This window comes from Bemisia tabaci, chromosome 2, assembly GCF_918797505.1.
Source record: "Bemisia tabaci chromosome 2, PGI_BMITA_v3".
Taxonomy (NCBI): domain Eukaryota; kingdom Metazoa; phylum Arthropoda; class Insecta; order Hemiptera; family Aleyrodidae; genus Bemisia; species Bemisia tabaci.
The window spans coordinates 20,813,593-20,914,577 of NC_092794.1; the positions used below are offsets into that span (position 1 = coordinate 20,813,593).

The 100,985-nt window shown below is 39.6% G+C and overlaps 2 protein-coding genes and 1 long non-coding RNA gene across 6 annotated transcripts; all 3 read left to right on the top strand.

Annotated features, from left to right (window-relative positions):
* Positions 1-2,601: 2,601 nt before the first annotated feature.
* LOC109040410 (uncharacterized) lies at positions 2,602-8,767 on the top strand. The gene is made up of 3 exons (XR_011899259.1): positions 2,602-2,898; positions 5,061-5,277; positions 6,674-8,767. It is a non-coding gene; the product is annotated as an uncharacterized lncRNA (long non-coding RNA).
* Positions 8,768-16,812: 8,045 nt separating this feature from the next.
* On the top strand, positions 16,813-91,344 carry Cht6 (Chitinase 6). Of its 4 annotated transcripts, none has more exons than XM_019060995.2 (19): positions 16,816-17,065; positions 25,951-26,000; positions 51,492-51,552; positions 53,959-54,165; positions 55,429-55,688; positions 56,939-57,063; positions 59,828-59,957; positions 62,290-62,475; positions 64,773-64,901; positions 68,455-68,591; positions 69,767-69,948; positions 70,612-70,734; positions 71,598-71,882; positions 72,434-72,551; positions 72,875-72,988; positions 74,721-75,032; positions 79,044-81,369; positions 82,950-83,169; positions 88,382-91,344. In XM_019060995.2, exons 3-19 carry the CDS (start codon positions 51,492-51,494, stop codon positions 89,119-89,121), a joined length of 5,655 nt encoding a protein of 1,884 aa, XP_018916540.2. In that variant the 5' UTR covers positions 16,816-17,065; positions 25,951-26,000; the 3' UTR covers positions 89,122-91,344. The 4 variants fall into 4 exon arrangements, with proteins under 4 accessions (XP_018916543.2, XP_018916540.2, XP_018916542.2 ...); XM_019060997.2 differs by having other exon boundaries at positions 82,950-83,151; XM_072296895.1 differs by having other exon boundaries at positions 16,826-17,065; positions 79,044-79,194.
* A 3,616-nt stretch (positions 91,345-94,960) lies between these two features.
* On the top strand, positions 94,961-100,329 carry Etfb (Electron transfer flavoprotein beta subunit). Its single transcript, XM_019060753.2, has 5 exons — positions 94,961-95,356; positions 96,345-96,503; positions 97,355-97,735; positions 98,390-98,572; positions 99,959-100,329. The coding sequence occupies exons 1-4, from the start codon at positions 95,306-95,308 to the stop codon at positions 98,558-98,560; spliced, it is 762 nt and encodes a 253-aa protein (XP_018916298.1). The 5' UTR covers positions 94,961-95,305; the 3' UTR covers positions 98,561-98,572; positions 99,959-100,329.
* Positions 100,330-100,985: the final 656 nt, after the last annotated feature.

Here is a 100,985-nt window from a genome sequence, read left to right on the forward strand (position 1 = left end):
CGAAGCAACAGTCATCACTCTTTTTTCGGACTGTTGACCTATCTACTTAGTGCATGATTAGGTCGGGTGACGTCATACAACACATACACATTGCCCATTTGTTAAAAACCGGTACTAGTTGACTAAAAAATGAAATGGAGTAAATAACTTCATCGTATAAAATGTGAGTGAAAGAACAATTGGCTTTAAAAATTCATCGCCTTATGAATGATGAAGGGAGGAGGGAAAATACACTGTTGAAAAGGTCGGTGATCGAACTACTTACAGTGGTGAGGCTGCCTACTAAGGAAAACACTTGGAAAACCCCTTGCACCCGGAAAAGCGGAGATAAACTAATGGCGATTTAAAACAGGTTGGCAACACTGTTAATACTCTATTTAAAGCCATTGAATATATCGGTTCTAGCCGAGACAGGCTGCCTCACATAGAATCGATTGTTTATAATACATTTAAAGGGAGTATAAACAGTGTTGCAAACTTTCAAGAATCCCCACTGAGACAGACAGACGACGTGCATGTAGTTTCCGCCTAGAGCAGGTCAAATCAGCCCCAAGCGTTTCGTGCGGAAACCACATATCTCGTATGAGCCTTCAGCATTAAACGAAAGCGGCAGAGAGTTGAGGTTTTGATAGTTATTTCGTTTGACGTGCGTATTAATCGCAATATCGCAAAATTGCAAGCGTCAACTCTCCGACAACTGTCTAATTTGACCTACAAAGTCAAAAATAAACTGCAGGAATACTTCACGCATTGCGCCAACACAGTGCGGTCGCTGGTCGCGCGAGATGCATATCAGCGCCTACAAGACTGTAGGATACTTCTCGCATTGCGCCAATTACACTGCGGCCGCTAGTCGGCGCGAGAAGCTTAGCGCCTACAAGACTGCATGAATACTGCACGCATTGCGCCAAACACAGTGCGGTCGCTCATCGGCATGAAACGCATATCGATGGTGAAACTAGCATACCACGTATCTCGGTTTGCGACGTTGCAAACTTCCTATAATACTTAAATTTTTTAATGGAGTGCTACTAAATGTACATTCATGAAAATTTCCGTGATTTTTCTTCTCTGTGCGAGGCAAATTCTGAGAAAATTTCAATCAGTGATGTTGATTTTTTCTCCTTTAAAAAAATAAAACAGGAGCAGATATTTTTTAACACCGCAAACAAGATACACGGCTTGCAAGTTTTACCTTGTCTTAAAATCAATTCTGTGAAATATTTACGACTTAAATCCGATTCGTAAGCGTCGAAAAGTATGAGTCTGAACTTTCTTTCTGCTCCTTAGAACCTTAGTTCCATGTAATTTTGAAATTTTAAACACATATTTCTTGAAATAGCTAAATTTGCACTTATGCGCCATGTCGTCCAAGGCCCTTAATTAGATTAGATTAAAATAGCCCGGGGGACAAAGCCCAAAACACGGAAACTCTGACGAGTTTAAGGCCTTCATCAAACCAGAGATGAAGCAGCCCCCATAGTGCCGTGCTAAGTAGGAACGCTGTATGAGCCTTCAGACGTTGCCATATTTTCTTCAATAAAAACATCATTTACTGGGAAAAGTGTGAATATTTTTCCTCAATATTTTCAGAAAATTTTATATGCAATTTTATCTTAAACTTCTAAAAATTTCAAAGAAAAGTATGCATAATTTTCTTCAAAAATACATGTTTTATCTGGGGCCAGTGTTCGAAACTCACGGGCGCCAACCCGCCAAATGCGCCTAAGAAATCGGTCATGACGCCAAAAATAAGAAGGCTTTGCGCCAACGTGGCCCCTAAAAATTGACCCCTCCCCCGCCAAAAAAAAAAAAAATCCTAATTTTTCTGTTTGGTGATTTTTCGAAATTTCCCCCAAGTTACAGTTATACTAGTCCTGGTACTAAAACATCTAGCGTCTAACTTTTCACTGAATGCGCCGTGATATTTCGGCAAAAAGTCAATCTGGCCCCTAAAAAATCTTCAATGGCCCCAAAAAAATCGAGTTGATGCGCCACATGGCTTCTGAAACTTAAAGGTGAGGTTCGAACACTGTCCGGGGCGATTTAGCAACTCTCGAATGTTCATACGGCGTTCTTCCTTAGCACGGCAATGTAGAGAATAGACCGTATTCGATAACGGTTCGATGTATCGTTTGGTTCAAAACAATAGAACATAACCTCAAACCAAACTTTAAGGATTTTAATTGGAAAAGCTGAAAATGAGAAATTTCCTGACAATTTCACTTTGCATTGGCATTTGGTACTCAAAAGAATAAAAAATCTGTTAAAAAAGATCCGTTCTCTCAGATCTCTGAATTTACTTTTGAGGCTATGTTTATGTTTTGAACCAATCGATATCGATACAATCTTACCCGTTTGATGTATCGAATACGATCTACAGGACGTACAGAATTATCAAGACATGGCAACGAAAAACCACATGACGCTTATTACCTATATCAGCTGATGAGAGCTGAATGGAGTTTAGTGTGAGTTCCCTCATTCATTGATGTCATGTGTTGGCGCTGAGCACAACGGAAAACCACCTGTGTGTATTCAGGGTCGAGCGGGAAAGCGCAAGCGCATTTATGATAAATCGATACGAGACGTGACCAGAGAACTTCGGGTCACACTCTCTCATCTCGCTTCTACTCTCAGTTCCTATCACCTATTCCTTTTTTCTCCGCACCAAAGGCGATGGCCTTGTATTTCGTTTGTATTTCCTCTGATTGTGGGTTCGATTTTGGTCCAAATTAGGAGGTGATGTGGCGTCGTCATGTATCTGGTCACAACTTAGCATTTCGCAACACTACCGAAGTCATTATTTTCCGGTAAACCTCCGCTGAAAAGTACCTACATTCAAACGTATCTTTTTAACCCAGAGAAAGCATTCAGAGTGAATTTTCAAAGATACAGGTAATTGATAAGCGCGGAATTCTGACGTCTTTATGTTTCAGCTGTTTATTTCAATGCTTAATTTTTAATGCATATCACCTCTCCCTGCACTGTTAGCGATCTAACCATTGTAATTTTGGATTTTGGATTTTACCTTTGTTTTTCCCCCGATCACTTGGTTAATGTTAACTTGGTTAGTCTTAATAGTGTTTACCATGTCACCTAAGGATGATCTGGTGATCGAAATAGCTATTGCCAACTAAAATCCACAACCAAGTGATCGGGGGAAAAACAAAGGTAAAATCAAAAATCAAAAATGCATCCCGATAAAATAAGCTTAAACTTCTTTGTAATTTTGTCTAACATGATAAAATATTATTTTAGTTAATGATTCAATGAGATCGAGTTATTTGGTTGAATATTTAAACTTTTACATCCATGATTTTTCTCATTCTTTAACACAAACCTGTGATTACTGCTACGTATGCACATTTTTATTAAAGTATTTTGAAACTGTATTGATGACGTTAAAATGAGTCTTTCTTCTTTCGGTGGAAATTAGTTTATTATGCTTAGTTGCCTAGTCACCTTTAGTTTACACCATTAAATTTTCGGACCATGGACGATTAAAGTATTTCAAATAGAGTAAATATTTCAATTTTAGCGAAACGGTACGAAATAAGCATTAAAGTTTAGCGATCCGAATTCAGCACCTTCCCAAGGTGTGGAATTAAAATGGGAATTCAGCTACTTTTGACATCAAATCTTAGATGGAAATGTGAATGAAATTTAATGTATCAATAAAAGCAAGCTAGTATTGTCAAATCGTGCTTCAAAATGTGTTATTGAATTATTATGATACAAAAACTGTGCGCGGAAATATGAACTGAATTGCGGTGTATCCAGAATGTGACACACAAATTGTTCATTCATACATTATTGTGCAGTTAGTACAGACTGTGAAATCACAAGTAGTTTCAAACGTAAAATGCCTTTAGAAAATCACGTGCAATACATTATTATGAGTAAAAATCGATAGATTTTTAGTATTGATATGACCCTTGGTCCTTAGAGTTCGAATGATTTTTTGAAGAGGAAAAAATACGTTTTACAAGGAAACCTGCATTAGGGTGGACATTAATCGTGCAATTGAGATTTAGGAGAGTGAGAAAGAACGTGAGATTTTTTCAATGTAAAATAATTAGGATAAATAAAATAAACTTTTTGGTTACGTCATCATTTTTAATTTTGGTCGTAATGGTAAAGCCGTGAAGGAAGGCAAATATTTCCAGTTTTCCTTTTCATTTTCCTGTAGCTTCCATCAAAAACATGTACTTTCTTCAGAGTTACACATTTTTTACACTAAATGGACTTCATTTTGCCATTCGGAACTGCAATTTCTAACTCACCTGTGAAAGCGCTTTTCTACATATGGAAACTAATGGCACATACGTTGTTTCTGAGGTGAGCTGAATGTTGCAGTTCCTAAGTGCAACATGTGGTCCATGTGACCGATTAATGAGTTCACGCATCAACAGTATGTAATCTCTACAAAGTGTTCTCCTGCTCCCTTCTCATTAGGATATTGCAGGGTAAACAGAATCTCTGTCCTTGTTTTCGAATATTTACCTGATTTTATTGACCTCTTTATTTTCAAATCCATTCAAGACACTTTTGTGGCGATGAATGGTATCTTTAAATATGCAAAGTATGATACATGAAGAGGTCAGAGGCAAATGGGCATTCGGACATCGCATTGTTCCACTTAACAATTCATTTTTACTGCAGATCAATCCCATTTACTCCGACATCACTTAAAAATTTCTCTATAATTTTAGGAAAATTTCTCGAAATTTTAAAATGGACTCGCCAAGAGGTAAAGTACCTAGGCCGGAGAAACTTCGAATTTTTGCATGATGATTTAACTTTTCTTCTTGTGTCCTTTTGACATAATATGCATGCAATTAATTTCGAGAGCGTTTTTCTTTTCTAAGCAGAATGCACCAAATAAATAAGGTAAATGCTTTGTGAAAAGTTGACAAGATCTCACGATTCTTCTTGAAAGTTGGAAATAATCTAAAATCGATGAATAAGAAGTCAGAAGTGCTCATGCAGCTCCTTCGAAGCAGTGAAAAAAGGTGAAATGATGAAATAAGTAAATGATGAATCTTGTCTGGTTACAGGTTCTCTCCAAAAGTGGCAATACGGCTTCCGGGATCCAGAAACATATTCTTAATTAATTTAACTAGAGTGGAGGCGCTCAAGGTGAGCTCAGAACGAATCTTCAAGTCACAACACTAGCCTTGAGATTATGCAACCCGGCGGCATTGCCGACGCGTACAAAAAGCTTGCCTCAGCTATTGAAGGAGCAACATAGCGCAGTGGGAATGAAAACTGACTGTAAGTATTCTAAGCATGGCGCTAAATATGCACCTTTAGTCGTTGTATCTGAATTAACTCGACTCATAGTTGCACAAAAATCACAGAAATCGAAGCCTGAATCAACCCGTATCACATCAGAGAATGTTTGAGCGGCTTCAAGACTGTATAATTCGGTTTTCTGGATTTCTGGTAGTCGATGTCCGGGGAAATCATTTTTATCTTAAGCCTCTATGCCAGTTTAGCGATGCTGAATTTTTGGGAAGGAGCCCCCCCCCCCCCCCTCTAGGAGTCAACATTTCAAATAGGATTGGGCCGACTTTGGATCACTTGGAATTTTTGGTGAAATCTTTCGTGATTTCTGAATTTGATTGTATAATTTCAAAATTTCGAAAGAAACCCCAGCTTTTAAAGTCAAGACCCCTCCCCCCTTTTATCTTACGAAGGGGCCTGGGGGCTTTAGGGCTATGCCATTAGGATTTCTTGGGGTCAATTCCATTTTCGTCCCTGAGGTCTCCGACCCCATATGACCCAAAATAACCCGAGAAAAAAACCTGGGCCCGAATTTTGTCTGTGTCTTTTGAACTGGAGTTTTGTGCCTTCACAAATTTGAAAAATGAGCAGTTTAGTCACAATGAATTAACATTTTTTTCTATACAAATTGAATTTTTTTCAAAAACCGATTACATTTGACAACAAATGAACATATTACAATGAATTAAGATGGGGAGAAAAACCTGAAGAATAAATGAAAACTTGGAAATACTCGTACTTAGAATCAATTTGAGAATACAACGATAAAGTTCCATTAACACTTAATATCCGCAGCGAAGGGCAAGTCTCAAGACTTCCTTTCCTGATAATTTAATTCTAAGCTATAATGTTTACTAATAGTCCAAGTAATGGTTACTATAGTAATATCGAGTATGTAAGCTATGGGATTCTTCTCATCAACAATCACTATGTCCAATCTGTTATCCATGATGGTATTGCCAATTAAAATTGGACTGCATTTTGCAATTTGGAACTATAAATTCTGGCTCATCCGAAAAAACACTTATGTGCATAGGGAAACTAATGGCGCATACGCTGTTTTTAAACCGGGCCAGAATTTATAGTTCCAAATTGCAAAATGCAGTCCAATTATTCCAATACAGTCGGAAACGCTGACTCCTTTCAAGGACTGCAGCAGAGACAGCATTTGTTGTGAATTTTCTACATAGCTCTCGAAACCTCTGATCAGCACAACGTAGACAAGTTATTTGTTATTTCTATGTATTATTATTATTACTTTTTACGTACATTTGACAGTGTGCAAATATTGTGAGCATCATTTAGGCATGGACTCATCAAATGATGAATTGAACCATATACCTACATTTCAACTCAGAAAGACTTCTTTCTTTTATCGTTTCAGATCGATGTTGTCTGAGAGGATCACCAATTTTGTGGAGCTAATTGCATTATACCAAGGTGGGAACTAAGATTGCATTCACTAATGGATGACTATTTGAACTAGAGTGCCTAGGAAGAACTACCGAGGCAATATTTTTGCAAGGCCTCGATCTGTCAAAGATGCCGCAAATCAACATAATATCCCACCAATCATTTTTATTCCAAATCATAGTAGTTACATTCATTGCGAACTTCTGCATCATTTACACAGTCTGGAAGTTGTCGATAGAGGAAGAAGACGAAGATGAGAAATTCAAATCGGCAAATTTTCTAGATAAAATATGTAAGTTTTGTTTGAGACCTGAAAATCTTACGAAAAGTGTACGAGAGGAACTCAAGATTCTCAGCGCGAATTGCGATTTAAACTTTAAGCCTCTATTGATCTCTAGAATGGAAACAAATGCTGAAGAGCCCCCTTTAGACGAGGAGCTCTTACTTCAATCATCAGATTTAGTTGAAGGTGAAGATCCCGTGAAGCTGTCTATGGACACCATTGAGCAAGACGAAACATCGGAAGACTTGAGAACGACAATTTTTCTGTTTATCTATAGGCTGTTCTCACATTGAAATCACGAATTACTTTTAGAGAAAAATCAGCAAATTTAAAAATACGTGTAGATTAGCCGATCCAGAACTGCTATCCCTCCATTAAAAAATTAGAGCTAACTGATGAGTTTCTAAGTATCCGCTGTGCCAATAGACAAGACATGAACTGTTTTAAAAGTCAAGTCATGCACCTTGTTTCTAAATGTTTCCTACGTTAAGATTATTTCTACTCCTCCTCATCCCTCTCAAACAGAAGCGGTCCCAGCAATTTGGCAACACCATATTTTCTCCATTTAAACCTATGCTAAATAATCGATTCTTGTAGGGGCACTCGGCTCCTCCAAGAATCGATACATTTCTTCAGGTTTAAATGGAGAAAAGACAGTGTTGCCAATTTGCTGGATCCGTCGATGCTCTCAAAAGAAAAGTGTTCAAAGACCGTTATTTCTGTTTTTCGTGTCCGCTTTTCACCTAAAAAGATTGTCTGAGGTCTCCGATCTACTGGTAAAAATGAGGGAGAATGCATGGACGGACCCAGGAAATGTTTGTCGAAGGCCAGAAGTACACCTCATCCGAGGAGGGTTTGGCGGGCACTAAAAGACACCCCGCCAAAGAGAGCATGTGAGACTCCTTCAGTTCTGAAAGAAAGTTTGGGGGATTTTCCTAGCTTTTAGAGGGGTTCGGGGAAAATATTTGAAAAATGTATTCGTCTTATGGGACCAATTTTGAGCTGTTTGTGCCGGAAAATTGATGAAATTACAATTTTGAAGATAAAAGATGTGCCACTCACTCATTCGGCAAGTCCCCTCACGTTTCTTAGGAAGACACAAACAGATTTTTTTTTCGGGGGGGGGGGGGAAGCTCACGAGTTCCACCCATATTTGTATTAAGAGTCTTGCCGAGTTCCCGGGCACTTTTTAGGTATTGTAACGGACAGTATTAGTTCCTACAAATTTTAAGCGCCGAAGTTGGGAAAAAAATTATATCAGATTTTTTGAATATTCAATAATACTGTTAGTCAATAAACCTGTTAGAGAAACAGAGTCTTATGCATGAAGCCCTTTTAATATTAAATTTAATTCCCTAATTTTGTCGTTTAAATCCGTATCTGTACTGAAGTAACCAATAATTAAAAGTCAGAAGAAGGGGAGGGGGGAGGGGGCAGGATGCAGAATGACACTGTACTCAGATGCTCCAGGAACGTCGTAAAACGGTGTGATACACTCTTTATAGCCATCTACCGCTCTTTCATGTATCAGAAACTTTTCTTTTCCTTTCTACGCAAATTAAGGGTATTTGAGAGAAATAACCTGCGGTGAGAACCTTTTTGTGGGTTTTTTTTACCTATTTTCTCCCAATTATTACGCCAAAAAGAGCTTTATTTTCTAGGGAAGTAAAAATTACCTAATTTTAGAAAAATGTTTGCCTTTCATAAGCTATTTTGTCATCGAGTTTATTTTGATATTTATAATTCCAAAAAGTAATTTATGTAATAAATTATTTTTAATTATATACGTTTTTTTACTCATAAGGTTTTATTATATGAATGTTATAGTATTTTATTTTATACATGTAAAGCAGAGAAATAACAAATAAAACAAAAAAAGAGACACGCATGACCCTCTCTAGTTTTCATACTTTTATCCGTAAAAACTTCCTGAAACTTTCCAAACTCCTCGATTTAAGCAGGCCATGAAACTATAGAAACCAAAATATTGTGTAAAGATGCCAATATTTTAATTTTGTAAAGGCTACTGGCGTGATGAAATGTTTCAATAAGTTTATGGTTCACTTCAGTGTTATAAACATTAAGGAATCACCCGAGCCACCTCAGACAATAAACCGTAACCAAAAAGTTGCAGCGCGGCGGTGAATTCATGAGGAAATATGTCGACGGAATGTTTCATCTTTAAATTCCTCTGTGATTTAGGAGAGCAGACCGGTGAGTCGTGGTCACACGTATCGATATAATTCGTAAATATCAACAGGGAATGACGTAACAGCAGTTGGTTAATATTTTACGGCCCGCTAAATCAGAGACAATATATTACAGTGACCCCGCCTCCCCGATCTGAGCAATGTATTCGGGCGAGGCAACAGTTATACGTTCGGAGACCAACGCTAGGTACCAACGCTAGGTATTTTCTGCACAATGATGATTGATGAGCAGCTTGTTGTACTCATGATTCGCCTAATGATGACTGATGCTTGTCGAGTCGAGTATTTTGATAAGCGAGCTCTTGCAACGTAGATTCATCTTCTTGCCTTTTTTCCTTTTTTCCTTTTTTTTCCCCTACCCCTTACCCTCTCTTAAAAATTTACTTCTGAATACTCATCCTGTAAAACTTTTTGAATTTATGCGCTCCACTAATCTCAAAATTTAACCTTTCCCCTCAACCCTTTTGTATTTTTACTGATATTTCCATGTAAATGTATTACTGTTACTGCCTTCTTTAGAGGTGTAAATGGCCTTAGATGCTAAAGCACCGCTTTAAATTAAAATTATTTTACTACTACTACTACTACTACCTTTTTTCCTTTTTTCCTTTTTCCTTTTTTTCCTTTTTTCCTTTTTTCCTTTTTTCCTTTTTTCCTTTTTTCCTTTTTTCCTTTTTTCTTTTTTCCTTTTTTCCTTTTTTCCTTTTTTCCTTTTTTCCTTTTTTCCTTTTTTCCTTTTTTCCTTTTTTTCCTTTTTTCCTTTTTTTCTTTTTTCTTCTTTTCTCTTCTTATCTTCTTGTCTTCTTCTTTTTTTCTCCTTTTTTCTTCTTTTTTTCTTCTTTTTTTCTTCTTTTTTTCTTCTTTTTTTCTGGCGATAGGAGCTGCGTTTCAAAATACCATAGAAGTTCTTATAGCCGACTAAAGAAGGCTACAGAAAATCATACAGCTGCCTGTAGAAAGCGGAGCAAATCATAAAGCAGGGCTATACGAAGCTATAAAAAAGTATACAGTCGGGCTATAGTTCCTATATCGCCGAGCTTTACACTTTATCGCCATTGGCTATAAAAGGTTATAAGAAATTGTGTAGAAATTCGTGTGCTTTGGAAATCATTAAGCTTTTTACGGAACTACCTTAATGTTTACAAAACACACATTATATTTTCCTTTAAAACACATTTTTTTCATCAATTAAAATGAGAGTAATCCATACAGAGTGTGCAAACATTTCATGAGTTGAAAAACGCTGACTCCGCGAGATTAAATATTAGAGCCTAACATAAAGCGGAGCGGCGACGCAATCGCGCCTACAAACCTAACAGGGATACTTCACGCATTGCGCAATGCGTGAAGTATTACTGTTAGGTTTGTAGGCACCAATGCGCGTTTCGCGCTCTCTGCTCCGCACCGCAGCGTGCCACGGCGTCTGAAGCAAATATTTCACACCAGAGGTATTGCACAGTATCATAAGATACTGAAGGCGCTCCAACATATTAAGAATGACAGGCATCCTTCAAAAGTACGGAGCTTTCCTCGCAAAATATATTAAGATACTACGGCATAAAAAGAGAGCGGTAGTCCAAAAACTCACTAAGTCCTAGTATCCATATTTAGTAACGTTTAGCATAAACTTTATCGTCTGGCTGTCGCTGAATCGCCATCGGCTATAAAAGGCTATGAGAAATTGTACAGCCAGCTACAGAAGCTATTGGAAATCTTACAGCCGGCTTTAGGTCTATGGTATTTTGGAACACAGATTTTACTGCCAAATTTTACCAGGGATGTCAACGAAACTCTTTAATACTTCGTTAATTCGAATTCAATGTCAACGAAACTCTTTAATACTTCATGATACTTTGTGAAATTGCGTTGAAACACTTAAAAACGCTGTAAAATTGTATTGAAACTCTTAAAAACTATCTAAAACTTTATATCCATTGCTACGAAACTCCTGCACACCGCCAGGCCAGTGTACGAAGTTCATCTTTTGATGCCAATGCACCAGTTACTTAAACCGTCGAACACAGTGCATGCCACTCTCGCGATATCGCAGTCAAGCAAAAAATGCTGCCAGTTTTCCGGCTAGAATGGGTAATCCTACCCAAACTTTCAGAGAGCTTCTTTAAAATAATCGTACTTGCTCCGAATACGGTCACTTCATTCGGTTTAATGGGCTAAAAAAAATATGTGCCGAAACATCTCCTTTTTATTGTGCCGAAATGGGAATCATCCCGAGTTAACTTTGACTCTGTTTTGAGTCAAATATAATTAAATTATAAGTGATTTGGATCTAAATGACTCCAAGTGGCTCCAAAATTAATTTAATGGACTATAATTAACTCTAGATTACTTTATTGCCACTGAATTAGGGTCTCATTTGACTCGATTTACTAACTCCAATTACCTCTAAATTACTTCCATTGCATGCAATTTAGCTTTATCGTATGCTGTTTCTATTTGTCACCATCAAAAACTGATGAACCGCTCATCTTTGCTTACTTGCTACTTCGGTCCCAACGCGAAATTTCAGAAAATACTCATCGAGCATTCTGAAAACTGGGTCGTTTGAAATACGCATGCACCTCTCCATTCAATTGATTTCTATTCAACTCTGTCTCAAATAGTAATCCGTCTGGGATGCACCTAAAAAAATAAAAATTGTAAAATATTATAAATCTAAAACACATTTAAACCTGGTTGCCTACATTTTTATTACATCAATAACAACAGCTATTTACACATGCCGATTCGTATTTCGGGTGACGCTATCCTAAAGATAATATTAGGAAATACGAGTATATCTAATCACCCAGAGGGGAGTCTTAATTATCTAAATCCAGGAAAAATTTTCAATCGATTCAATCATTATTCTTGTTTTTAGGTGTTCTTAAATCACGATATTCAACGTCAATTCTTAAAAATATCCGTGATTTTCCCTCTCTGTGAGAAGCAAATTCTAGGGAAAAAAAACTTAGTCATTATGTTGAATAGGTAGTTCTCCTGTAAAAGAATATTATAAAACCTGAGATTTCTAAACACCACAAACGAGATACGCAATATCAGAGTCTCACCGTCGATGTTATGTTCAAATTTCAATGGATCTGTCAAAGGCAATTGACAATCGCCAGCAATTTGCGAGCCACAAGTGAATATGGAAAAACATGCAATTCAGAAAAAAGATGACAAGTGAAGAGTACTAATTATTTTGCCGTTATTGTGATACACAATTTTTTTCCGTAAAACATGGTCGTATCAACAGGCACACTCTGAAGAGCGTGTAATAAAATTCAAGACCTTGGTTTGGTTTGGAAAGGGTGGGCAACTACACTAACTATGTGAAAATGCGAAGAGTATCATAATGAATTGAAGGCGTTCCAACCGCGATCGTTCGTTGGATCACCCATCAATGTTGCAATATCTCGAAACAACATGTAAACCGCTTGCAAATTGCCGACAAGAACTAATTGCCTGCGACAAATCAATCATATTGTATAGTTGAATGATGATTTTCAGATATCGATATAGGTCTGTTGTTGCACATGCGAGATTTAGCGGTAAAATCGCACGAAAATCACATTAAGCACATGATGAATGTTTCGGGTGATTTGTCACGGTTTCTGGCGCGGTCGAACTGGCGTGTGATATATCGCATCGATTATGTCAAAATTCTCCGCAGATTTTAAAATTGTTAGCCAAGAAAAGGACAATAATAAAAGGCAATGATACAACAGTAGATCAACACTTACTTTAATCTTTTTAACGATGATCTTGAATTTTCTACCCAAACTGAAAAACTCTGACTTAGCACAACTTCAACCATGATAGGTATAAATCTATGATTAACCCCACACATTTCTGAACATTGACCAAAATAAATTCCTTAACGATTGATTGTGTTTAATTGATTCAGCCGACAACAGAATCAACTTATTGCCTTATGCCAATGATTCTTCAGGCTTATGCACAGGGCTATCGTCCTTTTATCGTTAAAAGATTCAAAATCTGCCGAGGTTTTTTTTACATAATCGATGCAATAAATCGCATGTCAGTTTGGCCATACGTCGAAAACCTTGGCGAATCACTTAAAAATAACCCCTTGACACACAATTTTCGTAGTCCATGCCGCACGGTTTTTCAAATTGACCGTATCCGCGAGTACTTTTTCCTATTCTCTGCATTCGAGCCTCCTTTAGTTTGTTTGAGCATTGCTGTTCAGTTCAGCCAGCGGCAATTCTTGAAAGTTGGCAACACTGTCTTTCCACCATTTAAATGTATGTAAAACAATCGATTCTTGGTGAGGCACCTCACCAAATCAATATTTTGATGGACTTAAATGGACAAAAACTGGTGCCAGCTTGCAAAATTGACACAGTGTTCAAGAGAAACACACTAGTCTTTTTTCTTAACCACGCGTTAAAGTCTCCGTGACTTTATGCCATTCCCGGTATCGGCATAACGTTGGTCGTCTGGTAGGTTCACCGTCGATATGATATACGTAACAGAGATGCAACCTAAAGGCATATTGCATACTCATAATTTCTTAAAAAAATAAATCGTGCTCCTAATAAAAGCTAATAAATATAAAAGTAACGTTCAATTCATTTGAGGGTCTCACTTACAGTGCTTTTAACTGTTCCTTCCATAAACTCGCGCGCACCAGTTGGCATCCTCCACCTCAATATTATGCATCGTGAATGAGGCGCTCTAAGACAACATCAATTCTACCGTGCTAAGGAAGAACGCCGTATGAGCCGTCAGATGTTGCCAAGTTTCCTTCGATAAAAACTGAATTTATTGAGAAAATTGAGAATATTTTCCTCCCAAAATTTCAGACAATTTTGCACGCAATTTAATCTAAAACATATGATAATTTCGAGGGAAAAATATGCACGAATGTCGTCAAAAATACATGTTTTATCAAGGGAAATTTGGCAACTCTCTAATGTTCATGCAGCGTTTCTTCTTTAGCACGGCAGTATTGTAAACTTTTCTATGTTACTCACTTGCAGCTTTTTGGAACGGATAACCACTCCGTAATGGAGCAACGGACATGAATTTCCAAAGGAAGTCAGGAAGAATCTATGAAAAGGATCGCGTCCGTGAATCAATTTGTAGTGCGTCAGACCACAGAGGTCAAAAATGGCATCGTATTCGACGTCTAGACCGGACAGCTATTCTAGTGCCTATGCCCATGTTAACAGGATGACGGAAGAGAGGCTGGAAAGAAGATACTTGATTGGATTCCTCTTGAGTTTAGACGCAGACGGCGGCGCTCGGTAAAAGGGTGGAGACAGCGGGCTTTATGAGACATGAAGGAGTGCCAACTATCCGAGGGGCCTTGGAAGCATATCGCCACCTTCCGGCCGGAGTACCACAAAGCGCCATGCGACGTTTAAAAATTTCCGCCGCCGTTTTATTTTTTTAAAGAGAAATTGCTCAACGAAGCAGTCCGAAAATTTCACTGAATTTTCTTTGTGCTGCCGATAAAATTCATTGAAATTTTCGAACAGATTCAACCAACAATTTCTCTGTGAAAAAAATTAAATGGCGGCGGAAATTTTTAAACGTTGCGTCGCATGGCGTTTGTGATACTTTGGCCGGATGGTGACGATAATAGTCATAATACACAATAGTCGCCTTAACACGCTCTGTGGCGCTCTGCGACGCCTAACCTACACAGTACCTGGTCCTCCCACAACCCTTCAGGGAGTTGGCACTCCCTCATTTCATTTAAAACCCCCTGTCGCCACCCTTTCACTGGACTTCGCCTTCGTCTCCTCCCAGGAGGAACCAAATCATGCATTCCTCTTCTATTGAAGTACCTCTGTCATACGGACGGAACTGCAGTTCATATGGCACACCAGAGTTTTTGGTCCAGGCAACTGGAGCTATCGGTTGTCGAGACTGAATTTCGGCTCAGATATCCAAAGTCTTCGGTAAAGAATTCGAGTCTCAACATGGCTAACAAAAACTTAGGATACCTCAGGCGACGTTGAGTAGCATGACTTAACACTTCGGTCGCCCGGACCGAGAACTTTAACGATCCATTTGAACAGAGGGGTTTTTTCTCCCGGAAAGGACTGTGTCGATTAGACGTCACACGCGGAGAAAAAAACTTCGCGCATAGGAGCCATGGGACCTGAAGTTCAGCTCATATGGATCACTGAAGTTCAGGATCATTCATCCGAAAACTTGAGGTCCCCCTGCCAAAGTTCGGGTCACACATCTGACATACCTCGGTACTTCGGTTTACTCCAACGTAGTTTCAACTGAAGTACCGAAGTACTATATGTGTGCGACCCAAACTTCGGCATGCAGCTGGACCTCAAGTTTCTGGATGCACGATCCAAAAGACTTCAGAGAGTCACATGACCTGAACTTCGGGTGCAACGCACGAAGTTTTTCTCTCTTTGCGCAGAGCGCCAGAGAGCGCTGTGAAAGCGGCTTTTGTGTACGCATGTTAAGTAATCGCCCCTCTCGTGAAAAAGCACGGAAGGAAAAGCTGTATGCGTCAACATGAATGCAAGCGCTCTATTTGTCACCCGGGTTGCTCAACTTGTCACCAATCAAGAGACGAGGAGTTTGAACCGGAGCTTTCACACTATAGCTGATCGAGCAAGACCCGAAGACACTCCGGGGACAAGCCGGGAGTAAGTTCCTTTCAAGTCGGGTCAAAATTCGGCATGGAGATGGTCCTTGAGAACCGTGTCGGTCGAGCGCGGCGCAGGCGGGCGCGGCGTCAGCGGTGGCTCAGCTTTGAACGGAGCAATTAGTGTGACGCAACTGGAGCCGACTGGCAAGCTGAGGTGAAGAAAGTAAGTTGAATGCGAGGCGAGCTCCTTCTGCCTCGGTCCGGTCGCAAGTCCTGTCCTGCAAGCCCGTAACTCCTTTCTGCGAGACACCCCGCGAGACCCGCGAGCAGGATCGCTGGAACCAGCGCCGCGCCTTCTTCGCCGCTGCAGTCCCGATCGCTGTCTCTGGCGCTGGCTGTGTCGCGTCCCCCTGCCGCCTCCCGCCGCACAGTGGATCGAGTCAATGAGAGAGGTCGGACATGAAATTGTCAGGAGCTATAACTGTTCTCATCTTCCTCGCTTCCTCTTCCTTTCTTTTTTTCTTCTGAGTCCTCCTGTATACAACCTGGCCCTTCGACGATGACGTCATTTCAGCCCATGGCAGCATTATTTTTTGCGACCTCTGCGGGCCCCAATTATGGGACCTTTTAAATTGAAAGCAACTACTTCATGCGGCATGGCCTAGCGTCAAGATGTATTCTTCGGTTCAAGGCCCTGACTGCGATGAAGAAAGTTCTTATTGGTTTAAATACGTCCACTTGACGACGCACAGTGGATCGAGTCAATCAGAGAGGTCGGACATGGAATTGTTGACTAAAACTGCAAATTTTGATGTTTATTTCATCACATTTTAAATTTTAAGGGGTGATTATTATAGAAAATCTTACGAGGAAACCAATGGAACCACTTTCTAGAACCTCAAAATTTCGTATAAACGGAGTTATAAGCGTTTAAAGTTTTCAAATTTTGTCCGACTTCTCCTATTGACTCGATCCACTGTGCGCCGCCCGCCCTGCCTCCCGCCGAGCACCGTCGCGCCGCGCTCCGCCTGAGCAGCCACCGACCGGTTAGTGAGTAAAACCCGAGGCACCTCGGATACTTCCAACACGGCGCTCCCCCGTCAGTTTGTTTTCACTCCGAGTGGCTCGGATTTCGCCCCGCGCTCACGTGTCTTATCACCGCACTTGTCGCTCCGCTTGTTCTTGTTCCCGTCGACTTTTCGGCAGTGTCGTGTGTTTATGCTTTCGCCAAAAAACGGATACTAAGGATACTTTCCTCTCGAGGTCAATCCCTTAAACTCGGTGAGTACTTGCCGCTTACATATCCCTTCCCGATAATACAAGGTTATTCTGGCTTTCACGTAAATACCCACCCTATGAAGAGATGTTGCCCGCCAACATTGTTCCACACCCCCCCCCCCCATTCCTAACACCACGGATGGAGGATGTTGTAGCATTGTTGCGGCAGCATCACGTTTGAGGCAGAAATCTATATTTCCAGGGGATATTGTATCAATATTGCAAGTCCGCTTAAATATCCCTTCTCTGACAATACGAGGTTATTTGGCTTTCACGTAAATACCCACCCTATGAAGAGATGTTGCCCGCCAATATTGATTCACCCCCCCCCCCCACCCGACAGATGGAGGGTGTTGTAGCATTGTTGCATCAGCATCACGTATGAGGCAGAAATATTTATTTCCAGGGGATATTGTATCGACATTTCAAGTCAATTTTAGCAAAAACCGGTACTGAGGATTTTTGTTCAGCCTGGTGTATTTCCGCTACTTGTTTTTATCAATAACATTCCTTCTTTCTTTTCAACATTTACAAGCGATAGTGTCTTTGATATTGCCAGGCGATATTATATCAACATTCTGTGACAGTACCACTTCAATGTATTGATAGTAGTGTTTTCAATGGATACTGAATTAATATCTCCGATGGCTCAATATCACTTTCTGTCTCAATGTTGAGGGTTCAATATTGCCTGGCAATTTCTTTCCAATGTTGGCCTCTAGCCTTTGCAGGGTGGGTAGGGAAGCATTTAATCCCAAGAAATTTCAATGTTAACGCGGACCCAGAATAGATTTTTGTTGTATTGTGCGAGCGAGAAATTGATCGAGGTATTCTCATACCGAAAAGAAATTTCAGGACTCATACCATAATACGAATTCTTGCGTTCGTGTCTTAAAACAGGTTTCAGTGTTTGCATGCAAGACGAGTTTCTTGTATTTATGTAACTGAAAATTCACTGATTAGGTAAATGCCCGTAAGAGACTTGACTGTTCGAGAGAAGTGACTTTAAGTCTTGTAGAAGAGGCTGTAATTGTAATTCCTGTCAAGTCTGCGAAGAACTTCGATCGCAGCAGTGCATCAACGTGAGAGAGCGAAAATAAACTTTTACGAGGTTTCTTACCATTAAATTTCGAGATTCGTAACAAGCTTCGTATTTCTTGCAAGCTTGCAACTTTCTTTTACGCACCTACTTTTTGTTGGCATCGTCTGATAGGGATAGCGCGTATTTCGCAACGCCCTCTCTGCGTCGCTTCTAGTCGGTCAGTATTCTCGCGATCACAGATCTCACCACCTAAAAATCATTCGTATAGTGATATCAAAACATTGCGTTTACTATGTGGTCGCTCTTTCTACCTGGTGAAGCAAAAATTTACAAACTGGGTACCGAAAAATTGCCAATGTGCAGTGGAAATATTACCTGAGGCGTTACCTTTGTTGTGGAGAAATTTTCCTCCGTTTCTGTTAAAAATGACTGAAATTCTTTGGCAGATGGGTTGTAGGGTGAAGTTTAGTTTATTATCGTAAACTTTTTTTTTTTTTTTTTTTGAGCGCGTGTCTGCCTTAAAGCTATCAGTAAAATACCATTTAATCACGATATATTTTAAGTCTCAGAGCAAGACAGTAAATAACCCAACACAACTTTCAATTCTTCTTCCTCAGACGATCGGTGGCATAACCAGGGGAGGGTCCAGGAGTTCTGCCACCCCTCCCCCTCTCCATGACTGGAGAAACTTCCCTCCCCCTCCCCATAAAAAACCCCCGTCATTTTTTATCATTTTCATAAATTTTTTCAGGTATGGGCGCCGCCCTCCATAAAAAATTTCTGGCTACGCTACTTTAAGCTTAGTATAAGAGGGGAGGGGGGGGGGCTGAACTGGAGACAGCTTGAATTTTGAGAGAAATCGGTATTGAGTAGGTACGGCCAATCGACCATATGGCGGGAGAGGCGGGCCTGAGATATTGCGGTGTACGGCCTGCTCTCGATTATATACGGGATGGCAAAGATGGTCATTGGTCAAAGGGGCTCGACAGCAAGTCCCGCACTACGACGCCGACGGTTACCCAACGGACCACGCCGATTCCGTCCCTCACGGACGCCGATTCGACGAGGGACACATGAACATCACGCATCACGCGCCGTGCTAGGTGTGTGGCAACGGGCCTGTTGCAAGGTGCGGAGATTTGCGAATCGATAACTGATTCCAATGGTAAATCCCACGAAAAGAACCAGGGCGTTTTTAAAAAATATCGAAATCACCTTCCAATCTAAAAAAAAACTGTTATAGGAACCGATTCATTCAAAACGTCTCTTACGCAGGAACGGATCCGGTACACTCGTGACGTCACAGTACATGACAGACCTGGTCTCTTCGTCAATCGGCTGCCTATTCCTTATGGAGAAATTCATTGTAAACGATGGAGAGACTAGGTTTGTCATGTACTGTGACGTCACGAGAGTTCCGGATCCGTTCCCGCGTAAAAGTGACCGTTGTGAAAATTCGAATTTTGGGGCATGGAAAAGACTGGACATGGAGGTGGTATCTTCCATGACGTATCGGATCCCCTTCACTGCAGCCTCAACTTTGAGTGCTTTTATTGAGCACGAGAGTTCATGTCAAAGAAAACCATCGCGGTGTTTATCGTAAACTTTTACGTAAAGAAACAAGTACTTAAAGTTTGCGAATGCCCGTGGCATTCAAGAGCCCTACACCCCCCCCCCCCTTCGCGTAGGTGCCTAGTATTGCACAGCCAAACGCTCCGGGTATAAAGGCTCTTGCCAAGTAGATTTTAAGGAAGATACCAAACGAGTTAAATGAGTCGAAAGTCGATCCTCAACATTCATTGAACGCATTTATGACTAGAATCAGCCTAACCGCATTTTATGTTTCCAAATTTTTTCTCGTGTTTTATTTTATCGACTGAGAAATGAACTGTTTTTAACGCCTTTGAACTCTCTGGGACTATACCCCATGAATATACTCAAAAAATTTCAAGTTTCAGAGTCTCTTACTCCTCTTTCAAAAATAAAATATTAGAAAAATTAGGCAACACCTAACGTAGTCAGGCTAATTTCAGACAAATCTGTCCAATTATGCTAAAATGTATGACTCCAAAATTGGCGATTATTTTAATTTTACTACTAATAACGTAAAATTCTGACAATTATAAGCTTTATTAGCATATCTCATAGACGTGTCATCCCTTTTAAAGTTCAAAGGTGAAGGTTAGAGATGGAACTGGGTTTGCGATTAAGACTCAATGAGTCGGAGTGAGCTATCTCGAGATTTTTCAGAGAAGTAGCAACAACCGCCGGGACCGATTGGTCGAGTCAAGGTCATTTCTTTGAACTCTACTTCTTAAAAATTCAACTTTATGAGCTCTCATGCCACATTTTCTACCCGCTTTGGTCTTAGAGGTGATTTATGAAAGTTGGCAACACTATTTTTCCTCCATTTAAGTCCATCGTAAACAATCGATTCCAGATGAGGCGGCCTAATCTGGCGCCTCCAGGCTTAAATATGTTAGCCCATACTGTTGCCGAATTTCAAAAATTACCACTGTGTGTTGGTATATCAACTAGGAATCCCAACTAGAACTTATGGCTCATAAAATCCAGCAGAGCTTACTCAAACTACCATCGCGGCTTAAGGACCCCCTTTAAGTGGTATACTAATGAACCTTAACGTATTCGATGATTGAAATTGGGTAACGTACGAAAACTACCTCAAAAATATATAACTCATCATGTAGCCAATGAAGCAGAGGCAAGGAATTTTTGCCGGGTTATAGTGTGATTCTTCTAATGTAAAATTTGGTGAAAAAACCAAAAAATTCATTCAAATTTTCAAACAAGCATTTCAAAGGGAAGAAAAAGCTAATCGCGATTCGATCGATCGATAGCCGCCGATCGTCAATTTGACGCACCTAGCAAAGCGATGCTGGAGCTGCGAGTTCAGCAAATCAGCAAACGCAGTTTTTCCCGCCTAGCTACGCAGAGCCCACCGAAAATATCATTTCAAACGGGTCCCATTTTTAGCATTTTCAAAACTAATTTCTTTGGCATCTAGAGTTAATAAATCTGAAAAATTTCTAGAAGCTTTGCGCACTCCGTGCTTCTCAAAAGTGAATTTTAAAAAATGGGTGTCATTGGTCCATTTTATACCAACAATTTGAATTATCAGCACAAGTACTTACAAGAGATCAACATGACGCGTAAATGGGCTATTTGGATATCAATCGTTTTGCCGCGCTTTTTAAGGGTGGCCCATATTGGATCACATTTCTCAAAAAGGAACCAGCGCGGTAACAGTGTTTTCAATAGTGTGCAACCTCTTCTCCTCTTTAAAAAATACTAAATGTATGTATAGTATTAAAATTTTCACAATTATTGTCCTTTAAAATTAAACATTTTTTGGTGGGAAGTAAAAACGACTTGCAATTCTGGGAGAGTTTTTTTTAGATAATTATGAATATCAAACATTTTTACAACTCTGTAACCGCGCTGGTTCCTTTTTGCTAAATGTGATCCAATTTATAGGTGTGTCGAGCGACGTAACTGCAAAATCAATCGCTGTTCATTGCACACCAGTCGCCCCTGTTTTATATATCGGAGATTTGAAGAAATAGTGCTCGCTTACCTATCATCCCGAGGAGAGCGAATCTCAAATGTAATACATTACACAATATGGAACCACCATTTCTGGCTCATTCATAAAGGTACCTTCCTGCATAGAGAAACCAATAGCACGAATGGTTGGCGTTATGCAAAAAGGAGGATGTTGAGAGAATGTCCGATTTCGGCTTCGGAGTGACCGTGTTTTGGGAGACTGCGCGTAAGTGCTCGTAAGAATTGGCTGGCAGATACGCGCGCCGATCGTGTGGTTCCTCTTCGCTAAACGCGCTTTTGGAGTTTTACGTTTTGCAATAACGAGCCAAGACGGTTCCTGAGACGGAACGAGTTGGTTCCCACTGGATCACCGCACGCCTGCCAATGAATTTTTATACGCACCCATGCGCCGTTTCCAAAATTATGGTTGGTTCAACAGACCTATCAAGAGCTCAGGGAACACAGATGATACGGAGGGATAATACATTAGAGATTTATATAATGATACAAACCAATGTAGCATACTAAATATCTGCTATTTTAATAGCGATAGAAACAAGGCAAGTATGAGAACCAAAGGATCGAAAAAACATTTCCCGACCAACTCTGTTTCTATTTTACGAGACGGCATCCAAATGTTTGCTCTAAAATGAGCAAGAAATGGTTATCCTTGTTTTGAATATTGTTTGAATTGTACATCGACGATGAAATTACCAGACCACGTACCTCGGTTTCCGATGCTGTAGACTTCTTGTCATACGTTATTTTTCAAATGGAAAACTACTCGACATCAATTCGTGACAACTTCCGTGTTTTATCCTCTCTATGGGAAGAAAATTTCAAGTAGAAATATTGATTTGTTCTCCTTCAAAAAAATAAAATGGGATCAGGGCCGGATTCACCTACTTGCCGCCCCCGATAAAAACCAACAAGTGAACGTGCCAACGGGAGAGGGGTGCGTAGCACGCATTTACTCGTGTTGAACACATTTTTAGGGAAAGCCCTGTCAACACTAGCAAAAGTTCACGGAACTTTGCGCGAAAGTTAAGTTTCGTAAACCTATCTCTGTGTGGACAAGGCCTTCCATGTTTGGCGCAAAGCGTGAAGTATTCAGACAGTCTTGTAGGCGCTATGCGTTTCACGCTGACCGCACTGTGTTCGGCGCAATGCGTGAAGTATTCATGCATTCTTGTAGGCGCTATCCGTTTCACGCTGACCGCAATGACCGCACTGTGTTTGATGCAATGCGAGAAGTATTCGAGCAGTCTTGTAGGCGCTAATATGTGTTACATGCCGATCGCCACGCCGAGGGCTTCTCCTTTTCATCTCAAGTCTCGTTATCTTTCTCTCAAAGTCGCGCCGTTCCAGGCCAAATTGCGTGTTTGGTTTCTCTCTTAACTCGACTAATTGAAGGTGCTGTCTCTTGTATCACTAAGAGACGACAAAATTAGAAATTACTATACTCTCAGTAAAAGAGAGATTTTGTCGCCTTTTCTCGTTTGTAATTTTTTTTTGTCTAAATCCGATTTTTTTTTTATACCTACACTTAAAAAAATTGCAAATTTTTGCCGCCCCTTCGATTTGCCGCCATGGGCCGCGGCCCATGTGGCCACCCCTTAATCCGGCCCTGAATGGGATCGGAGATTTTTAATCACCGCAAACGAGATACGTGGTCTGGTAGTTTCACCGCCGATATGGAGCAGGAGTGAAATGAAAATGAAATCACTCAGTTTAAAAATTCAGACTTTTTGACGTGTCTCTGAAATCATTCAACGACACTTTCAAATTTGTGACTCGGGGATGTTCTAGCACTAGACTAAAATCATTTTAGAAGCGTTCAATGTGTTAAAAATTGTTGAAGGAAAGTCTTAGAATTATGAATATGTGTCAGTGACACATTTTTACGAACATAAGATCACGCTGATTTGCGGCATAGAGATATTGATCCTACCCCACAGCAAGAAATGAATGTCCGGGATATTCTTCACAGATTATGGCGTCACAGAACAGAATTTTGTTAGGACCGACAGTTTTTTTGCTGTTAATTTTTCCAACACGATTACGGGAGAAATCAGTTGCACAAACGGCGTTTGGCACGGAAATGAAGAACGCGTATTTGTTGTTGATCTCTCTCGCACATATCATTCGTGAGGAAGATAGTGGATCTACCCGGTGGCGCTGAAGATTCACCTTGGGTCGAGCATCCTCATTCCTCAAATTTCTCTAATATCTCTCTTTTTATTGATGTTTATCCTAAATAAGCAATTTATAAGGTACACGAAAGAAATAGAATTGCTCCTCTAACAATCCTCATTGTGGATTACAGGCTCCAACTACTTTTCTAGTCTTACCTGCAATATTTCTTTTCTCGTAACAATACTTCTTGTGCGGTAAGAATCTGTATTGTTATCGGAACCGAAATAAGTGTTACTACAAAAGCAACATATTGTACCTAACTACGACCATAGAAAATTATGTACGTACCAGAATTCACTATGATCATTGTAAGAGCAACGATTTTTTTTCTGTGACTTATTGAATATTTGTTTTTATCTGATACCCATATCGAGGGGCTTGGAGGACAAGGCACATGAGTGCAGTTTTTAAAAAAATGGAGGTATAATGATTTCAAGTAAAACTAGTCTTACTGCATATTCTGTGAAAAATTCGCTCAAAAATTCCAATTTTTTAGCATCAAAAAGTCAGTTTGAATTTTCTTTCCGCCATAAGGATCCGAGTAATTTTGAAACTTCAAATACGTATCTCTGATAATAGCAAAAACTGCACTTACGTGCCTTGTCCTTCAAACCCCTCTATTATGGTCACGCAAGGTATGAGAAATGCTTTTACGTAGTAGCCCGTGACAAAGACAATGCCAAAAATTTATAAAAACAAAACCGCGAGGAACAAGGCTAAATACGCAAATTAAAAGATCCGTAACATTTTGACTGGAAATACAGCCATCTTCAGTTGGATGAACATTAAAGTGGCCTTGAAATCGAAGAAAAAAAGATAGAAAAAAATAGCACCTGGTACGTTGCACCTTCCAAACAAGAGAAATGTCCATATTGTTCTCACGGTCAACAAAATCCAAACAACTCATCGATGGTCCATGGTTACGATGACATGGTTACGCACTTATTAAGTATCCCTGGTTATTATGGTTACTGATGCAAATATTGGTCCGACACGAATCTGATTTTTGGATCTTTGAATCTGAATTAACGATACGAGTGATCACTTTGGCATAGTTTCAAATCTCTTGATTCGTCTGTATTAATTAACTGAACATTGAAAATTAAAAATTTGTGAAATTTACATGTTGGAAGGTAAAAAAACGGTTCACAAGCGATGATTTGGTCTAGCTCAGTATCAATGTTTTGGTCCTGTACGTGTAGTATTTTTTTTTTTTTTTTTTTTTTTTTTTTTTTTAAAAATAATGATTAAATGCATATAATCCTGACTAAAAACCTCAATATTTAAAGAAGAAAAGGGGGCTTGATTGGCCTGTGGCAAATCCTTCGTTAAAATCGGACCCTTATAAATAATATTATTGGCAACAAGCTTGAGGCTTTTTAACGTATTCACTGCTATCACTGCCTTAAGTTAAAATGTATTGTGAGAAATGAAAACAATGCAGCCGACTTCTACGTGAGACAGAAGTCTCGCAATTTGGTTCTCAACGTATAGACTGCCACTTAAGCAATGTGCTGTTTAGTCTCGTTTTCGTTTCCCATGCACATGTAAGTGGAAGCCACTCTGTGAATAGCTTCGTTGCAAGATCCTTTTGAAAAATTGACCCAAGTTTGCGCACTCGATCATGACTTTCTTGGGACCTTATTTCACCTTATTTATACACCATTCTTCAAAAATAGTTTGGTACTCTATAATACCGGTCAATATAAGGTATACATGCCTCCAACATTGGAGCTGATTTTAAGAATTTAATTTGCGCTGATTTAAAAATTATGTGATTCTGACATCATCAAATAAAAAAAAATCCTCGGAGAAGAATACAAATTTAGAGCGCGTTCCTAATAAAGTTCTGTTTTACCCAAGAATTAGAAAAATGTTGTTAGACTCGTCAATCAATTCATACTTAAACTTAAAGTATCTTACACTACTTTTTTCATGCAGATCAATATATTAACTGAAATTTACGAATAAAAAATGTAAGTTTCCAACATTTAAATCTATATATTTTTTATAAACCATTCCATTAATGTAATATGCTCCAACAAATGAAGTATCAATTGTTTTTCGTATTTTTTTGTTGTTACAGATTCATGAGTACCTTCCTAACGACTCAGACCCATCATCCTATTCGAAAAGGTAGGAAATCACCAACATGCATCCCAATATCATCACCATATATCCGCTCATAAATGTTTCATCATCCATACAAGTCACAAATATTTTCCTTTTTTCTCAATTTGAAAACTAGATTGCAATCGCACACTCATCGCGGGTTTAGTTACTTGCCCATATTTGAATGATCCGGGTCAGTGACGTGGCGTGAATTGCGATAAATCGATTGTTATGCCATTTAAACCTATGGCAAAGAATCGATTATTAAGGTATTCGCTGCGAACACCTTGTTTATCGATCCTTTTCCATGGGTTTAAATGGCATAACAATCGATATATCGCAAAGCACGCCACGCCACTGATCCGGGTATCCACCACCGGAGAAGCATAATTTCCGAGGGAAAAGTATGGACGCAGTGTTAGGAATTGTCTAGCATAGTACTGCTTGATGAATTTTGACAGAAATCAATAAACAAAAACAGTTCGCCCAAGGGCTATGTTCCCATTACCCACAAATAGTATGTTAAAAAACTTGTTCCTTCCGATCACTGTGCGATACGGCCGCGGCGTGCGTACAAAATGTTTTTGGGCCGTTCGAGTGTTACGTAAGGCACTTTGGGGGGGGGGGGGGGTTAAGCTTGGCCTGTGGAGTCTAGAGAGGGGGCCAGGCCGAGGATTACACAAGTCTCGCTTTTTTAATAAAAAAGTGACCTTCCGATAATTTCCAAAAAAAAGAATTTTTACAGGGGCTTTCAGCGTTTTTTTCTGTTTTGTTTTTGAAAAATTGCGGGTAGAATAGGGTCAAACCAGGCTTACTTATTTCCAAATTGAGGTGAGAGGTTGGATTCCTAGTGGCTTGCATGAGGTGGAATGGAGGGGAGGGGGGTCGGCCAAAACGGCTCACGAATTTTTAAATGTTTTATTCTCATAGTTTTATTCTTTGGTACATATATTTTGGCTTGAGATTACTGTCCGCAATAGGTTTGTACTTTTTTGCAAGTAGAGCCAGTATTATTTGTATAGACTGTAAAGAGGTTCAAATATTCTCGGTCAAGTATCACTAGCAACATTCATATATTTGGATCGCGTTTAACAGGAAGGAACCAAGCCACATCAGCTATTGCCAAATTTAACAGGGCATTTTAATTTTTTACGTGAGAACTTTGGCACGAATTCCTTTGAAAATGTAAAGAAATTTGCTTCGTTCTATGCAGAAAATTAACTGAAATTCGTACAAAAATCCGCGCAACCGTCTACACGTAAAAAATTAAATTGCCCAATTCTTAGCAATAGCTGATGGTTCCTTTCTGTTTAACGCGGTTCATCGCGTAGTCATGCTCATGGCAGCTTCCAGCGCATCCCGTGGCGCGGCGTGAATAATCGATACTTCCTCATTTGAAGCTATGGTAAATAATCGATCATTAAGGTGTTCGTTGCGAACACGCTGTTTATCGATCCTTTTCCATGGATTTAAATGGCAGATCAATCGATATATCGCAAAGCACACCACGCCACTGAGCGCATCAAGCACTCGCGATCGATGTAAACAGGCCTGTAACGTCACAAAATGAGGAAACATCTGTTTAATTCTGTTTTACGGTGCAATCCCAGTCTGAAATTTTACACCTTGGCTTTTATTCCCGGCCGATTCTCTCCAATTGCTCGTCAATTGGAGCCCTCAAAAGTTTTATGCCCTCCTCGTTCTCTCAAATTGCTCGTCGATTGGAGCCCACAAAAGTTTCTCCATCCAGGTTCACGACTTTGTTAGCTCCGGATTAATGATTTGTAATCATGCAAGAACTTCTAGAGCTCACTCCATTCTTTTCTCTTCACTACGTTTTCCTTGCGTTTTTCACGATTCGTCATTTATCAGAAGAAGGAAAGTCACTCCATTCCAAGGTTGAAAAATTGACTCGAGCAGCGTAATTTTTATTAGAATTAGCGGGTACGTCCCCCTGATCGCCTCGCGGTCCAATCTCCCACAGCGCTTCGCGCCTCAGACGTTATGCGTAGCGCGTTAATCTTAAGACTTTATGTAACTGAAGTAGGATATGACTGTGTAATTTTGGAATAAAAGTTTGATGACCATGTAATCAGAAGAAAAATCTGTGAACTATCAATAAAATTACCTAACAGTTTCCCAGTAAAGAAGAGATTGGTCAGCGGGAATTTCGCATTGTGAAATGTACAGTTACACTTTTTCAACCTAGAAACGAAATATTGTGAGGAGATATTTGTAGACTCACGATCTACGAGAATAACTTTGCCAATATTTCCAAGAAATCGACCCTCCCGAGAAATGGGAGAGCAATTTTAGCTGAATTTTGTAAGGAAGCAAAATAAATTAAGGAAAAAACTTCAGATAAATCCTGAATTCTCAAAATAACACGAAACGTATCTTCTAATTGCCCATGGAAGAGGGAGTAATAACTGAAGATGCCGCTCCGGTAACCCCTCCGTAAACGAGTTAAGGTCTTTGTCAAGAGGATTAAGCCTCGGAGACTTGAACGCGGGGATGAGAAAGTAGCCTGGAACAAACGAAATATCCTCGGGTCTATGAAGCACTGATCATTGCTTTTAAAAAGCAGTGAGTCAGTTTCATGATATGCCACTGAAGAATATTTTCATGAGAAAAGAAAAATAAGGTGGAATGCGATGAAAGAACACATCAATTGTAAAACTGCCAAATTACGAAACTTGATTTGAGTTGAGCCAAGCTGCATAAATGAGTTGTAGGGAATGTCTTTTACCTGCCATCGAAATATTTTAGTCAAACACAATCGAGAGTTATTCAGACAAGAACTCCTTTTTCCGCGTATCTCGGCGCTAATTCGCAAAAACCGTACCTCGCAGCGGCTACTGTGTAAAATGGGCTGAATGAAAAATTAGTCACAGAATGATCAATGGTAAAGCTGCATGCGCTATTCGAGACACTCCTTGAGCATCTCATTGGAATTAGAGCCCAACATAGCAATGACACGTTTTAGGATTAATAGAGGCTTCCACTGAGATTTAAACGTGCTGTTCTACACAGCCATACTCTTTGTTCGGTCTAAATTCAAGGTACGTAAAAACCCGACCCAGGGCCCCAATTGTGAATCCATGTATCTCGGAATCAAGCGCTGGATCCTAATTCGCAGAACAAGTATCTCAGTTTTTCTCGCATAATTTCAAACGGTTAAAATTACTTTAAAAACTGCTTATACGCAGAGGGTTAGAGAGCACCTTTGCGTTGATTACCCATGATGATTACCTCTCTACTGTCAAAGATTAAGACTACGTAAATAATTCTTCTCCAGAAAAATCCGTTCTCAAGATGATTTTATGAAATATCTCACGAAAATGGCTTAAAATTCAGTCTGAGAGGGTAGTAATTTTCAAGATTTTCCGAGAAAGGGTCTCGGATTCCCCTTTCTCTGGGGGGAGGGCCCTCAAAACCTTCCTGGAAGACCCCCCCCCCCCGCCTGAATTTCTCGACCCAGTCCGCCCCTGGCAAAAGTAACTTTTTGCAACGTTACTGCAGTTGATATTTCCAGCTAAATTCCCGCAAATCCGCTTTCTTGGCATTCTAATTTTAGAATTTGACTGCATTTTGCAATTTGGAACTATAAATTTTGGCTCATCTGAAAAAACACTTATGTGCATGGGGAAACGAAAGGCAAATATGTTGTTTTTAAACCGGGTCAGAATTTATGGCTCCAAAATGCAAAATGCAGCCCAATCGTTACGTCGACGTCACTTTCAACGTGCAAGCTCCTTGCAATTAGACGAGACTCGTTGCAAGGTGGTTGGAAAGAGATAGATAAGGACGGAGTAACAATGAAACAATAGAAATCAAAACAGAATGAAATTCCGAAGGGCGTTTGAGCGAAAGAATCGGTGATTGAGGGGTCAGTCACCCCGAAATCCGGGGAGTCGAACATGGTAGATGACCGGGTACGTGTTTCCTTCTTAAAAGAAGCATTTCCGGTCAAGGCGGACAGCTTACGGTTCCGATCACGACGGCAAAGTTGCCAAGCATTCCCAAGTACCATTGTTGTTTATTCATTTCGTTGATTTATTTTGATATTTAAAAAAAATTTAAAAAGTACCAGACTAGGTCACGTTTAAAATGAAAAATAAAATGAAATCATGACTAAGGGCTACGTAGAATGCCCCTCAAGAGAGGCTGTGTAAACTAAAAACTTTTCGTAGTTTTGGAATAACTGGACTATCCTTTACAAATCTGGAACTACAATTTCTGAGCCATCGGTAAAAATACTTTACGTGCACAGGGGAACTAAGGGTATATACGTTGTTCCTAAACTGAGACAGAAGTTGTAGTTCCTAATTACAAAATGTATGTATATTCTAATTCATGATACATTAACAATATCATTTATTCTAATTCATGATATCGTCACCTTCCAGGCAAAGTATCACAAGCGCCATGCGACGTTTAAAAATTTCCGCCGCCATTTTATTTTTTTACTGAGAAATTGTTGGTTGAATCTGTTTGGAAATTTCACTAAATTTTATCGGCAGCACAAAGAAAATTCAGTGAAATTTTCGGACAGCTTCGTTGAACAATTTCTCTGTAAAAAAATAAAATGGCGGCGGTAATTTTTAAACGTCGCATGGCGCTTGTGATACTTTGCCTGGAAGGTGACGATATATTAACAATATCATTTTTGGGTTTCGTCTAAATGAAGTGCGTCACCTATTCATCGACACCATATCAGATGGAATTAAAAAGGAGGATTGATAGTTTCTAAACGTCAATTTTTCATGCTTTGAGGAACGGGGAACCTTTATCCACCATATCTATCAGCCATGTGGCCCAAAATCTGACATTTAGTCTCAGCCTCGTATAGTACTGGATGTCACCACATCGTATTCGCAGCTCAAATCAATTTAAATAAATTTTTTAAGTGAAAGCGATTGATTCGACACACCAGCAGTTAATTACACCCTGATCTGCATCTAAATGCCACCGACACTCGACGTGAGACAGACGGTGACATCAAGTTTTGGAGTGTCTGAGCACGTTTCTGGCACTTTGGTGCGCCTAAATGTACATTGCAAGGGCATTCGTGATCATGAGGCCCAATTTTTTTCATATCACTTGTCGTGCGCACACTGGACTTGACCCACAATTTCATTATCCATTGAACACTTGTTAAATGTTAACATCAAGCGTGGCATTAGTAAATTTTTGCTAGACACAGCTCAGAGACATCTTCAGGAAATGTATAATATCATTATCGACTGGGGTTCCAAAATAAGTCTCATTGTCAGTTCGATTAACTTTTGCGAAAAAAGTCAGTTCTCACATGACCTAGGTGAAGCTGCAGTCCTAGGACGCACATTTTCTTTACAAGGGAACCAAACGTTTTATCGGTTACGACGGGGTCTGCCGTCAACCCACACACGCAAGGCCGACGTCCTACACTGTGATAAATCTCTCTGCATGCACAGAGCAATCTCTCTCTATACACTCTGCTCCGATACACACATCCATCACAGAAAAAAATTGATCGTTGCTATAGCATATATAATGAAGTTAAAAAATATGCGACAGGTGTAAATGCTGATTCTACAATGATTAAAATGTTATGTTAACTACGTCCTACAAATTGAGTGTTGAGTTAGCATTATTTTAAGTGTAAAATCAGCATTTGACACTTGTCGCACATCTTTTTAACAGTATAAATGTTGAAGCAACATTTACATTTTTTCCATGTACTTCATAAGGCTAGATAAGGCTAGAGGCATAAGGCTTTAGCGTACACGCCTACCATTTATACAAAGCGTTATGTGTGCAAAATTATCAGTGGCGAGACGTGAATGATCGATCGACATTTCCCCACTTGAAGCTATAGTAAAAAATAGATTATTAAGTTATTCGTTGCAAACACCCTGTTAGCGATCCTTTTCCATAGCTTTAAATGGCAGATTAATTGATATATTGTAACGCACGCCACGCCACCGAAACTTGTATGACGTCCGGGGACTGGAACGCATCGCACATACGGGGAACGGTGTCAAGTCACGGAGACTTCAACGCGTGGTTAAGAAAAAAGACCAGGGTTGAATTTCTCCTCAACATTGCTCTGGCAAAAATAGAAGGGTGAGCTGGGGTGGCGAGCCCTCTCTTAATGAAGACGCTGGTGCGGTGGTATAGTGCCGTCTACTATAGTTTCATCGGTATAGACTCGATTGTGAGCTTAGTTAAATTAATTTGGCAAAATTTGAAGCTGCAAAGAGGGAGAAGCTTGAAACGCAGAGGTACTACCTATTTGTAGAAATAGGCAACTTCAGCGGTCAGCATAGTACTGGCAGCAAATTTCTTTGACTACTACACCAGCGAGACTGGCTAATTCTACGAATAAATAGTACCTATGCGTTTTAAGCTTCTCTCTCTTTGCAGCTTCAAATTTTGCCTCCGAGCGCATATTTCCAATAGGACGCAACTGAATTCACCATCGAGTCTATACCGATGGCACTATTATAGCACTACCATCACCAGCGCCTTCAATGTGAAAAGGGGTTGCCACCCCACCCCAGCCTCGCATTGTTTGCTTGAGCAATACTGCCGAGCAGAAATCTAACCCTGGTGTTTTTAACCACGCGTTAAAGTCTTTGTGACTTTCATTCTGGGTCTTGCTTATCGATGGATGGAAATAAATTCCAGGTCCTCGTTCTCTGAAAAAAATTTCAACGTTCAATTACGCAAGTCATGTATGTGCTGAGGCCTTCCATTGAGGTCTTAAAAATAAACGACCTCTAGGTGCACACTACTAAACTAATTCCTCGATCTTCGGTGATTTCGTGTATCCTAGCCACTTTTAAGGCCTAGATACACACGGCGATTAATCGCCGCGATTGGGTTGGTTCGGATCGCATCGCTCAACGCAATACAATCAACAGAGGCCATCAGTGCGATCACGTATACACCTAGCGATTAATCGCCGCGATCAGCGCTAATTGTTAATGTTATTATAACCTTAAAATGATCAGTATCTTATCTAGTTGATCATATTGATAACAGGATAGTCGTAAGTACTGTGCCCAAAAGACTAGTGCCTTTTTTTAATGGAATGAAGATGAAGATTTTCAACTGAATAATGTTTCCTATTTCTGAAGTTCTGGTGCCTCTCCTGAATAATAAGTGGCTAATGAACGGACACACTTCTGCTGCAATTTTAACAATTTTCGCATCAAATGTAAAAATAAACATACTATAAAACTAATTGACGAGCACCTCGAAGACAGAAGAACGTAAACAAAAACACATGTAGACCACATGTACTGGTGGATTTCGCATCCATCAAGAATAAACAGGACTCAACAAATGCATCTACTCGCCCAAAAAGTAGGATTGAATCCTACTTTGGATTCAATCGCGGCGATTGGAGAAATTCCGAGAATTTCACTCGCCCGTCGCGGCGATTGACCGAATACACCTGCGTTTAAACGCCGCGATTGCAATCGCGGCGATTAATCGCCGTGTGTATCTAGGCCTTTAACGATATCTACTACGCCGATGTTGCTTACCTTCGATGGCTGGTAATATCGATAGAGTCTATGCTAGCACCAGAGTGGCATGAAACGAGAGAAAATAATGAAAAATTCAAACTTTAGTGAAATATTTTTTGACAATTGACGAGGTTGAGAAATGTTTGGAAAATATGAAACATTCTTTTTAGAGCCAGGCAACTCGTACCGATAACACAAACAAAACAAAAAATTCCTAATTTTTTCTTCAAATCTGAGTAATATATATTGTTTTCTCGCATGGAAAACTGTAAATGGACGTATTTATGCTAAAAGGAACTATGTTGCAGGCAATCCCTATGCCCATAGTTCCTTTTAGCATAAATACGTCCAAATGATAAAAACAAATAAAACGGTATAACGTCGCGGAAAAATGTTGGCAGCGTGCTAATAGTTATTTAGCGTAGGCTAATCATCTACGATTTAAGAAACATGCATCTTTCAATATCTTCCACATATTTAAGAACTTTCACGAAATATTTGACATGAATTTTCAAGATTTTATTTAAAAAGAAAAATTGTGCTACCCTGCCTAGTATACTTTACATACATAAATGGCTATGCTAATTTTTATCAGAGCAATGACTATCCTCCAAGGGATCTTTCACTAGCAACCTGCTGACGAAAGATTTTCATGAACGATAAAGGAAAAAAATCCTTGAAGTCAATGTTGTCCATGGGAACCATCAATTATTATTCTCACATTATGATGTTCGAAGAATTCCGCCCCGATCACTTTGTCTTACATCTTGTACGTAAAAAAAAAACGAATAGATATATTCCTCATGAGTTAATATCGCACAAAGCCGATGTGAGAGTTCCGAGAGCAGCTGCCAAACGGGTAATAGCTCGTGCGGGCTATCGGAATATATTGCCTCTACGTACAACGTGGCAACGATGTGCTAAAAAAAAAATGCTTTTAAGCTCACGACACGAACAAATCCTTGTGACGCGGTGCCTCCTACGTCCTAGAATAGCCGGGCCGCGTGCCTTGTGTGCAGCTAAGCACGGCCCAACGCTAGCGGTGGCCCACAGTGGGGAAAGTTCGATCATTTGGCGGTCAAAAATCGTGTAATTTCACAGAATTATACGAACTTTAGCCTTAAAGTTTGCTGGTATTCTTCTCGGGGTTTTAGAAAAATCTCTGAGGAAAGTCAAGACTTTTGGCATGCATTTACGGTCTCTTCCTCCAATTTAACATACTCATAATCCTTAAACGCCTATTGTGTCTCCTTCCTTTTTTTCTACCTTTTGACTAGGGCCGTGACCCTGTTTATCTAGCCTCTAAATTAGTAAATAAATATGACAAATAACATATGATGGCGATGAGAGAGGGTTAATACTCCGGGGATGAAAGGCAGCTCTGTGCCCATCTCTTGGGCGGTCGTCCGGTTTGCCTTTGGCTATGAGGTCGTCCTATACCATACAAATGTGGCGCCTATTGTGTCTTCCTAAAAAAAAGCTTGCTCGAGTCAAACATTTTTCAAAAAAATGTTCATGTGTTGGCCTTGCTTCAAGCTAATGAATCATGGCTTTAATGTCGGTCCACACTTTTTATCGGCCAGACGACAAGTACTGACGGTTTAATATACAGTGCTCAATTTGTTATGGGGTCAAGCTTTCAGAGACACTTCCGGGAATTAGTTGGGAGGACAGAACCAGGGTGTAGCAGATGCAGATTAGAAGCTGATAGCTTCTTAATGTGCCGAACCCTCTGCGTGTCGGCAGGAGTGAGGTTAGAAAATGAAAATATTCAAGCGTTTAAGAGCTCCGATGGCACTTGACGGGGCTTGAAATGCCAAATCCCGAGTCCTGAAAAAGATCCGAACGGCTCGTCATTCCTCCCTGGTTTTGACGTCCGCAAAGTTCAACCCCCGCGTTCTTTTTCACTTTCAGGGGGTAACCATTTCACCGCGCCGCGCCGGTGCATCGTTGACTTTGTTCCGGCCTAAAATTTAACCTTCAGTTCCGTTGCTAGCATGTCGTGAAACCTGACCTATTTTTTGCTATCGGAGGGGTACGAAACTCACCATTGGTGGAGCATAGAATCGGCCAATTAACGATGTAAACTTTTTAGATCGGCGGTGGTCCATGAGATTGCGTGCCCAACATGGTCAGGTCGTTCAATGGAGGGCAGGGGGTTGAGCCATTCTCATCCAAACCGGAAAATAGCCTTGGCTTGGCTTGTTTGGGAGTTTTTTCAATTAAGGATTTAACAATAAAGTTTGCATCGTAAACAGCGAAATACACTTGAATAACGTCTGAGTTTTATGTCTAGACGCAGGGTTTTCAAATATTTTTTTCTGCATTCGACGGAATTCCGAGATCAGTATAGGCAGTCTCTTAAGATACTGATAGAGTTTATGTAAAGCGAGGGTATGCACAGGTGTGAAACTCCGAAAATCTATCAAACCTTCACCGATGCCTCTGCGAATAAAGTTAGGGCCCAAAAGGACAGCCAATTCTGAATTCAAATTATCCAAAACAATTTATTAATAAAATTCTTACGACCCGACGTTTGTAAAGAACGTATTTGACTTATTTTTTTTCATAAATTTACTCATTTTTGCAAAAAAAACCCGCTCATTTATGAACATTCTCGGTTATCTTGGTTTTATATTGGAATCTGAAGATTGTGACAGTGACATTTTGTGTGTTAGAGGGCTGGCTGCCCTTTTAGGCCCTAAGCCCTCCATAAAACGATCCGTCCACACTCTCGCTATAGAGGTGCTCTATAGATACTGAGGAAACCATTGACTTACCGACAAAATTCGAACCTAATATTGGCCCCAGCGAGCTGATGATTGAAATTGATAGTCAAAGCAATTGACAAAGAAGACAAAAAGTATATGGAGGGATCCTATTGGTGGAAGCGGGTAGTTACAATGGACAAAGGACGTAGTTAATAGACTAATCAACGGCAACCCGAGAGACCCGATAGTTAGTCCATCATTTACCCCTTAGTCTAAAAGAACCACCCATTTCAACCAATGAGATCGCTCTATACTCCTTCTGTCTTCTTTGTCTATCGCATTGTCTATAAATTTCAATAATCGACCCGCTGAAGGAGCACGAAACTAACCGATGGCGGAGAAAAGAATCAGCCAAGTTATAGTTTCTATATCGTTACAGCCAATCTATAGTTTCTGTATCGTTACAGCCAATCTATAGTTTCTATATCATTACAGCCAATTTACAGTTTCTGTATCGTTACAGCCAATCTATACACTGGAAAAAACACATTGGATCTAGAGTCCAGACTCTTAAAAACATTGACAAGAAAAAATACTCTTGATTCAATCGGATCTTTGCTTGAATCAAAACGAAATCCGCTTAAATTAAGAGGCTTGGTTCTTGATTTAAGCTAGATTCTGATTGAATAAAGAGTACTTTTTCTTGTCGATGTTTTTAAGAGTCTGGACTCTAGATCCAATGTGTTTTTTTTCCAGTGTAGTTTCTTTGTCGTTGCAGCTAATCTATAGTTTTTTAACGTTGGAGCGAAGAAGACGCGAACGCGCGATGACCGATCCGTGGCATTGAGTCGGTCCACCGTGCGGCGGCCGCGCTTGTATAATGTTGATAATGATCGCGACGCTTCGCAATTGATGCCCAGTTACTGCTTTTTCATCCTCAAATATGACTCTTTTCCAGATCTTTGAGGCAGTGTTGAGAAATAGACGCCCCGGCCTTCATTGTTTGGTTCATTGTTCTCATCCGCGGCTCCCAGCTCCATTAGGCCTAGCGAGTGTGGTGGTGGCGGCGCGGCAGCCGGCCGCCGCACAGTGGAACGAGTCTGTGGAAGAGATCGGACACGAAATTTTCGACAAAAATTGTGAAATGTTACGTTTACCTCGTCGGAATTTTAATTTTAATGGATGCTTTTCATAGGAAATTTTACGAGAAAACCAATGGATCCACTTTTAAAACACCAACATTTCATATTGATGAAGATATACACTTTTAAAGTTTTTAAGTATGTCCGACCTCTCCTATTGACTCGATCCACTGTGCGCCGCGGTGACGAAAATGTTGAACGGATAGGCGTCCGCGTCGCTAGAGCTCTGCCGCCGACCACGCTTCGAATTAACATTTAACTTTTAACGATCCAAAAAATCAACTCGTACTCGCTCATTTGCTCCTAGGTCGGCTCTATGAAGAGGTTGATTTTTATTACAGTGCAATTAAATTGGAAGAGCATGGACGCATTTGTAATCGCAGAAATCCATCAGGTTTTTCCAAACCGATGCCTCCGCGAGTGAAATTAAGGCTCAAAATTAAGGCAGCCAAGCAATGCTTTCAAATTACCTATTGTAGTTAATAGCCTGTAAATCCGTTTTTCTATATCAATGAAGGATCGCTTAAATGCAAGTTTATATGACGTTGATTTTACCTATTAATAAAAATTGCAAATGAAACTGATAGGTTGTTTCCTTGTTAAAAAGAAATGAAGCAAGAGCAGGATTTGCAACGTTGCAAATGAGGATACCTATAATTTTTTTTTTTTTTTTACTTTAGTCGTTGATGGATATTGATTTGTCCCAAAAAATGTCATATTAATAATTATGAATTTAACTGGATTTTAATGACTAATCACTACATTATTTTTTTACCAGATTATTATGTAGACTTTTTTTATTTACATGTGACAGTAGTCACCGCAGTTTTATTTACCAGCACATGGATATTTTACCAAACGAACTACCTATGAAAATGAACAATTCGAACACAAAAATAAATATCATGATAATTTATTGATGGCGGAAGTGTCCGTTGCGACGTTGCAGACTTTCTATCATACTTTTTTTATACGTTTTCTGGAAAACCAGTCAATGTAATTTCTTGAAAACTACCTTGATTTTTCTGAACTGTTGGCAGAATATTCTGTTTTTTCAAGCCATAGGTAACATTAGCTTGTTTCTCTTGGAAAAAGTGCTAAAAATTGGAACGAACATTCTGAAACACCGCAATGAAGATACGTGGTTTCTAACTTTATCCATCTTTATATTATTTTAGTGACTTTTTTATATTTTGATTCACATAGTGCCATCATTTGAACATTAATCCATGATATTTAAATTCCGCGAATTAATAAATAATCCAGTAAATTGAATCTCTCCAGTAAATTGAAAGTATCCCTAATGAGGCACTTCATTATTTGACATTGACAAAAGAATTTAATGACAATACGTCCATAACAATACCTGTTTCTCACCTTGATAGCTAATTAGGGAAATTCCTCCTCTGCTCGATTTTTCGTACAGTTCCTACATTTCCTTAATTTTGAGAAAATCCGCATTCAATGTATCCTCTCCATATAAATCTCTCGCAATTTACGCAACCTTGTTTTTTCTCAGTTCCATCGAAGTTTATTTTTAAAAAAGCTGAATCTGCACTAATTACTGAGACTTTAAGTGGGTGTGAAACTACAAGTCCACCTCTCCGCAGAGTGGAATGTGACATTTCGATTTTAATGCTCTCTCCCCTTGAAATTTACCACCGGAACACGATGTACGGACACGTTTATGTCTTTTGCTACAGCCAGGATTGCATGATTTATTAAAGTTAAGCTTCCAATTCCAATCGTTTGTTCTAATTCACCGAGACGGCGATCGTGCATGCCGTCTCGATTTTATGCAATTGACAGGGTCCACGACAAAACATTCTAAACCACTTTAAGTAGATTTCTTATCTTTACGAATTCAATGAATAGCTCTCGTTTTCTTGGAATTAGCACTTGTGCTCAGTAAGCGTAAAGCAAGTGCAGTCAAAGTAACACAGGTTGCATGAAATTGCACCAATACGTGCTAAAATTACTGATACTGCACCGAGGCGATGTGCATGTTGCCTATTTATCCAAGGTAGGGGCTCCTCTTAATTCAGTTTATCGCAACAAAATTGAAATAAAGCTCAATATGTTCTTGCATTGCAAATTATCTAAGTGGTCACCTATTAGTTGAAACTCATTTTACTGATCGTTCATAATCGGCATTTATGGACCAAATAATGTAAAAATATCACAATTGCATGGTAAGAAAAGCAGTTTCCCCTATCATGTACTGTACATGATAGGAGAAACTGAAGTTCTTTTGGCTGCTGAAATAGAAAATAGTACCGTTTCCCCATCATGCACAAATAGCATGCATATTTCGCGGAGACTTTAACGCGTAGTTAAGAAAAAAGACCAGTGTTAAATTGGATTATATTTTGCAATAAGGAACCAATATTTCTGGCTCATTTTAGAAACAGCATACATGCCATTGATTTCCCGATGCAGAAAGGTGCTTTTACGGAAGAGCCAGAGATAGTGGTTCCTTTTTGCAAAATGCAATCCAATTGCTGTTAATTGTAAAAATTGATCGGTGAAATTGTATGTCGACCCAGGTGTATGATTTTTCCAAAACGTCTCTTCTGTTAAAGTTATAACGGTATCAAATTTAAAACTTAGCACGTAGTTATTAGGTGGCATATTGTATAATCTAATTTACTTTAGTGACAATTAATCTGGGTGACTTTCTAAACAGTAGACATGACCATGAAAACAAAAGTTGAGCTAATGGCCGATTTTTCAAAAATAAACAATGATTGCGACTCAGGCCATGCTTTAATAAAATGAAAAAATGCACAAATACATGTGTACGTAAATATACCTAAAATCCGGTTGTCGCAATCATTGTATATATTTGAGAAATTAGCTAATAGCTCAACTTTTGTTTTCATCATTGAGAAGCCAAAAACCGAAAAATCTTGTAGACATGAAGACATGATCTAGAGCTAATGTCGAATAGAATATTAGGTAATGTCACGTCACCCTGGTTTCACATAATTAATAAATTACCGCATTCTATGTGTGTAACTTGGTGAACTAAAATCATGAGCAGATTATATGAAAATTGGCCGCTCATAAATTTTAAACATTTGGGTATTTTCGGTGAGGGAAGGGAGTATGTTTAAAATACCTCTGTTCACCTCTCAGTCTCATGCATGTCGCGAATATTCTTTCATTGCTCTTACCCAATATACGAAGACAGGAATTGAACTTATGGTACTCTGGAATCTGAACGCCGACGTTAAACCCATTGAGCTATTAACGTCTTGCGCGCCAAGTGTCGGAATAGCTAACCTTGTGTGCTCACGTGACATTTTCATAGTATTTGACCCAAAATGACCTGTAACCAACAGATTAATCTGAGACATTTTAACTGAGAGTAGCTTTATCCGTAAAATTCAAGTTTATCGTTAATCTTTCCCTATTTTGTGATTCAAAGCCCTTTTCCACGCATATTTACAATCATAAAAGGGTTTTTTTTTTTTTTTTTAAAGTTCCTTTCTGTGATGAACTGGAACAGATACGATGTTCAAATGCACGTTATAAAAACTTTGAATGCGTAAAGAAAGCTACTCCCCAATTCGTGAACACTAATTGTTTTTACAGCTTAGTTCAACTCCTCTTAAAATTGACCCTCTTTCCCCTCCCTGCTTTTAAAATTTACGGTTTTAAAATTTCCTTTCAATATTTTGCATGCTAACAAGGCCGATTTAAAATGATCACTTTCCGTTGGATTAAGTTGAAATTGAAAGCTGTAGATGAGATGGAAACTTTCATTACTCTACGACAAATAACACCATGCGACATATTTAGCCAGATGCGATCTCAAGTCTCACCGCGGGCAAACTGTCGGCACGCATCGCGACGCGCGCAGCACGCTGCAGCGGTTCGATTGTAGAATAATTATCAATTAACCTGAATCGATAAATTGCATGGCTAAGATAGGGATTTATCGTTATGTCATTCGATAACGATTCATTGACCCGCAGTCGCTGGTCAGTCGCGGCGCGGCGCTGCGAGACAGCAGTGTGGAGAAAATTCAACGATAACGACGCTTGGGGCGGTTCTATCACCTCCGGCCAATCCGCACGACATGTAACCAGTTGTGGTCGTACGTTTATCCCCTTGAAAAATAGCATCCATTCCACTACCGCGCCGTGTCAGTCACGTTTAACCTTCGCTTAAAGTCTTGATGTTTTGGGAAAAACATATGGGGAGCAGCTAAGTGCGGAAGATGCGTATTTCTATCCACGGAAAAGAAAGTGTCAGGTGTTATCCCCTTAAATTGTGGCGCTACCCATTTGTTGGATGATACACACTTCCAGTTAATTTGGTGTATCGTATATTTCAGCTCTCAAAAAAGTATTTAATGAGAAAAAAAGAAAATTTGTATAAGTATTTATTTTCTTAATAAATCAGTATAACTCCAAAAATAGAGCGTAGTTTTATAAAGCAGTTTTAATGTTGGAGACATTATAACACGTTTCATAACAGAGTTGTCATAGTTTAAAAATGTTCAATGTAGGAATAAGTAAAAATGTATTAATTTAATACAGTTTTGAAAGTGTGTAACTTCTGACTGTACAAAACTAAAATTTACTGAAATTTTTATCAATTAAGCTAACACTCTCTTCGCTTAATGTAACCCTGGAAACGGCTAAATTTCATTAAAATAAAATGTTAATAAAGTAGGAAACACAGATAGCTCGAATAAAACTAAAAAATAATTCAATTAACGGATTACACTAAAAATAAAATTCAAGTATGGGAGTATTTTCATGCGTTCTATCAATTTTTTGCCACGTACAAAATAAAAAACTGAAAAGAAAAATGAGTTTTTGGAGGAATCAGATTTTTTTGCCCCCCCCCCCTCTCCGTCCCCTGAAGTAAAAACATATCATACAAGAAAAGTGCCTACCATGCCCCACAGAGTAAGCTATTCAGTATCAGTATTTCGATGAGGAACTCACTATCTTCATTACAATACGCAACCAACATTTTAGTGTAGAGGTGCCGGCAAAGTCGGCCCCAGGAGTCCGGGTAGCAGGAGATGGCAACACGCAACTTTCGTGTTTAACCCATTGAATGTTACAAACGCTTTAAGTATATGTATAGTGATGGAACCGGGGCTAAGAATCCATTATGAGGAAGAGAAAAGAGTTGACGAATGATAATTATTAATGATCCGATATGGTGACCGCCGCGAGTGGTAAGCCCCCCCCCCCCGTGCGCCCCCCGTGCGCCCCCCTTTCCCCCGTACCCTGACTGCGTGCAAAAGGTAGCATTGCGTTTGACCCATGCAAGACCTGGATTGACCACATCACTGCTGCCTCATTGCAATCGACCCACAACAACGGCGAACACGCACTGTTGCCGGGTTAATCTTGAATATCCATTTTTAATATCATACAAGTCGACTTATTCTGCCGTGCTAAGGAAGAACGCCGTATGAACATTCGGAAGTTGCCAAATTTACTTCGATAAAATGCTCATTTTTAAGGAAAGTTATGCATATTTTCCCTTGAAATTGTGAGGATTTTTCGATAGAATTGCGAGCAAAATTATCCGAAAAATTGGAGGGAAAATATTCATAGGTTTACCAGAAAATTCACGTTTTATGAAAGGAAATTTGGCAACGTCTGAAGATTCATACGGCGTTCCTTCTTAGCACGGCAGTATTATCATCAAATCATACTCGATAATATAAAATCATGAGAGTAACGCGTAACGCATAACGCCTGAGGCGCGAAGCGGTCGGTCAAGGGGCGTGGCCCCTTAGGAATAAAATACAAACAGAAAATTGGTAAGAAAGGCTGAAAAATGTTAAAGAGATGCTTCGAGATTCTGACAGCTCCATTTTTAACCGGATGAAATCAGAAATGAAATTACCGTAAATCTGAAATGCATTTATACAGGTGATGCTCCAAATCGAAATGCGACTACGTATTCTTGCGGCCAGTTTAAGGCTTCTTTGCTGAGGAATCTTTTTTGGATCCGTTTTAAGGCAAGAGACTCCCTTAAATTTTGTACATCGTCATTTAAGTCTCATTTTTATTTATACATTTTTTTAATTTTTTTATTTTTTCGTATCTCTTCCAGCGACCGTTATTGACTTTATGTTAACTAAAAATGAAATTTAAGTATGGGAGTATTTTCATGCGTTTTATTAATTTTTATTCGCGTATAAAATAAAAAAACTGAAAAGAAAAATGAGTTTTCGGAGGAATCAGACTTGTCAGCCCCCCCCCCCCCCCGAAGGAAAAAGATATAATTCAAGAAAAGTGCCTACTTTGCCCTACAGAGTAAGCTATTCCGTATTAGCATTTCGATGAGGAACTCACTATCTTCACAGTCCAGAGGTGTATCGTGATGACACATGAAATATTGGATATTTCAGATCTAATCGGCAATTTTGTGTGGTAAATCAGTCATAAATAAACAACAGTAATGTGCACACCCTGCAGGGATATGAGGATCAGTCAAAAAGAAAGTTTTCCCTTTAATATCTTCCGGTATCAAAATAAATAAAGCAAATCTATTAAATAAAATGTGTCAGCCATTCTTTCAGCTTCAAAACGAGAGTCACATAGTTTGTAAGCCCGTAAGAAGATTCGCGAGGTAAAGTAGGTATTTGATTACGACAATTTTACTAACCGTTGTGTGCCAGAGGCGTAGCGCATTTTTTCCGTGTGAGCAAACTAAACTGACATAACTTCAGTTATGTCAACTTGAATGTGTTATGCCCAGTTGCTTCTGAGGGAACTACATACCTACTTCGCAGACAACGTAAGGATGAGACAAAAAATCAGGATCAATGTTGGCAATCGTTTTACCGGACTACTCTTCAGTTTGTCGTCACAAGTGGGTTTGATGAAACAGAGCAATTTTTTTTACCTCATTTTTTTCTTTTTTACCTTTTCTTTTAGTAGGTCAGAATTACACAAACGAATCTATATACTGTAATATGCAGTTTCAGGTCATATGTTGGTTCTATTCTTACCATCGGATATAGAGCCTGATGCAATAAGAGATCCATCCGCATTTGGCATTTTAGGATGCTGACAATGTGATTTCGAAAAATTTGACATTATATCCATTTTGAAATGGCAAACCGATGGCGAAACTTCAGAAATGCGTATCTCGGTTTGCAGCGCTGCAGACCTCCTGCCATACTTCATTCTCTACATGGAAAACTACTGAACGTCATTTTTTAAAATTTCAGTGATATTTCTTCTCCTCATGAAAAATATTGTGTCAAAACTTCAATCCATGATGTTGGTTCAGTCTCATTTTAAAAAATAAAATGGTAGCGGGGATTTCGAAACACCACAACCGTGATACGCATTTTTGCAGTTTCACCGTCGAAATGCCTTCTGTCAATATGCAATGTTCAGTTTATAACCTAAAAGTTGCTCACGATGCACCCGGCATGCTGCGTTTGTACTTCGGTTCGTATCTGTCATAATTGCAGGCGCCATCTTGGCTCGAAGACACGGTTCGGTTTTACTTAAGTGGTCCTTTTCCGAGTCGATCATTGGATCCCAAATGTTAAAAACAAGCAGCCTCGAGGTAAGGCTATAGCAGAAGTAGTGACTCGTCAATTAGTGTTCCCAATTGGCCTATCAACTAAGGACTAACTACGATTCACTACGTTGCTCACCACCGGACATTAGGCCGCGACCTTAGCCACGACTTTGGAGGAAAATTCCGATCCTTTAGGTGCCTAGAAGGTATTGTTAACTGACAAATTCGAATTTAATGTTTTCCTCTCACTAATGTCAACTCCAACATGGCAGGACAAAGATGACGGCTGTAAGCCGTAAAAAGTCTGTTTACCAACGGATTTTCATGAAGTACGGCATCCACATGTACTTTTGCCTAATATTTGTACGCCTTTTATTTTATTTTTTTTTTTTTTTGTTGAAGCTGTCAATGTCATAGTTTTTTTTAATATTCAGCTTCTGGCACAAAGAAGCTGTAAGCAAGTTGGTAGGGACCAAATTGACTATCTTATAGAAACGATGATAGGACAATAGAGAATTTTAGATAAATTACAGCGTCCTTAATTTGTACCTCGATTATTAAAGGCAATGAAAAACAAATTGTACCGATTCAGTAATTTTTTTTTTTTCAATCCACACGATAATCTTGTCGTTGTTATCCGTGATTCTTACAAGCTTGAAAGCGTTCATATTTTTTTGAAATTTTGAAATTAAATGTGTGCAAAGAATTTACGTTAATCTTAGTAAAACTCTCGTTTGCGACAATGTCGAACTTTAGTTTTTCTTTAGAAAACCATAGTCGACATAGTTTCATGAAAATTGCCTTGATAATTTTTCTCTATTGACCGAATATTCAGCATATGGACTATATGCTTTTTATTATATATTTTGTGTATTTTTATTATTAGTATCAAGCGAGCTTCACAATGAAAATATCAGGTTTGTTTCTAAATTTAAATAAAAGTGAAATACAAACGACCGAGTAGTTTGTAACTTATCTAAATACAAAAACTATATGCTTCTTGATGATAATAAAATGTATGTATGTATAAAGCCGCTTTTATAGCGCTCTTTGGCGCTCTGCGATCCCCAGCCGCCAGAGTCCCCTATCCTCCCAAAGCCCTTCAGGGAGTTGACAAACCCACATTTCTTCTAAAACCCCCTGTCGCCACCCGTTTACTGGGCATACCCTTCGTCTCCTCCCAGGAGGAACTCAATCAAGCAATTTCTTTGGCAGCCTTTCGTCCGTCATTCTATTAAAATAAAGCGTATATGCTAATAAAATAAGAGCGTAAATTTTGAAACACCGCATTGGAGATACGTGGCTATGCACTTTGGTCATCCATATGCATGTAGTTTGTCAAGGGCACGGCACATTTTTCGTCTCGTGCATCACTGCAGCATCCGCTTTTTGTCAACTTCATAATGTCGCCTCAAGACCTCGAAGACCCTGCCCCGGAAACTACCAGTTGCTCATCAAAAAGGCACACTCCCACTTAATTCGCCCGGCACATTCTCCAGTCGAGTTCAACAATTCTAACCTCCCGATTTGAATTTGAAGGTTACTGATACCATTTGGCGACGATGTAACAGTTCAGTGGGAGAAAGTATTTACGCAACGCATTCTCAGCGTCAACTGTCAGGCGGAGTGGCGCGGCGCTGCGCTGTCATTATACTTCGTCTTCTTCTTCAAGACGTCTTGGCCGCCCGCGTCCAACGTCGCATTACTTGCGTATTCTGGATGTGCAAGATGTTACTAATCGTGAGCACTGCCGCGCTAAGAAAAAACGCCGTAAGAGCATTCAGGCGTTGCCATATCTCCTTGAATAAAAAACGAATTTACTTCGAAAATTCTGATTATTTTCCTCCAATTTTACAGAAGAATTGTGTTCACAATTAAATCTAAAATATCTGAAAATTTCAAGGAAAAATATGCTAAAAATCTCTTGAAAATACGTGTTTTATCCAGGGAAATTTGGCAACTCTCGAAGGTTCATACGGCGTTCTTCCTTAGCACGGCGGAGTAGTGAAGCGCATTTTCGTCCTGGATCGGGTTCGTTGAGATGACTCGATCACTCGCTTTTGTTTTTATTTTAAACTGATCCCGAGGTTTTGGTGACTCATCAGTCCGTCGACTGATACCATTAACTCTTCTGGAAATCTATCAGACGGAACAACGACGACGCAGACGCCAAAAAAAACGTGGATTTCTCGAGAGTTCGTTTTTTAATCCCCGTTTTATTAGTGTTTTTAGAGGGAGCGTTTTTCATCACTTATGGACGTATTGTTGCTAAACGGAACTGAGTATAGACGAGTGGGAATGATCGGGAGTGCTCTAAAAAACTGCATAAGAAAGAATGTAAATGTGGGCGTGATTCCCCTTGGGTAAATGGAAAAGCGGAATTTTACATTCTAGAAGGAACTGAGCGCCAACTGTATGCGGCACTCAAGCTGTCGTGCCAGGGCCGGATTAAGGGGGTAGCCACATGGGCCGCGGCCCATGGCGGCAAATCTAGGGGGCGGCAAATTTTGCAAGTTTTTTAAATGTAGGTATAAAAAAAATCGGATTTAGAAAAAAAAATAATACAAACGAGAAAAGGCTACAAAATCTCTCATTTCCTGAGAGAATAGTAATTTCTAATTTTGTCGTCTTTCAGTCATACAAGAGACAGCACCTTTAATTAGTCGAGTTAAGAGAGAAACCAAACACACAATTTGGCCTGGAACGGCGCGACTAAGAGAGAAATGATGACGAGGACTTAAGATGAAAAGGAGAAGCCCTCGAAGCGGCGATCGGCATGTAACACATATTAGCGCCTACAAGGATGCACGAATACTTCACGCATTGCATCAAATACAGTGCGGTTATTGCGGTCAGCGTGAAACGGATAGCGCCTACAAGAATGCATGAATACTTCACGCATTGCGCCACACACAGTGTGGTCAGCGTGAAACGCAAGTGCCTACAAGATTGCGTGAATACTTCACGCATTGCGCCAAACACGGTGCAGTCGGCGGGCGGCGGAAGTTAAAATCATTGAACCGAATTTTGTGTTTGTTCTTTCATAATTTTTTCGTTCATCCTTGAATGTTCATACGGCGTTCTTCCTTACCACGGCAGTATAGTTCTCATTCATTCTTACAGCCCTCAACTCATGAGCACACCCCTTCTTTCCCACCAGTCTCTGGTTCCGTTTAGCAAAAAAACGTCTAAATTTGACGTTGATTTCATTTGTGGTGGCTGTGAAACAGCCGAAAACTTTATATCACCAGCGTCATTTACCATCCGAAAGCGCTCCTCTGACTGCGCAAAGAGAGAATCTTTCGCGTATGCGGGATCTCAAGTAAAAATACGTAGTTGCTCGCAACTAGCGAGTGAGTGAGAAGCGTATAAAGTCACTCCTCGCCTGAGGACATGCAAGTTCGCTCACAATCGGGCCGTAGAGCGATCTGCAGAAAGTGAATAGCTACAATACTTCCCATTGTGCAAAGGCTTTTCAATCCTTTATATCCTTTAATTAATCAGCCGCAGACCTTGCGACTCGCGCACTGACCACTGTCCCGCCTGGACATTGACCGAGGAGAACCCTGAGGCTGCCTTGCGAAATTCGGTGTCCGAGTGTCTCCTGTAGTGGTTGTGTCTCTGTCCGGAGTCCGGGCCCTAGAGACGTTTCCGCCTAGCTTACATGAGGATTAATGGGGATTCATGAATCCTTCCATTAACGCTGGAGCCTGTTCATCTTTCATAACTATCACGAAGAAAAAAATGGATTGCTGATTTAACAATTAAATTTCTAAAAAAAAGTGACAGCAATGTTTCAAACGTACATATTACAACTACAAAGCTAATCAAGCACGGACGTGGTTAAATTAACATTTTTCTTTTCATAAAATCTACATTGAATTATTGCTGTCACTTTTTAGTAGTTTAATTGTTAAATCAGCAATTTAATTTTTTTCCGTGATAGGATATAACTTCCATAAAGAAAAACTTGCCACTCTGACCTGTGGGCTGATCATTGAAATTGATGGACAAAGCCATAGACAAAAAAGACATAGGAGTATGGAACAATCCTATTGGTTGGAATAGACCTGGTGGTTCCTATAGACTAAGGGAGAAGAAGTTGGACTAGCTAAGGCTATAGGGTCTCTCGTGGACTGCCGAAAGTTAGTCTATTACCAACCTCCTTTGTCTATTGTGACCACCCGCTTCCACCAATAGGATCCTCCTATATCCCTTTTTGTCTTCTACTTGTCTAGCTTTCTGTTCTAGCTTTGTCTATCGATTTCAATAATCGGCCCGCTGTAGGGGGTCTTCCTTTCGACTTTCTTCGACATATGACCTTGCCAGGAACTTCATAGACATGTCCAGGATTTCTGATTGCTAGCCGTTTCTGAAGTGAAGGCTTTAAAAAAAAAGGTCGTCTCCTCTGAATCTGCCACAGCGGTTCCGTAATTGTCGGCCTCCAAACATGTCACCGCTTTGAGCCGCGGCGTGTGTGTCCTCCCCCCCCCCCCCCCTCAATTCAGGCGTGTCTATCTAAGTTACCGTCCCACGGGAATGTCACGTCGCAGGGCTACACTATAGAGATGCTACTCGGAAGCGGTGAATTCACTTCAATTCGCATTCAAATCAGGTTTTTGCGTTTATTAGCTATTTTCTATGCTAATCTGAAAATGCGATATACTTATTGATCGGGGTCGTATCCAATCCGTATCGAGGTGAATACTGCAGTACTAAGGAAGAACGCCGTATGAACATTCGAGCGTTGCCAAATTTCCTGCGATAAAACATGTATTTTTGAGAAAATTTATGCACATTTTCTCTGTGAAATTTTCAGAATTTTAGACGTATATTGCGAACAAAAATGTCAGAAAATGTTGGAAAAACAATATTCACATTTTCCCAGTAAATTCAGGTTTTATTCGAAGGAAATATGGCAACGCCTGAAGGTTCATACGGCGTTCTTCCTTAGCACGGCAGAATAGTCAGGCGTGTTGCGACACCTAAGTTTTCACACGAGTGTTTTCAACGCGCCTCGCCGCGGCATCCCTCGATGAAGATCGCGGAATACGCATTCAATCTGCATTGCAAGGCTTGTATAAACGTGGCTATTCGCGCTGACAGCCACGGGTAGCAAAGGCGGATTGTCGAGTTCAACTGTATGGGACCGTTTGGAAACGGAGTCACCCGATGCCAAACGGCTGGTGTTGTTCGACTCCGTTTGAATCACTCGATGACTTGCGTGTTTGTATTTGCACACCCAACATTGCTACCCACCGCACACCGCTCTCCAGAGGTCAATAGGACCGTTGAGTAGTGTTTAGTAAACAGAGGAGCCTAGCTGTGTTGGGTAAGTTTACTTCAACATCGCGGTTCTAATTTGACTTTGCTATGGTCTCGGCGGTGGACGCATCAGGTACGAGGAACGATGCGACGTGACGCGATGGGATATGACACCGCACAGTGGAACAAAATAATAGAAGTCGGGGATGAATTTTTCGGCTAAAATTTCAAATTTTGATGTGTATATCGCAGGCAAATAGTGAAATAAGGCATTTTGTCACATGCCTAGGCAGATAGCTAAATTTTGATTGTCTACAAAATGTTGTGAATTTATGGCGGAGAGCTCACGAGTTTTCAATATTCGAGGAAAAATGCCTCATCAAACCTACAAACTCTTTCTGTCTCTTCCTCTTAAATTGTTTCTCATATCTTTAAATGTTGAAACTTTAAAAATGCTGTATTCTCTGGCATGCTGAAAATTTCAAGATAACTGTCTACTCAGGAGCTAAAAATCGTTAAAATACAGTTTTGTGATGCAAATTTTTACTGAGAATTTTTTCTTGCGGGGTCAATTGGCTATTTTGTCTAAAATTAGGAAAATAATCAGAATTTCAGTCTTAGCTAGAATATCTAGCTATTTGCCCAGGCATTTGACAAAATGCCTGATTTTACAATTTGCCTGCGACATGTATAAAGTCACAAATTCAAGATCAAGGGGAGTCTCTGAAAGGAAATTTCACGAAAAAGCCAATAGAGCGACTCTTGAACTTTTTTGTTCTGTATTTTCGAAAGTATAAGCTTTCAAAGTTTCTAGATTTTTTCCGACCTCTCCTATTGACTTAGTCCAGTGTGCGCCGCTCCTACTCGACCATCGACTTTTCGACTCGAGGAATTAATAGACGATGGCTACGATATTCGACAAATCGTAAAGCGATCATTGCGATATTCGATATAATTGATTTGCGATGATTCTAACCAAAACACTAAAACATGACCGTATATCCAAAAACGATTATTGTGATTATTCTTTACAGTTTTTTCATTAACAAGTCATAAATCAATTAGCAATTCATGAACGAGACATGCCGAAACGGCATAGATCAATAAACACTTGCTACACTTCGAACCCACTAATCGCGGTCTCATAGAGGAAGTTAAAAGTTTCAAACAAAATAAAATCTGCCACATTATGTGTGCCCTTGCCGCACGAGAATATGATGAAAACTATGCATAGTTCTCATGCATGTTGAAAATTGTGACATGCATACCTTCTATAAATATTTTTCATCAAACCCAAAACGAAACAAGAAAAATTAGCAAATTGCATGTCCAAAATTAATCGAAATTTATTTTCTATTTTTTCAGATGAGGTGGTTGCAGTTTCTACTTATACTTGTCTGGACGACTTACATAGCGCCTCAAAACCGTAAGTATAATTTCGACTACAAAGGATTGGGCAGTATTCATTTGTCTAATATACATTGAAATGGGCGTCAGGAGGGGAAAAAGATAATATAACTAAATTTCAGCTGAAGGAGGTTAATTTTGTATTCGTTGGCGCAAAGTGTACCTGTCCAAAAATTCCAAAAATTCCAAAAATTCCAAAAATTCCAAAAATTCCAAAAATTGACCCTTTGGCAGCGATTCAAAGTTGAAAGGCAAAAAAACGAGAAATGTGTCTGTTGCCCAAAAGAGATTCCCTGACGAATAAATATATTTACTTTCCGCGGGTTAAAGTACATGAAAATCACGACAAGCACACGTAAAAAAAAACCAAATCCACCCCTTGGAGTGCAATTTTCATGTTTTTAACACTTTTTTTCGAATTCGGCATCCATGGGTAATTTTTCTTCATCGCCGGCGAGTAGGTCTACTCAGATGGAGATGTATGAAAACTCAATCTAAATAAACAAACTACCTTACAAAATGCTCCTTACATGATTTCAATAGTTTTAAGGCTTTGTTCCCTCCTATACCTTATGTCTTTCACTGGGAAAAAAATTGGCTTGGATCTAGAGTCCAGACTCTTAAAAACATTGACAAGAAAAAATACTCTCAATTCAATCGGATTTTTGCTTCGATCGAGAACCAAGCCTCTTAATTTAAGCGGATTTCCCTTTGATTCAAGCAAAAATCCAATTGAATCAAGAGTACTTTTTCTTGTCATTGTTTTCAAGAGTCTGGACTCTAGATCCAAACGTCTTTTTTTTCCAGTGTTGTTTTAAGAGATAACGCGCATCTTGAAGAGCACGAGAGAAGAAAAACAGTCTACATTCCTTATTTTTGCTTGTGGAAAAGTAATAACTCTTCACAATACCAACAAAAAGATGCTTTTGGACAGGTGGTCTGCAAGCATTTTTGAAAATAATTCCAAATATTGAGGAATCATGTGGGAAAACCGAGATACGTGTTCCGCAAATGAGGTTCCAAAAATGTATCCGAAGTGACAACATTCAGTATTCGCCAACTTAATCGATCAAGACCGCATAAAGAATCCGGAAGAACAGCGAGCTAATATTCACCTAATGGGTTACCTTAATTCAACTTAATTACCTTACACCTCTCAATGCCAAATCCCTAATAATAAATCGCGGTGTTGGGCTCTAATTCCGTTGAATTGATCGAGGAACATTCACACAGCACATGTAATGTTACGCCGGCGGTGGAGCTATGTGTACAGCATGGATGAATCCGACACTATGATTGATCACCTTATATGAATGTATGTATGAACGCTGGTTTTCGAAGCAGTCTAAAGAATTACACGAGAGCCAACGCAAGACACGCGTTTTGCGAATTGACACCAAAATATGTGGTAGATTTGTTCTCGTTAGAGAGGCGAAAAGCTACATGAACTTTCATTTAGGCTGATTTTCGTTCCAATTCCGTGAACTAAAAAATTAAAGTAGAATAATAACTAAAATTTGAATAATCAAGAACTGCTAAAACCGCGTAAGAGTCGCTCACTGCTGCGTGAAACATCGTTAGGAAACTCTTTTTAACAGTAAAATTATTTTTTAAAAAAAAGGTCGTTAAAATCGATTTAACGATGCAGCAGAGCTAAATGGATTTTTGAACGATTTCACCTAAAAATGACAACGTCGCAATCCGATTTTCTTAGCAAAGAGGCGAACAGTTCTAAGGCGTCTCAGAAGATATACTTTATCACATCAAGTGACCAAAATTCAAAAATGCCGTGAGGAATTTTTGGCCATTTTTCCACACAACTCTCTACTCAAACTACGCAAGTAGCGTATTTGCTCAGTTGGAATTGAAGCTAATTTTGGGCATTAAATTGAAAACATATTTTTCACTTGAATCTATTTCGTGGCAAGGTTGGTATAATGAATGTAACGGATGACAGACGTCAAGGGTTGGTAACGTACATCGCCCTCTTTCCCGCTCCTCAGGCTACCAGTTTATGCTGAGGGATGGCATTAAGTCGCGGAGACTTTAACGCGTGGTTAAGAAAAAAGACCAGTGTTTTTTCCGATTAACAGCATTTAGCAATAGGCAGTGGCGATTTTGCAAATTGGCAACACTGTATATCCGCCATTTAAATCCATTAAAAATATCGATTTTAGATGAGGCAAGCTGCCTCGCCAAAATCGATTGTTTTACATGCATTCAGATGAGGGTAAAAGAGTATATTGCCACCTTTCAAGCATCGCTGGTGGCTTCGGTGGAAAGACTAAAATATTTCTTACCGATTTTTTTCTAATAATAAGATGTATCCGCGCTTGAACGAGTGTTAGCGAGTTCTTATGTGTGCAGTCTTAGCAGATATAGTGAGTATCTATTAACTTGCTTAAATCTTTCTCTCAACTTACAGATTCAGTTAGGAAGCGGGCAACGGCAGATAGCGAGAAGAAAGTAGTATGTTACTACACCAACTGGAGCGTTTACCGGCCCGGTACCGCTAAGTTCACTCCACAAAATATTAATCCATACCTGTGCACTCATCTTATATACGCCTTCGGTGGTTTAGACAGGGAGAATGGACTCAGACCCTACGATAAATACCAAGACATAGAGCAAGGTTAGTTTTCTGAGCTTGCGCTTTATTATTTTTACATGCAATGCAAATGGATAGCCTTAAACATATCGGGCTAACTTCCTAGGAAGGCGAAAAAAATTGAAATAGCTGAGAAAAATACACAGATTTTAGCACAAAATAGTTAATATTCCTAAAAGATGTAGAATTTATTTTTTTTCTTCGAATCAAATCGACCTTTAACCTAGTAGTTGCATGACAGTTTAGTTTTTCGAGAGGTAATAACTTTAGATTCTCGAACTAAATAGTCTCAGAGGTAGATGATATTTAGTAACGAAATCGTGACACAAGTTTTGGCCACTTAAATCTGCACTGACACGGGTTATCTGCCGCGTATCGACACACGCCCCAACGTGGCAGACAACCGTATTCCATGTCAGTGCATGTAAGGCTGTCGATTCAACTGGTCATAACTCGTGTCAATAATTTGTCGCTAAATATCGTCCGGCTCTTGGACGGAAAAGTTTGTAGTCTGTTTAATTGAAATCGAGGCATTACAACATACATTTTCAGGTTGAAATTTTACGATAAACACGTGTTTTGCGTGTTGAAAGAGCCCAAGTCAACCTCTAGATATAATTCAATTAAAATTGAATTGTGTCATGCGAAAACCGCCAATGTCCATTTTTCAGCTTTCAATTTTTTTTATTGATAATACTTTTCGAGAGTTGATACAATCATGGAAGTGGTGCAATAATACTTGTTTTGGGATGAGGATAACCCTAAACAAAGTATTAACACCACTTTCATGGTTGCGTTTAACTCTGAAAAATATTATCAACCCAAAAAAACTCAAGACTGGAAAATTGGACATTACGACGGTGAAACTACTAAACCACGTATCTCGGTTTGCGACGTCGCAGACTTCCTGTCATACTTTATTTTTTAAATGAAAAACTACTCAACGTCCAGTCTTGAAAATTTCTGTGATTTTTCCTCTTCGTGCGGAGAAAATTCTGTGAAAATTTCAAGGAATGATATTGATTTGGTCTACTTCAAAAAAATAAAATGCGAGCGTAGATTTTTAAACACCGCAAACGAGATACGTGGTTTGGTAGTTTCACCGTCGATTAGCGGTTTTCATACGACACGATTCAATTATAGTATTTCGTACTGATCATGTTAAGCAATCAATGTAAATAAAATCAAACATGGGTACACAGCAATAATTTTATTTTTAGATCAATTAACTAAAATGGTGCATTAATGGTATTTTGTCTTTTTCAAAAATCAAAAAACGAAAAACAGGTGGATATGCTAAATTCACCGGTCTCAAAACATTCAACAAGAAATTGAAAACACTTCTGGCCATCGGTGGTTGGAATGAGGGAAGTGCAAGGTTTTCACCTCTCGTTGCTGATGAGGAAAGGAGGAGGGAATTCGTCAAGAACGTCGTTAAATTTTTGCGAGTGAATCATTTTGATGGACTCGATCTGGACTGGGAGTATCCGTCATTCCGCGATGGAGGAAAGCCCAAAGACAGGGAAAACTATGCGTCCCTTGTTCAAGTAAGCATTTCACATTCTCGTACGTTTTTTTCACTGATATTCATGTATCGAGACTGCAATGAAATAATGAGCCATTGGCGAATCCAGAAAATTGTCAATAACATTGTCTTTTCTCAATTTAAACCTATGGAAATGTATCGATTCTTGGAGAGGCCTTGTGCTACGACAAGAATCGATTATTTAGCATAGGTTTAAATGGAGGAAAATTCGGCGTTGCCAAATTGCTGGATCCGCCTCTGTGATGAGCTTAAAGAGTCGTGGAACCTCTGCAAAAGTAACGGCAACGTTGCCGTGCTAAGGAAGAACGCCGTATGGACCTTCAGATTTTACCACATTTTTTCTATAATTAACACATCAAAACAAAATTTACAACATTTACTGGAGAAATTTTACTTATTTTCTCCTTTAAAAGTTTCAGACTGTTTAATGCACAATTGAATCTAAAATATCTAAAAATCTCCAAGGAAAAATCCATTAATTTCATCACAAAAATTATTTTATCCGGGAAACTTGGCAACTCTCGAATTTTCATACGGCTTTCTTTTTTACCATCATCTTCTCAATTATATATCATTATTAATAAATTGCTAAAAGGCTGTGCCCCCTGACCCCACGCGGCCTTAATCCGCCCTCTAAGTCCCCGTTTTGCCGGCTGCATGAATTAAGTGACACAGGCAAGAACTGCAGTAATAAATTGCAATGAGGCAATATTATGAAAAGTAAAAAAAAAAGCAATTGAAATTAAGTTTGGAAAATAATTTGGCGAAGGAGAGAAATCTAGTGAGCAGGCACAACCCATGACTGGAGCTTTTTACCCGGAACAACCCGAGGCAAGTGGGCCCTACTATCTTACGCAGAGCGCTCAGGCAGAAAGAACCCGCTGACTCAAATTGCTCCATGCAGCAATGAGAAGTGGAATTAAATGTAATAAGACATCGAAGAGAGATCGTAAGTCACAATTTATTGATATCGTAATCGTTGCCGTAGAAAAATGGAAACTTCAGTATCATGGGCTTGTGTTGACGATGAAAAACAAAAGGAATATGCGACTTATGAAGACAAATTTCATTTTGTCCAAATTGTTTTGTATTTATATTTCCTGCCATTTTCCTTACGCTTGACGTCTCTCAACAGACATTTTTTTCTTTTCTCATAAGGTCTTAATTTCTTAGAGAGAAAAAATTATGTTTATCAGCATCAAAAATTAATTCTCATTGAAATCTAACGTGTGTGTTTTTTATATTTTGCAGGAACTCCGGGAGGAATTCGATAATGAATCGGCGAAAACCGGTCGACCACGTCTTTTACTCACAATGGCCGTTCCTGCGGGTATTGAATACATCAACAAAGGCTACGATGTAGAAAAATTAAATAGGTACTAACACATTCAACTAGGATGAGACTCTTAACGTCTTTTGATTTTGATGAAGTTTTGAGGAAATTTAGTCCTCAGAAACCTAACAGGCGTCGCACAATCGCTCCCAGCACTGGGTCCCATGATGAGAAAGAGCCGCCCTGCTTTTTTTAACTAAATTTTTTTATTGTTACAATTTCATTTCATTACAATGGCACATTCTATACAGAGGATTTCCCAAAACAAATGTCCACCGACTTCGGCACCAAAAACTACAAATGAACCGCGTTAAGCAGAAAGGAACCAAGCCACACCAGCTATTGCCAAATTTAATCCGAAGATTTAATTTTGCACGTGAAAATGATTGTGCGTATTTTCATGCAAATTTCCATATATTTTCTGCAAAGTACTAAGAAAATTCCTAGAAATCATCCAAAAAATCCACAGATACGCTCTCTTGTAAAAAATTAGATTGCTCGGTTAAATTTTGCAATAGCTGGTGTGGCTTGGTTCCTTTCTGCTAAGCGCGGTCCGAATGAAATTGAAGGACGGTTTGTGAAAGGATCTGGAACAACGCATTGACTTTAAAAGAAGACCACGTTGAGCGCATTTGGGTGGCAATTGACGAATCTAAGGCGATATTACGAGGGCGTGTTGACAAAGAAGAGGCAGTCTATTTATTCTATGGTGTTGATTTTACTCCTCCAGGATTTTCGGTCTTCTAAGTCGGTGCGTCGCGGTGCTCATCGCACCGCAAAACCGCTTGAACTTTACAGTATTGATGATGTATGCACCGAAGATTTTGAACTCTTTGGATATATCACTATGATCATGGAGTAATTTTTTAACGCCCCTTTCCCTCTTCAATCTTCCGCGACAGGTTGCCCCGAGACTAAAATACGACCAATGTACCACCTTACGTGCATGGCCGGATTTACCTACTTGCCGCCCATGGGCCGCCTGTATTTTGCCGCCCTCTTCTCATTCATTTTGAAACATCAATAAAAACCATCAAGTGAACGTGCCGGAGGGAGAAGGGTGCATAAGACGCGTTCACTCGTGTTGGACTTATTTTTTGCGTAAGCCCTGTCAACACTACTAGCAAAAGTTCACGGAACTTCGCGCGAAAGTTCAGTTCCGTAAACCTATCTCTGTGGGGACAAGGCCTTTCATTTGTAAGAAATGAACTAAAAAATTAAGAAAGAACAAACATAAATGTGGTTTAATAATTTTAACTTCCGCCGCCGTGCCGCGCTGACCACACTGTATTTGGCGCAATGCGTGAAGTATTCATGTAGTCTCGTAGGCACTGTGCGTTTCACGCCGCGCCGACCGCTGTTGACCGTACTGTGTTTGACGCAATGCGTGAAGTATTCATGCAGTCTCGTAGGCGCTAATATGTGTTACATGCCGACCGCCGCGTCGAGGGCTTCTCCTTTTCATCTCAAGTCCTCGTCATCATTTCTCTTTGCGCCGCGCCGCTCCAGGCCAAATTACGTGTTTGGTTTCTCTCTTAACTAACTAATTAAGGTGCGCAGTCTTTTGTATCACCGAAATACGACAAAATTAGAAATTAATGAACTCTCAGGAAATGAGAGATTTTGTCACCTTTTCGTGTCTGTAATTTTTTTCTGAATCCGATTTTTTTGTACCTGCATTTAAACAAATTGCAAAATTTGCCGCCCCCTAATTTTGCCGCCATGGACCGCGGCCCATGTGGCCACCCCTTAATCCGGCCCTGCTTACGTGATATAGTACCTCGAGTAAATAACCAAAACAAAAGAACGGCAAAAGTACTCCTGATTATTCAACTTATTACTCGCAACTTTGAAGCAAAAAATTGATGATATCGAGCGTTTTCATGTTGTTCGTCAATAAACAAAAAAAAACAAAAAAAAAAAAAAAAAAAAAAAAAAAAAAAAGATTAAGTAGCATCGCGTCCAAGATATTGGACTCCATGATCATCCTTGATATACTTACCTGCTCATCTCGTCCAAGATCTTGGACTCCACGCTCATCGCTAAACGTCTCACTTCTTTGCTTGAGCATGGAGTCCAAAAGCAAGAAGACCTCCCTTAGTTTTAAAGTTCATCATGATAGAAAATCGTATGCTTCGCTTATCCAATCTAACCTGAACTAAACTAACCTAACCTAACCTAACCTAACCTAACCTAACCTAACCTAACCTTACCTAACCCAACCTAAGCAATGCACAATTTTTTTCGAGAACACATTTTTTTGTCTTTATTTCACCAAAATTGTCCTAATACATTTTTGGACCCCATTCTCCTATATTGTCGGAGAATACCTGCGTCCCACAATTTTGGACGCTATGCTCACTTCGATTTTTCGAAAAAATTATCCCTAATTAAAGTGAGCATGGAGTCCAAGATCTTGGACGTGATGAGCAACCGAATATCATATAGCTGAGCATGAAGTCCAATATCATGGACGCGATGCTACATTACCAAAAAAAACTGGTAGCGATTATTTTTGAGATTCGCGTGAAATTGTGAAACAGAGGTGACTCGTTGACAGTATTACATTATGTCTATGCTGTATAGTGTACTTTTGGAGGCGGGGAGCTAAAAAAAAACCGCAAAACTTGTATAGAAATCTGTGAATCGAATAGTGAAGTTTGGAGTGAATTTCAGACTTTCTCCACGTGCTCATCGTGAAGTTCTCAGTAATTTTTCATAAATTGCGTTGATTCTTCTTTTCGCTCCGTCAAACGATTGTGACAGACTAATTTCAAACTAATCATAATTTTTCCGTTCTCTTTCAGATACTTAGACTTCATGAACATCTTAAGCTACGACTATCATTCTGCATTTGAACCTGCTGTTAACCATCACTCTCCTTTGTATCCTTTGGAAGAGGAGTCTGAGTACAATTTTGACGCTCAATTAAGCATAGTAAGTTATTAAAAACATATTTCCCTTTTTTCAGCACGTGTCACCAGTTTTGAGGATATTCACAGATAAGTTGCAAAATTATACAAGGAAAGAATTGTCACTTATGTCGCAAAAAATTAAAACATTTAAGCTTGAGGAACTGAGATCTTCGATGGCGAAATTCACAAGTGGAAGCGGAGCGAATCCATACTGCCGTGCTAAGGAAGAACGTCGTATGAACATTCGAGAGTTGCCAGATTTCTCTTCGATGAAACATGTATTTTTGACAACATTTATGCATATTTTTCCTTGAAATTTTCAAATATTGTAGATTAAATCGTGTACAAAATTGTCTGAAAATTTTGGATAATAGTATTCACAATTTTTCCAGTAAGTTCGGTTTTTATCGGAGGAAATTTGGCAACGTCTGAATGCCCATTCGGCATTCTTCCTCAGCACGGCAGCATATGACCCGGTCGGCGGACAGCAACAACATGAGCCCCTGCGATTCTGACCTCGAGCAACATGCAATGCGCGTCGCACAGTAGAGCGAGTCAATAGGAGCGGTCGAACACGACACACGAATGGAAACTTTAAAAGCTTATAACTCCGTCTATACGGGATATAGAAGTTTCAAAGTGGCTCCATTGATTTTCTTAGACAATTTTCTAAAAAGAGACCACGTAATGTAACAAAATGAACATCGAAATTTGCGGTTTTAGTGAAAAAATGCATGCTTGACCTCTCTCAATGGATCACTGGAAAAAAAAAATATATTGGATCTAGAGTCCAGACTCTTGAAAACATTGGAAAGAAATAGGACTCTTGATTCAATCAGATTTAAGCTTAAATCAAAAGGAAATCCGCTCAAATTAAGAGGCTTGGTTCTTGATTTAAGCTTAAATCTAATCGAATCAAGAGTATTTTTTCTTGTCGATGTTTTTAAGAGTCTGGACTCTAGATCCAATGTGTTCTTTTTTTTCAGTGCGGGAAAGTCTGAAATATTGACTCTTGAAAACATTGACAAGAAATAGGACTCTTGATTCAATCAGATTTAAGCTTAAATCAAAAGGAAATCCGATCAAATTAAGAGGCTTGTTTCTTGATTTAAGCTTAAATCTGATTGAATCAAGAGTATTTTTTCTTGTCGATGTTTTTAAGAGTCTGGGCTCTAGATCTAAAGTGTTTTTTTTTCCAGTGATCGTTCCACTGTGCATCGTCCGGCTCAGTGGCGTGGCGTGAATAGCGATATATCGATTGTTATGCCATTTAAATCTATTGAAAAGGATCGATAAACGGGGCGTTCGCAGCGAACACCTTAATAATCGGTTCTTCACCATAGGTTCAAATAGCATAACAATCGATATATCGCAATTCACGCCACGCCACTAGTCCGGCCGGGGGGGGGGGGGGGGGGGGCACCGGCACCCGGTGCCGGGGAACGAGATCCGGAGCTAACCGCAAAAAACCGCAGACGGCCCAATAAGTCCGCGGTCAGGAGCGACCCCTGGCCACGGACTCCCAGCGTGCGCTGTCGGACTGTACTGCCGCGCTATGGAAGAACGCCGTATGAACATTCGAGAGTTGCCAAATTTCCTTCGACAAAACATGTATTTTTGACAAAATTTATGCGCATTTTTCTTTGAAATTTTCAGATATTTTAGATGTAAATTGCGTACAAAATTGTCTGAAAATGTTGGGAATAAATATTCAAAATTTTCCCAGTAAATTCGGTTTTTATCGAATGAAACTTGGCAACGCCTGAAGGCTCATACGGCGTTCTTCCTTAGCACGGCAGTATAATGCTGCTGTACCAAAGAAATACGCCGTATGAACCTCCGAGGGTCGCCTAATTTCCTCCACTTAAATGTTTATTTTTGAGGAGAGTTAGAGATATTTTCTCCTGAAATTTTCAGATGCTTTAGATCTAATTGCGAATGAAATTTTCTGAGAAATAGGAGGAAAAATATACACAGATTTCCCTGAGAATTGATATTTTGACAGAGGAAATTTGGCACCGTCTGATGGCTCACACGGTTTTTTCCTTAGCACGGTAGAATGGCACCAAACGGAAATGGAATTCTTGAATGCCACGGGGAATTGTGGTTAAAGCACTTTGGCCCCCGTAGAATTTCGAGAGAAACATGATGGTGTCACTGGTTTTCTCTAAAACAAACTCTCGCTCTCAAAAAAAGCTCCTGCACGTGAGGCTCTAATAGAGGGATCCGGGATCCCTACTTGCTACGTTGCATCCTTTCATCGCTAATCAGTTTTTGTCTCTCCTGTTAAGTTGAATAGAAAAAAATACATTTTTTTATCATCATTTAAACATTACACACTTGCTCTGTTTCAGGACTACACAATCAAGCATTACTTAAAGTTGGGTGCTGATAGAGAGAAGTTAGTTCTTGGTATCCCCACTTACGGAAGGTCTTACACTTTATTCAACAAAGATGCAAATCAGTTGGGAGCTCCTGCAGATGGGCCCGGCGAACAAGGAGAGGCCACTCGAGAGAAGGGATATCTAGCATACTATGAGGTAAGTCCAAATGCCATGATTTATGCGCCTTTTAGTTTTTGATCGAGCATGCAATAAATATGTTTGAAATAGTGTCTCGTGTATTATTTCAAGGCGGGAAACCTCAACGATCTAAATACACGTGGTAAATTGACTTTTCTCGGCAATCAAGTTGTGAATTATATTTAGTTCATAGAGTTGTAATATAAGGCCTTGTTCACATGTGTGCAGTTCGTGGAACTTTGAGCAAATAAGTTCAAAGAACTAAAATTTTGATCAATATGTAATAAATTGTAAGTTGCGGGAACAAGTTCGCCCAAAGTTCCGCGAACCACGGATGTAAGCTGGAGTCATTTTCTGGTTGACGAGTTCCAAGTTCGGTGTGCGCCTGATTCGGCCACCTTTTCGATACATTTTCGATCCAAAGTGGCGATGTTTAATACTTAATAATTCACAACCGCTTTGTTTACATCGGATGGGCGGGTACCAGTGTATCGAAAACAATTGATGATGTATCGAAATGGTGACTGTACAGCAGTTATTGAATTTGGTGACTGATAAGTGCTCTGGAAAAAAAAAACACATTGGATCTTGAGTCCAGACTCTTGAAAACATTGACAAGAAAAAGGACTCTTGATTCAATCAGATTTAAGCTTAAATCGAAAGGAAATCCGCTCAAATTAAGAGGCTTGGTTCTTGATTTAAGCTCAAATCTGATTGAATCAAGAGTATTTTTTCTTGTCGATGTTTTTAAGAGTCTGGACTCTAGATCCAATGTGTTTTTTTCCAGTGTGCTTAAAAGTTGCACCAGCATCTCCATTCCCATTACTCCTCTACATATGTACTCTCTTTGAATGAGAGAGTTTCCGCTGCAATTTTTTCAACCGTGGAGACTAAGCCAGCGACGAAAATTTTTCAGAGTCCATTCGATCTCGATCGAAAAATCCACAAGATTAGATCTAACAAGTACACGTTTCTTCACTTGGAAAAGAGCTGTGTGCGATTCGAACGCCTCCAACGAAACGACTTTAACGCACGATTAAGACGAGCGTTTAATTCGATCCACTCACCCAGCAAGTGACCCTGAGTTATGCGCTGATCCATCGGAGGTCATTCCGAAATTTCGTGACGGTGGATTTATGGATTTTTAACCCCTCCCCCTCCTCTCTGTAAACACGCCATAACGCTGATCCTCACTCCCCCGCACCCCATTGGCGATTCTTGAAAGTTGGCAATAGTCTTATACCTCCATTTGAATATGCGCAAAACAATCGATTCTTAGTGAGACAGTTTTCCTCGCCTAAAATCGATATTTCTAATGGATTTAAATGGAGGAACAACAATGTTGCCAACTTGCAAAATCGCCACTGACCCCTGAAGATACGAGCACCGCGCCGACCGCCGCGCCGTGTGTGGTATCAGACGCGTCTGACTCTGTGGAGTGTCTTTAAGAGAAACGTCTTGCGGTTTGCGATCGAGGGGTAATCAAACTCTCGCATTCAAAGAGGGGTAAATTCCAGGCTCCATTTCCTTAGACATTACTTTCTAAAACATATTCTTCAATATCTCTGGAGAAAAAAGACAAAACACTTTAAAAACCCGCCTGCAGGCCGATTATTTAAACTATATGTCAACACGACAAGACAAGGACATAGCCCTACGTAAACCATCATGCAAGTCTTATCGGGCTGCTTTAAACTTTCTATAATGTACTGCTGACCCGATGGTGAAACTGCAGAAATACGTATCTTGGTTTACGGCGTTGTAGACTTCCTGTCATACCTTGTTTTCTGCATGAAAAACTATCGAACGTCATTTCTGGAAATCTTCGGTGATTTTACTCTCTGTGCGATGAATATTTTGTGACAATCTCAAGCCATGTTGTTGGTTGGGTCTCATTTTTAAAATAATGTAAAAGCGGAGCATTGGCGGATCCAGCAAATTGGCAACATTGTCTTCTCTCCATCTAAACCTGTGGAAATGTATCGATTCTTGGAGGGGCCAGGTGCTCCAAGAAGAATCGATTATTTAGCATAGATTTAAATGGAGAAAATCTGGTGTTGCCAAATTGCTGGATCCGCCTCTGCAGCGTAGATTTTGAAACACTAGCAACCGAGTCACGCATTTTTGCAGTTTCACCGTCATTATGAAGAATTCTCAGCGACTAATGATAAGACATTTGTCCACGCAAGGAGCGCCACCTCTGAATTACGATTTTCGTTTCAAATTAACGCCACGGCGGCGATATCCTGAATCTCGAGTATCTTTTCCCCCACCCAAAGTTCAAATTGTAGATTCGTAATTTCTTCCATTTTTAGATTTGCAACGGGTTGAAGGAGGACTCGGGCTGGAAACTAGAGCAACCTAAACCCGAAGCTATGGGACCATATGCTTACAAAGGAAATCAGTGGGTCGGATACGATGACGAAGATATCGTAAAATTGAAGGTTTGTTCACTATGCTTCTATTTTGAAACAGTTTCGTACAGAGTACTACTAAAGTTCATAAGTGGCGGATGTCCTCCTCTTATATACATTATTCAAAATAGACCTTCGATTATTTGGCTTGCATCCTTCTTTCGTATAATGTCAAGGACTGTTCTTACGTATAGCTTTATTTCGTTTTTTCATCCCCCTCCCTTCTTGTAATGCGTTTGTGACGTAAGTATCTACCCTTTAACACGTAAAAATAAAGTGGCGTCACGCTATTTTCGACCCCGTGCGCCACCAAGACACCGAGAAAAAGTATGACGGGTTATTCTTAAAAATTGTGGTACTACCCCAATTTTTGGATGTTTTTTTTCTCTTTTTTCTTTGATTTCCAATGAATTTTGTTAGTACTGCAACGCAAGGTAGGGTAGAACTGCAACAGGAAGTAATTTAATTTATTGGAGTGCTACCCCAATTAATTGAGGACTTTTTCGGTAAAAGGGCGTATGAGGTTTGCAATGCTGCTTTGATTTGCAATTTTTCAAAGCGTTTGGGGTAGCTGAAATTCATTCACAGCCGACTTACTTCCTCACAATAGCTAGGAAAAAATTCGGAGCAGATGAAAGAATAAATTCAAAGCAAAACTGTCGGATAAGTTACTTACAACCACAAACTGAGTTGCACAATCTTAACAGCATTGGAAGTCTCATACGCCCTTTTACCGAAAAACGTCTCAATTGGAAAAGTACATATTATTCAACAACCTCTACCTTGTTTTCCGTGAATCCGAGAACATGCGGAAGCCGTTATGGAGTTTCTCTTTCCCGAGCAAGCAAAGCGCCTTTCATTACCGTCGAATGCAACAAACACTACACGTATATCTCATTTCAACTCCTGGATGCAACTATTCGAGCTTCGTGGATGTCCGTGTTGCATACGCACGGAAGCGAAGGCGTTTTGACTGTCCAGGCGCTCATTGCTCACTGCTCCACTTGTTTTGTAAACGGCCCCTTGACTGAATGATTTGAAACTGAAAGGTGAAAGTTCAATTCGGCGTGAACAGATGAAAGTTCGACAACCGCTAGAGTGGCCAATGCTGCCAAGCTATGGAAAAACGTCATAAGAGTCTTTAGACGTTGTCAGATTTCCGTTACAAAAAACTGAATTTACTGGAATAATTTTGAAATTTTTTTTATCAAATTTTTCAAATAATTTTGCTTGCAATTTGATCTAACATATTTGAAAATTTCACAAAAAAACATGCACAACTTCCCTCAAAAATGCATGATTTATCCGGAGAAATTTGACAACTCTCGAATGTTCATACGGCGTTTTTCCTTAGCACGGCAGAATTCGAGTGAGCTCGAGTAGAGTATTGCGTTTGTCGGCTGAGTGACGTTGTCTTCAACGTTGATTTAATTGAAAGGAGTTTCATCATAAAACTGTGTTTTAGGTGGAGGACAGAACACTTACGGTCCCCAAGCTCACACGTAAAGCTAAGTACATCCACTTGAGCGTTTCTGGCGCATGATTCGCACGAGCGGTCCCGCTCGGCAGTGGCGTGGCGTGCTTTGCGATTTATCGATTTCTCTGCCATTTAAACCTGTGGAAAAGGATCGATAAACAGGATGTTCGCAGCAAACACCTCAATAATCGATTCTTCACCACAGCTCCAAACGGGGGAATATCGATAATCGATCGTTCATACGCTTCGCCATTGCTGCTCGGGTGTTTGGGCTGTGCGATTGGTGGGCACGCCTTCGTATACTACTCGAGTGCTGGTCCCACACAAGTCGTATAGACTAAACAACGTTGAAAGCTTTTGATGTTACTCAGCGCGTTCACATGCTTCTGAGCACAGATGGACGTATATCTGCCAAACGGAACTAAGTGCATTAAGACATGAGCCCTGACACCCATAAGAAGGAGTGCATAACAGGGCTCACGTCATAATGCGTATAGTTCCGTTTGGTGGAAATACATCCAGCAATGTTTGCAGTTGACTCACATGTGACTTGACTGACTCAGGCCCGGTTACAGATTTATCCCTTGATTAAAATTTGACAAGCGCGCTGAGCACTTGATTTTTAACCGGAGGATAAGACTCACAGTTCCGAATGTTGCATCTGATCGAAAATATTAATGTCATCCGAACCATAAAATATATCACCCAGGCCCGAAAATTTACTAAAATATCGTTACGAATGTTGTATTCACTTGGGAATTCTAACCAAAGATCAAGGTTGATATGGCCAAGTCAATCCAATAACAACACGTTCTTTGGGATTCCCCGATCTGGCGATGAATTCCCTCGATTTGATGTTTCACCACTTTCCAAAGTTTCCCCGATATGCGCTGCTCCACCGCGTAGTCCCCCGCTCCCCCTGATCTCCCCCGCTCCCCCTGACCTCCCCCCGCCGGATCATCTCCCCCTGATCTCCACAGTTTGCGGGCCGTGAGTCTATGGTACGCGTGGACTAAAAATCGCGAAAAATCAAAATCTTTGCTGATCCTACTTTCGAGATATTGCAATTTGAAATTTTCATAGTAAATACATGTTTTCTATTAATCTTGATCCGCTTTTGTTTTTCTTTGTCCATTGAATCGGTATTGATTGGTTCTCGTTTTTATTTTCCGTTCGATCCATGTCGATCGAATACATACCCTCCCGTTACATGCAGACTGCCTGGCATACTCTTTTATTTTTAACCGAACAATTCGCCTTCTGCTGTGTCTGCAGCAATTGTTGTTACGAATATGTTGTGCGTGCTGATTTCAGATCATTACATACTCGATCCTCTGAAGGCGTTTCATGTGCTCAAGTAGCGCAGTCTGTCGGAGAACAACAGAAGTGAGATTGAATGAATCGCTCAATCCCTACTTCGCTTGATTTCCGACAGACTGCGCTACTTGAGCAAAATAAAACGCCTTCAGAGAGTTAAGTATGTAATGATCTGAAATCAGCACGCACAACATATTCGTAACAACAATTGCTGCAGACGCAGCTGAAGGCGAATTGTTCGGTTAAAAAAAAAGAGTATGCCAGGTAGTCTTCAAGTAACGAGAGGGTATGTATTCGATCGACATGGATCGAACGGAAAATAAAAACGTGAACCGATCATTGCCGATCCAATGGACAAATAAATACAAAAGCGGATCAAGATTAATAGAAAACATGTATTTACTATGAAAATTTCAAATTACGGTATCTCGAAATTAGGATCAGCCAAGGTTTTGATTTTTTGTGATTTTAAGTCCACACGTACCGTAGATTCATCCCCTGCAAACTGTTTTTGGGTACATTTTTGTCGCATTTTTTTTTTTTTTTTGTCTAAAGTCCACTGGGTATGTAATTCGTGCGTGCGTCGGAAACGCCCGAATAGATATCCAGTCGAAGAATCACGCTAAATGGAGGTCAAACATGAAACTTGCAGGCAAATCGGGACTCCTAAAAGACCGAGGATACTCTTAAAGTGAAATAAAACGTTGCGAATGAAACTGTAAAATTTTGAAATAAAACTTCGCGGCATTTCGAAGAATTATCATCTTATCTTTTTCTAACTTATTACAGGCTCAATACGTGAATGAAAAAGGTTTAGGTGGGATCATGTTTTGGTCAATTGATAATGACGATTTCCGCGGTCAGTGCCACAGCCGCCCGTATCCGTTGATTGAGGCCGGCAAAGAAGCCTTGTACGGCTCTGCTGGGTAAGTTTTCTGACTCTTTTGTTTATGCATGTGTGCCTGCGACAGGAAACTCTCATTGCAAGTATCTTGTGTAATGATTTAATAACAAAGCTTCATTCTTATATTTTATTCACATCGAAACGTAGAAAATATGAACAATGAGACAATAAATATTGTGGTACCAGAAATCAATCACCTAGCTCACAATACAACAATAAATGCGGGTAATAAGGCTAATTTACACGAATAAAACCAAAACGTTTCGGCTGAAAACTCAGCCCTCCTCAGTTGGATAGAACAGTAAAAAGAAAAATGGTAAAAATCTAAAACAGTACTTGGCTATACCTTTCAAAGTGAGAACCTAGCTCATATATTATATTTTCCTTTTATTAAACACACATTATATTTTCCTTTAATACATATTTTTTTTCATCAATTAAAATGAGAATAATTCATACAGGATGTGCAAACATTTCAAAATCATGAGTTGAATAACGCTGACTCCGCCAAATTAAATATTAGAGCCTTAAAACAAAGCGGAGCGGCGACGCACTGGCGCCTACAAACCTAACAGGGATACTTCACTCATTGCGCAACGCGTGAAGTATCCCTGTTAGGTTTGTAGGCGTCAATTCGCGAATCGCGCTGGCTGCCCGCCTGCCGCGCCGCAGCGTGCCACGCCAAGGCGCTTAAAGCAACTATTTCACACCAGAAGTATTGCACAGTATCATACGAAACTGAAGGCGCTCTAATATATGTATTAGGACTGGCAGGCATCCATCAAAAGTACGGAGCTTTCCTCGCAAAATAAATCAAGATACTACGGCCCAAAAAGAGAGCGGTAGTCGAAAAATTCACTAAATCCTAGCATCCGTAATTAGTAACGTTTAGCATCACTTTATCGTCAGGCTGTTGCTTAATCGCCATCGGCTATAAAAGGCTATAAAAAATTGTGTTGCTGGCTATAGAAGCTATTGGAAATCTAACAGCCGGCCGTAGGTCTATGGTATTTAGGAACACAGATTCTACTGCCAATTTTTACCAGGGATTAAATTCCACATTTTTCTTTGGATCGTAATAAACTTGGTCGAATATATTATCATAGAAGTCATTTTTGGGTGTCATTTTTGAATCTAAGAATTTGACGTGCCAATAACTCGTCATTTTACAATGGTCTGATAAAAACTTTGTTTCAGGCCATCAAATAATTTGATCTCATCCTTCGAATCAAAACAAGCCACTCAAGCGCCATCGACGACCCGAAAAACGAAGCCCAGGCCAAAACTTACATCAACTCGAACTACTGCAATCGCAAAAACTACCACTCCTAGTCCCCAGACAACTCCTGAGCCACCGACTACCCCTGACCCGGGCAGTGGTGAGTATCCTCTTAAACATGATTTGTTATAAAATGTCACTGTGAAATCCATATATACCTCAGTCAGGGTTGTCACAGTCAGGGAATACTGGGAAACCCGGAAAACGTCAGGGAATTTTAAAAAGTCAAGAAAACCCTAGAAATGTCAGGAAAATGACGAAAATGTCTGGGAAAAATCGTCAAGTTACTTTCATATGCTTTTTAGAGTGGGTTTGACGTTTCGAACAACACATTCTGCTTGAAAACTATTTCTAACTATGACTTTTTAACCATCTGACATTTGTAAAATGTCAGGGAATTTCACTAAAATGTATCAAGGAAATGTCAGGGCATTTCAAGGTAGGTAATGTCAAGGTGGATCTTAAGCGTTAGTTTAAAAAAAAAAAAAAAAAAAAAAAAAAAAAAAAAAAAAACCTACGTCTCGCTGCTAAAATTTAGCTTTAAAATCAGCAAGTATTTTTCTTAAAAAAACGACAATACATTAAAGTTCAAAACCCATAAAGTTCCAGCAGCGTATTCCTGGAATATATAAATTCATTTATAAAATTAAAAATTTCTGAAATTTAAGTGATCGTCTATGTATAATTTTTTTCACCGTTGCGAATCACCGAGCCTTGCTCGTAATGCGGTTCTCGAAGCTCATCTTAATTGTTCTGTTCTCAGACTTCAAATGTAAAGATGAAGGATTCTTCCCTCATCCTCGAGATTGTAAAAAGTACTTCTGGTGTTTGGACAGCGGGCCGTCTAACCTTGGAATCGTTGCACATCAGTTTACTTGCCCATCAGGTAAGAAACGTGATTTACCAACAGGTTTTTAGTAAGAGTAGTAGTAGTAATAGTAGTAATAGTAGATAGCTCATAGTCAGTGGCGTGGTGTGATTTGCGATGTATCGATTGATATTCCATTTAAACTTGTGGAAAAGGATCGATAGACAGGGTGTTCGCAGTGAACACCTTATCAATCGATATTTCACCATATCTTCAAATGGGAAAACTCGATAATCGATCATTCACGTCTCGCCACTGCTCATAGTATATGTTCGTAGTTTACTTATTTTGAAGGCATCACGACGAAAACGTTAATATTGGTAACATTATGGATGAAGGATTGAAGTAACCCGTGAAAGAGCCTGTCAAAGAAGGGTCTTCTTGTGCCCCTATTTGGACACTTAGGGATTTCATTCAAATCTATTTCAAGTCGCGACAGCGTGTCACGCGTCGCTGGGAGCAGTGCTTCATTTGAAAACATCACAAACGGAGCGCCTTCAATTTTTAGTATATGCAACACACATGTTCATAGAGCACGAGTAATTGTATCAAGAAGTTACTTGTAATTGTAAAAAGAAGTGGTAATTGTATCACGTAGGTCCCTATCCTTTAACACGTATAAACGAAATGGACTACATTTTGCAATTTGGCACTATAAATTCTAGCCCGATTTAAATACAACCAGCCAGAATTTATAGTTACGAATTGCAAAATGCAGTCCAAATGTGACGTAACGCTCTCCTGGACCCTTCCCACGTAGAGCGTTACGTATTTTAGGGACGGCCCTTTCTGTAACAAATTGAAAACTAACTTAAGTATGTTATGTAAAAATTGTCTAAGAAAGGCATATAATATTCAGATTTTCTCCTCTTTTTCTCTAGGTTTATTCTTCAACAAAGCGGCTGATTCTTGTGATTACACACGTAATGTGTTGTGTAACAAAAAGTCATCTTCCACTGAGAAAACTACGAGTGCAGCGAGCAAAGTCACAACCGCTCCTTCGAAAATAACTGGCAGCCGACTGACGACCACAGTCACCACCACCACCACTACAACCACAAAAGCTCCTCCAGTCGAGGAGATCGAGGAGGAGGAGGAATATGCAGACAGTGCAGAAGAAGATCCCAAAGCTATTAAGCAGTTGATTTCCTTGATTAAAAAATTAGGTATAACTGACAAACAAACTCAACTAATATTTTCCCATTTTTCGTCATATATTCGTCTTGGATCCAGAAATCCATCCCCATAAAAATTTGTTGAAAAAAAGCTGCGAATTGCTACTAAGGTGTTGCTCCTATTGGTCTATGAGGTAGGCTTTGTTACATTTAGGCGTTAACATTGAAAAAGCGCCTGGTTAGTTAGTTCGGCTCTTTTTCGGCCGAAGAGTAGGTGTCACTAACATTTATTTTCTTCATTCGGGATTAAAAACAAATAATATTTCCTCCGAAATTTTTTCCCTCATAAAAATGTCAAATGTCGGCAATCCTTAGAACTTGTTGGTATATTTCATGAGAGGATAAAAAACAGGAATTTTTCAAAAATGTAATTCTTACATTTTGGCACACGCGAAGATGAATGTCATAAAATCACTAATTAACTATTATTTTATTCTAACACAATTATCTCACTTCATTTCTCTTTCTAAGAAGTCAGCGTACGAAAAAAATTATATTGACTCACAATCAGTCTATGATGCATAATATATTTTTTGATACAGGAGGTGTTGCAGAGTTAGAGAAGCAATTGAATCTGGAGAGTGGCCATAATTCAGATGTTACAACTCCTGCCATTAGTCGAACTTTGTACAACAAAGTCCTCAACACAGCTACCCCAAGGTAAGGCGAGCCTATAGTGATTTGTGAAGTCAAAAATTCACCCCTTTTCAAAAATCACCCCTCGGACTTTAAAAGTGTCTTGTCAGGGTGAATTTTGAGTTTTCAAGAATGTTACCCAAAAATTATTAAGATCCAGTATGATGATGCGTAAATTTCATATGAACTTGAGCACGTAAACATAATAAGTATAAGAGTATATAACTTTCATGTAAGTATAAGAGTGAAATTATGTTTTATTATGGTTGTGTGATTGATGTTACGGTATTTAGGTATGTTAATTATCATTGCGCATTTAATGCACATTTAAAGTTTTTCTCTTCCAGGTATCAGTCAAAATTTAGAAACGGTCCAGGACCACAAAATGAGGGTTTGAAACCCGATCTGAGCGCTGCGAGTCGAAAAGAAAAACCCCAGTATGTGACCATCAGACGAGAAAGGTAAACCAACCTCTATCAAGATAAATACTATTATCATCCCCACTCAATGCGTGTTTTTCTTAAACACATATGCAACGCTTAAATTCGATTCCAAGCTCACAAGCTGTCACTTGCTCGTTCTTTTACATCCCCTGGTAAAAATTGGCGATAGGAGCTGCGTTTCAAAATACCATAGGAGTTCTTATAGCCGATTGAAGAAGGCGGTAGAAAATCATATAGCTGGCTGTAGAAAGTGAGAAAAATCATACAGCCGGGCTACACGAATTAAGCGATAAAAAATTATCCAGCCGGGCTATAGTTCCTACCGCCGGACTTTATACTTTATCGCCTGGCCGTTGCTTTTTCGCCATCGACTATAAAAGGCTGTAAGAAATTCTGTAGAAATTCGTGTGCTTTGTAAATCCTTAAGTTTGTGCGGAATCACCTTAATATATACAAAACGCACATTATATTTTCCTTTACTACATATTTTTTTTCATCAATTAAAATGAGAATAACCTATACAGGATGTGCAAACATTTCAAAATTATGAGTTGAATAATGCTGACTCCGCCAAATTAAATATTAGAGCCTAAACACAGAGCGGAGCGGCGACGCACTGGCGCCTACAAACCTAACAGGGATACTTCACGCATTGCGCAACGCGTGAAGTATCCCTGTTAGGTTTGTAGGCGCCAATGCGCGTTTCGGGCTGGCTGCCCGCCTGCCGCGCCGCAGCGTGCTACGCCACGGCGCTTAAAGCAACTATTTCACACCAGAGGTATTGCACAGTATCATACGAAATTGAGGCGCTCCAACATATTAGGAATGGCAGGCATCCTTCAAAAGTACGGAGCTTCCCTCGCAAAATAAATCAAGATACTACTGCCCAAAAAGAGGAGCGGTAGTCCAAAAACTCACCAAGTTCTAGCATCCGTAATTAGTAACGTTTAGCATACATTTTATCACCAGGCTGTTGCTTAGTCGCCATCGGCTATAAAAGGCTGTAAGAAATTAGATTACCGGCTATAGAAGCTATTGGAAATCTTACAGCCGGCTGTAGGTCTATGGCATTTTGGAACACAGATTTTACTGCCAATTTTTACCAGGGTCTATAAACTGTCTTGATATTCACGTGGTCCGAAATATTTTAATTTAATGCTCCATTTTTTGGACAGCCTCGGTCTTTAAGAGCAACTTCGTTTACAACTTCACGTAAATTAAAATTATTCGTTTTGTAGCTTTTAGTGTTATTAATCATCAGTTAAAACATTCAGAAAAATGTTCTGCCCCTATTTTACTCGAAAATATTAAATTTTATTAAATTCAAATTCGAGCCCGAATGAATTTTACACAACGTTACTCAAATCGATTAAAAAAAAATATTCTTCCTTGGTTTGTATAATGAGAGTGCCGCTCACAGCAATGAAAAAGTGTTGAATCATGACTGAATTGCGTCCGTGCAATTTTGTCGTCTCTTTTGACAAATTAAGCTCGCTCTTAGTGGTTGAATTTTTTTTTTTTTTTTTTTTTTTTTCACTTTCAATATCTCACAAGGGATAATCTTGCGCTTTATCATCCCTAAAGTTCCATCTCCCCTCCGTTCCAAATCAAGCCAGCTCCGGACAACCGTTGTTTGAGACCATCAAACTCGGGTCACCTGGCCAGGAATCGAACCCGTGACCTTCCGATCATTGAGCAAGCGCCACAATCACTACACTACAGGAAACTTACATGAAATTGCATGTTCCAGACCATCAACCGAGGAACCACTCGACAACGAAGATGAGGAAACCGAGATAGAGGCCCAAAGCCCACAGTACAAAACTATCGAAAGGTCGAAAATTGTCGACGACGCCTCGGAGGAGCCGGAGGAGGTGCAGGAAGTCCAGACTCCGAAATATTCCAGCATATTTCGAAATCGCGCTCCACCCTCAAAAGAGTCGAAACCGACCTACGTCACCCTTCAAAGGAACCGGAATACGCAAGTTGCTCCGAGTCCAGTAGAAGAACAAATAGACGAGGGTCCTGTCCTTGAGTCGACTTCTCCGTCTGCTACTCCGAAGTAAGTAAAATTCATATCAGTCATAGGTCACTGACTGCACTAGGTCAAAATGTCCCCCCAAAAAATTTCTTAAACAGTGGCGTGGCGTGCTATGCGATAAATCGATTGTTATGTAATTTAAACCTATGGAAAAGGATCGATTAACAGGGTATCCGCAGCGAACACCTTAATAATCGATTCTTTACCATAGGTTTAAATGGCAGAACAATCGATACATTGCAATTCACGCCACGCCACTGGTCTTAAAGTCAAAATGTCCCCAAAAAAATGCTTTAAAGTCAAAATGTCCAAATCCAGAATATCCAAAAATCCAAAAAGGCCAAATCTCATATTGTCCATCAGAAAAATAAGTCCGATGGCAATTGCACAAATGTCAGATTGGGCAATTTTTGGATTTTTGGACATTCTGGATTTGGACATTTTGACTTTTGGACATTTTGATCTAGCACCAACACGATAAACCCACGCTTGAAAAGACATACTAATATTCTCATCTTAGTGGAAAAATTTAATTAAAAAGATCAATACTGCCGTGCCAAGGAAAAACGTTGTATGAACCTACAGACGATGCCATATTTCCTTCAGTAAAAAATAAATTTAACTTTTGGGAAAACTGCTAATAATTTTCTTAAAATTTTTCGGCAAATTATTTCCGCAATTTAACACAAAATATTTGCAACACTTCAAGGAAAAATATGCATGATTTTCCTCAAAAATACATGTTTTTCCCGGGATTTGGCAACTCTCGAATATTCATATGGCGATCTTCATTAGCACGACACAGTATTATTTATGTGGTGCGAGTCGTTTAGTTTTAAATGCATATCTGTGTTCATATTCAGTAGGGTTAGATACTCGTGTTCGTACTATAAAAGTCATTCCTTACACATTGTAGTCATCCAAATTAGTGATCTGTTTATAAATTACATTTTGAAACGTGCTGAGATACATACGATGGGAATTCGTAGATTCAGGAGTTCATTTTCCGTTGCATTTTGATGGTGAAACCACTGGCCCGCACATATCTCGTTTACGGTATTTAAAAATCTCCGTTCCCATTTTATTTTTGTGAACGATAATAAATCAATATCATTATTTGAAGCGTTAATTCTTTGCGGACAGAGAGGAAAAATCACGGAAGTTTTCAAATATTGACGTTAAGTAGTTTTCCATTAAGTCTGCAACGTCGCAAACCGAGATACGTGGTATGATATAGTTTCAGCATCAACATGCCTTTCACGCCGACAAGCGACCGCACTTGTGTAGGTATTTGGCGCAATGCGAGAAGTATTCCTACAGCTTGTAGGCGCTGATATGCTTCTCGCGCCGACCAGCGACCGCACTTTGTTTGGCGCAATGCGTGAAGTATTCCTGCAGTCTGTTTTGGATTTTGTAGTTCAATTTGGACAGTTGTCGGATAATTGATGATTGCATTTTTGCGATATTGCGATTATTAAGCCTGTCAAACGAAACAATGACCAAAACCTTATTTTTTCTTTGTTGATTTCGTACAGCGCTGAAGGCTCATGCGAGATATCGACGGTGAAACTACCAAACCACGTATCTCGGTTTGCGACGTCGCAGACTTCCTGTCATACTTTATTCTTTAAATGAAAAACTACTTAACATCCAGTCTTGAAAATTTCTGTGATTTTTCCTCTGAAAATTCCGTGAAAATTTCAAGGAATGATATTGATTTGGTCTACTTCAAAAAAATAAAATGTGAACGTAGATTTTTAAACACCGCAAACGAGATACGTGGTTTGGTAGTTTCACCGTCGATATGCGGTTTTCGCACGAAACGCTCGGGGCTAATTTGACCTGATCTTGGCGAAAACTAGATATAAGTACGTCGCCTGTTCGTCTCAATGGCGATTATTGCAAGTTTGCAACACTGTTTTTTCTCCCTTTAAATATATCATAAACAATCGATTCAATGTGAGGCAGCCTGTCTCACGGTATTCAATAGATTTAAATGGAGTCTTATGGTTTCACCGCCGATCTCTTCTTTTATTCAATTACCAATTTTGTATCTTGACCGTATCTTGATTTTAAATCTTCCTAAATGTTTGGTCTCTGAAACAATTTGAGGTATCCTATTAAGTCTAAAAAATTTTAAGGCGTTGCCTAGTGTTTTCTGTCCTTGATTTGATCCCCTCATCGTATTTTCCATTCGATTTTGACTTACATTTTCCTACAACTTTTCCAAGATTTTCAAGGCGTGACATGATTTATAATTATAGCCATACTAAAATGAGGAGGTGGCTCACCTCCTTGAAGTTAGCTCCTATGTGAATTGAAATAGAACAATTTCGGCGAGAATGGAATTTATTTCACAAATATATGAAAAAAATATCGACATGATTTCTATGTCACTGCTCATGTCACCTTGGGAATATTTTACGAGGTGGACATAGCATTTTCGTACAGCTCATGAATCGACGCGAGAAAATAAAACTAAGTTTTCACTCGTAAACTGAGCTGTTGCTTGAAAACTTCAATATTTTTCTGAGTGAATAATGATCGTGTTATATAGGACGGTACCTTAATGCGCAAATATCTGAAAATATAGGTAAACTTCAAAAGTGAGATATACATGGCCTAAAAGGATATATACTTAAATGAAGGAAACCTTTAGAAGAAAAATATACATTATTTATTTTAACGCCTTATTTAGGATTTTATGCTAGGAACTTTAGACCGGCTTCCTATAAGTACTTCCTCATTGTTTCGTTTTTTTTTTTATGAGCCTGGTCTATACTGGTTCTCCGATTCGATGACTTTGAAGAAATCAGTAATGTAAGACTTTTTTCCTACAAGCTTTGGGTCCTGTATCATCGAGCTCTGAACTGGTCATATGTTGATGTGTCATTTCTAATTATTAGTCTTTTAAGTTGTTACAATAAAAATCAGTAATAATGTACTCCATCAGCACAATGGGCAACGCTTGAATTATACATGTATTAAGGTGTAAGATTAACAAACAAAGACTTCTTACATAGTATTCCAAGCTGCAAATGCAAAGCTAATTTTATTACAACGTCTTGATACAACTGTTTGGGCTCCGAGGATATCTGTGTTGCATATGCACGGGATTGAAGGCGTTTCGACTGCTCAAGCACTCGCACTCAACGCGCGCGACTTATCGGGCAGCTTTGCAAGGATTGAAAAGGATATTCGCGGACCTTCAATTAAGGACCTTCATAAGGACCTGCAATTCTTCGTTTATTCTACAAAAACTTCTTTTAGGCAAGATTAGTTGCTCTAAAAATCATACTTGGCACGTCGCGATACACGGAGAAAAAACATGGTTTTTCGAAGGTAACACGGTAGTAATGTCACACGGGATTCTACGGTAGTGGAACCATGGATTTTGGTAAGATTATTGATGAGCATAGTAGCATAACCATGCTCGGGGTAGCATTATTGTGCTCACAGTAATATATCACGATGAACACGGTAACAGCACCGTGCTCATCATTACAGTCATCAAAATCCACGGTTCTAGTGCCGTGGAATCCCGTGTAACATTACTATCGTGGTACTTAACCGTCCAAAACCCGTGTTTATCTCTCGGCGTATCAAAATTTAATCACAAAAGACACTAACTCCACAAGTATGTGTGCAGGTATTCGTGCTTTTGAGATGTCTTTGTAGTAGAAATTAATAATTAAAGGCACTCTGTAATTTTGGATCTTATCTGTAAAGCCCACCGTTGGCGCCGCGAATGAAGCAGTGAGTAATGAGCTCCTGGACAATCAAAACGCCTTCGCTTCCGTGCGTATGCAACACGGCCATCCATGGAGCCCGAATAGTTGCATCTTAGAGTTAAAATGGAATTTGTACAGTGTTTGTCGCATTCGTTCACTGTTTGTCAACTTAACTTCTAAAAAAGGATTAGAAATAAGTTCGACACTTTTACGCTCATTAATGAATTTTCTGGAAATCAAAATTTATCAATCAAATTGATTTATCAATAATCAAAATTTTATCGAGTGATTATTTGTGCAGGTACGTGACACTGCGACGACAGAGGCCCCAGTTGTTGGATCCGGCGTCTGACGACCAAGGCGAGACTCCGGATAAAAAAAGCAAGTACGAAGTCAGCTCCACGACGACTGACGTGACGGACTCCACTAGCACAATAAAGCCAAGAGTGAAGGTGAGTGACCCTTCCAGTACAATGGAGGTAATTATTGTAACACCCGAACCAGTTACACCTTCGAGGCTCCCGCCACCATTAAAGGCTACGCTACCTCCGACAAGCACTTCACCCTCCCTCCCGACGAGCACCACTCCGACCGCAGCCACCACCCCTTCCAACTTCTTCGTACCATCCACGAGCACAAGAGTCGTCACCACCATCGTCCAAGCAGCCACCGAAAGACAGGTCGTCCCGGTGAACAAACTGGAGTACTTCTTGGCCAAACACTCTTCTGGTATCAGAAACCTGCCCATCAACTCGGAGATCATCCACAACGATGTCCAAAAACTCGATGCTGAGATCATAAACAAGCTGAAAAAGTCGCAACCATCGCATAGACCGAGCTTCAACGAAAGTAAACCCTCCGAGGGAACTAAATACAACGGCATAAATTTCAAGAGATACAACAGTCCGGCTAACCGCACCAAATTGGCCGCAAAATCACCGACGGACTCGACCGAGAGGGATGCTTTATTCACGCCTTCGCCGTTCAGGAAATCACATAACACCACACATTTTGATAACTTCTTGAAGATGAGACATAACTCCAGGTATTTATCCCTCAACGGCACAACGCCTGAGCCCACTGCAGAGACCGCAAGAAAATTCGTACCATCCCGCTCTAGGGTATTCAAGACAACGCCGATCCCAGCAGACGACACTTCGGACAACTTCAGCGATTCGTCGACTAGGAGGAGGACTACACCGATCAGCCCGACGTCTACCACCATCGCGGATATAAAGAAGCGCAGAGTGCTACTCCGAGGGAAACCGAACAGCCCTGAGCTTATCACCCCACCCACGTCTCTGGAACCAAGGAGTTCCACTCTCCCTCAGGATCTTCAAACCCAACCGGCGATCCACAATACTCAATCGAGTGTCGCCTATTCAAAGCAAGAGAAAATCATAGCCGACGACAAAGAGGGGAAGATCGAACTCAACGAGGGCAGAAATTCTCTCCTCTACGAGGACAAAAAATCATCGACCACCGATGGTGAAAATAAAATCCCCGACAGAAAATCCACCCCGGAGTATGAGTACGTTACTCGATCGATCAAGCCGAAGAACTTGAACGACTTTAGTAGAGCACTTGACCCCTACACTAGTCCGTATACTTCTACGCTGGAGGTTACGACTTTCAAACCTCCTCAGAGGGGGAAAATCCGCGCTCAGGATTACTTACAAAAACTCGCCGACGAGTTGGGGACGGAGGTGGAGGAAAACCAAGGCGAGCTCAAAACAGTGTATTTTGACAAAGATTTTTACGAAGGGAGCTCGAAACCCTCGATTGAACGGTACAGCCATGAGTCTCCGCAGCTCAGTAAAGTCAAAAACGCTGCACTCTACTCTACCTCGAGTCCTGTGACCAGGCGCACCAACCCCGAAGAGAATCTTGATAACGGGAGGATTCATTCTAACGTAGAGAGTGAAAAGGGTAAAGTGTATCGCGGCTCGGTGCGGGCTCACCACTTGCTTCAAGAGGACCAGAATATCGAGGAGGAATACATTCAAGCAACCACCAAACGTGGCAGCCACTATGCCAAGGCTTACAGTCCTGGAGCGTCCTCCCTGTCGACTAGAAAGCCGTACGCTCAAATTTCTAGAGATTACGCCTCGCAAGAAAGCAATATCGACAGCGTTGTAAGCACGGATGCAGTTCGTCAATCGAAGGAGCAGAAAGAAAGTGATCGTAAGATCGTTACCTTGAGGGGGAAGATTCGCTACGCAACGGATGAAGAGAAGCCGAAGAAGGCTCGCGGCAATGTCATTCATGCGGAGTATTTCGAAAACCAAAGGTTCTCGTTCCAACCGACCACCGAGCCTCCACCGCGACCGAGCCTGGCATATCGCGGGGAGGTTAGGGAGGCTCCTAACAACTACCTCCTGACCAACCTCAACAACGGACAGCTGATTCATCTCCAGGCGCCTCTGCTGGCGCATTCGTTATTGGCGGACGAGAAATTTTTCGAAGACAATCAGTCGATTTTGAATGAGAACGTTGACGACTCGCCAGTCCTGATTCAGAGCCGCGAGATCAGCTCCCATCATTACGAGAGGCAAACGAGTGACAAATCCGAGCTTGGAAATGATAATAAGATCCTGGCTGAGTCGACACCGAACTCGGGGAACGAGGTACGACCAAAAAAATGAATCGCCTCGCTGCCTTCCTAATCCAACCATTTAAAGCATGCTTGTCTACTGCTTGGATCCTTTCTGTACCTTATTTTTAACTTTTTTTGCATCAACTAGAATAAACATGACTGGAACCCGAGGTTAACCCGGCTTTTGTTTTGCTTGCTACTAACGTATGTTTGGTGTCATCGTTGTTTGTTCTGCATGTGGCGCCGAAGTATCTGGTTTGGGTGTTATGATCTGTGTGTTTATTACTCATTGTAATTGATATCGTTATACAACTGGTACACCTGGATTATGAACCAAAAAAACAAGGAAATTAATATCTGTGCATTCATTGTGTCAACTTTGTCTTGCTTGGTAAATTCATAAAATATTTTCCTGTGCTCTATTTTTTTCCATTGACAAGATCTCGATGAAAAATGTACGTTATATTCGTTTTAATTATAATGTATTATGAACGATAAAATGATATGGACCGACCATCAGCTGCCGTTTGCATGCCGAACTATCAAAAGCCCCAAGGAAGGTTTCTCGGTTAGAATTCTCAGTTCCCCATTTTTGTGCAAATTTATAGCTACACCATCTCCTATCGTGTAAAATCGCAACCAAAGAAATTAAACCAAAGGCGACTCTTTAGGAGTAAGCGTTATACATTGACCGTCAAGGATTTTATTAATACGGAAGCGAGGAAAAACTCTAAAATCTGGCCTTATTCGTTAGCGTGGGATTGGTCAAAAAAATTCATAATTATTGGTTGCATGTAGCGTTGAAGAAAATGTTTTTCTTTTTTTTTTCCATGTGTTGCATTGATATTTCTCAGGGGCCTGAGTGCTTAGCTCGGGCTCGGGATGCTTGCGGGTGAAAGGGCCCGCTCATTGCGGGTTGTATACTTCGTAAATTGAAGGCGGTTCACTATTCCAAGTAAATAAAAGGTCTCAAATGCCCTCACTTTGATCCTAGGAGAAAAAGAAATACAGATTTTATTTAATTTTTCCCAATTCATCCCCCCCCCCCCCAAAAAAAAAAAACTAAAACTTTTCTTTGTGCCCACCAAAACATCGGTTTTTAGAACTCGATAAAATAGTGAGAGCAGAAGTTAGGAGCTCTGATTTTTTTCTGGATGTTTGAGAGGGTGTGAAACAGCCTCGAAAAAATTAGGTAATTATTTTCGCGGTAAATGCATTTATTTACATTCGGTTTGCGGATATTATTAAAGAAATAAAATCGGTGCTGCTGTAATTTACTATTCTTAATATATTAATATTGAGACTATTATTACTGGCCACCTAATTCAGGTATAAAGCCAGCCCCTTTTCTATGAGGGGTACTTTTGCGCTTACGTCTCTACGTTCTAAGAAAATGACCTGTTCGGTAAACTAATAATGGCTCTGTATTCTTGTGTGTATAATTAATCATTTAATCTCAATTTTACAGTATATTTTCAACTAAATGAATAACATTATTAAGGCCAGCCTGCAGGTTAAGGATTAAATACTTGCCTGGATTGAATAACATGGTGCGAGCATTTAACAAGACAATCTGTTTATATAATGGAAAAGTTTGATTTCATTTCGCAGATTCCAACAATAAGGAACAGGACTCAATTTAGGAGACCAAATTCATCCATTTTGCGCACGAGATCAACAGTTAAGCCTACGACGGAGGCTCAAGAATCGACAACGGATTTCACGAGAGCTCCCGCTAACAAATTTTTCAGAAGACGAAAAATTCAGCCTGAAATCCAATCGTCAATACAGCCACAGTCAACCACGCCAAAAGGTGCAGAATCAATCCATAGTACGTATTAAGTATGGTATCATACCATGATACAAGTACAACGAGAAACTATACTCATCAGAAAAGGAGAAAAAATATAAACTACTTTAAAAGCAGATAGAGAGGGGTATCGTTACTAAGTAGAGAAAGGGGATGAATTTCCTCAACTTTATAATATTTTGCTCATTGAAGGTCTATATTTTACGGAATTTATCATAATTTGATTATTTTCGATCATTTTTCGCCCTGGTAAAAATTGGCGATAAGAGCTGCGTTTCAAAATACCATAGGAATTCTTATAGCCGGCTAAAGAAGGCTACAGAAAATCATACAGCTTGCTGTGGAATGCGGAGAAAATCATACGACCGGGCTATACGAAGCGATAAAAAATTATACAGCCGGCAGGCTATAGTTCCTATCGCCGGGCTTTACTTTCTATCGCCTGGCTGTTGCTTTTTCGCCATCGGATATAAAAGACTATAAGAAATTGTGTAGAAATTCGTATGCTTTGTAAATCATTAAGTTTGTACGGATCACTTTAATATTTACAAAACGCACATTATATTTTCCTTTACTACATATGTTTTTTCATCAATTAAAATGAGAATAATCCATACAGGATGTGCAAACATTTCAAAATCATAAGTTGAATACCGCTGACTCCGCTGGATTAAATATTAGAGCCTAACACAAAGCGGAATGGCGACGCACTGGCGCCTACAAACCTAACAGGGATACTTCACGCATTGCGCAATGCGTGAAGTATCCCTGTCAGGTTTGTAGGCGCCAATGCGCGTTCAGCGCTGGCTGCCCGCCTGCCGCTCCGCGCCGCAGCGTACCGTGGCGCTTGAAGCAACTATTTCACACCAGAGGTATTGCACAGTGTCATACGAAACTGAAGGCGCTCTAATATATTAGGAATGGCAGGCATCCATCAAAAGTACGGAGCTTTCCTCGCAAAATAAATCAAGATACTACGGCCGAAAAAGAGAGCAGTGGTCCAAAAACTCACTAAGTCCTAGCATCCGTAATTAGTGACGTTTAGAATACACTTTATCGCCTGGCTGTGAGTTGCTTAATCGCCATTGGCTATAAAAGGCTATAAGAAATTGTGTAGCCGGCTAGAAGCTATTGGAAATCTTACAGCCGGCCTTAGGTCTATGGTATTTTGGAACACAGATTCTACTGCCTATTTTTTACCAGGGCGGTTCTAATACTGACGTAAACATGGATCTAAAGGCAGATTTTGGCGAAAACTGCGAGTTCAACGAGTTTGCGGTGGAATGCCAAAAAGTCCTCATTTTTCGCCAAAATTGGCCCTCAGACCCATGTTTGTTAAATAGTTTCCAGAGGAAACGTAAATTTTTGGATACTGTGCGACGCCTAAAGGATACTCTTTCTTGTATTCATCAAATTTAGTCGAATTGTACCAAGGAGGTATGTATGAATCAAGGAGCGAACCGTCTTAAATGCCCTATGAAAATAGCTTTTGTTTTCACTCATTCCAGGTCAAACGGTGTTTCTTACTGACTAGATCGGATAAAAAGTCATCGACGGTATTGACATGTTTACGGAAATTAGACATTACGGACATTCCGCGGGAAAATTAGATGAAAGCGAGACAACAGGAGATTACCTAAGTCCCTTGAAATATCTCTAACTAAGAAAACCAGAGGCGAGGCGTGAACGATTGACTATCGATATTTCCTCCATTTGAAGCTTGTGGTAAAGAATCGATAATTAAGGTGTTCATCGCAAACACCCTGTTTATCGATCCTTTTCCATGGGATTAAATGGCAGATCAATGGATATATCGCAAAGCAGGCCACCCGATGGAGAAAACTCATCTCAATGTGACGACTCGACGCAACATGAGTAATTGGGTAACCGAGACCGACTCACTAACCGATCACTAACCGACGAATTATTACTAGCTACCGATCTGGCTGACGGTCTTAATCAAAATTTAATAGGAAAGACAAGTTATATTAATGCAGAGTTGAAAATGTCTTGTCCTCAATTCCATTTTCTTCGCCAGGTCCTCATTTTTGGTGATCGCACATGATAAAACCTTAAAACGTCGACTACAATTTCAGCGTTTTTACCTACGAATCGAGGTCACCTTAAACACACCCCCCCCCCCCCCCTACGGTTAACTCTATAGCTCAACGTGTCACTAAACCCTGCACGCCAACTGCCTCGGATACACATCATTTAAGTTACTAGTTTGCGTTTTATCAGGATTATTATAAACTTTGCCTCCTACTCTTAATTATTTAGATAATACGTACCAGCACCACAAGCCACATGCGTCACCGGTGTTTTTCAGCGTTTATGGTACTACGAATGTTATTAGTTACTTAATAGAACCAAAAAATTTCAAAATTTTGGTTGTAACATTGATTGTGAGATCATCGTGTAGATTACACGTGCACGTATACCTGTAGGTGTATACTATTTTACATAAAATGTAAAACAGCAACTCTTAGGTTGTGATATGAAGTTATTTATATGTCTCCTAAGACGTTTCAGAGAGACATACGCACATATTCTCATCGCAGCCCTAAAACCCTCACCTTGATTTTCAGCAGTATAGTCACTTCTGAACAAACTTCCCTAAGACTGAGCGGCAAACTTCTTGTTCTGTCAACTACATAACGGACTGGACCGACGTACAACATACATCAAAATTACACGGCTTCCTGATTTGGTATTTTAAAATCCATTTTAAAGATTGCTTGGGTGTGGAGCGAATGCTACGTATAATCATTCAAGTGGCATATTAGTGTTATTCGTAGCTTGGTGTTTCATCCCATAGAACTCCTGCATCGGACTTGACTAACTATCCTTGTAGAAAAGTATCACTGTTAATTCCTTCCATGACTTGAATCCAATACTCTTGAATACTCTTGAGAATATGTATATAAGTAATTAGTGTAATACTAGATACTGTACAAATTTTTAGATATGCACGTGAGTGCTTAATGTACAAATTATGGCGTCGCTGAGTTGTTTATTCGTAAGTATGATATGGGAAGTAGGACTTTGCAATCCGTTGTTTGATGTACTGCTACACGTTATGTGAGGCCGCTTTATGTTTCTTCCTCTTCTTCCTCATTTTTTCCTTCTCTGTTTCCTCCGTTATCAATGGGGATACTCTCTGTGTATATTTTGTCTTTTGATCTGGTATTACATCAAGTGATTTATTACTCATATGATTATATATAGCAAGAAACAATTTATCTCTAAATATACGTGGGCATGTATGAGTCATCCCGTAAGAAATCATTCAGAAATGGTTGTTGAACTGACTCGAATATGTCTTTTATTTTTAGGTATTTTTGCCAACCTATTAACTGCAAAAATGGTCATTTTAAATTTTTTCTGTTCCTCGTTAAATGGCAATCTGAAGGTGCAATTTTTTTTTCTTTTTTTAATCAACCTTTCCGGATATTTAAGTTGCTCTGAAAGGGAATTTTGAATTTGAGTTGGATGGAAATAAAATAGATGATCTCGATACCATTTTTTACCTCACTTAACACCGATTTTTAGATCTAGTATACTCAATATTAGGTCATCGGGTCTTGAAATCGTTGCTGCTAGCGGATAAAATCACCGATTTTAATCACATCTCAAAATTGGAAGATACCGAGAGTCTGAAAATTTTCAAGGAAATTGCCCTTTAACACCCTGGTCGAAAGCCAGAAAATGGTCGCTTAATCGCAATTTATCGCAATTACTGCTTCTTGGGATGCGCTTGGTGCGTTTCTAATATCTCGGTCCATCTTGTTTCGATTTTAATCATTACGGATAAAATTAGTGAAGACTTATGATTTCGCTAAAATCTGGATTAGTAAAATTTTGTCTTAGATGATTTAAGGTTAAAAAACAATTATTGTTTATTTGCGTACATACTTAGTATTTGCACTGGGGCGTAATTTATGTAAACTTACATGGATTTTTCATTTAAATGGCTGATTTCGACTTGAACGCTACGCGCATACAGGGAACGGCATTGTGCCGCGGAGAGCGGAGACTTTAACGCGCGGTTAAGAAAAAAGACCAGTTTTCAATTTCTGCTTAGGAGCATTGCTCAAGATAGCGATGAGGCAGAGGTGGGGTAACAACCCCTCTTTACAACATCTCTTACGAGAGGAGGGGAACATTGTATGAGTTACTAAACTATATGACTATTGACTAATCTGCTATGCGACTAAGCACTTCCTCAAAAACTTTAGCAGGTCCTTCTACGTTTCCTTATGGAGATTTCAGGGCTTGAAACTGGTGATTTTCACCCTTGCGCGCAGCGATTTTAAGAACTGGTAACTTGAAATTGAGGAGTTAGATGATAGATAATTCAGTGTTCCCTTAGGTAATAGTCTTTATTTATACAACCAGTATCAAGAAGGAGTTTCAAAAAAGTAATCATGTATTTTGAACGACTCGGAATCGGAATCTTCTCTACTCGTATACCTATATGCCTATGGTGCTCGAATATGCACTTCATTAGTTTTTCACGAGTTTTTACGAGTTTTTTTTTTCTTTCTTTCTCGTCCTACACAGAGCGTTTACCGGCGTTGTCATCTCATCTTCCACGATATTATTTACTCAGAGACGATATATTTTAGAGACCCCATATTAGTAATCAAAGCAATGTAAAATGGGGCGAAAAGGTGGGTGGAGCAAAGTTAACATCAGTTTGGAGATCAGATTTTCGCGACTCATTGAGCATAAATTCGCAGGACGGTGATTAATGAAATCGGGGTGAACACATTTCTCGGCGAGCTTTGCAAAACCAACCGCTCCATTTTTTGGACACCAGTTATCAATAAGCGAATATGATTGTGATTTTCGAAAATATCTTCTACACCACAGGGAAAATAGCAGTGCAGCACTAGAAAAAAAAAACACATTGGATCTAGAATCCAGACTATTAAAAACATCGACAAGAAAAAATACTCCTGATTCTATCGGATTTTTGCTTAAATCAAGAACCAAGCCTCTTCATTTGAGCGGAATTCATTTTGATTTAAGCAAAAATCTGATCGAATCAAGAGTATTTTTTCTTATGAATGTTTTCAAGAGTCTGGACTCTAGATCCAATGTGCTTTTTATTCAGTAAAAATAACTTCTACACCACAGGAAAAATAGCAGTGCGGGGTTTCTAAAATATACCGTCTCTGGTCACGTCCCTCGAAAACGCATGGTAACATCCTCATTTAATCGGTTTCAGATGAAGAAACAAGCACAATCCGAGGGCGGAAGATCGAGTTCCCCCGTCGCGTGACGAGCAAACCGACGAACCCCGAACGGAGCATCCCCGAATCGGCGACGATCCAGTTCACCAATTCGTCCATCGACTACGAAGACACGCAGGCCGACGGCGGGTCCGTGAGCAACCGGATCGGCTCGCTGGAGGACCGAGCCCAGGTGGACAAGATCTCCGACCTGGCCAACGTGGCCGTGGTGGCCATCCACAACCTGGCCACGGTCGGGCCTCGCATCCCGGCGGTGCTGACGACGAAGATCGAGAAGGTGCCCGTGCGTCAACTCATCGTCACCCAGTCGCCCGTCACGCAGCCACCTATCGTCGTCGCCCCCGTGAAGAAGTACACGCACCGCGGGAATATCAAACCGTATCTTCGGATCACGACGCCAGCGCCAGCGTCTATCCCCGCTGCGGCGCCTCCGTTCAAGCTGCAGGACCCTCTCTTCGACTACGACTCGGAGTACTACGCAGAGCCCGTCGACGTGCCATTGAGCGGGAAGGTCCGCATACATAACGACGGGTACATCGAGTGTCTCGACGTGGGCAACTTTCCGCATCCCTTCTCCTGCCGCAAGTTCATCTCCTGCGCCAAGATGGAGAACGACAACCTCCTCGGCTGGGAGTACACCTGCCCGCGCGGCCTCTCTTTCGACCCCATCGGCGGCATGTGCAACTGGTCCGCGGGCCTCGGTTGCAAAGAGTGAAACTAGTCTTTTGTTAATTCTCCTTTTGTTTCTCTTCGTCTCCAGTTTAAGTTCGAGTGCCTTTATCGAGAGAGTACGGACACGGAACACTGAAAAAAATGGCATGCTGTTTTGGCACCTACGATGTCAAAAATGTGTCTGGTGATCCTGAGATGCCGCCTTGATTGCCCGCGCTGTTGAATTTGCATTCACAGGATGTAAAGTTAACTGCGGGGGCAGTAAAAATAGCATCTTGGGATCACCGGACACATTTTTGACATCCCAGATGCTAAAACGGTATATTATTTTTTTCAGTGAAGGAACCGACTCTGATTGGCTCAGCCACTTCACGAATCATGTAGTGGCGTTGTGTGATTTGCGATGTATCGATTGATCTGTCATTTAAATCTATGGAAAAGGATCGATCTACACGATGTTCGTAACGGACACCTTAATAATCGATTCTTTACCACAGCTTCAAATGAGGAGATATCAATTGGACCACATTTTGCAGTTTGGAATTATAAATTTTGGCCCGGTTTAAAAACAACGTATGTACCATTAGTTTCCCTATGCACATAAGTGTTTATTTCAGATGAGCCAGAATTTATAGTTTCAAATTGCGAAATGCAGTCCAATTATCGATCATTCACGCCTCGCCACTGGCCTCATGGAGCTCGCAGGATAAGAAGAATGGCGGAACGTCACTAACTGACGATTCAAAATAGTGCAAGATGAACTTAGCTCAAATCATACAGTGGCGTATTCATTCAATTTTGAAACCAATTTTGAGCATTAAATTTAGAAGAAAAATTCAACTTGAGCCTTTACTATACCGAGTTATAGCAGGTTATAAACTTCAAAGATTGACAACAACCCCCTTTTGCCCGCTTCCACGTAGAATCGCCGCCATTTTCGTTTTATTCTAAGGGTCTTCATGAGACCCATTGTGTTTAAACTCTCTCTATGTAGGCACTCTATTTTAAGTAAGCTTTTCAACTCTGCCACCGGCTGTAATGATTGTTCAACCGATCCCAAGAACACCTCACGGAGGGAAATGTGGAAAAGTCTCCGACTATTGTTCGCTCGCTGACGTTTGTTTTTCATACTGAAGAGCACTCGTTATGACTTTTTCCCCATGCAGTTTATTCGTGTGACGAAAGCTTGACGTTTAGATGGCTAAAATCTCTGGTATGCATATATACCTGAATTCGTAGAGAATCCTGCGGTAAAGTTGCCACTAGAAAAAAATTTCAGTCCAAAGAAGCTTTTGCTGGCCCCTCTGAAAAACGGTAAGGCATGCGCATCTAAGCAGAACGGAATTGCACTGCTAGCTCAAGCGTTTTAGATATTCTAGCCTTCGTTTACCACTGGCTGTAAGACGTTTTTTTTAAAAGGGGTGGGGCGAACGGTTGTCACTTTAAAGATATACAGAATCAAAAAGTCTATTGACTTTGCTCTCATATCTTGAATTCGTTCAATATGAAGATAAAAAAACTTTTGGGTATCATACCGCACAAATCAAAATATCGATAGCTGAAGCTAATAAATAATAATAATAAAAAAAGCTTAAAAGACAGATAAAAAATGAGAGCGATTAGACACTCGAAAATATCCCTCTTGTCCTTTTCGCCTATGTTATTTCCTCCACAAGAACAGCAACGAAGTGTCATACTGCTGCAAGTAGCTGTACTGCCGTGCTAAGGAAGAACGTCGTATGAACATTCGAGAGTTGCCAAATTTCCTTCGATAAAATATGTATTAATGAGAAAAGTTGTGAATATTATTCCTTGAAATTTTCAGGGACTCCATGTGAAATTTCGAACCAAATTACCTGAAAATATTCATGACTTTACCAGGAATTTTGTGTTTTATCAGAGGAAATTTGGCAACGCCTGAAGGTTCATACGGCGTTTTTCCTTAGCACGGCAGTGTAGGTATCTGAAACGAGTAGAGTCTCCCAATTTACAATTGACGTGCTCCCTTTTTCAGAGGGGTGTTACAAAAATTCCGCTTTACTGAAACACTCTAAAAAAAGGGATAGTCGAAAATTCAAAACAAGTGCAATACGTACCTACTTAACTTTACTTTATATTACATTTTGTTACTTTCATAGCAGTATAAACAGCCATAGGTTGAAACTGCACTACTGTTATTAATTGTTGGTTTATTTGTTAGTTTGTTTGTATGTTTGCATTCTCATGTGTTAGGATATTTAAATAAATAATTTTAATTACTTGTGAATACGTATTATATTTGCCGTTTGGTTAAAAGTTAATAATGTTCGTACATTGAGATCTTTTTGGGATGAAAGATGAAAGTAGACGGGTTTTGTAAATATGTCAAAAACCGTAATTTATTTTAGACCGCATTTCTATGTGTAGTTTTTGTGAATAATTATTCGGTCCTTTAGGGATCTATTTCATCTTGTAATTGCAAATTTGAGGTTTGCTGGAAAAATCGCAATTTATGCGATATTTCTTTAAGTTTACAAATTATTAAGTCCAAGCGTCATTTTGAGGAAAAGAGCTGGTCCATGAATCATCCTAATTTTAGGAATGAAAGACCTCCAAATAATTGTTACCCAAAAAGCGATTTTTCATTGCTTTGCTCGCTCTCTCTGTCCCCTTCCCCCGCACCCTTCCTCCCTTCTTTTCATTTCCTTTCTTGGGCAATATTCCAATAGATGAAGACAACTTAGGCTTACTTCTGCCTATTCTTGGATCTCGACTGAAAATTGTAAGTATAGGGGATGGAGAAGATAAAGGCCTTTTTTTGTATTAAGCGTATCGTTTAAATGCAAATAATGCTGGTTAGATTTATGCTCTGTATTTTGTTCACTCAAAAGAAGCCTACATAAGAACTTGGGCCAAATTTTTTAAGGAAAATAAAACCAATAAAAAACTTTATAATTGATATACTGATGTGATGATTATTACCTACTCGTTCAATGCATATTATCATAGGCGGTTCTACGGGGGTGCCAGTGGGTGCCAGGCACCCCCAAGCAAAAATTAAGTAGGTACGGTTATCGGAACCGTGAAATTACTGCTTTTAAAGATTCTCTATTCGCTCACACTGAGAAGAAATCCCAGCAATTAATTGAAATTGTTTTAGACAGAATTAAAATTGATAGCCGTGGTTTACAAAGATTCCACTGTTTTTTTTTATGGTAAGACTGTAGTTTTGATGGAAAGTTTTGATAAAAATTTTCTAAATTGAATTTACAGGTATTTCAGTGGAGAGGAAGGAAAGAAAAAGAGATAAGGAGGGTAGGGAAGGGATAAAACTTAAGGGCCGAGACTTAGGCCTCCCATGAGCGACCGTCCCCTTTGGAGCCGGTCTCCGACGTTTTCCACCTCTGGGCACCAACAAGAATGGAGGTCTAGAACCGCCCATGATATTAAGCATTAAGCTTCCACGGCCTTGCTAAGGCGCAGGGATACAACTATTTGAACTCTCCGGAACGCGTGAGGTGTCACGCCTCAATTGAAGGCGTTTTCGAATCTTCTGTGTTACATGACGAGATTTTCCAAATTGTTTTGCATTATATTGTTGATTTGAGTTCCTTTTATTATTTAGTTAAATTTCTCCTGCTTCTTAATTTTTAATTATTCTGCAAAAATTATCCATTTGCGAAATACAATCCTGGCTTTAGCGCCCTTAAACTACGGCCTTAACGGTCGAAACTGCAGTAGCGGCACAAGGAAAACCGAAATAACCAAGCGGGGACGCTACTTCAATATTAAGCTTCCATCGCCTTGCTAAGGCGCAGGGATACAACTATTTGAACTCTCCGGAACGCGTGAGGTATCACGCCTCAATTGAAGGCGTTTTCGAATCTTCTGTGTTACATGACGAGTTTTCTAAATTGTTTTGCATTATATTGTTGATTTGAGTTCCTTTTATTATTTAGTTAAATTTCTCCTGCTTCTTAATTTTTAATTATTCTGCAAAAATTATTCATTTGCGAAATACAATCCTGGCTTTAGCGCCCTTAAACTACGGCCTTAACGGTCGAAACTGCAGTAGCGGCACAGGAAAACCGCGGAAAACCAAGCGGGGGCGCTACTTCAATATAAACTTATCATACTATTCAAACTCCCTAATTTTTTCATTCGACATCAGACCACTTTAAGAACTCGGGTTCCTTTACGCCAAAATTGAATGCAAACGTCAAATGGATGATACCACCAATGAGTTCTCTCCATCAAATAGCGAAGCGAGATATATTCACCGCTGTTTTGAAGAGATAACTATTCGTGCTCCCCTTTAGGTTGGTTGCCTACTCGGCAAAATTGAAGGAGCGTATCAAACGGACAATATCCACCGGTATTGCCGTGTTACCAAATGAGAAAAGAACACTAAGAAGTGGCCCGAACTGTATGTAACAAGGTGGAGAAATGGTGCTGGGTCCACACCATTACGCGGCTTGGGGAAAACAAAGCCAAGAAGTTCCCAAAATTATAATCAGAATCAAAAATAATTTTTTTTAACTCTAATGAGTACCAGTACAAAACTGAGGGGGGAGAGTGTTCAGCTCAGACAATTTGCATTGGAATATTAAGTTGGAGTCACGCCGAGAGATCTATTTTGGTCTTCTTAGATCTCATCAGCAGAGCACACTCGTCAGTGAACCCAACTTAACATGCCGCAAAATCCAAGACGGCATTAAAACGCCGTCATGGACCGGAACTTCCGGAGTGTAAGGTTTTTGAAGTGGTTTCATTTTGATTTTCTCGTAAAATTTCCTTTAAAAAACACCTCATATGAATTATAATGTGAGGAAATTCGCAATTTAGGTCAAAAATTTCATTTCCAGCCTCTTTGAAAAGTTCTTTTCATGTGACTATACTACTGCAATGATCTTGAATCACAGAGTATAGTCCAGTTAAATTAGCTCTTAGAAAGGGCAATCTAGAAGCATCAATTTTTAGAAGAGGTTTCTTTTCGGAAACATTTTGCAATCTGCCACCAGAACAACATAACAAAACTTAATTTAACGATTAAAGCGCGTACTGTAGTGAACGCGCAATGCGTGAAGTATTCTTACTGTCTTGTAGGAGCTAATCAGCGCCGCTCTCCGCGCCGACCAGCTGCCACACTGTGTTATGCGCAATGGTTGAAGTATCCATGCACTCTTGTAGGCGCTAATATGCATTCGTGCCGTCCGGCTGGCGGGATTAGAAACGATGATACAGCATTAAATTTGAATGAAACTATAGAAACAGAGGAGGAATAATAAGTTTAGAATTGCACTGAAGAGTTTGAAAAGGAAATAAATTTGGCTTTGCGCAAACAAGGGAGTAAGTTCTCATTTAAGAATTTAAAACTTCTCTTTAAAAATAGAAATTATCAAGGATGAATAGGCTAAAAACAGGTGCTCTAGAACCAAAACTGGCAATCTCTATCGCCCTGTCTAAAAATTGTGCTATCATGATAATTTAATATTGAAAGAACGAGAAAACCTCCATATCCATGTTGTCTTGCAAATTTTATTTTTTCAAGCGAGAAAATTTGGGGAAATGTGAAAAACAGCCAGAACTTTTATATGCTACTCTCGGAATTTTTTTTTTTTTTTTTTTTTTTTTTTTTTTTTTTTTGAGTTTTGTGGCTTAAGAAAATTACTTAGTATGATTGAAAAATTTCTAGACAGGGTAATAGAGATTTTCGGTTTTGGTGCTCATTCAGTGAAATTGTGAATTTTATTATGTACACGAAAACCACCGTAGTTTCTAAAAAAATTGCGGACGAATCGATCTATGGGGTCATCCCTAAATTACGTAACGCTGAATTCGCGGGGTTTTTACAGCCCCCCCCCCCCTTCTGCTGGCGAGGGTGACGTTGGGCGGGGAAATTGACGCAATCAACCAGCTGTCAGTCTCAGTCGTCGCATAAATAAACATCCAGTTTACTTCTCGCTAGTGTTAGTACTTAATAAAATATACTTGCTGAACGAATCAGTTTCTTGACGTGTGCTTCTTGCAAAATCTCGTCCGTGGAATGGTGAAATCTAGAGTAAGCAGTGCTCTGGCTTATCAGTCTACAACATTCTGTCAATTGGACTGTGGACTTCGTCATTGAGTCATACCTATGTCCTAACAACAACTATCCGCCGTTATTAGTATTGTAAATTCAACTCCCAATAATTTACCCTTTCGATCACATCCTTCTTATTCGAAATAGATTTCTGTGATAATTGAAAATGGCTCGAGTTCTAGTGGGTGTGAAACGAGTGATTGATTATGCAGTGAAGGTAAGATACAAAATCCAAGGACTTAACACATATTTCTGAATTCATTTCATTCCATCCTCGTCATGCTACCTTCCTTGACTCTTGTTAAACTCTCAGCAACCTCCTAGAGTAATTGGTAAACTTTGATGAACTAAGGAACTCGGCTCTCTTTCAAATACCTAAATGGAAGTCGTTTGACAAGTGAACGTCTGTATCAGAAATCTGCATCATACCAGATGTCCTTCAAGAAAGCATTCTAGGTCTTCACCTTTTTATTCTATCTTTTTGTGTCCGTTTGAAATGAATTCATGCTATTTTAGAGTGCGAGAGAAGATTAGGGCCCAAATTTTGTCTGTTTACGTTTGAGAGGAACTTAACCTCTAAATTTGATGTTAAGTTGCAAAAGTTATACTTCAAACACAAGCTGTACGTAAGTTAATCTTTTAAAGGCAAGCTTCAGCCATTCTCAGTTCCGCTATTGTTGAAACCATCAGTCAACAATTGTATAACAAAGTCAACATTGCTGTCGCAACTTTTAGCCGTATGCCAACAGGCCGACAAGATTCGTGTTCAGTTGTCTTCGATTCAGCATTGAAAGCAAGCATATGAATCAAGGTGGTGCATTCTCCGTTTACTCTCTAATAGCGCTAACTTCTCTGTTGTTGACTCTCCTCTTGTAAATATTAAAATCATATAAGATATAGTGACTCAGAGCTCGCGCATCAAATGTTAAGACAAATGTCGAAGTATTGTTTATGTCACCACTCATCAGTGGTGCCATCTGACTGCATGTACTAACTCGTTGAGTGGTACTAATTCAGAGTTAATCAGAGATTGACGTTTGTCTCAACACACAATGCGCGAGCTCCAGTATGTTGATGATTAAAACTTTCTTACTGTAGCATCTAAATCCAAAGCGGCTCATCCAACTGTGTTGGACTTGAATCTTGCTTCTCTTGCTTTTGATATTTGTAATGATGATGTGTCAATTTTTTCATGCCCTCTGTAGATACGTGTGAAGCCAGACAAAAAGGGTGTGGTGACAGATGGCGTAAAGCATTCACTTAATCCTTTCGATGAAATAGCCGTTGAAGAGGCTGTACGGATGAAAGAGAAGAAACTTGCGTCTGAAGTAATTGCTGTATCTTGTGGTGGTCCTCAAGCGCAGGTACTTACTTACTATTATTTTAAGTTTCATTTTCATCTCAATGCTTAGAGAACACTCTTAAGTATGTACTGACACTTATGAAGGTTTCAAATTCTATGAGGTCAACCCTTTAAGCAAATATTTTATTCATTATGAATTCGGGATTTGGTAACCAAAACAATGCTGCATTTGATACAGAAGTCGATTACTGTATGGAAGGTAACATTTTTTCCTAGCAAAATTCTGTTTACATTTCAAGTCATGTTTCTTATCTTTCTTGATGAAAGGTAGGTAGCATAGGGAGATTTAAAGTTTTTAATGCGCAATCTGATGTTTGCAATGAAATTTAACAGTACTGCCAAAATGTATTACAAGCAATCTTTCTTAACAATGAAGGGAAATATTGACCGCAGCGTTTCCCAAATGGCTATTTCAACTATTCTGACGAAAGAAAGTGTGCCATATCTCTGGATGCATCTGGAAGATGACTCGAAATTTCTTTTGGTGACTTTTTAGTTGATAACTACTTAGACTAATTATTAGTGGTCAAGTGAATGGATCAGAAATCATGCATTTCAATTATGCAAAGATGCATTTCCAAAAATTATTCCAATAATTAAAAACAGTGCATGCCAGATTTTCCATGTACTGTGAAGGGTCTGGATGACTCCTGTATCTATGTCTCACCCAATTTAAATCAAAATCATTCAGCATCCGTTGAACTATCAGAATCAACATCCCGCAGATGCTGAAATACATACAAATCATAATTTATTAACTGGACTTGTATTATTTTTTTCAAATATCTCTTTGTCACTTACTTAATCTCCGCAGAACTCTAAGTCTAATCAAATCTTCATGGTTTTTTAAAGGAAACTTTGCGAACAGCTTTAGCAATGGGCGTTGACCGTGGAATTCATGTCGAAGTGTCCCCAGCTGAGTTTGACACAGTGCAGCCGATTCATGTATCCAAAATTCTGGCTAAATTAGCGCAAGATGAAAAAGCAGATGTCGTAATCGTCGGTAAGCAAGCTATCGATGATGATTCTAACCAAACAGCTCAAATGGCCGCAGCATACCTAAACTGGCCGCAGGCAACATTTGCATCCAAAATAGAGAAGACTGATGGCGAACTCACCGTAACAAGAGAAATAGATGGTGGTTTAGAAACAATTAAAGTTAAATTACCTGCTGTAATTAGTGCTGATCTAAGACTGAATGAGCCTCGTTATGCGACTCTCCCAAATATCATGGTAAGTACCATACACCTACAGTTTTTCCTTCCATTGTGCATTACCAGTTACACATACATACCTTTGATCTGTTGATAATTGAGGCCAACCATTGACTTTCACCTAGCATCAGCCTAGGTCTAGGCCTTCCCCTCAAGAATAATCAACCCATACAGATTTTACCGGAGGTTCAATCACTTTCGGACTTTATTTTGCAATTAAGAGCTGCTATTTCTGGCTCATCCATTGAGCAGCCCTTGAGGGCTGAAATTTTTGAAAGAACTCTTTGCATGTTGTGCTACTAAAGTAAGAACTCTGGTGTACATCTACATGTAGACAAAAAAAGCTTCTTTAGGTCAACCTTTTTAAAACTGCAATGAAACTTTTCTGTCAAATCCGATGTTTGAATTTGACCAACAAAAATTCTTGCTAATTGCCGTACTCTTTAAGACTCCTCCAGCAAAACCTCCAAAATAGAGTTTACAGGTATTCCTTGGGGTCAATTTTAGCTGTGAAAGCCTGTTCAGGTTTTTGTTATTTTATGTAGTTTTCCCAAAAAAAATTGGACCATTTTGTTGAAATAACGGTGCACTTTGTCATTCCCTAAAATCTATGAAAAATCTCTGCCATTGTAATTTGTAATTTATTAACCTAGTTTTTCTGTTCCATACACAGAAAGCAAAAAAGAAACCTATCAAAAAGGTAACAGCCAAAGACTTAGGAGTTGATCTGGCTCCCAGGATTGAAATAATAAGCGTAGAGGATCCACCAGTAAGACAAGCAGGCTCAATCGTCGAAGATGTCGATACTCTAGTCAACAAACTGAAGGAGAAAGGTCATTTTTAAAAAAAATTTATGGTGAGTTTTTTTTTTATTCTTAAATTGTATCATTTTATTATTAACGCTCTTAAAAAGAAAGGAACAAGGCGCCAAGTAGCTCTTGAGCACAAGTTGCCATATGGAACTTGTATAATAATATGATCAACTTGAATGATTTTGAAAGACTGAGAAGTTGTAACACATGAATCAAGTATAGGCTCAACCCCACAATGCATGAATTAATTTTGGGTGAAGAAAGGTAGTAAAGAGCAATTTTTTTACATCCATTGCAAATAATATATTTTGTCATCAATGGAGAATTTGAACGCAATTTTCTAAATGCTTCAGCTGAGAGTGTTTTAAGAGCTGATTTTTTTTCAATTTTTTTTTTTTTTAGTTTTGGGAAATAGTATAAAAAAAGATATCAAGGAGAGAAAATGCACCGCCTAGTGACATCATTTGACAGCATTGTCCACTTAAACACATATATACACACATATTTTAGCAGATTAGATCGTTTTATTATACTTCTCCAATAATATTTCAATTTATGAATCAAGGCTATCCTTGTGTTCAGTTCACTTGGTAGTTTCCACTGAAACCCGAAATTCATCAAATTTCAGATACCTAGAAATTCTTAATTGCGATTAATTCGGCTCCCATGCGTACGATTTCCATAATTTTTTGGCTTCAGGCTTAAATGAACTTCATTTCAACTCAGTGAATCTTTATCGAAGTGTACCGAAAGCCATTGTCCAACGATCTTTAAATTTTTTAGTGATAACTTCTCCTGAAAAGCCTCAAAATTTAATTGAAGGGCTCGCAATTATTTTTTTCGAATTCCTAAGGGTCAACTCGGGCCATATTGAGAGATAGTAAGATTTTTACAACATTCGCCCAGTCTCTTTAGGTCTCTTCCACAAAATAGTGACTGTATGGTCTGAATAACTCTGTCAGTACTGAGAGTAGAGAAATTGGTGGTTTTACAGAGTTCATTACTTTATGCAACAAGCAGCAATTGTTGCACTCATCCAAAGACTACTTGCAACATGTTCTCTTGATACATTCTGCTCGAGCATCTGGTTATTTGCGAATGTCAATGCCCGTCAAGACCCTTTTGAATTTTGAAGGTAGAAGTAGGAAATCTCATATATTTTCTCTTTGCTCTCTAGTTAACTGGCAAATGCCTACAAAAGCAGGAATTCAGTATTTGAGGAATCAACTCCAACGTGAGAATTTCTTAGAATGGAACATGGAGGTAACCACTCCTCATGTCTTCATGATCAGTCATTTCTGCAGACACCCAGGTTTTGAAAAAGTTGCCTGAAAGGAATTTTTTGCTAGTTGATTTCTTGTTGAGACATGAATTTTCTCATCAAAATTTTAAATCTCATTTCTTATTTATTTGTTGTCTTTTTTTTTCAGGACGCAGCAAACCATGACTCCTACATCTTTTAAAACTCTGCCCTTAGTAATGCTCTGAATGGCAGTAAAAGTAATAGCGGATGAGGAAGGTTTTCTTCTTATTTGCAACCTACTTGTTTGCCTATGCAGTCAGTTTCTCTCCATTGGAAATGTTGTTGTTTTTTAGAATCTGTTTTATTTTTATTGCATCATTATTAGAACTGTAAGTACCTCTTTGTACCACTCCTCCTTCTTTACCTGATATCCATCATCTATCTTTGGGTCTTTCAAAAGTAATAGAGATATATTTTATTGGTTAATTTTTATAATCTATTCATACATTCAAAGACAACCTTTTTATTGGAATAAATCTCGTTTGTCTTCTGTACAAATTATTTTTGAAATTTCTCGTTTCCTTGGTTCCCCACATCTCATATACCGTATACAGGTTTTCAGAGAAAAGCCTGTCCCTTTGAACCCCTCAACAATAATGCAGGTAAAGAATCTATATAAAGGGGAAAACGGACAGATCATTTCATGGAAACCTTAGAGCCCAAAAAGGCAGATAACCTTCCCACACAAAATATGCAAAACTGATTGTTTGATTACCTTCACTTTCCAGAAAAGCAGGCAGTTGGCTATGCTTAAAGCGATCAAAAGTGACCTCTAATTCTCTAAAAAATGAGCCCAGAGAATGATTTAAAAGGATGTCAAAACTGATTAGAAGGTGAAACTGCAAAAACGCGTATCATGGTTTGCGGCACTGCTTACTGTTATATTTTATTTTCTAAATGGAAAAATACTTAAAATCATTTCTTGAAACTTGCTGGATATTTCTTGTCACTGTAAAGAATATTCTTCACCAATATCAAACCGTAGCGTTGACCCTTTTGCTTTTGATGAAGTAAAATGGGAGCGGAGATTTTGGAAGGCCGCAATAAGATACGTATTTTTGCAGTTTTACTATCAATATGTATTCATATTTAAACGATCCTCGATCACGCTAGAAATGTGAATTTATAGGGAATCACAATGGATCATTTGAAAT

Bases quoted from the DNA above. Each gene is read 5' to 3' on its own strand.
- Cht6 (XM_019060995.2), top strand. From the start codon at position 51,492: ATGAGGTGGTTGCAGTTTCTACTTATACTTGTCTGGACGACTTACATA. The intron at 59,958-62,289 runs GTAAGTTATTAA...GCTCTGTTTCAG, and splicing joins TTGACGCTCAATTAAGCATA to GACTACACAATCAAGCATTA. The intron at 70,735-71,597 runs GTAAGAAACGTG...CTTTTTCTCTAG, and splicing joins TCAGTTTACTTGCCCATCAG to GTTTATTCTTCAACAAAGCG.
- Etfb (XM_019060753.2), top strand. From the start codon at position 95,306: ATGGCTCGAGTTCTAGTGGGTGTGAAACGAGTGATTGATTATGCAGTG. The intron at 95,357-96,344 runs GTAAGATACAAA...TGCCCTCTGTAG, and splicing joins TGATTGATTATGCAGTGAAG to ATACGTGTGAAGCCAGACAA. The intron at 97,736-98,389 runs GTAAGTACCATA...TTCCATACACAG, and splicing joins CGACTCTCCCAAATATCATG to AAAGCAAAAAAGAAACCTAT.